The sequence below is a fragment of the Poecilia reticulata genome, chromosome 13 (genome assembly GCF_904066995.2).
Source record: "Poecilia reticulata chromosome 13, P_reticulata-male-v2, whole genome shotgun sequence".
Lineage (NCBI taxonomy): Eukaryota > Metazoa > Chordata > Actinopteri > Cyprinodontiformes > Poeciliidae > Poecilia > Poecilia reticulata.
Window position 1 is genome coordinate 9,506,092 of NC_088842.1, and position 144,179 is coordinate 9,650,270.

A 144,179-nucleotide genomic window follows, 5' to 3' on the forward strand; every position below is an offset into this window, starting at 1 on the left:
TCACATGTTCTAACACAGACAAGTATCGGTACATTTATTCCATCCATCCATTGACTTTACACCCTTGTCCCTCAGTGGGGTCAGGAGGGTTGCTGGTGCCTATGTCCAGCTAACGTTCCGGGCGAGAGGCGGGGTCATCTGGACAGGTTGCCAGTCTGTCGCAGAGCAACACAGAGACACACAGCCACGCACACACACTCACACCCAGGGGCAATTTGGAGAGGCCAATTAACCTGACAGTCATGTTTTTGGACTGTGGGAGGAAACCCAAGAACCCGGAGAAAACCCACACATGCACAGGGAGAACATGCAAACTCCATGCAGAAAGACCGGGGCCGGGAATCAAACCCAGAACCTTCTTGCTGCAAGGCAACAGCTCTACCAACTGCGCCACTGTGCAGCCCGTACATTTATTCAGTTGGGGGAAAAAAACAAAAGATCCCATGTTGAAAAATATTTGTCTTTTGAGCAAAATCTTCAGTGGCACAATTATTGGTATCCTTGGCGATCCATCCAACCGTCCATCCATTATCTTACACCTTTATCCCTAACGGGTAGCAAGGGGTGCTGGTGCCAATCTCCAACGATCAACAGACTTACTTTGGTTTATTCTAACTAATCTAACAGTGTAAGGTGTTAGATATTATCAGCAACTTAATTTATTGCTGATAATATGACTTGGCCCTTCCCTGCATGCGGCCACTTTATCTTGCTCAGGAGCTCTTGAGGCAGTCTCCTGTCGCCGGCTGCACTTTTCTTTGTTGTCGTTTGTTAGCAGAGTAGCTAACTATGCTACTCTGCAGACCCAGAGACAGCAGGAGATTAAATGGACTGATAATTAAGGCTGGCTGCAAACTGGATACTTTTCAAACTATTACACATTATGGAAAATACTCCCCAGTCTCTCCATCACACACTGCACCATCCGCAGAGCGTCTTTGAAACAGGCAACTGCAGATGCAAACGTTTGTAGCGACGGATGCAGAACATGTTCCCTAATCATTATAAATGTCACAGTAAGGTTTGTCACCTCTGACTTCAGGAAGGACTTTCTTTTCAGAACTTGAAATTATGTGTATACTGTACTGGGTGTTGCATATTGTTACAAATGTGCTGTTGGTAAGTTGTAATTAACTTTTACTCTATAACGAATGCATATTTAAGCCTTTTGCTGCAGAATGTGTTTTATTAAATTGATCATATTTTGCAAAATACCATATGTTTGAATGCTTAAACTGACAGCAATGAAAGAACTGATTTTTATTTTATCTTACAGTCAAGCCTTTAAGAATCTGATAAACATATTTTATCGAACCCACATTTCTGTTTGTTAAAAAATAGTTTTTGTTTTTTTGATTGGTCTGATGTAATGTTCTGATTTTAAAGCTGCAGTATGTAACTTTTACAAAAATATGTTTTTTTTGTAGCTCAATTCTTTTCAGATTATTGATAGCATAACACAACACAGTGATAGTTTTATGTCAGATCCTAGTTTGTTTTGGTGATTTGATTATGTTTAATGTTTCTTAGGTCTAGTTATTCTTTAGTGTTAGATTTACTTCTTAATCCTTCCTATGCTCTCCCTCACCCTCTGTGACACTCTCTCTCTCTCTCTCTCTCTCTCTCTCTCTCTCACCTGCAGTCAGTTAACCAATCAGTTCTGGTCCATTGTTCCACATTCACTCTCCCAGTAATTAAACACTTCTGTTGCTCTCACCCTTTGCTAGTCCCTCCAGTTTATTTCCTTGCTGTCCTGTTTTTGTTTCGCTCTGGCTCCCTGTGATTTTTGAAAGTTTGTCCAGCATTTTTTCATTAAACATTCTTCATAATCAGCTCTCCACTTCTGCTGCTCCTATGCTTTAAAAACACTCATCATGAGATTTTACAAACATGTAAAGAAATATATATATATACTTTTTTTGCTTTAAAAAAGTGACATGCTGCATGTTTTCATTAATTTTAAATGGACAATCATAATTTACAGAAATACAGACTTTCAAAACCAATGTGTAATTAATCTATAATGTGTTTCGCTTGGTGATAATGTTCCTAAAATAAAAGAGCTTTTTAATATTTTAATTTGTTGAGTGGAGCTGCAGTATTGGATCAGAAGGCATGCAGTTTACTTCAAGTTCATCAGATATCTGCAACTAAATTGAATATTGCTTTCTGCATATAAACTGATAGTCTTTTAAAGTTTCTTGAGTTGACTCTGGTTGTCAACTAGCAGGAAATAGATAAAAGAAAACTAATCTAAATTTTGAACTAAAACTAATCAAATTCATTCCAGATGCTTCATTTAGCATAAATCAAATACAGATTTCAGAGTGATTAGTCACTGGTATTACATAGCCATAAATTCAGCTTTAGCTAGGTGGGACCATTTCATTATTAACTGGGTGGGAAGCCATACTGCATTTTTCTATTACTGCAACTGTATGTCACTTTCTATAAATATTCATCTTAATAACGTCAATAAATGATCTAATGATGTCTTCATTAGAGGCTCCCCCCCCCCCCCCCCCCGCTGGTGTGTCACCTCTGTCGTTTTCAATCTCCACGTAAAATCCACACAGAGTTTCTCCTCTATTAATAGATTTCTAGATGCAACTTGTCAGGGTGTTAGCTTTTCATATTTCCTAACAGATCAGTTTTCATCACATTTCCCCGCTGCCTCACCAGCGCACTTGTCTGTGAAAACCTTACAGACTTGCACTCTCACCTTTCCTTTCCTCCCCCCCCCTCCATCCCCCCACACGTGAACGAACCATGCATGCGACGCACGTCAACACACGCGTGCGTTCGCACAAAGTAGGTCACATTGATGTGTGAAATTGCTCTGTTTGTGTGCGTGTGTGTTTTGGTGTTTCTGTATGCTCGTGGGTTATGTTTTTTCGTCCTCTCATGTTCTTCTGCGTGTGTCCTCGTGGCCCCGGAGAGAGCTGAATCATTAGGCCGGCTGCAAGTCACTTAGCTCGACTCGGATGTAATTCTAGGGCCTTGGGTCGGGTACATTCACATTCATGTTTTGCAGTCGTACCACACACAGAGCACGGGATAGTTAGATGAGCGTAATTTAATAACACAGGGGGTTTTGGAAAATACATGAAAACCTCTGAATGTGTCCCGCTTAAAGCGTGAGAAAAGGAACAAACACACAGCACACTAAGCCGTCACTATTTTTGGACCTAAGAGTCAATGAATGAACACCCATGAACCCTTTTGGGCAGAGTGAGGAGTCCTTCAGCCTGAAAATCCTTGAGCACCACAGGGAGAGATGAGACGAGGATTTACGCGCACAAGCGGACACTCTCTCAAGCTCTCACAGTTTAACTTTTTTTTTTTTTTTTTTCCACTAGGAGCTTTATTTTTGGTTGGCTGAATCCACCGCTGCTGTCCCCTCTTTAACCTACAGCTAACAGAACATCAGGCTTATTAATAACTCATCGAACTGCTGCGTCTCTGTGACAAACAAGATTATGATGAACTTTTGTAGGACGACTTCCATTAGGGCGGGTGAAGCGAGGTTAATTTTCTTTTTTAATTTCATTATCGTGTACTTTTGTCCTCTTGCTTTGTGAGCGCCTCTCCTCTCTGACAGTAAATGCGAACAGGAGGTAAATACAATCCTGGCAGGCTGACCTCATTTCTTTCTTTTTTTTAAAGAACATCTCTGTTCGGTCACAAAAACTCTTTAAATCCCATCTAAATCATATTTGTCCTTTCACTAATGGAGTCTTGACAAAAGTTCAGTCTGGAAGACTCTAGTCGCACCTGCCTCATCAATCAGCGCCTCCCTCTCTGCAACCTGGACCTATCGGCGCCGGTCCAAGCCTCGCTCCAGCCAATCATCGTTTGGGCACCAGTTCATAAGGACCTTCACCCATGGCCTCCTCTGCTCACCAGCTGCGATCAACCCACCTCCGCCCCATCTCCACCTTCTGCTCCTGGTTCTCAGGCCTCATCTTCCTCCGACCGCCGCCACCAGTACAGGCCCTGGGAGGTCTACATTCCTCTGCTGCTTCAGGAAAGTTCATCGAGCTTATCGAAGTCCAGCTCGACGTCCCCGGCCGGGGCCTGAACGCCAAAGGACTTATTTTCATGTTCATTTTGTCATTAAACTCCTTTAATCGCTTTCTTTCTCCGTCTGAGTCTCTCCAGATTGAACCACTGTAATGAGGCATCCCTGTAGATGAAAAACTCTTCAGTACGTCTTTGAACTGCTACTAAAGAGCGCGAACGCACAACGTCCGGTCTGGAAACTTCTCCATTAGCTTCCTAACCTAATTTGCAGCGATCTTTAACAGCTAATCGCTTACCTTTGCAGATTTAGATTAAATTAAAAGAATGATCTCGGTTATGTAATCTCCTCACCATCGATGCAGTTTTAAGAGCACTGCAGTAACACCACACACAGCTGAATACTGGAGAGACAAAAGTAGAAAGAAAAACAATCATCTACGCAAACAGCTGCCTTCAGAAGACACATAATTATTAAACAGTGGACTTAATTGAATCTCAGCAAAAAATTCACCTGCTATGCGAAGGTCTCTGAGGTTTGTTACAGAACAAGATCAATGCAGTAGACAGGCCAGGAATAAAGTCGCGAAATCTAAAGCGGAGGTGATCAAAACATCCCGAGCTTCAAGCATCCCGAGGAGCTTTTCGTTTTAACTTTTCAAGACTTGATCGTCAAACTTAATCTGACTGGTTGTGTGAAGAGAGAGGATTAAATGGAGATTCTACCAGGAGGAACACGCCAGCATTGACTTGTTGGAGACATCTTCTTAAAAGTGGGTGGATCAAATCCAAAAATAACGACGATACCGATACCAAGTTGGTGTCTGTATTAGATAAATACTAGCCTGATTTATCGAATCTTTTTTTATCTGTTGTAGTTTCGTCTCACAGCTTATAAAATTGTTTTTATTTGATCTCAAATGACATTTTTTAGCACCTTATTTAGGAACAGATGCACACATGTTTGTTCTGTCTTTTTCTGTTTGTTTGTCATGTCAAGATGTTAATAAAGTATGTTGTAAACACCAATGAACGCAAACCAAATCGTAATCATTTTGTTAAAATCCAAGTTTTAACAAGATGAAAGAAAGAACCCAAAAGACAGAAGTTTGAGAATATATAAAACGTAACTAACGAAAAGTATTGATATCGTATCAGAATCTTATCGGATCTATCCGATTACATGGTATTGGATTGATGCCAATTACATGGTGTTTTGCAAACCTTTAACATCCACAGTTCGGGTGGCTGAATCTACTACATGTGCTCAACAAGTTTTACTTTTATTAAAGGGTTGCAAAAAAAAAGAGATCTATATTCTTGACAGAATATCATAAGGAGTTGTAGTTTATAGTTTTCTGTAAGTTATGTAGATTCAGCAAACATGACCAAAAAGGTCTTCTGGTCAGATGAGAATAAACTGATTTTTTTTGGCTACACTGTTGAATTAAACTAACACTGAACGTCCCAGTGAAAACACTGTCCAGCTGGGGCAACTGAATGGTTTAGATCCATATCCACACAAAGTCTAGATTTCAATCTAGTTTAAAACTGAAAACAATAATTACAGATGCGCTTTTTGTAATCAGAATGAATTTCAGCTGTTTTGCAAAGAGAACTGGGTGAAATTTGTAATGACTAGATATGCTAAATTGGGAGAGAAAGCATTTCACACTATTTAAAACGATTTTTAAAACATTTGAAAACTGTTGAGCTGTTCCTCTTCCCTTTTTGGCACTTTGCGTTGTTCTTTTAAATAAAATCACCCAAAAAAATATACGTAGATTTGTTAGCGATCACGTGGATTAAAAGGGCAAAATGCTGGTCACCTTGAACACAAATCCAAACTCATTCATCTATTCATGTGCAGACAGATTTTTTTTTTTTAAACGCCCAGGTTTCTCTTTCATTAGTATGCAGATGTAGCAAATTGCCTCTCGGGCAGCTTGCAGTGTCAGTATTGGACTGACCCGAGAACAGACTCCTGCCATAAATGAAACAGCTGTCTATTGCACCGGCTCCACGCTGGTAGTGGAGCTGCTTTAATCTCCCTCCCCAAATGACTGCCGTGATAGGAAACGGTGATGACGACAGCGCGTAAATCGGCTGCTGGAAACCAGAGAGATGCTCCGGTTACGCTGTGTGTGCGGTCAACACAAGTGCCTGCCTGCCCGCCTGCCTTCCTACCAGCCGACACGGTAAAACCAGCGGAACTCCACATCCAGAGGACGGGGAGAGGTTTGGGTAGGCGCGCGTCCCCGGATGGATAGCAAATAGGGATGGTGCGCTTTCTGATCTTCCTCGCACCGACACCACTGTGATTTTTTAAAATTTGTATTATTATTATTTTTTTTAAAACACGCTGCAAGTCAAACTTTACAAGCTGACCTGACTGTTTCTAACAGTCAAAACTAAAAATCAACCAAATAAATAATGTCAACGACGCACGAGACCTCCCCTGCGCCCAACCAGAGCCACCTCTCCACGGCAAGCTCGGACAAAGCGGACCCCTCTGGGATGGAGAGACGGATCCAGCTTCTCCTCTTCGGCTTGTGCGTAACCATCGCCGCCGCCACCTTAGTTGGAGGCGTGTATTCGCTCCTTTCGCTCCTCCGGATGAGGAGGAAAACCTCGCTGTGTGTCATAGTGGCTTCCATGTCGGTGGACGACCTGCTCAGCGTGGTCCCCCTCTCCCTCTTCATGCTCCTGCAGTGGGAGACCCGGCGGGGTGAGGGGTCTGGCGGTCTGTGCACTCTGTCCGGACTTCTTTACGTGTTCCAGGGGGTTTCCAGCAACATGAAGGCGTGCCTCATAGCAGCCTACACTTTTTATGTCACCAAGAGATTCGGCGTGCTCCAGTCCGTCCGCCGGCCGCTGAAAGTCATGTGGGCTATCGGCGGCGTGTGGGCGGTGAGCCTGACCGTGAGCGTGCTACCTTTGTGCGGATGGGGCAGCTTCGCGCCGGCCTCTCTCGGCTGCTTCCCAAAGAGCGACAGCTTTTACACCCTGCTGCTCTTCTCGTTGTATCTCCTGTGCTTCTGTGGCTTTCTGGGTTTCTTCATTCCCCTCACGTATCAGCTGCTGTGCTCCAGAGAGCCCCAGAGGACGCTACTCTACCCGAGCTATCTGGGCATGGCGAGGGGACTGAGCGGCTCCGCTCACCTCTGTGAGCTCCCGTCGTCGTTCTCCCGGGACAGTCTGGACAGAAGTTTCGGAACGTACAACGAGCTGAGCCCGAGTTCTTGCGGGACGGGGGTGAGGGAGAAGGAGGACAGCGGCCTTTCCCCTGTGTCCGCCGGCGGGCGTAGGGGGGCTTCCGTCGGAGATACACCTGTTGTGTTCGCGCAGAAGCGCTTCTCCATGATTCTGGCGGTTCTTCGAGTCATTTTATGGATGCCGATGATGGTAAGCAGCATTACCAAAAAAAACAAACAAACAAACAAAAAAACATCTTTGTAACTTGCTCTGCCAAGAAGTACAGTGCTTCCCAAAAGAAACCTCAAAACATTTCACATTTTGTCACTTAAAAAACACTAACTTCAGTGTATTTTCATATGATTTTGTGTCAGTCTCACACAAAAGCATAATTGCGAAGTGAAAGTAAATTGATAACCCCCAAAAATTCTACAAAAAAAAGAACAAAGCTCATGTCTCACAGTGTTGGTCCAAGCATAACCCATAGTTTCACAGTTGTTGCTAACTTGTCATCACTTTAATAATTTCTGCTGCTTGTCTCTGCTTGAGTCATATTTCATAGTTAATTTAACTGCAAGCTCTTCAATAAATAAAAGTTTCTATCTTCTTTCCTGTTACACTCTGGGCAGAACTGCCAGACCAAATTAGTAAGTTAGAGAAATGGCCTAAAGATTCCATAATTTATCTTCTGCTATGTATTTAGAAATAATGTTTGTCTGGAGTTGAGGCCCCAAGTGAAGTTATGATTAGGGCCTCATTGAAGCTCAGACCACCTCTGGACAGGCAAATGTACTCAGTTCCCTTTGAGGCAATACATTTTGGCAATACTTTATGTACTTAAAACTTGTCTGATTATATGGGGTTGAAAGTTCAATGACCTATGTAGAGTCTGAGAGTGTCTCCAAGTTGTCTATTAACTGAATTCAGCAGAAAAAAAGATAAAAAGATCAGACCGTCTTGCCGTCAAATTCACTGAGAGCATTCAGCTTGTTAAGGTGAATGAATCTTCATCAGTGCAGACAGAGCACCTGCACAGAGTAGCATGATATTCAGGAATATGACATTTAAGCAGCACTTACTCCATTTCTATTGCAGTGGCATGTATGTGCATGACACAGAGTAGCTCTAACTTGTAATAAATGTTCCATAGAATTATTTTCTATTTTATATGAGTGCTACAGTATTAAATGCATCTCAGTAACACAACTGTATATGTGTATATAAAATGAACGAAAACCCATGTGACAGAATAATCATGTACTACTTATTAGCCAAATTAATGAAAAAAGAGTAGCAGCCACTCTACCGTATAAGCCTGTAATCGTGATCTGAGGTTTATTCAGTCTGTCATACTCAGGTTCTGCAATATCATGTGCTTCATCCTTCTTATGGCCAGGTTATATAATGTTTGGTGAGCAGGAGAGGTCATTTTCTTGCATAGATTGGCCAATAGAGAGTGCACACAATAACCATACCATACACAATTTAACAAAGTCCCTTTTAAGAAGACGTAAAATAAGATGATGTAAAAAATGTGAATAATTGGGATGAACTAGAGAGGGCTGTTCAAATACAGTAATCATTACAATATCCTTGAGAAAAATTATTTCAGACAACATGAGTTTGTTTTTGTTTACATGCCACAAAGAACTGAAGCTGTTACAAAAGCTAAAATGGGACCACAACATATCAATGTGTGACTCTTCTTTGGTTAGGTAGAATGAACAAAAACACAATGAAATAAAAAAAAGAAGAAAAAGCCTTTTTGTTGATGAAGGTTTTGTGTGTACCTCCCCATTCATGTGTCTCCTTCCCTGCCAACTCCTCATGCATTTTGTATGTCTCACTTCTGGGTGAATTAATTCTGTCTTCCCTCTCGCTTTCACAGACTTTGGTCCTCATACGGCATGCGGTGAATGCACGCAGCTCTTCTCTGGAGACCCTGAGCTTCTTTCTCACTCTGCTTGCACCTGCGGTCACTCCCCTGTTCGTGCTGTCGGAGCGCTGGATCCATATGCCGTGTGGCTGCTTCATTAACTGCAAGCGGGATCCGGCACAGGAGCCTTCAGGTACAAAGAAGCAATCTAACAATCATTATTGCTCGAGCACAATAAAACTTCAAACATGACTCACAGTAGGTTTTAAAAGAGAGAGAGAGAAAAAAAAAAACTTTAAGTTTCTCATTTTGTGTGGTTTTTATTTATGTTTCCTCTGTCTTCCTTGTAGAGATGAAAAGAAGATTTGAGTTCAGCCTTTCCTTTCAGCAAGGCTACGGAGTCTATAAGCTGTCGCATGCCACCAAGTCTCTAAGCAGCCCTCCTACAGAAAAACCCACTTATCACAGCCTTTTTAACTGTGACTTCCCAAATGCACGCCTCGACGTGCTGGAAACCGGCGGGCTCTCTAGATTGGGCCCCACTTTCGATTTCAGCACCCCGCTGCCGGCGGACAGCTCGTCTCACGCCGGTCTCTTCTTGGAGGCCGGTGTAGGGGAGCCGCTGGCCGATCATCCCGCTCTGCCCCACGTCAACCACAGGGATGAAGAGGAATTCCACTGTGTCCCCTCGCTGCCTTCCCACCTGCGGGAAAAGGATCACGCCTTGAACGACTCATCGTCGGTTTTCGATGGACCGGAGAGGAGGCTCTCACACGAGGAGTGCAGGAAAATCGAGCTGACGGACTGGGAGTGGTGCCGAAGTAAATCAGAGAGAACGCCCAGACAGGTACAGAGTGGCTGGTTGGTTTTTTGGTTAACCCTATTATTATTATTATTATTATTATTATTATTATTATTATTATTATTCAGGCTATTGTTTTCCTAAAGTTAACACACACAGGAAGCTTTATCTCACAAAATATGGTGAGGCCATCATCTCTTATTGATTACTGTTCCAAGGCTCAAACATCAACATATTGCAAAAGTATTTACGCAAAACGTCACATTTGCAACCACAAACTCCTATGTATTTTTTTAGTGTTTTCTGTGATAGACCAACAGGAAGTAGTGCATGATTGTGTGGGGAAAAAAAGTGGTTATTAGGTTATAACCTAACCCCAATTCAACAGCTGGACAATAAATCGGTAACAATTAATATCGCGATAAAACATGCAGTAGATAATACTTTTGATCGAATATTCAATTTTACTGAACTCCATTCCAGAACCGCAGAGCATTCTGGGGGATGCAGGCAGAGGAAAGAATTAAGCCGCTCAACCTCTGGCGTCAAGTAACTCAGTCGCTCTTTGGTTATCTTAGCAACAACCTTTTGAGTAATTTGTACAGCAGCAGTTTCATGTTTCGCCACCTCACCTCATAACCAATGGCGGTTTCTGCTGTAGGCGACAAGGACAACCGCCCAGGTGACAAAAACTTTCTGCAGGTTCAAATCGATTTTCATCGAGGATTGTCCTGCATTGTTTTTACCTCGACCCATTTTCCCATCAACTCTGACCAGCTTCCCTGATTCTGCAGAAGAAAAGCGTCCCATGGTGACGGGAGTAGCATGTTCAACACTTGCTTTCTTCCTGTCACTCTTCAACAAAGGGCCAGGTTTGAGGAGTTTATAAGTAACAGTTGATTTACTCACCTGAGCTGTGTGTCTGTGCAGCTCCTCCAGAGATACCACAAGCCTCTCGGCTGCTTCCTTAAAACCAGCTTCTCCCCTTGCCCTTGTCAGTTCAGTTGGATGGACTGATTTTGCTCGTTGTGCAGTGGTGCTATTTTACTTTGTCAGAAGAGAGAATGAACAACAAACTCCTTGTTGCAGTTTGTTTTAAAGTTTTTGTAGAAAAACATGACATCTTAATCAGTTTTCAAGGCTTTCCTTTATTAAAGAAGAAAATAAAACAATCTTTCTGGTGAATGCCCCTCTGACTTTCTCTGGGCTGGTTCATATGTCTTTGGGCTCGTTTTTCAAACCTGCAATTACGCCTTTTGAAATTGTAGATGATCAGCCTGACTGCTGTGCCTGACATGTAGATAAAAGTGGACTTGAATCCTCCCTTGTTTACCCCGTTTTCTCAGCCATGGTTTTCCCAAGATATCTTCATCTGTAGCAAGCAAGCGGCAACAGATCCTAACTAATGGAGCAATTGATTGGGACGCTATCAGATGCACACCTGTCTTTCAAAGGCAGAATTGAATTCATTACCGCTCTGAGACTCCAAAACGGCTTGGCTCAATTCATTGATTTACTCAGGGGAGTTCATTCAGGAGGAGGGCGTTCAGATTTACGGCTTTGGGATTGTTGTCAATGAAACGTACGTGCCTGAATTCACCTGAGAATTCTCTGTGATTGCTGAAAAAACTGAGGAAAACAAAAAGAAACTGATTCCTTTTGGAATTCCACTCATCTTAAAAGTGGAAAGCTGTATAGACGCGTTCAATAAAACAGATTAAAATTTAATTTCAGTAACTTAATTCCCCAAATGAGACATTATACAGGTTAATTTACACACTTAATTACTTTCCACTTACAAAATACAACATTTTGTCATGATTCTTCTGCGTTTGGACTTCAGTTTTCTTCTTTGCATTCTGATCATGTCCTCGTATGTTCATTCCTTGTTAAATTATTTTTGAGTTCTATTCTTTGTGTTGACTGGACTTGATTTTTCTGAGATGGTTCTTTTTTAACTTCATTTGTAGTTTCCTTATGTCTTAAGTTGTTCTCCAGTATTTTTCATTCACCTTTCCCAAGTCAGCTATTATGCTCTCCTTCACAGCTATTCCTTATATCATTATCTTCTTGCTGCATTCTCTATTTACCTCTATGACTTAACATTCTAGTGCATCTAAGAAAAAAATTTGTTTTGCGTAAAACAGCAATATTTCTTGCCAGTCATCTTAGAAAGTGAAACTGTGTTTTTATAAAGATTTATTGCACAATATTTCAAGCTTCTATTGTTTTTTGTTGCATTTTGAATGACCATGGTTTATAGCTAAAGAAAACTCAAAATCCAGTGTCTCAGAAAAGTAGAATATTTCATTGGTTCAATGAGAAATGGATGTTTTAAGCACAAATGCCAGCCTTCTGGAAACTATGTACATTTCTATGCACTCAGCTTTTAGCTGAGGCTCCTCTTGCATGAATTACTGCATCAATGCACCATGGCATAGAGGCGATCAGACTGTGGCGCTACGTAGGTGTTGTTGAAACCCAGATTGCTTTGATAGCTGCCTTTCTGGGTCAGGTGCCTCTCTAATCTTCATCTTAACAGTTCATTGACTTTCTAAAGGGTTCAGGAAAGAGGAGTTGACTGACCAATCAAGAACAGGAACGCCAATGTTATTGGACCAGCTTTTGGTTCCTATGGCAGTGTGAGCAGGTATTAAGTCCAGATGGAAAATAAAATCAACATCTCCATCCAGCAAAGGGAAGCATGAAGTGCTCTAGAATTTCCTGGTAGATGCTGCATTGGCCATCAGAAAACACAGCGGACCGACACTAGCAGATGACAAGGGCATCCCAAACCGTCACCGACTGTGGAAACTTCACTCTGGACTTCAAGCAACATCCGTTTCTCTGGATTCTCCACTCTTCCTCCAGATTCAATGACCTTGATTTCCAAATGAAATTCAGAACTTACTTTCATCTGGAAACTTGACTTTGGACACCATTGTGCAAAAATCCAGTTCCTTTTCTCCTCTGATGTTGTCTCTGGTTGTGGGGTGGCTCGATTAATGCAACATTTATAGCCTATATTGGTGGCTCTTCTGAAATGGATTCCCCTCAACAATCTTCTGAAGGCTGCGGTTCTCTGTCCCGGTGTTCCACCTTTCTTACCACACTTCTTCCTTCCATTCAATTTTCTGTTAATATGTTAGAACTCTGTGAACAACCATCTTCTTCAACAACGGCTTTTTAGATCACAATCTAAAGCTTCTGACCCAGAGTGAGAGACCGCTTGAAGGCTGGGGAAAACCTTTGCAGGTGTTTTGAGTTAATTAGCTGATTGGGGTGTGACATCATGAACCTTTTTCACAGTATTCAAATTGTCTGTGCATACTGAATCTGTGGTTTTCATTATCTGTGAGCCGCCATCGTCAAAATGTCAAGAAACAGTGGAATATATCTCTCTTTGTGTGATGAATCTATATAATATATGATTTTTCCTTTCTGAGATGACTGGGAAGAAATATTGCACTTTTATGCAATATATATATATTTTTCTTTTAGATGTACTTGTATATTCACATCGTTTCTCATTCGGCCATACAGCGTGGTCCTCTGCCTTATCTTCATACCATGCTGTTTTCACTTGGATGCTTCTGAGCATTTTGCTGTTTATCATTAAAATAACTCTGTTAAGTCTCTGCATGTGGATTCCTAACCTAAATGTGTCACATTAGAGAAGAAAATAGAGATGTTGGCTTAATGGAGGCATGTTTAATACCTGCTTTTTTTTCTCTCTTGCAGTTCTGAACCTTGTGCTTATAAAGTTAATCGATACCTAACTCTTTCCCGTGGTTAAGAAAAAAAAAATATATATATATATATATATATATATATATATATATATATATATATATATATATATATATATATATATATATATAAACCCCGAACCTCCAGTCCGCTCCTCCTCCTCTTATAAATTTTGAATGCCTTTCTTGCTTTGTTGTCGGCATGATTCGCTCTCATAATGGCGAAAGCTTAAATCTCTCAGTGTGTTTGAGACTCGAATAAATAGTTAAACGCGGGCAGAACGGTAAAAGCATGATGATTAATGCACCTTGGCATTGGCGGTAACAGAAACAGATGGGAGATCAGCCTCGATCTGCTCCCAAAATAGCAGAGCAGCCACAGGCGCAACCCTTCGAAATTCGAAATTGACTCGTAACTTGTGAGGGGAAAAAAATAACACCATTAGCCCGTTTTTGTTTTGTTTTTTGTGGACGACTCCGAGACTGTGGAAACACACAGGCATGCATGCATGCATGCGTGTACAAACCCTCACGAGCACGCTTTACCTCCGAGTCTCTGAGTTTCCTCTTCTACGTCTCTGTTCCACTTGCAAGTATGAAATGTGTTTTTGGTTCGAAAAAATCACCAGAGGGTGGAAATCCACGGAGCATGCATCTGCAGCTTGGCTTTTGGCACTCACTTTGCATCATGTGGAAGTTACAGATTCTCACTGCTGACTTGTACATCTCGGTGTGTCGTTTTTGTCTTTGCGCGCGAGTGTGTGTGTGTCCTACTTCTGGGCTTCTTTAACAGGGAATTTTGTGGGGTTTTTTTGTTTTTCCTTAAGGCTTAATGATTGATTGGAGCCCATACATGTGGAAGTACAAACTCACTACCCACAGCGGTACATGCAGTACCCGTGTTGGCTGTGTTTTTCTTCCTCGTTAGCAGTCTAGATGTCATTAGCCGGCACCTTTCCACCCCCCCACTGCCAGAGCCTGTGGCCTTCAGCACCCAGAGGGAGAGTTAGAATCGGAGCTTAAAAACGTATTTACCCCCTCTGTGACTTTATGCTCTATTACCGAGCACAAAGCTTGAAATACACTTACTAGCCCTTTCCCTCAGGGGATGTGCTGATCCAATGTGCATTCAGTTGTTAGGCCCTGAAAGTCAGTTTCCCTCTTCATAGGATTCATCCAAACCTGGAATAAAAAATGGCTCCTCTAATAACATTTGAATGCAACAAGCACTCAAAAAACCACAAATGGGTATCGCTTCAGTCAGGAAAGTCGTAAAACTGGAGGAAAAGTAGTCTAAATGGAGGCAGTCGAACCCTTCATCTTGTGAGAGAAAAAACAAAACAAAACTGTGCAACATAATGTGAATTTTCCCTAGAATTTTCTTAAACGTTGCCTCCGTGGCACCAAATGTTCTTGTATTCTTTTAAAATAATCTTGATCAATCTTTCTCCAGGGTTTTTAAAAGGCTTTTTTAGAGTTTGTTCTTTGGAGTTTGTCTTTGTTTTACGTTTTTCCTGTTTATCCTTCTGCCTGACCAGAACAATATTGTAATTGTTCTTAGAAGAGGAAATGTGGACAAAGCCACATAAGGTTTCTTTTCTTTTATTTTATTTTTTTGTTTGTTTAATTCAGCAGACGAAATCGGAGCGTTGTGTTTCTTTAGGGAATGAAAATAACTTTGTTAAATTAAAAAAGAAAATTTTATTTGTCTCTTTGTTAGGTGGAATCCAATTTTGCACATACATAAATTTAGCATTAAATTTTGCTCTAAACAAACGAATGTCACAGCGAGTCTTTACTAGTAAATAGTTATAGATTTATTACCACCGACATGTTTTTATTGTATTTTATCGTCATCTCGAAAAACCAAACCAAAGTGTTATAATACTTTCTGCGGTAGGTTGAGATTAAGACTGCACTGTATGACTCTAAATATTTTCTGAACAGCTATAGCAATGTTTTCCTTTAAAATATTCAGAGAGAAAAAATATCTTTTTTTTTTTTTACCTCCAAGCTAATTTCTTGGACTCATTCCACCCCATCATTGGACCCACTTTGAAAGCAGGACCCTACATTCAAATAATCTTCTGCTGCTTTCAGAATGGCCTGTAAAATTTGCAGCCCTATGTGTTTATGGCTTTGTCATTCGAGTGAATGTCATCACTAACGTCCTTGCTTTCCGTTGATCATCACAGCCTAAATCAGATAACCACATTCAGCCCTTTTTTAATAATTCAAAGCTGTAATGAGACCTGTAGACCTCTCTCTCTCCTCATGTGCCGCATTACTTCATCTCCTGCTCCCTGCTAACCTTGTGTGTCGTTTTAAAGAAATTATGTGGAAAAAGAATCAAAATAAAAAAACTTTCATGTACCAAGGACTAATTTTCTGCCAAAATAAACAATCAGGGGGGGATAGACATAATCAAACCTGAACCTATAAATCAAACCGTAAACACAATAGTAAAATAAGTTGTAAAAATATGACATCAGCTAAATTGTTCATCCAGTTTTTTCAGTATCTGAAGGTCTTAAATCTTATTTTAGCAGCAGTGAGGGTTTTAATATGAGGAGCAACACATTGGTCTACCGTTACTGGTCCAGTTTCAGTCACTTTGAGCAGCAGGAATGAAGTCCGAATGTGAGCTGGTTGCTGCTCTTATTGAGCTGCAAAGGCAAAACACAACTTGATTTATTGGTCAAGCTCAGGCATCGGTGAGACATTTTTATTTAGTTTTTTTTGTTTGTTTGTTTGTTTGGTTTACGATGACTCATATCAATTAGATGCCTAAAGTGGATGGCAGGAGGTAAAATTTAATTTATCCATTGGTATCACTTTAGAGGAGAGGCGTTCAGGCTCAAGGGCCGACGTCGTGTAACGTTTGGATGCATCAGAGTTTTTAACTCCGCTGCTGGATTCTTCAGCCACCCTGCCATGTGTTTGGACCCACACTGTTTTTTTTTTTTTTTGCCTGTTTGTTTTTACCCCTGTGCATGTTCACTAAAATGCTCATCTCAGTCGGTTTCTGCTCTTGCAATAATAATAAAAAAACGAAACTCGTGTTCACTCGTTCGCTGACATCCTCCTCCAGGATTTTGCGCGGAGGAACACAGCTGCTTGCAGTGTTTTACTCGTGGTTTTGATGATAGAAATAATTTTTTATTTTTTATTTTAAAGCAGAACAAATTTTCATTCTATCCTTTAGCTGTTTTTGTGGATGAGAAGAGAAAACGATAGGCGACCTGCGCACATTTAGCTCCATCTCCTTCGTGAGTCCTCTGTAGAAGTTACTCAAATTGTTGGCGTTCAGCAGTTGCAGAAAACCGGAGAAGGTTGCACCGCTTTCAAAATCCCCCTCAGCGTTCTTGCTTTTGTTTCTGTGTGATGTCAAATCTAAGCGACGGCTATTAGATGTAACTTGAGCATCACTCTGTGCCGATGTTTGCATTTAAATTGCATATTATTTGGGGCCGTGTGTCACGTAGAGGCAGAGCAGTGCCGTGATGAGGACGTAGTTCTTGATTCATTCACAGCTGGACCTTTGATTCATGTCCCACCCCTTCTCTTTCTGCCTGCTTCCTGTCTAATAGCTTCCCTTTAGCTGTGCATAAAGGGTCACTAATGCAACGTATTCAAAGAGTCTTATTAATAAATTATGTACGCATTGGGTTTTGCTCTACCTTTTTCTATTGGACACAACGTGCTTGTTTAAATGTGGGCATGAAGTATTGTAAATCATGTTTTTGAAGATTTTTATTAAGATTTTCTCAATTCCATTCAGTTGTCACCACACAAAGCAACTATTCATTCATTTTTCAAAAATTTCTACCTGTAAAATATTAGTTTCTCTATTCATGTCTTTTCTAGAGCACATGACAGTAAAAAAAAATGACTTTTTTCCCGTTCGCATCAACACAACCAGAGTTATGCAATAATGAAACAAAGCAAAAAAAATATGTAAAAAAATAAAAATAAAAAATTCAAAGGTATACAAGGAGCATTTATTAAAACATATTTTTTTCTTTTTCTATCACTTCTGCATCCTGTTGCGTCTATGGCTGATTAGGGAACAGCCGTGACATGATAGAAAAAATGGGTGCAAATAACTTCTTGACTTGACGGGCTGAGTCGCTCCCGCAGGTATTCACTGCAAATTGCTTTATGACTCCAGTGCACGAAACAGAAAACAAATAAATAAGGCAGCTGTGAAAAATGGAGGCGATCGAACCACTTTGTGTATTTCCCAGTTTGTGTAAAAGTGTTAAACTAAGACATTGTACAGTCGCGCTAAGAAACTCCTTCCATCAAACTACAGGTAGTAATTTTGATTTCGAGGACGGTTTTTAAATCTATGTTCCCATGCGGTGTCACATTTGACCAACCGTCCGCAATCAATGAAAACACGCGTGCTCCATAAGCCAAGTCTGGTGTTTTGTTGTGACATTTCTCAGATGTTGAAGAAAAACATTAATTCAGCTTATACACCCTTCAACAAGCTTACCTCATTTTAATCGAGTCTAGTTAGAGAATGTACGGCTTTTCCCTTGAATTACCCTCTCACTGTTTCCTGTGGTTTTCCTTTGCAGAGGTCATCGGCCGGTCTTTCTATACCTCTGTGTGCCTTTCAGGGCACTGTGTCTCTCCAGGCACCTACAGGCAAGACGCTCTCTCTTTCCACCTATGAGGTCAGCAGCGACGGCCTCAAGATCTCCCCGAACAACGCCAAAAAGGTAAAGAGTCTCGGCTCCGTCTCGTACTGGAAGTCTTATGGCACAGGTGTCAAACTCCAGTCCTCAAGGGCCGCTGTCCTGCAGTGTTTAGATGTGCCACAGGTACAAAACACTGGAATGAAATGGCTTAATTACCTCCTTCTTGTGTAAATCAGTTCTCCAGAGCCTTGCTAATGACCTAATTATTCTATTCAGGTGTGGTGCAGCAGAAGCACATCTAAAAGTTACAGGACACCGGCCCTCGAGGACTGAAGTTTGACACCCCTGTCTTATGGGATGACAAGCTTTCGTTTCCCGTTTCTCAGCGGTTTGTTGCAGAAAAATGTTTGACATTTTATATGAATTTCACTTGGTATGTACTTTAGCCTTAGCTTTGTTTTATATAATTGTCTCTTTACTTATTTAATCAACTTGGCATTTAAGAAACAGTGAAACAACCGGGACGATATCCGTAGGCTACCTCAGCTGTGACTGTGAGCTAATATTTCAGTCTTAAAGAGCATGCATCATTGCATCATGTTTTGCAGCTTTACGTTCAAATGCTGATTGAACTATCCGCTCTCTGTAATTCTGTTTTTTTTTTCCATTTTAAGTGAACAAAAACCTTCAGCAACTTTCAGCTCTGCTAAAAGCTGAAAGAATGAGGACACCATTCGTCCATGGTCATTCTAGAAGAAACTACCATGCTTGAAATAATTTTTTCAGTATTTTTTTATTGTTTTTTTTTTTAAATCCTCTTTCCCAGTCAGTATTTGGTCTTTACAAACATTGCATACATATAAGACCATTTCTATGCAAATGACACAATCCTAACAACCCAACGGCTTAAAGGTTTTCGTTTCTCTACTGACAGATTTGATCGTGCTTAAAATTAAAGCGGTGCTCCTCTCCCACTCTCTCGCTTTGCCCCCCCGTTGCTACGAGAACAAAAATCTCTTGTTTGGCCCACCATGAGTCTTACGATAGGGTGGGCTGCAAAGGATGCACCAGACCCGACCTTCAAATCCGGAACAATTTGGAGGAGTCTTCAAACTTGGTCGTCCTTCGTCGCACGGCTGTGACGTAATCAGCCGCCTACATGTAATGGTGATCACAGGTTCTAAAAATGAAAATTAAAGAAAACAGAAATTGTGCCCACATTCGGGAAGATGTTGTAAACTTTTCCCTGCTTTTTTCCCCCACATCCCACGTGGTAGCGGTGTAAAGTATCGCAGTGGTGAAAAGAAGCAGCTGGAAATCTCACTTTCTTTATTAGCTTTGGATTTACCTTTGAGGAGAGAACCACACTGCTGTCAATTCTTTCAGAGGACAATGACTTTCATGCCAATCAAACCCTGTAAGCCCATCTACAGTTAGTTTTCAATAAAAAAAAATGTTTGTTGTTTTTTTACCCCCAAAAGATCACATTTAACCCTTGTATGTAGAAATGGGGTCCAACCAACTCCACACACGTAAAACTTGTATCATTTGCCATAGTCCTCTACGTTTGCCTCAGTCCTCGCACACACAAGGGTTAAGACGTTTGTGCTTTTGACAACACAAATATTTTTTTACACTTTCCCCTTTTAAAGCTCTTCTTCCAAAGACTCTTACTGTGTCAGGAAGATGACTTATTTGCTTAAAAGAACAGTCTGAAGGTAGATTTGGAATACTTTATGTTAGCACTGTCAAGCCTTTATGTTGGCACTGACAAGTAATAAAGCATGTTCTCCGATGTTCAAACGCAGTCCTCATTCAGTCTTAACGAGAATAAAATGCCTCATGAGTGGCACGCTTGAACTGTTTATTGAAAAATACTTGCTGTTTATTTGCAGTTTTGTAAGACCAAGTTGCCCTAATTCCTGTCTTAAATATAGAAACATAGCTGTTTGTCTCCAGGCACTAGTTGGATATTGAATAAAAGGATATGCTTGGCATCTTTTCCGTTGGAAACTTTTTCTAAATCTCCAGCCAGCACTTGAGCAGATTCTTTAAAGTATCAGAAGAAATCTCAGTTAAACAGGAAGGGGAAGGGTTGCGGTGCCAGCGTTTTCATTTCAAATGTGTGCAAAACTTTGTCTATTCCACTTATGTCAAAAAACAAATTGAATTTCGAAACTGTGGTGTTTCTTTTAAACGAGAAACGCAATTAGAATAAATTTGGTCACTCAATAAGTTATTAAAAAATATGCTTCCTGTCATCTTCTTTGTCTTTTCCTACAGTGGTAACACCTGACACATGTGATGCGAAAACAAAGTGTTTCCATTGCAGCTTAGCGAAATATACTAATTTTGGTAGATCCACAAAACCACCTCATCCCGGAGCTTTTCGAAATTGGCACATCTCCATCAGGCAAATTTATTTTTGTAATCCCCATTGGCGCAATTTTATGGTCAACGGAAACGCAGCTGGAAATGATGCGCTGCTTGTAAACAGCCTAAATAATCTCTGTCTCTTAAAGGTGGAAGTGTATCGCTCCAAGTCCGTCGGCCACGAACCCAGCGCAGACGACCCAGCATCTGGATACCATGCCGAGGACACCAACGTCAGCTGCGTCGGCATGGAGATCGGCATGGGGATGGGCATAGGAGCTGGCGTGGGAGACACCAACGTTAAAATCCACCTGGAGGTCTTGGAAATCTGCGACAACGAGGAGGCCCTGGACAGCGTCTCCATCGTCTCCAACATCAGCCAGTCCTCGACGCACGCCCGCTCGCCGTCGCTGCGCTACTCCCGGCGGGAGAACCGCTTCGTTTCGTGCGACCTGGCCGAGACCGCATCCTACTCCCTGCTCATCCCCAGCGGCGGCAACGCCGAGGCAGAGACCATCAATATCACTATTCCTGACACGGTGGAAGCCCACCGGCAGAACAGCCGGCGGCAGACGCAGGAGAGCTCAGGGTATCACGAGGATATTCAGCTACTTAATGAGGCTTACAGAAAGCAGGCAGGCGAGGGGGAAGAGTGAGATATGTACACAATAACAAAGGAGGGGCCTCTCAGGGGGAGGCTGAAACAGCAACTCAGGCAGTAAAGTCATGAAGACAAATATCCTAATCATTTCACATCTTTTTTTTTTTCTTTACGACCACAGCTTTAGCAGAGTTTAGAGGTGATGTGAACAGAGACTCATAGTGTTGTAATAGCCTCTTCGCTTACTCCTGTGTTTCTTCTTCTAAGGTGAAAGCACATACATATTTTATGTGTAAACTAAATGGAGAAATGTAAGCCTGCAAAGAAAAAGGCATTTTAAAAGTATTCATACAGTTCAAACTTTTTCACATCTTGTCTGAAACCACATCTCTCCCAAGTGACAAACCGTATTATGACTTTAAAAAGTATTGGACGTAATTTAGGTGGCAGAGGTGTGTGTGTTTTGATCTCGATCCGATATAAATTAAATACAGGGCAAGTATCGCCGATACCAATAGTTTTTATTTTCTGAAGGTTTATATATCATCAAGCCTCTGACCTTTAGGCGTTTTTGTGGATTTCCTTTGAATTATTTTATTAAGGCAGTGTAATGTAAAATCAACTTTTTTGAGCTTTACATCATGTTATAATGTTATTCCTTCACCAAAAGCACACCTGGAGTGTTGCTTTGATTCTTTTATGCATGTCTGAGAAATCCTTTAATCTCCCGTGGCAACCATTCAGCTGTACAAAATGGCTGGGGGGGAACGAGCGCCGACTTTAAGACACAGTTCCTCCTCAGAGCCGCTGTTACCAAGCTTCTGAACTCCCACCTCACACAGCAGCCCCTCTCCCTTGCAACTTCCCCAATGAACTCCTTCAGACTAGCAAGCAGCAATTAGCAATCACCTGGTGGAACTGCATGTCTGCTGAGCTCATTATACAAGCTACTTCCCAATGCAATGTTGTTAAAGGGTTAATAGAGGTGTAAATGTTGTGATGGCCTCGCTGAAGGTGGTGTGTTAGAAAAAGCAAGAGTTCCTTAAACAGACAGAGGCCCAATTTTCAGCTGTTAAATTACAAGGTCAAATTTCTTTTTAAGTCGAATTTCATTTGTACAGCATTTTTATTACATCTGAAAGCAACATTGGTTACTTCATTGTGCTATAAAATGATACTATACTGCAGGAAAACTCATAATACTGCCCCTTTAAAACATAGAACAAAGTTTAAATGATTTTTATAGCATATTAACATGATTTGCATGCACTTTTCCTAAATAAAGTGCACGCAATAAAGTCTTTTTCGATGTAGAGTTGAGAAACTACAATACAAAAATGAAATAAAATTTCCAGACAGAATCTGAAACTTAAGTATCAATGTTATCACATTAGTATCGATCTGATACTGATACAGACTTGATATCGATATTATCCATATTTTGGATTGATCCGCCTACCTCTGATGTAGATTTTCAAACAGAATGTATTCTTTTCCTTCTTCAACACTTTGTATGGTCTACAACCACAAGCCACCAGAAAAGATACTGAAGTCAGTGGTTGTGACACGACAAACTGTGGAAAAGCTGTGCAGGTATGAATACTTTTCCAAGGCATTGAAGTGTGGTGACTGCGATGATATAGGAAGACAGACCTGAGTAGGCACCAGGATCATCAGTATTTCATCTTAGATTTTTTCTTTTTTTTTTTTTTGCATGTGGCAGACTGTCACCATGGAATAGATTCAGCAGCAGGAGAGAGAAAAAAAAAAACATCACTCAGAGAAGCTGAAGTCTGATCACACATCTCATTTAAAAACAGCTCACGTGGACTACGTCACCGGTGACTCAGCTCTGAGGGGAGGGCCCCACCTGACCCATCTGTCTGACTCATTCGTGTTGGGGGGCTTTGAGAGGAGAGCGAATCTGCTGTGATGTCAGACAGACGAGCACCAAAAGTATTCACGTTGCACTGAGAAAAGGAATGTGCTTTTATTTTTTTTTTTATTTTTTATTTTTGCCATCCTCGTATTTTCCTTTAAACCCAGCCGCGGTGCCAAACATTTCAACTCTCGTCAGCGCCGCGTAACGAGGGCCATGCCAGGTTGAAAAATGAACAGCGAACGAGGTGATAACTAAAGATTAGATAAAAGGGATTGGTATGCAGAACACTTTTCTGCCGTTCAAATGAGTGACTGTGTGTTTTATTTCTGCGGGCAGCGCATTACTTTACATCCGCGTGGCACTTTGGGGAATCGTTTCCGTTTAGTTGACTTCCTGTCCTCCAATCAGCGACTTGGTGAGACTTCTCATTATCTACATGCGGAAATTTAGTACCGGAGAAAGGCGCTGCGGCCTTCCATAACCATTTTATTTATTTTTTTTGAATCACTGCGAAGACCGTTTCAGAAGCTGTTATCTATTCTCATAGGTAATACCAGTGTTTACATTATTACTTCGATGCACATTCCCACGTATTTCCAGCAGTAAATTAGATATTGTAATTCATTCTCATAATTCAGATTTCATTTCGCGATGGTGTCTCCAGTATTTTCAGCTTTGAGTCAACACCCTCGCTCTGACTGCGTGTGTGTGTGTGTGTGTGTGTGTGTGTGTGTGTGTGTGTGTGTGTGTGTGGATTTCGTTTGCAGACTTTTTGAGTCCCTCGTTGCGTAAGCCTAAAATAAAAAAATAAAAAATATATAGCTCCCTTCCTCCTGAAGACTGCCATTAAAAATTCATTCCAGGAAATTACCTCCACCAATTTCTGAGATCCTCTCCTATTTCAACTGCTCCGGGGGCAAATTGTAGGAGATAAAAAAAAAAAAATAAATAATGTACAGGCATACAGTAATGATGAATGTAGAGCTGTGTTTTTAGTGTCAACCTTCTTTTTATTTATTTATTTTTTCCACTGTTAATTGTGCCAAAGGTTGCCTGTTTGAGCAGCGCTTCACCTCTGCAGCCTAATTAAATCCATCAACTGTGTTGCTCAATGTTTTACGGTTCATTTGCTGTTCCAGCGTCGTCACAAACCGCGTGATCAATAAACTCTTACTTGTTTTCAAAGAACTGTGGGCTGTGCACCAGCTTTTGTTTATTTATTCATGTCATTTCTCCGGGCATATTCGGCGACAACATACAAACTCTTACTGTTGAATTATTTATCAGGGAAAACAGAGAAAATTAGGTGCTCTAATTAACTTGTGAGGTTGACGTCCTTAGCGTGCAACATCTCTGGTTGTTGACTCCCCCATCCCGACCCACGGGAGGGGAAAAAAAGCATTACATTTGTTGTATGCTCAAGGTTATGGGAAATTAACAGCAATTGGAATACTTTGTGTGCTAGGATTTTCTTGCATGTACAAAAGATTGGGATCCCATTCGTTGTGTTTTTCTTACCTAACATCAGGTTGCCGGGGGTAACCGTTACTCCCAGTGTCTCTCTCCAGTTAACACTAGGAGATCCAAAGAATATCCAAAATGGGTATCCCAAGAATCCACTGAGTCCGGTCAGTGGGTTCTGGATGGTTCTTCTCACCTGAGTGAAGTTGAAGACAAAATTGATGTCAAATGTTTGTGCTCCGTTTGTGCACAAAAGTTTTTGTTTGTGCCACTGTCATTTTGAAGATATTAAGAAATGTTTCCAGAGGTCATGAAAGGTAAACCAGCCACCTCCGCACACACACCTACACACCTTCTCCAAATCAGACAAAATTGGTGCCAATCAACTTGATTACTTTTGTGCAGCAAAAATTTTTGTTTGTGCTGCTTTGGGTTTGAAGATATTAAAAGTTTAAAGGTCCTTTTGACTTAATAAAAGTGGTGACCTTTTAACCTTTAAACTTTAATTAATATCTTCAAAGCCAAAGCAGCACAAACAAAAAAAATGTTGCTGCACAAACGTTTTACACCAGTTTTATCTGATTTGAAGGTGTGGGGAGGTGGGCTAACTTCACTCGGGTGTTTTCGTCTCAGTCGGTCCTGGAAAACCTCCCAAGGCTTTGTGTCCAGACCTCCTCTTGAACTCTGAGCTTCTCCCGAGTCGTCGCTCTTCAACCGCAGAGCTCACATGACCGGAGATGAAGTGAGAACCCGTCTGTCCTTCTACTACTTCATCTTCATATCACTAGTGAAAAAAAAGACGCCGCGATTATCCTCTGCTTGAGGCAGATGCCGACCCCCAAAACCTGCCCGCTTTTTTCTGATTGAGAACCACGAGCCCAGACTCAGACTAACTGACTCATCCTAGTTGCTTTCGGCTCAGCTATTAACTCCTGCGCACGGTAACGTCCGTGGCCTGGAGATACGGATGCAAAATAACAAAAAAAACAAAAGTAGGACTTGAGGTTGCTCAGTCAGGTTAAAAGTAGGAATACAACTCATGGTTATTTTAGTAATCAGGTATTCTGTCGATTATTTGCACAAATTGGATTTTTTTTTTAATTGCCACATTCTGCTGATTTTTCATTTGATCACGTTTTTTTGCCTGTTTTTGTACAATATCAAGAAATGCACGTAAACAAATATTTCAATTTCTTGTTCAAATAAGAAAATAAACATTTAATAGCTAACATGCAGCAACATAGCATTCCTTCAGCATGTGCTTGCTCATTTGTAGATTAATAAATTCATTTTTATATTAACCAATTAATCATTAAAAACAGCTTGAGAAGAAATTTTGTTTTTGCAGAATTTGAAGCGGGTGAAGCTAAAACTGCCACTTGAAGAGATCTAGGTAGAACTAATTTACAGACGAGCTTTTTCTTTTTTTGTAACTTTAAATGTAAATGTATAATGCAAAATAAAAAAATGTAAAACAGGAATGAAAAGTCCCAGCACCCAGTCAGTTGAGACATGCAGCATTTTAATTCGGTTAAAGTCAGAGTTTAACTTCCATGTTTCACTTCCTTTTTAATTTCCTAAATCAGTCCTATGCACTTCTTTTGGCACCAGATTTTTGTCCTTACCAGACATGTCTTCTCAAATATTAGTTTCAAGAAACCACATAGCTAACATACACCGTAGCAGATTTGCCTGCTAAAGAGAAGAAAAACAACCAAAACTATCCAGTTCTTGTTTGATGAATCTGTTTCAAAAGAGGCTGCACTAACGCAGCGAGACCTACACTTTAATTTTACGGAGCCTAAAATTGGCCTAGACGTTACCACGACGCTGAATTCAACAATTGAAAAGCAAAGCAAACATCAAGCTGCCAGGAGGAAATTGAATATTTGAAAGTGGCGAAATAAATCCGACAGACAAGAGAGAAAACCATCAAGTTGGTTTATATAACAGGAGGAGTAATTACATGAGCAAATGTTGAGAAGCTAATGTGAAACAGAACTGCCACATGGCGGAATGAGATAGGATGAGAGCAATTTAGGATAAACTAAAAAAAAACAATAAAAAAAAAACAGCAGCAGCAGAAACGAACCGAAGCCCAGAAACAAAAATAATACTAAAACGAAAGAAACAGACATCAAAGTCACGGTGGGTTTCATGAGTAACACAACACGCATGCAATCATGCAATGCCTTTAAAAGCTGTTTATGCTTCTGACCTTTTTGACCTCTGTGCATTTTGGTCTTATGTGGTAGATCAACAAAAGGTAGGAAGGAAAATGACTCGTGGTTGTAGAAATGGGAATCTGAATAGTGCGCTGTTGATTTTGTATTCAGTACATTGTAGCGTTCACAAAACTACAGCAGAAAGTCGTTTTTCAGAAGGTTTTCACCAGCTTTTACATGTCTGGAGAGTAAGGCTTGTAAAAAATATCTCGAGTTCAATCGAATTGGCACTGGTTCCAAGCCTTTTGCATCACGGTACGGTGATTCAAACAAAATATAAGGCAACACAATTTCTATATTAAAAAATTCATGTAAAAACATAAAGCAAGTATTATTATCTTTCCATTGCATTATCTTGCACCACATTCTGTAGGTATTAGAATCCTATTGAAATATATGCAAGCATGAAGTTGCAATGTGACAAATGTGAAAACATTTAGACAGAAGAAATACTTTTGCAAGAAACTATAACGTGCAGATAAACTATGGCTTGGCTAATGTTTATTGATCAAATGTGTGTGGGTTTTGTTTTGGGGTTTTTTTGCACTATGTTGTTTGTGGAAATTAAAATGTAAAAAAGACATTAAAATATATGTTAATACATATAAGAGGTATGAAAAAAACTAGTTCTCCCTTTCAACCATCAGATTCCTCAATCTGATATACATTTAAAAGAGACTTAAAAAAAACAAGTTTTGGCAACACTATTTGAATGGGGTGTGCATGAGACTGGCATGAGACTGTCATAAACACGACATGGCACTCGTTATGAACATGAAGGAGTTTTTATGAATGTTTACGACTGTTGTCATGAAGTGTCATTCGGTAAATAATGACACTATTAATGAAAAGTTGCTCTAACAGTTGTATTAAAAATCCATTGAAAGTGTAAACGTTGCATTATTTGGTCAATACTGAACCTTTTAATGCAAAGTTCTCTTAACATTTGCATTAAAAGCCCCTTAAAAGCGTCCACTTTGCATTAAAAGTGTCATTATTTACCGAATGGCATTTCATGACAACAGTCATAAGCATTTATGTAGACTCCTTTAGGTTCATGACAGATGTTACGTCGTGTTTATGACAGTGTCATATCAGTTTTTTGCACACCCCTTCAAATACAGCGCCACCAGACTTTTTCCTGTTGATTGCTTGACATTATGACAACAAAAATACCTGCACATGCATCCAAACTTCAACTGCTTCCACCGCCTAAAATAGCCTGCAGCCAGGTTCAGGTGTTCAGATAAGCTGAAGTCTTCCATTTTTACTGGACTGCACCTTTATTACATCTGTATTACCAATGATGGTGTCTTTACCACTTACCTCCAGTGACCGTGCAGCGCTTAATAAACAAGTCGAGACCAAAAGGAAGCGACAACGAGGCATGCTGAAGAGTTTTAATTTCAGGGTGTCTCCTTGGTTAAATGTTTAATTAGATTCCTTTGTGTGCAGGTGTGACAACAAGGTGAAGTGAATATCTGCAACAGCTCCGAAGATACCGCGGAGCCTCGCACACAAACACAGCAGACCTCGCTCCCTTTCATATCGGTTGTTTACGCAACCTCTCTGCCACTCAAATGGCTTTTCTCAGCTTTAATTTTTCAGCGTAGCCCTTTGGTACTTTTCTCCTTCGGTGCTTCTGCATTTGCCTAAATTGCTTTTTCTCTTTCACACTGGCTCATTTCAAATCTATAATTTGTTTCTTTTGAAGCAGCCAGCTGAGATATTCATTGTGCTTGCAGAGTATGAAAAAAAAAAACATTTTAAAAAATGTCACGGTCTTAAATATTTGCAACTGAAGCAAAAGTCGTTCCTAATCTGAGAAAGGGACCACGGCGTATTCGGCAGTTTGTTTTTAAGGTGCAAATGTTTGTTTGTGATGCTCTGAGATTTACAAGCCAATAGATTTGGTGGGAAACGTTTGATTAAATTAAACCCTCCAACAAACAGGTGTGGAAGGCAGCATCTCGGAAAACGTCACTCAGCTCCCCGCTGTGAAAGAGCTGATCAATCTTTGGCTGGTCTGTGCATATTTATTGTGACAGTTTATATATTGTCTTAATATTTACGTGCTGTAATGCCCTCTTAATATAATTACCAGGGAGTATGTGAGTAGAAGAAGCTCATTTAAAAGGGAGCAGCATTATCATGTTAGGCTCATAGGTCATCTATGTTTTGTCAAATCGTGCTACTTTTTCCCTTTTTCATCTAAAGGAGGTTTATATTGTATGGCATTTGTGCCACATTAAAACGTTTATAATAAGTAAGCATGGAGAGTGTTGGAGATAAACTATTTGCTCCTCACTGATCTCTTCTCCCTTGCTTTTTGGTCATAATTTAATACTTCAGATGATCAAACACATTTTTATATTTAAGATAACCAGAGTATTTAGAGTACAGTTTTCAAATGGCTATATGTAAAAAAAAAAAAAAAAAGTAACCATAAGTAAGCAGTAAATCTGAAAACTGATGTTTTTGCTGCTATGACTGGGGATGTGTCTTTTCCATTGCCATGGGTTAATTTTTTTCTTTTTCACCTACTCTTCTTTGCAGGAATGATTAGACTCGGGGGCTTTCGAGCGTAAACAAGCTGTTTAAAATGCAGCATCTCAGTTGTATTTAAATGTTGCATTTGACAAGGCCTCTTCCACGCCTTTGTTTTGTCTGCTGAGCCGTTCTGCGGTGGACCTGATGGTGTGCTTTTGGGCTCTTGTCCTGCTGAAGGCCAATGACAGGAGACTGTCTTTCAGGACTTTCTTGTAAGTTACAGAATTTATGGTCCCATCAATAACAGGCAATGCATGCGGGTCCCGAGGAAGGAGAGCAGTCACAGACCTTCACACCACAACCACCGTGTTTGTCTGGTGGCACGATGTTCTTTTTTCGGAGATGCTACTCTTATCTTATCTGTCCACAGAATACTTTCTCGTAGGTTTTTGGCATCACTTCTGGGAAGGTTATCTACGGTTCCATGTTTTTACCATTCCTGCATAATGACCCCCATTCTTAGGAATGGTGGGGTAACCCTCTCAAGGCTGACAGATGTCACCAAGTTTGCTTTTCATCTATTCTTATTTGTTTTTTAGATATGGGCATAATGCATTGCTTTATGAGGCCTAATGTCTTTTCAGTGATTTCTTGATGTCAGACGGTGATCAAACTGGGTTGTGGCAGGTAGAAATAAACCCAAAATCGGATGAACTGCAAAGAATTCATGATTTAAGAAAAGGGTGTGTTATGTTTTCAGGTTGGTTTTGACTGTTTTTCTCCCCTTAATTGAAGCTGCAGTATGTAACGTTTATAGAACTATGTTGTTGGTTGTTTTTGTTTTACATATTTCTTTAAAATATTAACAGAGACAGATAATCTGTGAAAAAAACGAGGTCCTTTGCCTCCTTCCTGTGTGCCCTCTGCAGAAATACGCCACAAAACCAACCAATGAGAGCCAGGAGGAGGGTCTTAGAGCTGTCAGTCACTCTCATGTGTGTGCTGCAGCTGCTCTAAAGGCAGAGAAACCACTTGCCAGGGAAACTTCTTATCCATCGTCGTTGGTAGCCATGGTAATTCACTTCGGCCACACTAGGACCCTCCCCTGGCTCTGATTGGCTGTTTCTGTCAGAGCGGTGTATTTCTGCAGATGGCTGTAGGACCACAGAGAGGAACTCAATTACTTGTCTCTCATTCAGGACATTGTAACAGGTTAAATAAATATGATAAAGAAAATGATTTTTTTATATGTAAAAGTTACCTTCTGCAGCTTTAGTAGGATTATAATTGTGTTGTATTGGCTTGTCTTTGGTGATAACGTTTGTTTGATGATCTGAGATAAGAAAGAGAAAAATATCAGGGGAAATATATATATATATACATATATATACATTTTTTTCATGTGTCTGTATCAATTTTGCTGAAATAATTTGTGAAACATAAAATAGTTTATTTAACTAATCACAAGAAACCCCATAGATCATAATAAGCCATAACAAATTACTGCCTGAAATAAATCAGTTACCCGATAATTATGTCTCCCCGTAACTGAATTGTTTCCAGACATGATTTATTCAGGCCATTTCATCCACTGAGCAAGAAAAATCCAGATTTACAAATCAGGGCCTGAGCTGCTGAAGTTGATAACCGAGCTCACGCTCAGTTAAAGCTCAATACACTGGCTTTGTGATGGTTCCTTACAAAACGCCGTCCGAGGCAAACATTTCAAATGTGTAAGAGGAAAGTAATGGAGCTGCAGCGCAGCAGACCTGGAGTCTGAAAGGTGAGAGACCAAAACCAGTCAAGTTGAATTTCTTTCACCATGCTGTAATCTTTCAGGTCCAGGCAGGAGGTCATCTTGTAATGCTGCTGTGAGACGGATGAACCTTTTCACTGCGCTGCGAGTGTCGTCCGTTTGGATGAAACCAGATGTTTCCCCGTTTTGTTGTGGGTCGATTGCAGTTTGTAGCAGCACATATCACATATAATGTGATTCCATATATTTGAGTTGTGTTAGAGTAAAAGATGCTAGAAATGAAGAAATGCTAGCATCTCCTAATGCTACAAGAAATGTAGCATTAAGGAATGCTACGTTTTGAATTTCATGCCATTAAAAGGTTTTGATGTGCCACATTTTAACTGTAGCCCAGATAAATATGATTACAAATCAGAGGTGCACCAGTTTCATATGTATGTGTGATTCATTGAAATATAATTAGACACTATTACACTTTGCTTATTACATTGCTTATAAACAATGACATTTATGTATTTCAGTTTAAAAAAACAAAAAAAATCTATATGTACAATTCTAGTAATATATTTAATTTTAATGGAAATTATATTTAAAAAAAGTTAATTTTTTCATTTGAAAGATTTTTTTCAAAACATTACACCGATATACAAGAATCATGTTTTTAAAAATGTATTTATTTCCAGTTTTTAATATGTTCTAAGTACGTCCAATGGATAACATATTTAAAAAATGTTTTCTTTTTAATGCCATCTATTTAAAATACACTTATCTAGATTTTTATTTTATTTTTTTACCTGGGATGAATCGTATAAAATCTGCTTGTTTCATACTTTTGCATGTTTTTTTTTCAGCAGATTTAAGAAGACCGACTTTTGAAGAACAAAAGGCAACCAGAAGTGTCAAACAACCGCATCAGAATTGTGAAACTCATTTTGAAAGAAAGGTGAAACACGGTGGCAGTGGATCTCCTCTGAGATCAAGAAAAAACACCTGACCGTTCCTGTTTCACAGAAGGATTGAAAAGTCATTTTGGACTCATTGCATCTGAAGAGCATTGGGGTTTCTACAACTGTGTTTGTGTGAGAACATGCACAGACGAGACCAGCAGCATCTGGAAACTGTGGCATTTAAAGCACGTTTAAAGGTGACATGCATCAGCCGGGGACACGGAAACCACACAGAGAGAGAGAGACAGAGAGAGAGAGAGACAGAGAGAGAGACAGAGAGAGAGAGAGAGAGAGAAAGTGGGGGTTGGGGGTTAACTGTCTGCTGGTGGGATCGGACACGCCGAATTTAAAAGTAAAATCACACTGGGAAGAAATTTGGGAATTGAGAAAACTGAAAATTTATTTTAAAAACTAAATAAATAATGTCTGAAATGTTGACAAAAGCATTACTTTAAAACCTTTTATTTTAATTATTTTTAATAACACTAACCTCTGTAAGTAGCCCAACATCCAGTCCAGTCATTGAGGTTCTATTCAGTCACCATGTGGAGCATTTTTGTCTTTTTTTTTCCACAGGCAAAATTATTGTTCTGAGACGCCATTTGTCAAGTTAATGGAAGCCACTCTCCAAATGATGATGCCCCAACTCTGCTGGGACACTAGAAGCTGTGTCTATGTACCACTTAAGGGACACTAAGCCTTCATCATCTCCCTCAGACGTTTCGATGGCTCTATTTTTAAAACAGCTTGTTGGCTCTGGTCTTCCCGCAATATTAATCAGTGCTAATAGCTCTACAGTTCCAGTTACTTTCTCCTAAATGGTGATGCTTAAGGAGACAGGCAGCGTCTTCACAAACTCATGTTTGAAAATTCCAGCTTCACTGCTCTCCTCTGGACCTGACTGTGTTATTGGTGATGAAAAAGCTTTTTTTTTTTTTTTTTTAAAGAAGTTTCAAAGAATTGTGCATTAAGAAGTCAAAACAATAAAATAGGTCCCTGAAAGAGATCAATACAACAGACTGTAGACTGTGTATATAATATATATAATTCTTATCATTATTGGTACTAGTGATTTGATTAATAATAAGAAAAAGTGAGTGTTTTAAATGTCACTCTGACTTTATAATAGGGTCAAAACAATTCTTGTCGTTTTAACTGAATGAATCCCAGTTTTCCTTTTTTAAAGGTTGCTGTTTTGCATTTTCATTTCATAAATATTTGTCTTATTTAAAGTTCTGACATTCTACTTCTTTCTTCATTCTACTTCTTCATATTGCCAACCTGAGCCGCTGACCTCTGCAGCTCCTCCGAAGATGAAATGGCCTCATGTAAGTCGTTTGAAATTAAAAAATAACAAAGACGACAAAATAATTATTGGATCATTTAATGAATTGTGTTCATTTATTTATGTAATGTATCTTTTTTTCAACCTACCAAATGCTTGAAATTTGATAGCGCCACATATCGGTAGGGAAAACTAATTATCAGGTCGCCATTTTGAACTCGGCTCAGACATTCCCAGGCATCTAAGAGTCTTCCAGCGATCTTCGCTCTGTAAATAAGATCATAAACTTGAGTGCAATTGCCTGAATATATTAAGTGTAAAGTGCTTTAAGTGCTCTGTAAGATTAGAAAAACACCACGCAAGTGTGTTCGGTTTCCATTTCCATTTGTATGGAAGAAAAAGAGCAAATAAATTAGCCATTTCAGCGATATAAGTAGATTAGAGGAAGAAATTGTCATTGCAGGTTTTCCAGACCTTCCTAATGGGAGATGATGAGGCTTTTAGCATCTTCGTACATCTTCTTGCATTACAATTGCAAAAGTAAAAGAATCTTGGTTTAATTTTAGTTTTTCGTGATCCTGATGCACCCTGGCTCGTTTCAACAACATGACTGTGTTGCCCTGCGATGGATTAATAGCGACCCGATGAAATTCTGCGCTGCTCCTAAAAGTTCAGTGGTCTTACTTTGAGTTTTAACGAAACCTTAACCAAAGTCAACATATATATATTGGCTCATCTTTTTTCAGTTGAATGTACTTTAGAAAACCTCTGTTACTCGCTAAGGAATGAAAACGCATCCAACGTATTCAGATGACAATCACTCATTTAGGTTTGTTAATACAACACACATAACTTGAGAGTTTCCAGAATAGCACACTCATGCACAGGGCAGAGTAAAAGCTCTGCAAAACACAGTCCACACATCGTTTATACCCCAAGGACAAAGAGTCATAAACACTGGAGAGACAGCAAGGCTCCCTTTCAGGTGCAAAAAAACATTTCCAGGACAGCTAACCTTGGCTTTGTACATTAGACGGGTTCATATGGTGACTGGTCGTAAGCATTAAGGTAAAAAAAAAACCCATACAATTCTAGCATCGTGTTTTCTAAAATTCTCTGTGAAACGTTTCGATGTCCCCTGTGTTGTCTTATGGTGTCGTAGACTGCAATGATTTCCAGTGTAAGATAACTAGATTATAGGTTTGTTATTTGGTTAATATAAAACTGAGTTCATTTGGAAAGGGGTGGAATGTGGCACATTTTTATTTCAGACTAGACTAGAGTCTTAGAACTTTGTTAATCTGATGTCGTGTTATGTCTGGTTTAATCTTTAGGATATTTGTCTGGGCCAGTTACTGTTTTTCCCTGGAGAAATGACCTTCGTGGAACAAAGATCCAGAGAGTCTCACACACTTTGTTCCGCCTTTATTATTTTTTCCCCCTTACTGTTTATAAAAAAAAAATAAAATAAAAAACCGGATGTGTTTGCCTGCTAGCATAGCTCTCACTTTGAGCTATTCAACAGTGTATAATTTATGAGCTCTTAATATTTCGCGGAGCATATTATTAAACCTGACTGAGTGATTTTCACCTTGGTAGCATCCCTCCCCCCTCACAACATTTCAGAGGCGTGAGCGCTACGTCAACATGCAGCGGCTCTACACCGCATACGTCATATTTATGCGACACGCCGGACTGAAAACAGCAACTGCTGGCTGCTTTTGTACTTTGTTTGCTGCGTCTTGTTAATTTATCGAGTGAATGCGTTTTGGTACCTCTACCAGTTAGTGAACTGACAAAGATAGCGGTAGGTTTTTCTTTTTACAGTTTGTAAAATGCACCAATTCAGCCGGAGCTAGTTAATCCAAGCTGCGTTAACGTGCTCCTTCCTACATGTGTTGTGACAGTGACAGGTTTTACATTTAGTGCGTTTTCTTGCTCACGGCGGTATGAGTTATGGCTACGGCGGTGGAGGTGGAAGAAGAAGCAGAAAAGGAGGTAGAGAGTACAGGGATGGGAGCAGAGAGAGACTGGACAGAGGAGGAGGAGGAGGCGGCGGCGGCGGCGGTGGCGGTTCCGACCTCGACCAGGACCGAGGAGCAGGAGGAGGTCAGAGGGACCGCCCTCCTCCACACCTGAGGGGCCGGGAGATCGGTTTGTGGTACGCGCGGTATGGAGCCGTGAGGAGGAAACAAGCGGACCGTAGATCGGTATGAGCCTTGCTGGTTGACTCTCGGTCGCTGTAACTTTGGAAGAACAGGTTTTGGATTTGATCACAATGATTTGTGCATTTGTTTGCAGTTGCCTTTTATTTATAATAACTAGTACAACGTCACTGATGTAATCTGCTTTCCTTTTTTAAAAAAAAATATTGAGCTATGTAATGTTTTGTCCTACATCGATTTGACACAGCTTTGTGATCATTTGCCTAATGGTGTGCTAACCCCCTTTTGTTGCCTCAACAGCTGGGATGTAGACATTGGACACCAAAGGGTTTGATGTGTTTTCAGACTTGAAACCCTCACCATTTGGACGTTTTTTGAACTTGCTCAATTCATTAGGCTCGCCTGTTTCTCCCCACTTCTTTCACAGTAGCTTTTGGAACCAAATTCTTACTGCCTTATTTATTAAATCCGTTATCACGACAGGCCTAATTTCACTTCACTTTCTACTCCTTGATAAAGACGACTACACTACTGCCTTCAGCTCTGCTTCTAAACGCCCCACAGTACAAATACCACGTGACCAACTCCCTCTCCTCTCCCTTCAGAAACAAATGGCAACAAGATGCAAATATATATCGGTTGTGAATATCGGCCCAGTTTTATTTATCGGCCTATACAATGACACATTTTGTCCAATACCAATGTTGGTCCCGTCTCTAAAACTTTCCTTTCCTGTGAACTGGATGTGCTTAGTAGGTTGGTGAAACACAACTATTGTGTAATGTATTTGTTCCAAGCTAGAATGCTCTGCCCGACTGGTGCTGTGATTAGTTAGAAAAGTCAAGTAGAACCTTTTAGCGATAGTGCAGTAGCAAGAGTACATATGTATGTATATATACATATATATATATATATATATATATTTTTTTTTTCCCCCTTTCTTCATATGTGTGCAGCGGGCCGTGGTCCATATGGACGAGGCCAGAGAGGAACACATCACCAAGCTCCTTAACTCTGTCCAGAGTGACCCAACAAGAGACAGCAGGGGCGCACAGTCCTCAGCGTCTGACGCCTGGCGGACAGCAGCCAGCAGCAGCGGCCACTGGTGAGAGCTGCCAGTGACATCCGCTGTGCACTCGCTCACTGCCGAGCTTACGATGTAAAAGGATGCATGAAGTCAGATTATTTGAGTGTTTGTAGCTGATGTTGTGTCTTATTACCATGTTGTGAAATCAGTTACTTTGATGGGGATATCCCTGAAGAAGAGAAGCAGAAGTTGGAGGAAGAGGAACAGAAGAAAACAAGCCGCACATCTCAACGGTATGTTATGTTGTCATATTTAAATTAAAATAAACCTTTGAAAGTCATTTTTTGCCAATCGTGTAAAAAGAATAACTAAACTATAACCCTTGTCATCCTAATGTGTGTGTTATTTAATGGGTTTTTTTTTCAGTGGCTCCTCTACAGCAGCTAAAGATGAACCTCCAGACAACTGGGATGAAGATGATGAGGACGACGTGGAGAAAGAAAAACCGATGAGCGAAGACAAGGATCTGGAGTTCTTATTTCAGGAAGTAGTCAGTGACACATCAGTGGATGAGGACTTGAAAAGAGATTTGCAAAGCAAAAAAACTGATCGAAATTACAAAGAAATGTTGGTAAGTCTGTAAATATAAAATTTAAATTTGCTGTCAACAAAATGTCCAATAAATTCTTTTTTTGTCTTCAAAGTACAATATATTAGTATAGAGAAATTTTCTACAGATAACTTGGTATAGATTTTCACCAACATTGTGTGAGCAGGATGTTAAAATTTCAGGCTTAAAAGTTTAATTTTCAAGTGCAAAATAGGACATGCATTGTTGACAAAACGGTACTGCTGAATTTTGCTGCATGAAGTGATGAGGCTGGAGTTGAAAGCCGAATATGTAAAGTGTGAATTGTTAATGTTTAAATTAAATTTGATGATTTTGAAATTGTACAAAGAAATAAAAACCTGCTCTTCATCTTTTCATCTCTAGAAATTCAGGGAAAAACTACCATCATTTGGAAAGAAAGAGGCAAGTACTGCTGCTTTACCTTCCTTTTAAGCAGTTGCTTTCCAACTCACCATTAAAAACATGTTGCATAGAAAAAACATACATATTTCTTTCTTTCTTTGTTTTGTTTTTTTTCTTTTTTTCACAATCTCTTACTTTCGTCCCTTCCGTCTCCCCGCATCTCTGATTTTGTCCACAGGATCTGGTGCGGCTCATCAACTCCAACCGCGTCTTGGTGGTCAGCGGGGAGACGGGGTGCGGAAAGACCACTCAGGTCACCCAGTTCATCCTGGACGACCACATCAGCAGAGGCCGGGGCTCGACGTGCCGCGTGGTCTGCACGCAGCCCCGCCGCATCAGCGCCATCTCTGTAGGTTTTCTGCAGCCCTGCATGCGTTGACTCACGTTCTGGTTTGTCTACTAATGAGGAATGTCGTTGCGACGCAAAATTCGGTTTGCTAAATTTCATGCATGACTTGTCCTGATAAAACAGGTTGTTGTTTTTTTCTTTTAATGCTGGCTCTTTTCTTCAGTGGAATTGTGTGTGTGTGTTTTCCTCTCAGGTAGCAGAGCGTGTAGCTGCAGAGAGAGCAGAAAGTGTAGGAAATGGAAATTCCTGTGGTTACCAAATACGCCTGCAGAGGTAAGATTTTTCTACCTAATGACTGCTGATGCATGAAATGGAGGTAATGGATTTGACTTTAAAAAGCTTGCTGTGTATTTAACTGTCAGAAAACACAGTTTTTATGTCCTCTGATTATGTGATTCTTAACCTGTTCCCGATTTAAACTTCATGCCAGCTTCAGTTATCAGAGCAAAGCCAATCATGACTTCATAAACGGACAATTATTTTAATCCGCAGCATAAACCTTATGCCTAAATTACAGATAAATCTAAGATAAATATTCAGCTCATTGGAACCAGATGTTCAAGCTGAGCTGCATCGTCTGGTGGTTTTTAAAAATACACCAAAATATAAATATAGTGGGATTGTGTTTCTTTCGGTCGTCGATTTTTCAATTAGAGTCAAATGCCTTAAAGATAATTGGACACTGCATCAAAGTGCAGACAGACAGTAACTTAAATGCGCCCTAGGAGTTATTAATAATGTCGTTAGTGTATCTAAATGAATACTTTTAAGTCAGGCATCTGATCTGATCCGAACAGAGCGGTGCTCATCTAGCTGAAAAACAAAACAACAAAAGCCAGAGAATAATACTTATAATGATAATAATAAAAATCGATTTAAGAACTGAAGACAGGTTTTATGAAGGTCTGGCTTAGCATCAAAGAAAGACGTCAAGCCTTTCATCTGAGGCTTTATTGCTTGCTGAGGATTCTCAGCAGCATATTGCAGGTGAATGCTGATTGAAGCAAAAACAAATTGATAAATCTCAGGAGAAAACGGTTTTATCTGGCGTGAGTCAGGATACAGAAACTTGAGCTTTCTAAAATAAATGATACATAATTGTCTTTTTTTTTTTCCTTGCACCTGAATATGTAGTTGTGATTCATCCACTTTTCTTATAAAATGACTTTAAATCTGTACCACCACCAAGCTTAAATTCTAGGTGAATTTAAAACAACGTTCTTTAGAGATACATTTGTGTAGCTGCTGCTGCGCTTTGACTGCTCATTGATGTGGTCTCACAGAGCACAGCGGTGAACAGTGTGATACTGCTTTGTTAAACCTCTAATGATGCACCAGGTTTACTTAGAAAAAAACAAAAAATCAAAGAAAAGCTGACATGAAAACTTTACAGACTTGCTCCTTTTATTCCCTCATTGTGTAATCTAGTTCTGTTGCCAGAACCAGAATCTTGCTGCATTTAAAGCCATTTGCAGAAGTAGACTGTGCTGCAAACGGACTGCTCATTGTTTTTATTTTTTATTATGTTGTGTTTTAATGTACAGCACGTTGTATCAGCTGTGGTTGTTTTAAAGTGCTTTATAAATAAAGTTGGTTTGAGACAGAGACTGCGGCGGCAGCGTGTCGGTTGGTCTGTGTTACCCAGAAAGCAGTTGGGCACAATATCGCAACACCAACACCGTGAGTGAAACAATGACTGGGGCAGCCTAATAGATAAAGCACTCGGGGACCACTTCTTTACAAATGTGGATGTGTAATAATAGAGTATGGCACAAATTGGCAACCCAAACTGAAGCGTCTATTCTATGCGCCTTATAATACAGTGCTCCTTATATATGAAAAAAGTTTTAAAATGGGCCATTCATTGAAGATGCGTCTTATAATCCGGTGCGCCTTATAGTGCGGAAAATATGGTACATAGAATGGAGAGACTGAATGTCTGCTATTTTCTAATCAGCTGACATTTATTTTCATCTTTGGAATTTCTCGGAGACGTGCAAATTTGCTTACAGCTACATTACAACATTGTTAAATTTCAACATATTGTGAAGTCGAAGCAAACTTGCAGCCAGACTTATTTGTATGTTGTAATACAATTAAGAAGACATGAAAATGAATTTTCACAGATGACACCCCCTGTCTAATCCGACTGAGTTTTAGCTAACTTGCAAAAATGAGTAAGTAAAGAGTTTACATCTGTAAACACAGCTAAAGCAAGTTCTACATAGTTTTCTACTATCCTTGAAAAGTCTTAAATTCATGTATCTAAAATTAAGGCCATAAAATGTCTTTAAATTCATAAAAAAAAAAAAAAAAGCATGTTGGCCTTAAATTTGTTAATCACAGGTATTAAATTTGGGCCTGGTAGGACTATTTAATCTTGTTAATCAAGATATATGTAGTTTTCTGTCAGGCCAAAGCTTGAGTTGCTGCAGGCATCTTCACTGCATTCAGTGTTGGTTGATGCTACCGCTAACTAGCTACTTGTACTTACCTTGCTACAAGCTAGTCAGCTTTTTAGCGTCTATCATGAGTAAGTGCAAGTTTGTCACCGTTTGGCTGGACGATGTTCGTTTTCTTGATTACAGCGGAGCATGTTCCCCCAGCCATTCCCTATATTTACAGTTTTTATTTATTTTATTGTGTTAAATCTTACATTTAATTCAAGGTGGCATTGGAGAAGTCTTAAAAAGTCTTAATTTTGACTTGCTAAAAACCTGCAGAAACCCTGCAGAAGCACATCGAGAATTTCAAAAACTGTCATTTTCCTTTTTCGCTGATTAGCTTTGCACCACACCGTGCTTGCCTGTCGTAAAATTGCAAACCTGTTAAAAAGTTTTGTCCGTGCAGTGTGACAGAATGTGAAAAAGCCCAAATATTTTAGAAAGGAGCCGCACAAACCAGAATGCCATGAATAATACCCAAGTAACAGGTCTGTCATTGACAGCTGACGCCACTTCTCTTTCTGTTTTATGAAAGGAATATTGTTGCATTTAAATCCCGTTGAAAAAGAGCAAACAATGTAACTAATGGGGTAGCTAATGAGGTAGCACGGAGCGACATTAACATCCACAAACAAGGTCTGGCTCACTCGGAAATAAAAGGTGACTGGACTGTCTCAGTCTCTGTTGAGGTTGAGTTGCCGACCAGGAAAAGTAGACTTGTGTTTGGAGGATGAGGCGGCTCATTGTTTGCAGTGTGAACAACGAGACGACCTCACAGCAGACCTGTTACAGGGCAGCGCTGTGCTGTAGAAATGAATTTGTGGCGCCGCGCAGAGCTCTAAGTGTCGAGGCTGTTAGAAGCACAGCCGCTTTTATTTCCCCTGCAGCGTTTCTGCTGCCTATTAGGACCTTCTAAATGCTAAATAGTCTGCCGTGTGTCTGAATGGGGAGAAATCTCGCCATGCCCCTGTTCCCGTTTGTGCATATTTTTTTAAATTATTTATTTATTTATTTTTTTAAACTTCCACGTCTTTTTGGCTCACTGCCTCGGTTGTTTTCGTTCTGTTCTGATCCTGCGAATATGCGATTCTTTCCTGAGCTCAAGGTTATTGCTTCAGTGTTACTTTTTCCTAGATAATTGTCAAAAATCTTTTTTTTTTTGTTGCTTTTTAAATGTCACACTTGAATTAATTATACAACGAAGCTGTCAGTGAAGTTCAGCTGCCGAGGAGATGCAGTTGGCGGTTTTGTTTCAAGAGACAAAATGAATCAGAACTCCTTGTGCCGTTTGAAGGATAAACTTTTAAACAATGAGAAACATCCTGGTGAAATTATGAAATCAAACCAGTGTGAATAATTAGCATTGCCTTTCCTCATCCCAGTTCAAGTTCCCTTTAGAGCTCATGTCACGAAGTAAATTATTAATCTAGTTAAAACTATTTCAACCTTTTCCTTTTTTCTCAACAAGGTTAAAAAATATTACCACCAGGAGAGAGAGAAACAGTTTTTTCTCTTCAACACTGATAAACAAAAGGAGAAAATCAGTAATGTTAAATTGTATCTCTTAAAAATTCGACTAAAAAGAAAAGTATCACGGTTTCCTGGCTGAAGCCGCAGACCACCCAAACAGAGTCTCAATGGGAGAATAGGGCGGGGGAAGTGTATTATATGGAGCAAAAAAAAAAAAAAGAAGCAAAACCACAGGTGAAAGTGACATATTTAAAGAAATAAAAATAGTTCCCCATTCAAACATTTATTTCAAACTCCAACTGAGTTTGTATAAATTGCGTTTGCTGTGCTGGAGGAAATATTCCTCTATATTTTTCACTCTTTTTAACTGCGGACAAACAAAACCCTACATGGAGCGTTGGGGTCCGAGTGGCTCTATATGCATTATAACAATTATGTATAATGTTTGTTCTGTCAATTTTGAATAAATAAATCTATAAAACCCCTTTGCCACATGTTGTGGTTTGCAGTTACCCAACCTGTGACATTTCATGGAACAACAAACTCAACTTTATGCGACAGGACTCGCGTTTCACTGGAGGAAGTGGTATTAGAGAAATATCCGTTTTGTCTCCTCTCTGCACTCTCCCTAATTTGTGTCATCTGGAAAACGTAAAGCCTTTCTTCTGTCTCATCTTTTCCTCCTCACATTTCACAGCCGGTTACCACGGAGACAAGGTTCAATACTGTACTGTACAACAGGAATTATTCTTCAGTGGCTCCGCTCTGATTCGTAAGTCTGATCCCATCTTTCAGTTTCTCACCGTCACCATCCGCTCCGAGCTCCTGCTTGCCGCAAATCCTTTCTTTGTCTTGATTTTATATATATATAGATATATATATATAATTTTTATCTGCCAAAGTCATTAGCATGAGTCTCCATACTGACAGGGAAATAAAGACGCATGTACACACACTGAGATCTTCTGTTGACTCGTCCCTCTCTGCTCTTCGTTACATTCTGAGCCGCTTAGATTAACAAGAGGGTCTTAGTGAAATGCCAACTTTTTCTTGATGTTCAACTTTAGTGAATAATTTGAAGACTTTAATTGAGAGACCAAAACATTTGATGAACAATTTCTCTCGCTTAATCTGTGGATTGCATATGCAGAAAGAAAAACTTAGAACTGCAGCAAATCCCGTTCGTACAGATGCTTGAAATCCTTGAGTTTAAATGAGGTGTTTTCAAAGTTTGGAAAGTGCTAGATATTCAAGCTGAACAGTTTTTAATAATTTAACGCTTGATTGCGCTTCTTCACAGTTGAGACCAGATATTTTGACATGCCCAATAAAACGACAAACATATATATTTTTTTCTCACTGTCTGAATTTCTGGTTATAGATCAGATACAATTACCAAGATTATTTCTATTTACTAATTGCCAGAAAACAATCTCATTTTTTTTTAGCCATTTCTTTTTTTTGTAGCTTTCTTTGCATGGTGTGTTCAATTGTTTAATTTGAGCAGGACAATTATTGACATTAACACAATTTCTTTCAATATATTTATTATTCCTAACGTCTCGATGAGATCTGCGTAATTTAAATAAAATTCTGCTCATATCTAATATGTCGAAACATAAAAATGTCTCATATTTTAGTTTACCTTGTCCCTGCTGAAGAATGTAAAATACCATAGCAGGACGTTATGAATAAGAGTAATAAATTATATCACACAAAAATGAGTTGAAACTGTCTCTTTTTAGTTAATTTGTATTGTTTTGTATTGTTTTAATCTCCAAAGTGTGGTCCTGGAAAAGTTTGAAAACTTACCTTGAAAAAGCTTGAAAAGTGTTTGAATTTTCCTGTGGGGGAATATGTACAAACCCTGACGGAAGGCTGAGGATAATCCTTACAGATTAGCCCGTCCCTCCACCTAAAAATCAAACTCCTAATCTAATCTCCCATGTTTTCTTAGGTTGTTATCCAGTGTCAGTCACCTTGTGCTGGACGAGATCCACGAGAGAAACCTTCAGTCAGACGTTTTGCTCGTCATCGTGAAGGAATTGCTCAACCTCCGAGATGATCTCAAGGTCATCCTGATGAGTGCCACCCTCAACGCAGAAAAGTTCTCTAAATATTTTGGTACGACGCCTCTAATCTACGCAGTGTTGTGTTGCACAGAAACAATTATCCTCACCTCTTTTCCCTTTTTTAAATTTTTTTTATTTTAAAGATAAATGTCCAATGATCCACATCCCTGGGTTGGCCTTCCCAGTGGAAGAGTTCCTACTGGAAGACATCATTGAGATGACCAGGTATTATTGCGAAACACCCAAATTATTGCAATATTCTAGTAATATTTTTAAAATGTTTTATTTTCACATCTGTGTTTTAAAGAATCTGTAGTCACTGGCTGAGTTTCCATTACAAATGTGTGCAAAAAATGTGGCAATATTCTGCTAATGTTGGAAAAAAACTCACACACAATTTCATCAAAAAAACTTATGCCGCACCTTGATTCTACAACTACTTCCTGTCACCTTCTTCTTCATGATTTGCGCCACTGGCGCAACCACTGTCTGGTTGTTAATGGTGTGATTCGTGATGCGAGAAAAGTTTTCCTTTGCAGTTGTGCAAAATAAACCAATTTTGATACAGCTGAAAAATAACACCTCATCCTAGTGTCAAAACTTGTGCTACAACATGCCGCTCTGTGGCTGGAAAATGCATACTACCGCCCCTTTAAAGCATGCCCAGGCTCAACAGAGCAGCTTTGACTTCCTAGGCAGTCAAACACTTCCTTAGACATACGTGGGGCTTCAGTGTTTCGTTTCAGCATCACAGCTTGCGATTCTGTTCCACCTGTCCGAAACGGATTGATACAAATGCATCCAGTCGTAAACGTCCACTTTGTGTGCTCTAACGGGACGATTTGTCTCTCTGCCAGATATCGTCCGCAGAATCAGGACCGTCGGCCTGCGTGGAAGAGACGCTTTTGGCAGGGCCACCAATCCAGATCGGAGAAGGAGGAGAAGGAGGAGGAGTATAAGGAGAGCTGGCCATGTTACGCACGAACTCTGCAGGGCAGGTGAGTTATTTTGTTGAAACCAGGCGTTTCAACTGTAGCCGCTTCATTACCCAGTATGGCTATTGACAGCTTTTATTTCATTAATAAAATTATGATTATCTCTGACAGACTTTTTCTCTCATTACTGTCGCATTTGGCAAATAGAAATAATTTAGGTAATTCTAACTCACCTAAAACAAGAGAGCATTGCTCAGATTTAACTTCACACAGTGAGGGAAAAAATATATATACAAGTCTTTTGGTTCTGTGTATGTAAACCTCTGTTTTCAGCTGTGTGTTTCTTTGGGTATAATAAAGCGGCTGTGTTGGAGCCGTTCATGAACAAATAGTTTCCCGACAGTTGGAGGGCAATACCTTTTCTTTACCTTCATTATAATTGCTCGGTCTCCAGTGAAGAGACTGTCAGCATAATTGCTTGCGCGACACTTTGCCCTTTGAAAGTTGATTTAAAAAAAAACAGCCTTGTCTTGCCTGAGGCTTTGGTACATGGAGATGTAGCTCATTTCCTACACAGTAGCTCTATTGTGCCCTTATTGTACTGTCTGGATTTTGTTTAGTTTGGATTAAAGAGACAAATGTAAGATCAGCCTCTACTCTGCAGAAGTTGATTTTTAATTTTTGTTTTTCAGATATAAGTTAAAGGATTTTTTGTATCTTTTTTTTGTTTTGTGAACAAAGACATTCAGTTGTAACTGGAAGAGAAGCATGAGGTTAAATCAGTCTGATTACATCTAAAAGTCTGAGGAGGCGTCTCGTCTTTGTGCTGAATGTTGGCAGGAAGTGTTGAGCAGCAACACACCGTCCATCTGTCCGTTTTCCTAACCTGCTGAGTCCTGTTTAGGGTTCAGGCTGGTGACCTCTGGGTCTATAGGTGAGAGCCAGAAAAGGTCACCAGCCCCTCAGAGTCAACGGTACAACCGGGGTTTAAAATGGTTTCAGATTACACACGTACAGGAAATCTGACTGTGAAGAGCAGTTCTGTTGCTTCGTTGTTGTTTCAGTTTTTGTTTGCTCTGTACTCGGGGTTTGAAATCCTTGAAAATGCTTGAATTTCAATTGTCTGTCTTCAAAGTTTGGGACAGCCAATGATTTCTGTATGAACTCCTTGAAAGTGCTTGATATGCAAACTGCACAGCTTTGTAATGCAGAGCAATCCAACGCGTGATTAAAAGCCTACAATTCGAGAAACATAATTAATTAAATTTTAATGCACCCAAATAAAAAGACACATTTTTTTTCACACAGTCTGAAGTGAAATCAGACTAAACCTTTCTTGTTTTAGGTTAGTTAGAATTATTGAAATTATTTCTATTTGCTAAATGCCAGAAAACTTACAGTATTTTTTTTTGTAGCTTTCTCTGTATATTGTGTTCAATCATTTAATCTGAGCAGGAAGTTTCTTACCTTAACACGATTTGTTTGGATGGTTTCAATATGATCAATATATATTAATATTGGCTCAATGACTATTGATATGTGTAATTGAGATAAAGGTTGGCTTATAGTTTGTAAGTTAAACAATGTTAATGAAATTGGAAGATTTTTTTCAATTAGTGTTTTGCTCTCATGTTAATTGGGTGAAATATACAACAAAAAGTATATTTCTGGTTTCCCTCGTTCCTGCTGTAGAATGTAGAATCCCATCACAAGATGTTATTAGTAACAGTGATGCACAATTAAAACTGTCTATTTGTAGTTAATCTGTATAGTCGTTATCTCCAAAGTGTGGCGCTGGAAAAGCGCGAAAACTCACCTTAAAAAACGCACGGTCGGTGCTTGAATCTTACAAAAATGTACAAACCCTGAATGCTACAGCTGCTGTTTTTAGATGTAAAAATCACAATTCCTCTCCTCGTGCAGCTTGGCTTGCTCCACTGCTGCCCAGAAGTCTCAAGATATTAATCCTGTATGGTCAGAGCATGATCTGAATTGCTGGCCTGAAATTCAATTTCAAAGCACTCAGAGCTGGGCGGGATTGGCTCGTCTGAGCGCTGCAGGGAGATTTGTGTATCGCCCGTGGTAAGAACAAGCACTAAACATATTCAGAAGTAAAATTATTGACATCACACGTTAAAAATATGAACTAACAGTGAACGCGATTCACTGTCAACAGGGCTGGTTAGTATATATTTCTTCGTTGTGTTTTGCCCTTCAGACTGAGAAGAGAAAAAAAAGAATGATGCTCTACAGGTTGTTTCTGGTGGAAATCTGTAATTTAAATCCGTCGGAAAACAAAAGAATAAGAAACACCAGTAAATGGGGGGTGAGGGGGGTAAACGAAACCCTTCTGGCCTCGATGCGACTAGTCGGAGAACAACAGAAGGGCTTTGTTTTCATCCTGACAGATGAGAGGTGGCGACGCGTTCAATGTTTGTCAATGTTTTCCAGATACTCTGACAGCACGATCGAGGCGGTGGAGATGTTAGACACCGATGAGAAGATTGATCTGGAGCTGATCCTGGCGCTGATCCGGCACATTGTGCTCAACGAGGGGGTGAGCGTAATCGCGTCTCCGGTTTCAGCGCAGTCAGGAATAGGATTTCCTTTTCTCCAGTAAATCTGCGCCGAGGAAGATTACTTTTTGCAGGCTGTCTCTGATATCAGAGCAGAACAGGAGTCTGCCACCGGAACACGCCCGGAGGATTTTTATTTTATTTTTTTAGGTTTGCGCCGTTCCCCTGACATGTTCAACACCGGCAGTGGCACACGTGGAAAACGGATCCACGTTAAGAAAAAAAAAAAAAAAAACTTAAGAGGTGACACGGCTGCTTGAGCTGGAAAAGGAGAGAGGCAGAGGAGAGCAGATGGAGGGAACGGGGCGAGCTTCCAAACACAGAGTGACTTTAGATCAGAGAAAATGACACCGATCCTGGCAGCAGATCTGTGCTAATGAGTGATGGAGCAGATGCTCTCCCTCTACACGTCCACTTCTCCCTCCCTCCATCACCCTTTTTTTTCCCTTCCTTCTTCCAGTTCTCATCAGGTTTCATCCTTTCATGTCAGCATCTTTTCACTGCTACTTTTGCAGATTACTAACAGCGGCAATCAGTTCAGCTTATAGGGCCTAATCAATTAGATTATCATTGGATATATGATTATTTGTGTGATTCTAGAAGTGAAGCTGCTTTTAGATTCATTACACGCAGTGTTGTTTTTCAACCAGCGCCTGTCTCTGCTAATTTTGAAAATTGTCGCTCGCATCTAATCAGAAATTATTTACATTTTATATAAGAACAACATCAAAGGATTTTTGATTCAGAAATATGAATATATGCGTTATCATGGAAGAGAGCTGCCTTGATATTTGTCATTAGGTTTTTAAACTAAAACCTCTTCCAAGAGGGGGGGACTTAAGGGGGGGAGAGTTTGGGGGACTTAAATAAGAGTCCCCCAAACTCTTATTTAAGAGTTTGGGGGACATGAAGGAAGTTATGGACTGAAACCGAGATCAGTGATTCAAGAGCTGCCTCACAAAGACATAAACTACAAATATCTCATTACTCATGTAAAACTGGTTCTTAACCAGAAACAATATTCAAAGTGTGTCCCCTGTTAATATCAAAGTTAACAGAAATAAATGCATAAAACTATATCTTTATGTGGATAAAGTGTTTATATAGCTTTCGCTTTTTGTATCAGGGTGTTTGTACATCTTTAAAAAGTCCTTCATATATCTAAAATTAAGGCCTTAGAAAATCTTAAATTCTTTTTAAAAAAATTATAAATTGGCCTTAAATACGTTAATTATAGGTCTTAGTTTTTTTTTTTAACGTAACTGTATTGTCTATTCTTCTATGTTCATGTGTATGTAATTTTCTGTCAGGTCTGAGTCTTAATTGCAACTTGAAGCGGTTGAGGCTAGCTAGCTAGCTTTTTTGTGTCTATCATGCTTAAGAGTTTTTCGCCATTGGCTCTCATCTGTTCCTAACCTAAATGTTGATACATGCAAAAAAAAAACTTGGCACCAACGGGGTCCGGGCTGTAGAGAACCATATGCTGTGAGAAATGCAAAGCCTCAACAGACCCCAGAAATTTCACAGTTTATGCTATGATTGACTGCATCATCACCCTCCAACCATTCCCTAAATTTATTGAAATTTATTGTTTTTTTCTATCTTGGACGGTGGCATTAAAAAAAAAGTCTTAAGACAGAACCCCAGTGTATGTACATTTTGAAATGGATGAACTTCTTTAAGTTATATTGCCAGACTCCAAACAATAATGTTGAGCATAACATTTCACAGCAATTCAGGAAATGAAACGAGAGCAACTCAATTTTCCATCGTATTTCTCTCCAAGCAACGTGGGAACCAGTCGTATTGTTTATGTTTGCTTGCGGCCGGCGGCCTTGCCCGAAAGGTGCGAAAGAGTCGAGAAGAAAAAAAGAGCGCCTTGGAACGAGGAGTGACTAACTCGGACAGACAGAGTAATTACCCTCTCCTATATGTAGCCATATCTCCATCAGTCACGGAGCCACTCAGCCACTCGACCAGTTGATTTGCCGTGGCATTGTCAAACGGCTGAGAGGGAAAGGCTCTGATTCGCCATGAAGCCGCTCCGCACCAAGGATATGGCCTGTCTGTTGGGTTTCGCCTGTGATGATTGGTTAATTATATTGAAGGGGTCTATGATTAGACGTTAAGGGGTTTGACATGCGAGCAATAATGACTGCCTGCTAGGTGAAGCTCTGTATGTGGGAGGATCGGTGTGCATGTTGCCAAATAGTCGGCTAACACCACTGAACTGTTTCTTTTTCTTTTCTTTTTTTTTTTCCTTTGAACTAATCCACTTCTTTGTGTGCCTCAGACTGTAGCTACTGTATATACGCAATTTCTACATCACACACTCGCTCTCATGTGAGCGCAAGCCTTTGGGGATAATAATTATGTGCAATTAAAAGGCAGAGGTAGTTAATGCTATGAAATAACTTCTTTGTCTGAATATTTTCTTTTTATTCCTTTCACCTGATGAATAACTGCTCTTTTTGAAGATTGGGCGTTTTTCTGACTACTTGATTTCACACAGAGATCCATTTTTGCCTAATTTCAGGTTCCTTGTGCAGCAAATCTTTGCACAGATTTTTAGAAGTTAGACTATTTTTGGTTGTTTTGTGAAATTTTCTTCAAGCATTTTTTTTTTTTTTTTGCTAAATATGATTTATTCGTAATAGCAATAAAATGGATATAACATCCAAGGCGGTCAACACTTTTTAATGGTATTGTATATATCTTTTCAGCATATTACCATCTGTCCTGTATATAAAACTGTTAATTTCATGTTATTACCGTTTGTTTACGTGTTGGAGCAGGCGTAGGGGAGAGGGCGGCCATGTTTGGCTGTGCGTTTAATTGAAGAAGAGACGGATTTTAGCATTGTGGTCAAGACGGTGCTAGTATGCATTGAACAAAATGTTCAAATCTGTTCATCCCTAATAAGCAAACCCAACATCAGTTAAGTCTGATAATAAAGCTGCTATAATGTTCTGATAGCAGGAGAAGGAAAAAGAGGAATACCTTCCTCTTTAAGATGTATCTGACTGAATATAAAGCTGCTTGTTGACATGCTAGGCTAACATTAGCATGTTTCCTCTTTGTTTGGATGTGACTTGTTGATGATTACCAGTTCCAGCATGTTTCATCGCGGATCCGGGTGATTGTGATCAAACAAACAGAGATTGTGTGAACTGTCTGGCTCTTCATCCTTAGTACGGTTCATGTTTCTACAAATCCTTACAGAATGTGCAAAAACTTCTCAGCGTAGGCATTTAAACGCCTCGTGTTTTACAGCTGCTTTCAAGGGACTTTTTAATTTGACTTACATTAGAGCGTGCTGAGGAAGTGAAACGAGGATACTGAGAGCTTCAGTAAGAGCGAGTCAGCAGGTAGAGCATAAACTGAAGGTAATCAAATTACTCTGACTCCGGCAGCGGATCTCTTCACTAATAGACCGTATGTTTTTATTCGTTGGTGTTGGATTTCCTCTCCTGTTCGACCAACAAAGTATTCACCTCACATGAGAGTGTCTGCTTGCTGAAATGTACAAAGAGGAGTGTTTACATCCCAATGTAGCAGAACTAGATGGATTGTCGTCTGCCAGCGATGGTGGTGTTTTGAAAGCTGTATGAAGTGTGGCGTAAGACTTTATTAAAACCACAGACACAAGTCATATTTATGTCTAATAGCCAACCTGCCGTATTTTATCTGACTGCATTATTCTGCGGTAGATGCTTCTGGTTCAATCCAGTATTTATTTATTTTTTTTCTTATGCAATAAATTTTAAGTGTGAAGCAACAATCTTAAGCGTTTTAGTTGCAAATGGAAACACTGTGGAGGTTTTGATTACTTGCAGGTGTCTGTTATTGCAGCTGTTCAGTGGCTCAGCGAGTTTCTAAGGTTTTTATGGCTTTTTTGCTTATAAAAAGGCAGATGAGGCCTTTTCCATCATGTGTTCGATACTTATTCCCTGTTCCATTCCACTTCATTAAATGTATCTTAATTTATGTGTTCAATGCTTATGTTATTGCCTGTATTTATTTATTTCAGTATGTTTCCCAAACATACATAAAAAAAACTACAAATCTGATGTAGGAATTATTGATTTGTCCTTTGATCATTTAATTTTTCCAGATATTGCAACGTTATTGTATTAGTTTGGTTTCTCGTCATCTTGGCCGACATCGTCACTTGCAGACTCTGTCCATGGTTTCCTTACATTGAAACATCTCTCAGCTGTCATTTGTCTGCATTTCTTTTTTTGCTGTCTTTATTTGGTGGTCTGCTTTTCTTTCGCGGTGTCAGAGAGACGTGAGCTGCTGTGCAGCAGAGACTGACTCGTTACAGTTGGATGTCATAATGATGTTGGCAAGGAGTTCCGTCTCTCATCAAGATGCCGCAGGGAAGTCGGCCTCGTTGGCTCACCACGGCTCATCGTTGCTGGGCATCGTGCTCGTTCATTGTTGTAATGACTATTTAACGGATGCTTGGCAGGTTTGCTTTTACCATAACCTTTGTTTAAAGACGGCTCTGTAATCGTTTCTGGCAGGAGGGAGCAATCTTGGTTTTCCTGCCCGGCTGGGACAACATTAGCAGTCTGAATGACCTCCTCATGGCGCAGCAGATGTTCCGATCAGGTGCGCTCATCTTTTATGGAACGGTTATTGGTTTCGACTTCATTTAACACAAGAGAATAGACAATTTTTTTTTCTGATACACCAACAACATTATTTCTTTTTGGTAAGCTTTAGAATGAATGAGATTTACAGATGTCATCCTTTAAACAATTTGAAAAATGTCATGGCTTTATAAGCTTCTGACTTTGGTTAATTTGTTAGATTAGGGCTATAATGATTCATGAAACAATTCGAGTAACTCAATTTTTAAAATTTGTCAAGTTTATTAATTAAACTATTTGTTTTTCCATTTGAATTTCCAGCTCATGGGCAGCGTGTTTTTAAATGTCACTGTTTGCAAAACACACAACCAATTATTATACTTGGATGTAATAAATACAGCACATGTCATGCATTTACATTTAACTTATCCACCTGTTCTATTATTCTGCTTCATCTCAGCTTTGCTTTTATATGCGATGTTTCAGAAAGGTTCGTCATCATCCCTCTGCACTCCCTCATGCCCACTGTTAATCAGACGCAGGTAAACTTTCTCTTTGTTCTTTGATCATCCGCCAGTCGACCAAAACACCCCGTTTCATCTTTCTTCTCCAACCTCCTCCAGGTTTTCAAAAGACCCCCGCCAGGAGTTAGAAAGATTGTGATTGCAACCAATATCGCGGAGACCAGGTGTGTATGTTTGTTTCCATGATTAGTCTCAAGTCCATTACTTCTCTAAGTGTGGCCCTTTTTTTTTTTCTTTTTTTTTTCTCCTTTGTGCCAGTAATAATGCGCTGAGTGCCAGTCATTACTGGAAAAAAAGCTAATTGGATGCTAATTAGCATATTTTTCTTGGATTGATCACAAATCCTGTCTCCACAACATGGATGAGAAAGTTTAATTTAGTGTTCACACGGCGCCACATTCACATCAACTGAATAGTTTGGGAAGCTGCTCTAACATCACCTCACTTAATATAGACTCTTCTTGTTAAATGTGCTAAAAAGATTTCCATAAACCTTTTTTTTTTTTTTTAATGATTTCATCAGTTTTTCTCTTTTCTTTCCTGACTTATCCCCCCCACCCGTCCTCTCAGCATCACCATAGATGATGTCGTTTATGTGATAGATGGAGGAAAGATTAAGGAGACTAACTTCGACACCGACAACAACATCAGCACCATGACGGCCGAGTGGGTTAGCCTGGCTAACGCCAAACAGAGAAAAGGACGTGCTGGCAGGTACTGGCAGAAGTGGACACTTTGTGCGGCGCATGGAACTGCTGGCTGCCTTAGCGGTGTGAGATTTATTACAGGCGCATCATCAACATCGTATCCGTTTCAAGTCAGTAGCCATATTATGCCTGATTTAGATGTTTAATAATGTTCAACAGGCTTCTGGTTTGTTTCTCAAATTGGTAACATGAACAAAGTATAGCAGTGCCACAAAAGTGTGTATAAAATATCCATTTATTTATTTTGTTTTAAATAACCATTTGAAATCCACACATTTGAAAACAAGAAGAAGGAGCCCAGTGTTGGCACAACACATTACGTGGAGAGAGGCGGGTTTGAGTCTGGGGTTGGGGGAGTTTTTGTAGGGCAAAATTACAAACGCTACCTTTGGGCCACGTATGATCTACTTTATTTTAAAAAAAAATCAACAAAAAGAAATTCAGAAGGGTACTTTTTTTGTCTGGAAGAAATAGGGCAGGTGCTCTATCACCGCCTGGTGTCTATCTGTGCATGCCCCTGACCTTTACATTTAGATATATTTTTAAAAACATTTAGAATGAAGACACTTTTCCCATTAACCCTTCTACGTATCGCGCACTAGAACAGGAGCTTTACCGTAGATCTCTTCCACCAGCTCACATCTTACTGCTTCCCCATCTGCAAACACAGAGAGACAAAGTTCAGACACGCCCAGGTTGTTTCGTCTCTCTGCGACTTGAGATGTCGGTTCTGTTCGGTTGCTCTGACATCAAAGTGCAGCAAGGCCCAATTAGCAGGAGCCGCTTACTGTGTGCAGTTTCATCCCACTGATTTCTCAAATTAAGCCCTTGTCACAGGTCTGATATAACATGTAATCTTTTTTTTTTCCTTCTCTCTCTGTCTGGTTTTTTTTTTTTTTACATATATCCAGGGTGCAACCAGGAAAGTGCTATCATCTGTACAATGGGCTTAGGGCCAGCCTGCTGGAAGCCTATCAATTACCTGAAATTATGAGGACACCGCTGGAGGAGCTCTGCTTGCAGATAAAGGTGATGCATGTGGGCAGAAAGAGATTGGCTTTGGCTGAGGAAACGAACTGAGGGGAGGTTTGCTTCAGTACCAGTCAGAAATGTACAAGCAGCATAAGAATCAATATGCTTCATTTGTGCTTCTTTTCCAAGCATGAGGATATTTCATTTTTAGAATTTTACAACTATTCCCGTGAATGTAGAAGTTTGAATTTAATGTAGATTTTCTCTTATCCACACAGGGTTAAAATTCTGCATACATGCTCAAATATAAACATGCAACCTCATTAATGGCTTTTGTTTAATCTTTTAGCATAATTCTAGCTGGATATTTGACCACCCTTTTATCTAAAACTGTGGACCTTGGTTAAACAAATCAAAAGGGCTTTTCTGCCATATGCTTTGATTTTAGACACAGTCCACACAGCGTTGGGTCATTTACAGAATCACTGTCCAGTTCTGTCCAATTTTCACTTTTGAAATGCACACAGTGTCTGCACATCCTTAAAAAGTCTTAGAATTCATGCATTTAAAATTGAGGCCATAAAATGTCTTAAATTAATTTTAAAAAAGCAAGTTGGCCTTAAGTACACTAATCATAGATTGTAAATTTTGCCATGGCATGGCTATTTAATCTTATTTGTAGTTGTTTAATTCTTGCAGGATACTCTAGGCGTCGCTAGCTAGTTGCTAATACAACCTTGCTAGCTAACTATTTTCTAACATGGGTAATTGCAAATGTGTGGCCAGTTGGCTGGACAGGGTTTGTTTTTACTTCTGTTTCCAGCCCATACAAGTCAGCAGGATTCCCCCAGTCATCCACTAATTTATAGTTTTTTTCTGGCCTAAATTTCATTCAAGGTGGCATTAAAAAGGTCTTAAAAAGCCTTAAATTTGACTTACTGTTTGCATCTTTACAATGTTTCTTTCATAGCTTGCATCCTCTGTCATGGAAATGTAAAACTCATCTTCCAGTCGTGATAAGCTTCAGCCTTGATGGATCATGGATTTTTATTTTTTTTTTTTCCGACCCAATCTTAATTGCTTCTATTTATGAGAGGTTACGTTTTGGGTCGGATAAATAAGCCTTAGCTGATCCCCAACACACACCACAGCCAGTTTTTACGTGCATAAAGCATCAAGCTTCCAGAAATGCTGCGACATCGTGCGAAATGCATGGACCGTGTTTAAAGGCTACATCTATGCCAGTTTTTCCGCTGCCACTTCTGCAAAATTACAGCAATCAGATTTGCAACGAGAATTATGCCAAAAAAAAAAAAAAAGTATTAATGTCTACAGAAATCTCCTGATTTTCAGTTTTCTAAGAGACATTTATCCTACTTTGTGTTGTATCAGTATTCCAACCAAGTGTGAAGGATTAGTCAGTGCTGGTGGGGTTTGGTTCTATTTTGTTAATGAGGATTGAGGAAGGACATCCCAGACTGACTCGCGCCCCCTTTCCAGCTGTTTGTTATTTTTACATACAGTGTTATCACATCTGTTTATTGCCTCATCTCTCCACATCTCTCACTATGAGAGATGTGGAGAGATGTCCACATCTCTCTTTTTTTTTTTTTTTTCCTCTGTTGGCTGCTTGCTGCTGTTTGTCTCTTTGAATCCTCGTCGCGCACTCAAAAGTGTTTAAAGCATCGCTAATGGAACATAAAGCCAAAGTTCATTCAGTTCTGGTGTTTGCAGAGATTGTTCTCACCAGCAGCTTTTATTGTATGGGATTTCAAGCGTGCATCTTCCTGCAGCCTCAGTTCAATAAATTCGAGTGTGTGTGTGTGCGTGTGTATATGTTTTGTTTTTTGTTTTTTTTCCAAAGCTGGTGGGTGAGAGGCTGACTAATGCGTCAGACTAACCTCAGAGTGAGAGACACTCTGACAACATGCAGACCCCAGGCTGAATCTCTAATGCACAGACACTCCAACGTCTCTCCCACACCCCATCTTTTTGTCAATTGCAGAGTGGATGTGTGGTTGCTACTTTACTCTTTGGTGAATTTAAAAGTCTGCCTTTTTTTTTTTTGATGTGGAAATGAATGCACTTTAAGTGAATGTGGACATTCATAGAATCACCTCTTATCACAAATTCTCTCTTTCTGGCACTAAAGGAATCACATTAAAGCGGCTCCATGCAAATGCGTGTCGAGTGGCGCCCGTCCAAACCGCCTTTCGAGAGCGCTTGTCGGACAGAGAGAGACGCACACGAGCCCTAATTTCATGCAGTACCCAACAGTTTGGTTTGTAATCTGGTGTGCGATGAAATGCTTCGGCTGACTGGATGAAAATTGATGTACGCCCTTTAGATTCTGAAGCTCGGCTCCATTAGTCGATTTCTGGAGAAGGCCTTGGACCCGCCGAGCGAGAAGGCGGTTAACCTCGCCATCAAGAGCCTCACAGACCTGGTAGGAAACTGTAAAGATTACATATAGTTTGTTTCAAGGGGAGGGGGGGGATTGACGGGGATCAAATAGTTCTTTAACTTCATCTCAGTCAGGCTGTCTGCACATCTTTAAGACGTCTTAAATCCCCATGTCTAACATAAAGCCTTAAAATGTTTTAAATTCATTAAAAAAAAAGTTAGTTGGCCTTATGTCGTTTTAAATTTTGCCTTGGTAGGATTATATACAAATATAATTGATGTATAGATACTAACAATCCTTGTAACAGCAGTTTAACTTTACACAAAAAAATTCAAATCATATCAATATTACAGGAAGGGCAGGAGAGAAAAGAGAAATTAACTCATCTTTACTACTGCTTTACTATGACATAATTTGTTACATTTCTTCTCGTTTTTAATAAATCAGTCTGGATGTAAGTTAATTGGAGAAGTAATCCTCCCAATTTCATGAATTTCTTTTAGGATTTTTGTTGGTGCGTCCTTATTTCCATAACTCCTCGTAATTAAAAAAATAAATAAAACAATTAATAGCTGTTAATGTTATTTTAGTCAAATATTTGTCACCCAAGTTCATTTGACAGACGACTCCTCACAGGAATATTGAATGAAAAGCATATTAAAAATCCTGACCCGTGATTGTTTGAAAACATCAGTCGGTTCTTTATCATTTTTAAAGTTATTCAGAGCCACAGTGGAGCCACAGGCTGTGGACCATAACTATTATTTAAACCATGCATTACTTTTCTTCGAACTTCACTGTTTTATCAAACTTTGTATGGGTCTTATAAAGTCCCAATGACATGCAACATTTTTGATTTGGCAAAATGATAAAATATGAAATAATTGAAGAAAAATAAATACATTTCAAAACTCTAAAATGCCATGCAGCATTATGGGGATCCAGAGCTACCAGTCCTCACACGATGAGGCATGTTTGTGTCTAGTTTTGGATTATTCATGGTGTTTGAAGTGTACAGATTCCTAACCTTCATCATGAGAGAAGCAAAAAAGAGAAAAAACCAACAGTTACCATGTGTGCTTGCATGCCCTAGAATCGATTCTGAGATGTAGAAATGTTTATGTACATATAAAAAAAAATGTTTGGAGACCTTGCCTGAGGGGAAAATTGAGGTTTGTTGATGTACTGCAAATTTCTGTCTAATACTTAAGCAGCAAACTGGCACAGTCACCTTCTATTACCAACTGGTTACCTTGAATGTAACACAGATTGAAAAAAATCTGAAATTAAATACAGAGACACGAAAAATATTCCCCATTTTCTATTAAAATCACCCAGTTAAGTTTCATGTTTGATGATGCAATGCTGCTGACCTTATTGCAAAGCTCCTGTTATTAAACTCAGAAGTACTTTGAACATACTTCTCCTAAAACAGGGGTCACCAACTCCAGTCCTCGAGGGCTACCGTCCTGCAACTTTTAGATGTGTCTCTGCTCAAACACACCTGGATCAAATAAACTGCTCATTTCCAGCCAATTGCAGAGAGGAATGAATGCTGGTGAGGAAATTCAAACATTTTGGAGCAGAGGTGAATCTAAAAGTTGCAGGATGGTAGCCCTTGAGCACTGGAGTTGGTGACCTCTGTCCTAAAACATGTTATGCACTGACTGTAAGTCAAGCCTCTGCCACTTGATTTTGACGGGTGTCATTAGAAACGCATCGTCCTGAGCTCAAGGTGACATGAAACGTTTCCCTCTGGTCTTTGTGACGCGGTGCGGCAGAACGCTCTGGACCACGCAGAGAACCTGACGGCGCTGGGTTTCCACCTGGCGCGGCTCCCCGTGGAGCCGCACATCGGCAAGCTGATCCTGTTCGGCGCTCTGCTGGGATGCCTCGACCCCGTGCTCACCATCGCCGCTTCGCTCAGCTTCAAAGACCCTTTCTTCATACCCCTGGTAGGTTGCGCCGCGTCCACAGACATGAAAGCCGACGTCGGCGGCAGATGCAAGCACGCACACTTCAGCGCATTGCTGCAATCTGCCTTCTGGCTGTTTTTTTTTCTTTCTTTTTTTAATCTATCGTGAATATTTAAGCTTTTTTTTTTTTTTTTTTTTTTACTGCCCATCTCTTTTAGGGTAAAGAGAAGATGGCAGACATGAGGAGAAGAACTCTGTCCAGAAACTCAAAGAGTGACCACCTCACTATTGTTTACGCCTTCAAGGTAAACGAATCTCACAGCCGTGAGCCTGACTTCGCCTCTTAAGCTGCGACTGTTGGATGACTTAATTACGTCTTAATTTCTCATGCGCCGGCTGCCAGGGATGGCAGGAAGCCAAGCAGCGGGGCTCCAGGTATGAGAGGGAGTACTGCTGGGACAACTTCCTGTCTGCCAACACACTCCAGGTGAGGCTGGGCTGATTGCAAAGTGTTTATTTTTTCATTTTTTTTGCATCTGACAGATGGGTGGCGGGAAAATTAATTCAGTTTAAAGTCATTTGCAGAAGAGTAGCAACACATTTAACTCACAGACAAACATTAAATGGTATTAGGCTAAAAAGATGAGATTATTAGCAACATTTTCAGGACAAAATTAAGAATTCCTGTTTTTTTGTTTTTCACAAATAAAAAAATGTTTCACAAAGCACAGAATGTGTTTTATAGTAACGATAATAAGTGTAAAAATGTTAAATTCAGGATTGACTATTCTGTATGTTGTAGATGTGAAATAAATCTCAACCTCATCAAGTAATCTGTTGCGTGCAGAATTTATCAATTCATGTGTAAAGTTTGAACTTTGAGGGGATCAAAATGTCCAGACTTATTAAAAAACAACAACAAATTAATTAAATAAGTAATTAACCGTTTAGTTTAGCACTGATGGGAAGCGCCGAAGGAGAATCAAACTTGTTCATGATTAGCAGCTAAGTGTTAGCCAGTTACAGAGCTTAGGAAAAGGTTTACATCTTGTATATCGTAATTAGTTTTTCTGATGTGCCCTCGGCAAGAGCAAGATGCTGGTATAAGGAAATGGAAAAAAAAAAGTTATGTTTTGAAACCAGTGAAGTTTTTACTTTTTATTAATCCTGCAGTTTAATATATTTTCAATGAGTTTTCTCTGGCTCCCACATGTTTCTTTCCAATATTCTGACCTGGTTGTATAAAAAAATATAATAATGGATGACATATGCACATACACATATTGTTCGTTTTATCTTTAAGTTTACATATAATTCTGTGACCACATGAAGCCAAAGGTTTCCTTGCTGTCTTGGCCTACAAAACTGATTCCGGCTCCATGACTCGCATATTTCTTTTTCTCACTTGCAAAAGATTCAAAACATTCTAGATGGCGTGGGAACTAAATGACTGCCACTCACCACACTTATAAAGGCAACCTTGTTTAAAAATGACAGTATCCAGGCTCCATTTGGCGTGACTGACAATCAGCCGGCTGCAGGTTGGCTGTCAAAGCAGATACTCTGGGTAAAATCATGTTGCTACTCTGTAAACTTCAAAAAACAAAAAGACGTTTAACACTCTGCACACGAAGCATGTAAACTACAAACTTGCACTCCGGTAATGTGTCCTTTTCATTATTTAGATGCTGCACAACATGAAAGGTCAGTTTGCCGAGCATCTCATGAGTGCTGGCTTTGTCAGCAGCAGGGATCCCAAAGACGCTAAATCCAATATCAACTCGGGTAACTACAGGAGTTTTCTTTTATCGTTCAGACTATTTTACTCTCAAAACGTTGGGGATTATTCGGCTTTTGTGTCAACACATTATCTGAGATGAAGCAATCACCATTGAATGCTTCCACCTAAATGCCATAGTTCTCCGTGGATTTCACCTGAAAGCCAAATATCCCCAACTGTTAATGAGCATTGTATGTTTTAAACCAGAGAACCCTTCAATGGAGCCGTGTGTAATTAAATATGATGGTCTTATATTTTCTCAGACAATGAGAAGTTGATCAAGGCAGTGATTGTTGCTGGGCTGTACCCTAAGGTGGCCATGATCCGACCCTCTTACAGCAAAAAGAGACCTGGGTGAGTCTGTCAGTCTGAGAAAGCTCACAGTTGAGAAGTAAATTATCCATTGTGTCCTTTGTTTTTTTTTTTTTTTTTTTTTTTCCTCTCCCTGAAAGACAAATGGTGCCAGCGCTACAGTCACTCATCAGACTTCTTAGAAGGAGTTTTGGATGGGTACTGTGACAGTCGCAGCTGTGCGGCAACCGTGTTTCAAAAATTGTCAAAAAAAAAAAAAAAAAGAACGAAGCAAAGGCACTTTTGCAGCTCAAGATCAATGCACTCATCACGGAGGAGCCCTGAGGCAGCTGTCATATGTGGCAGCTTTGACCTGTGTGCCAAAGATAAATGGCTTTGGGAATGGCAGTTTTATTTATATATCACATTTCATTACATATCAACTCGGATTACAAGCAGTATACGATGCAGTGCTGTAAAAGGAGTTTAACCCCTTACATATCTCTTCTGTTTTTGCCTTGCTGAATGTCAGACAAGAGTGAATACAATATGCAGTTTTCAAATAATCAATCATAGTTTATTTTTCTCTGTAAAAAAAATAAAAAATAAATAAATAAATGATTTGTTTTCCCCTTGGGGACGACTGCTGTCATTGTTAGTTTCCAGCAGCTGGCAACGAGTCCTTTACATCAGTGGTCCCCAACCTCTTTATTATCGCGGACCAGTCAAGACTTGGAATTTTTGCTGCGGCCCGGGGGACGGGGAGGGGGGGAAAGGAGGAGGGGCGTGAACCGTCAGATAAATCCATTCTCCTGTCTCTTCTCTGGGCCTTTTCCCCTTCGCAAAGAAACTTTCCAAAGACATCTGATCTGTTTCTTACTCATTTTGCTGCTTGTGGCCTCAATGTTGGCGCCCAAGTAACCGAGAGAATCTGGTTAAAGGATTTTCAAAATAAAAGATCCTCCAGACTCAAATAATACTTAAAATGGAAATATTTAATTATTTCTTGCGCGACCCGGTACCAATTGGTCCACGGACCGGTACCGGTCTATAGACCGGGGATTGGGGACCACTGCTTTACATCGTTCTAGAGAAATGTTAATCCAATCTTTTTGCACAACTGTCTTAAACCAACCTCTTTATATGAGATTTGAGCATGAACAGTCTGTTGAAGGTTATGCCTCCGCATCTTTTTGTATTTTAGTCCAGACTTTGACCAAGCCACTCAAAAATATTCATTCTGTCTTTGTAGAAGTCCTTTGGTTGAGCTTTGCGTCAAGAGTTTTGACCTGCTGCTTCATGTTAAGATCGCAACAAACAGCCGCACGTTTCTCCTTCGGGGTTATTCTGCTAAGGATCAGAGTTTGTTTCCTTCAATTGCCGGAAGTCGTTCAGATCCTGAAGCAGACAAGTTGATCAAACTACCACCACCACATTTGACGTTCGACGTTGTACGCCAGATGTATCCTGGCGCATATCTTCCAAAAAAAGTTTACAACATTTTGCCTTGTTTCAGCCTACTTCGTGTTGTTGGACAGGTACTAACAAAGTGAGGGCTAGCAGTAAACAGGCCCTTAAGTGTGTCTGTTAAAATCCAGGTTTGGCTAATTAGCATTTATTAATGACCTTTTCACATAGGGCCAACTTCGCATAGTTCGTTTTTTTTTCTTATTATTTTTAGATTAAGTCCTCATTTGAGGACACCGTTTTGTATTTACGCTGATTGAGTTTGAGCTAATACATGTACGTACGCCAGCAAAACAAAAGCTAAAGAAATCTGTAAGGGGGTGATAGTTTTTCACAGCACAGTTTATTTAAACGATATCTGTCGTAATCAAGGGATCACGCTTCTGTTTTAGCGCTTAGCAACACTTTCATGAATGCCATGAATTTTCACCGAGTCCTTTTCGTTTGCATGTGAAGCTAGCCGGTCGTAAGATAAAACAATTTAATTGCTTGTGTAGGGGCTCTTTCCTTTGTTACCAAATCAATCTGCAGTTAGTTCTCTGCTGTGCAGCAGTCGGTTTTGTTTTGTTGGCACACACACACACACACACAGACACACACACATTTGGAACAGGATGTCACTTTAAACTTGGACATGATTATCAGACTTTCTGCTTTCTTTTGTTCTTCTGTTCCCTAGCAGACATGAAAGGAATCATTCTGAGAATAACAAGCTAAATGCATTCGATTGGATCCAGTGAATAATTTCTTTTTCTTTCAACAAATTTGTTCTTGTTGGTTTTCGTACCACTGAGAGCAGAATATGTGCAGACAGACGCTTGGCCTTGAATGTGAGGCGTAAGACGTAATATTTCCTACTTTTCGAAAGGAAAAGCGTTTCTGAGCGATAGACTTTATATGAAAGTCAGAGCAGCTTTAACCTTGCATTTGAATTCTGAGAATGGTGTGTTGAAGTGTGATTTTACCACTTTACCATGGCAGGGTTTTCCTGTTAGACATAAGATCCAGTGAATAGAAGTGGTCAAAATGCACGTGTCGTTACGTAACCCATTACAAACACCTTTCTGCCGTAAAGCTGCGGTCAAAGGTCAAAGAATACTTTGTATTCTTTGAGATATTATGAGCTGTCCTGCAGTTGATTTATCCATCACTTTGGCTGAAAACGGATGTTTTGACGACACGACGCGAGTTAAAGACGACGCCACGGCGAACTCGGCACATTCCCGCTGCGTCGAAGCAAAGTTGATCTGAACAGTTTCACACAGTGTCATGTGAACGCTGTTTTGTATAAGCCTTCGCATTACCTTCACTTTGTTACATTTGGGTTGCATTTGTATTCAACCCTGTTCGCATTGACACAGAAAATGCGGTTTATTAGATGCATTGGCAAATAATTATTTTTGGAAGTCATCCTGAAATGAAGCGTTTGGCCTTTTGGTGTGGATGAGAAATGCAATGTGTGGTGGAAAACTTCAAATCTCATGGCATTTGAGGAAGGAACATAATGCCCAAGAAGAAAACTATACAAATAAATCATTTTAAGTAACAAAATCCTCAGGTTGTAATATTATTAGATTTAGAAATTTCACACAAAGTGACATTCACAACCCCCCCCCCCCCCTCTCACGCCCCCCCGCACACACACACACACACACACACACACACACACACACACACACACAAAGTCAGAAGAAGCAAATCTGTCCTGTGACTTCACCTCATATTCCAGCCCCAGGAAACGGGTTTTGCTGTGAAAGATTAAAGCATAAATATAACTTTCTGGTCACAAAGAGCTGAGAAGTAATTAGAGAATGTTTATGATGTTTCATCAAAAGATCCCCTGGCCCAACTTTTGAATGCGAAGCCCGATTTTTATTTATTTATTTTTTTTCATGCCTTGGGATTGTGCTGCTGCCAATGTGGCCCTGGGTACATATTACTTGTAGAGGAAAAATGGATTCAATTAAATCAGAAAAATTCTCAAATGAACTCTGGACTTTCTGCTATGGAGGGGAGTCTCAATAGGAACAAGCCCAAGGTTTTCATATGACCCTCCTATTCCTCTGACTAAAGAGTGTTTTTTTTTTTTTCTTCTTCAGTTTTGTTTTGTTCCTTTTATTAAAAGCAGGGTTGTGTGGAGTATGTATAAGTAATGTAGGCGCTAACTGCAGCAAACTGCAAAAATTGTGGCAGTTTGTAGAGTCACAAAGAGATTCTCATTGGGGCTTTAGAGCAACAACTTTCGCTCTCTGAAGACGTTACACGCCCAACGAACTCCCCACTCCGAGAGATTAACTCCATCCATCCAATCGGTGCTGAGATTTCTAAATCTGCTGAATCTCACCCTGAACATCTTCTGTAGGAAAACTACTTGGCTTTTTTTACCCAGGAAGGCTTGCCTGACCTTTGACGACCCACATCAACCCGCTTCGGTCTGCGAATCAGTCAGACTGAGTAGGATTCACAAATCACGTTCAATAATGGTTGTTCTTCCTCTGTTTCGAAACTCGCCCTTGATTCTGAGCCAGATATTCTTAAGTGACTCGCATGGAGCCCCAGTGGTTCTGCTTTGGGCTTAAGGCAACCTTTGAAAACCTTCTATACATTTATGAACCGTACAGCAAGGCGTATTTTACCAACTTGAGATTAAAGATGCTGAATCGGATAATTGAATGTTCACAATTTCTGTAAAACTGTGTATGTTTCCTTAATTAGTAATGCTTTGGAAGGGTCAGCGATGTCTTAATTTAGCAGCACCTTAATACAGAAACCGGTTGTTTTTGCTTGTTGAAGCAGAATCCACCAAGAACGTGAATATAAGCCTTGCTGTTTCGTCTCGTCCACCTCAGGGTCAAGGTGTACACCCAGACCGACGGAAAGGTCTGCATCCATCCCAAATCTGTCAATGCTGAAGAGAGGGAATTCAACTACACATGGCTCATTTACCACCTGAAGATGAGAACCAGCAGCGTAAGTAAACGGACGTTTTGTTTTGTAACAACGGTAGAGCAAACTGCGTGTGTGAGAGCAAAGAGTGTCGTTTGCTGACATCTTGAGGAAATTCTGATCTGCAAAATTTAGTTTAACGGTTGTGGGAAGGTGAAGACATTCTAACCAATCTTCTGGAGCATCAGAGATTATTTTCCTCTCCTCGCCTGTTCAGAGTCATCAGAATGTATTCGTCTTCCTACAGCTTTTTTTTTTTTTTTTCCTTTTCTGTCACTCTTCAATATTTCACATCATCAAACTGATTTATCATTTTCCGAACCCTCTTGAAAATGAGATCTAGATCTCGATGGGAGTTTTACCTGGTTAAATAAAGGAAATAAAAACAATTTGAATTTATAGCAAACCTCTGTAAATGGAAAAAAAAAAAAATCCAAATGAGCCAAAATATTATTTCATTTCTGAAAGTCAAACAGACCGTATTCAAATTACTTTATTAAAAACAAAAACGTTGCCTGTTCCACCTAACACCTGGCTGTGCCACCTTTGCCTCCATAAACCGACAATTTGCAATGACTGGCAATAAGCCTTTTACTTCACCATGTAGAAACTTTAGTCTTTATTTACTTCAGCTTCTTTGCAGAGAAGACTAGGTCACTTCCCTTTTCTTCATTTTATTTTGTTGAACCATTTACACTTGGACCTGCTGATGTGCTTTCAGATCACTTCCCTCTTCCATAACTCATGTCTGCTGGAGCATGAGGTCTTTAGATCGGTGAAGGATGTGTTGCTTTTCTTCTTCTTCTTTTTTTTTTTTTTTAGATCTTTCCGTGTATTTTGTGCCTCCAGACAGGTATCCTTTAAGCGACAAGTTGATTTTACAGGTCGGGAATCAGCAGAACCGTGACTCTCGTCTATATTTGGTTTATCACGTCCCACCTCCTGTGCTGCGTTTTTGGTTCATTTCCCCAAATATCTTGCCATTTGAGCGCATCGCTGGCGGAAAATCTCCACCTGTGAAACCCCCGGCGTGAACAACCACCACCACCGCTAAAAACACAAGCCCGTATTGTTCGTGTTTTCTCCTGCACATCTCTGCTCGTGTGAGAAAACGGCTTTTGGGATTCTGCCTGGCCTCTTCTGAAGAGCACCTGTGAGAGGATTTGGAAGCACCAGTGGCTAAAGGTTGGCGGCGGTGCCACGCCGGCTTTGCACTTAATGAATATTTGATTAAAAACGCCGCCTTTCAACCGTCTCTCAAAGGCTATCGGGCTTCAAAGCTTCCAGGCACAATGCAAGACGCGGTCAGAGGGGCGAAGCGGTCGACGCCGATTCCTGACCGCCACACTCAAAAGCGTCTTCCTTTTTTTTTTAATAAACCCTTCCTCAAACTCTTGTTTTCTTCATCTATGCGTCTTTGTTGGTCCTGTGCGAGAGCTGCTGCTCTGCAGGAAATAAAACCAGGTTTCATAGAGAAATCGCTCTGATTGCATCCTGGACCTTCGTCATCTCTGTGTCGACAAAGAAAACGTGTCGGGTTGTAATTTACCTTTGCGTGTTGCAGTTAAATCTTTTTCTTTTGTTTTGTATTCTTCTTCCCCTCTCGCTCAATGCCGCGCTGCTGCGCTCGCAGTGTGAGGTATTCAGACAGCGTGAGATTTCCAAGGTTATTTGCTCGCTAAGAGAGGAGGAGGCAGAAGAGTGGAGAAGCAGAAAAGAGGGGGGAACCGAGGAAAATGTGCGATGACGTTAAACTTGATCTCCTCTGACGCACTCGTCCCCGGTGATCCATTACATCACAGACTTACAGGGTGAATGTAGGTGTGCCGGCTCTCTCTGCTGATTTACTTCCCACTGACTCGACCCTTAATTTTCAGCTTGTTTTATACCGCTGGAATATAAATATTGTTCGTTTTGACCTTTTTGTCTTTTTAATTTATCGTCAGAAAGTTTGTGTTTTTTAAAAGGACACTGTAGGGTTTTCTTTTTTTTTTTTCTTTTTCTTTTTTTTTTACTTGAGTGCAGTGAATGTGCTTCACGTTGCTTGTTGGGCAATACACAGCACAGGTCAGAGGTCAACATGAACCTATGACATTACTTTTGTTTTGCTGTTGTTTCTTTTGCTGGATGGAATGATAAGGCAGCAAACAATAAGACTGGAAATCAAGAATAAGATTGAAACTGAACATAAACATGAACTAACGCTGGGATAAAATGTCCTTGAGCAAATTCCTGCTTTCTGAAAACCTCGTGAGTCCCTAGCATTATTCTGACTGGAATTTTGGCACTTTGTTTTTTTTTCTTGTTCAAGAATATGCAAACATATTGAGTAAAAATAATAGTAGGAGTTTTTGCGATGAATTGATTGTTGGAAAAAGTGTCAACTAATCTAGTCATCAATCGTTAACTGGAGAATACAGACTCAAAAAAAGGACGTTTGCTGACGTTTCCCTCTGAACATATTCAGAGCCGTAATTTAGCCTAAACTGTACAAAAATGTTTACTTTTTCCCGTCTAAGATGGGAAAAAAAACATTTTTGTTTGTAAATGTGTTATTACCCAGAACTCCTTAAGTGGCGTAGTTTTAGCTTCACCTGGTTCAAATTGTGTAAAAGAATAAATCAATTCATTTAAATACTGTTAAATGCTGAGCTTTTCACGTTATCTTAGCTTCAACATGATCTAGAATACACTAAAGGAAGGCTGTGTTACAGCATAATTGGCAATAAAATGTTTATTTTATTTTTTAAAAAGGAATCATTTGCATCTTTTATTGTGTTTCTAATTTTGTATTGTATTGTGGTCAAATGAAAAATCAGCAGTTTGCCAATTTTATTTTTTTTTAATCCAATTAACCGTCGGAACAAATGATAGAATAATCAATTACTAAAATAATTGCCAGTTGCCGCCCTAATTAACTTGAGTTTCGTTCCATGGTTTCGACTTTGTGCAGAGAAAACCACGTTACATCCAAACTTCTTTTCAAGGCACTGGATGTTCTGTTATCAATGGCCTTGATGAGATGATGTGAACTTCTGACTAACAGCTTTGTAAAATAAAGATGAGCTAATTGTAGGTGAAGGCAATTAGCAGACATTGTGATTATTTTGAGTTCAGACAAAATCAATACATTGATTAGTACTTTGCAGTGGCTTCATGAAACGAGCAGTTATTTATGTTCTGTTATCATTCTTCTAAAATAAGATTTTATTTAGATTTTAGTTGTTGTTTTAGGTTTAAAATACATGTTATTTTTTTGTTATTATTTAGGTAAAAAATTGGAGTGTTACACTCAAGCTTTCAGTTCTTCATTTCGTGCCTCGCAGAGCGAACTGCTTTACATGAGCAGCTGTCGGCCGAGGATGTGAAATGAATAGAAAGAGTGGAGCACATTAGGGAGATTCACAGATGGGGCAGGATGACATTTCTCCTCACACCAGAGGCACCGAAACACATTTCAAACTGGCACAGCCTCTCTCTTCACTAATGGGACACTTTCAGCCCACACCGCGGCGTCGCTGTCGGCCTCGGCAGCAACGCCGCTCCCCGTCACCGAAACGTGCTAATCTGCTGTAGCGATGCCGTAATTGCGCGAATACGTCTCCCTTCAGATCTTCCTGTACGACTGCACCGAGGTGTCGCCGTTCTCGCTGCTGTTCTTCGGGGGAGACATCAGCATCCAGAAAGACGAGGACCAGGAGACCGTCGCGGTCGACCGCTGGATCGTCTTCAGGTCCCCGGCGCGCATCGCTCACCTCGTTAAGGTGATCCAAGCCGACGCCAGATGCTCGTTTTACCCCAACGTGTTGTTTGTTTTACCTATTTTTTATTTATTTTTTTCTAATCCCTCTCCGTTTTGTGTCCTGCAGAGTTTGAAGAGAGAGCTGGATTCGCTGCTGCAAGACAAAATCAGTAACCCGGCTCCTGTGGATTGGGATAACCGTCAGTCCAAAGACTGCGCCGTCATCACGGCCATCATAGACCTCATCACTACCCAGGAAAGGCCCGCAGGCAGCAGCAAGGACGACGGCAGGACGTGGGCGTCTGCTCCCAGCGGAAGGCACACTTACTTCGATGATGACGACGACGACGACAATGATTGAAAGTGACCGGGCGTTTGGCTGGCAATGAAGAGAGGAGGCTTTTGCGATGACTGACTGCATCTCCAGACATGAGTTTGTTGGAATATTTATGATAGACAGCTGGCCTCCTTGATGCTTCTGCTTGGTTTTAAACTTTAGTTCTCCCTAGATGCTGAAGGCCAAACACGGAAGGCTTAGTGCTGAAAAAATGAAAATGAATCGTGCTTCGCTTTTTTAAGATTATTCAAGGACCAACCTGTCTGTATGCATCCTTTTTTTGTTTCGTTTGTACATTTTATGTTTGGGAAAGTTTCACCTTTTTTCCACATAATTGATTATGCAATAAAGAAGCTACTTAAAATCACTCTGTGCGACGTCTACCACCTTTTCAGTTAAATGCCTAGAGAAAGGGTGTTTTCACACATGATAGTTTGGTACAGTGGGTTCGATTAGGGATCGAAATGGCAACATTTGTTCCATTTTCAGCTGGTTCGGTTCGCATTCTGACTGCACTGTGTCAAAGGATCCAAACCCCATGAAAAACCTGTTCACCCTGTGGTGGCGCTGTGCAAGAATCATTGAAGGAAACGACACGAAAGCCTCTGAAGAAGACATGAGCTCAACTTCTTTTCTTGCAAACTGAAAACAGAAATGGTTTAATGTCAGATTTTAAGTTGAAGGATTTCTCTCCTGTCTTTCGTAAAAGTAATTGTCTCCTACTAGAAATAAGCCAGCACGCTCGTTTTGGTCTTATTTACCCAGAATACCCTGTGCCGCAGTCTGCTTTTTGCTTTTGGAGCTGCCTCCGGCCCGCTTGGCTTTCACATATGCATTCGAACCGCACCAGAGTTCACTTCAACCGAACCGTCACACAGATCCTGAAATACTGTTGGAACGTTTACTGTTACCATCCACTTTTATCTCTACAGCTTAGGTTTTTAACATTTATTTTGTCCAGAATTGGGTTAACACGGGGAATGCAAATGTTGCAGTCCATTTCTTCAGTACCACTGTGTGTACTTTCTCTTGAAGCACAGACTCCAGTTGCGGATCACATATTGTGAATCTCTCTCAAACTCTTGCCTGAGCTTTGCTCTCCTTTTTATTCCAGTCGCTCCTTTTCTTACCTCAGCTTATCCTTCCACTCCGTGTTCCATTAATATGCTTGCATACGGCATTTTGACCTGCCAGGTTCCTTGGCTCACACACCTTGGTGATGAAACTGAACTGGAGAGTCAAGGGTGAAGATGTCTGCGAGACGGGACCGGCTGAACTTCGAGGAATCGTAGCTCTTTCAGTGTTTGCACCGAGATGCTGCGCAAGTCTGTTGTGTGTAATTTCTCTGAATAGACACTAGGTGGTGGAAGAGTGCCTTCCTCTGGACAAAAAAGTGTCCTTCTGAAATTTTTTTTTTGTTTGCTTTTTTATTTTTACCTGCATGTATAATTATGTAGCATTTCTGGATCTCATCCCACCTCACGCAGACACTTGATTAAGAGAGATCCATCACACTTGATCAACAAATTTATTTCACAATGTATTCACTGACAAAAAGACGTAAAAATAGCTTTTGGTTATTAAAGTGATCTGACACCATGCATTATCAGCAGCAGCAAGCATGTACATACAAATAATGTATATATAAATGTGTGGATTTAAAATGCTTACTAACTCTGTCGACATCAATGTGGTGTTGCTACACTTTGTTGTTGCCAATTTGCCAGAGAGACTGTAGAGCACTGAACATGATTAAACTCCTGCATCAGACAACATTGGGCTATTGATTTGAAACGGGTTTATTATGTGGTGTTCAAGCTGTGCCTGTACTAAATCTTGCACTACCAAAGCAGCCAGAGGTTTCACGTGCCGCACAAGGTACGACGACGTTTTCCCCACTTACACACCTGCCGCGCAAAATATCTGTTAAAATATGAATTGATTTTTTTTTTAGGTTTTGTATTCCTATTTAAAATGTTGAACTACGGCAATACATTTAATTTCCAATAAATGATTCAGATTCATGTGTTCAGTGTGCAAGAGCATCTGACTGTCAACATGCAGAATGAAATGATCACTTGGAAAACGACACGGAGAGCAATTACACTTTTATTAAGAGACTAATCAAAATTGCTTTTTCTTCCGATATAAATCTGTATTCAAGAAAACACAAATGTTACTGTACATATTTACACATGCAAATCTGTTGCTTTTTGTCTCTTTTTTTGAAAATAGTTACAAAAGGAGGAATATGTTGAAGCAAAAGAAGTTCATCAATTGCATCAATTTTTTTTTTTTTTTTCCTGAGTGCAAACGTAAAGCCACACAAGAGGTGCGTGTCCATTTGGCGGGATGGAGAGGGGCTTATTCTGTACAACAAAACCTCAGCTTGTGGTCAACATCACTGTTGGGTCCAGAGCTGTTGGCTTGATAAATTGTGTTATCGCCAAATTGTTTTCTTTTTTTTTTTTTTTCCCCTTTAGCCGGGCAACAATAAATGATGACTCACACACTGGACAATCGCATTAAAAGCAGGGGCCAGGCAGGGGTCTGGTCTCACAGACGGCAGACGCACAATTTCTTTAACGTCACATGCATTCATAAAATATACATACATGGGATTATTTATACACCGCCGCGTCTGGCTTGCATCAATAGTGATATTTCTCTGTTGGGGGCGGGGGGAGAATGATGGTGCTTGAGACGTAAATGTAGAGTCTGATTCATGAGGGTGACATTAACCGCTGACAAACGGCAAGTTGGAGTGCAGATACTTGGCCCTTCTGCTCGACTGGATGCCATAATAGATCCCTTCTTCTTCCCTGATGGCTGTAATTTGTTTTTTTGTTTTGTTTTTTAATTTTTTTTTTAATCAGCTATGAGTATTTAGAGCTCTATTTACATATGGATTTCGATTTGATCTTCTGCTCGGCTGTTGGTTGAAACAGCTTGTAGCGACATGAGTTACCGGGGCGGGGGGGGGCGAGAAAGTCTTTTATCGCCCGGCCGGAGCCTCGTTAGCGGGGCGCGCCCGGGCTGCTGTCAGATTCCCTCTAATTGGGTTTGCTTTACCTCCCGCAGCGCCACTGTACTCATTACGCAGCACGCCATTTACAAAAAAAAAACAACCCAAAAAACATTTATAAATTTAACAACAGTTGTTACGTGGCAGGGTGTTGAAAGCAGCTGCTTCGGCTGCGGTGTGCGTGAAGTTTTTCCTCAACCAGCCGGAGAATGAATCAATGTGACATATGCCCACTGTCGGGGCCGCCCCCTACCCACTCGGAGAGCGATGACTAATTAAAGGAATCCGCTTTCGTTTTTGTTCTCCTCCCGTGTCGGTGCGAAGCAGGATGAAACTCAGGCAGGTGCTGAGTCCGCAGCCGAAAAGTTCAGCCGGACGGTCTCTCGGTCGGCGCGGCTCACACGTTGGTCTCCAGCCCCTGCAGCCGGTCCATCCTCTGCATGTTGCGTTCGATGGTGGCCTGGCACGTGATCTCCTCGCCGCACTCCGCGGGAAACCACCCGGCCTCGCCGTCGCGCAGCCGCTCGCCTTCGTACCAGCCTGAGGGAGGGAACGAGAGAGAGAGAGAGAGAGCCATGCTCGCGTTACAGTGACTCGCGTCAAGCCTCTACTTATGCAGCGTAGATTGTTTCTTTTTTTTTTTTTTGTGATGTTGTTGTGTCCCTTTGACGAGAAAGCCTGTTGCTATGGTCACCGAAGCGGCAATTAACTTCCAGGCTTTTGGGTAGAGATGGATGGGCGGGGGGTGAGGATTTCAAACACATCAGGTCCATTATGTGAAAGAGAGAGGTAGCAAACAGGGAGAGGAGCACGAGTGTGAGCGCATGATGAAAGGAAATTGAGGCAAGACGGTGAAAACTTACAGGAACGGCTCAATGAACCAGATCATTAAAAAGTTGATTTATTTCATTAATTCAATTCAGCGGGTAAAATGTGTTTACTACAGAGATCTGCAACCACAGTGATGCAATTTCAGGATTTATTTAGGTCAATTTTGATTTCTATACATAACAGCTAAAAATATATTTCTTTTTGGGAAATTAGAATATTAGTAGTTGTATATTTAGAAAAAAAACAGTCTTTTGAAACAGAAATGGTTTATTACTAAGCCGCTATATGTCACTGCTCTTCACAGAAGACTCTTTATCAAAGCATATTTCTGAAAAACTTAGTGGAAGAAAAAAGTATGGTTGGAAAAAAAAGAGGGTAAGTTAAATTAGTTAATAAGATATGGACAAAACATGTCTTGGTCTACAACCTCCTCACAGCTGCAGTTGCCACAGTTTTCCTTCCACTCAACTTTTTGTGAGCGTGGTTACGGCTTCATTGGCAACAATTTTTCCCATGACTGTGTGGACCGTAACGCATTTCTATAATTATATCTTCTTTTATTTGTCTTATATAATATTCAGATTTTCTAAGTGTAGCTCAGCCGTAAACTATAATTATCAAAAATAAACAGGAAAAAAACCCTAAAATTTTAAAATCTGTGTGTGAGCTGTCTAATAAATGAGTTTCGCCCTCATTTAACCGACTGAAATAATGTTTTCTCAATGATGCTGCAATCTGTCGAGACGAACAAAAATACATAATCGAGCTCCGTAGGAAATGTGAGCGAAGGAGAGGCGACGTACCGTCCACATGCTGTGAGACCAGCACCACGTCGGCCACCTGCAGCGACAGCTCGTCTGGCTGCTTCGCCGTGTACGTCCTTATCACCTCGACCTGCGTAACATCTGGAAGAGCGAGAGAAAAAAAAAAAAACATTGCCGCAAGTTTGTTCCAGAATTCAGTTACATTGAAGTTCAGTTTCGCTGAAGGGCCACAAGGTGGTGCAATGAGCTCAAAAAGGAGAATTTTTTTTTTTGAGACAACTTACTGGTTCTGTCATGTCTCCTGTCATCGTTGTCATTCTGGCCCAGGGCACTGATCCAGCGTGCACGCTCATTCCTAAACAAACAAGCAAAAAAAAAAACAACAACAACATTTCTTTGAAAAACTTTTCCAGAGTTTCACTTTTAAAACTACAGATGTTCCGACACCTTTGTTTTCAACAGGAAGTTTTCCCTTCCCTCCCTCTTTCCAGCCCCTATTCAGCGCCGAGATAAAACGAGCACAAAGGGCTGATTCTCGGTGGAGGACAGACCTGCTTTTTGCTTTCCTCCGCTCCCCCCATGCGCGCGCTCCGTGGGAAACGAAGTAGGTGGAGCCGCACGGGTCGGATCCTGTGAAACCAGATACCATCTCACCTGCTCTGAAGAATTCCCACCAAGCAGGGGGGGCGGAGGGGGGAGATGGAGGGAGCGATAAAGAGAAACTGGGGCGGGGGGAGAGGTGGAAAATGAAGGAGAGGATGGTTCATTCGGAGGCCTGGGTGACTCAAGTGTTGGTGGCCTCCAAACACAGACAGCTGCACAAAAGTAGCTGAAAGTAGCGGATCGGACGTGAGTCAGATCTCATTATTGCGCTTCCACCGAGTTCTGATGTTTTTTTGGGGTTTTTTTTTAGGTCGCACATGCAGCAAAACGCAGCAGCGAGTCAGTAAGTAAGAATGAAAAATCACCAGAGAGACTTTTCATTGTAAAGAAGCTCTTTATGTTTGTGCTGGTCATCAAGCTGCCCACACAGCAGCAATCAGAGCAGCAGCCTTTGGGTTTTAATTGAGCCATTAGGACCTGTTTACTTTTAGTGCTGACTGAAAAAAAAACCCATCTCCATTCAGAGTCCAAAAATTAGTGGTGTTTTTTTTTTAGATCAGACTTTAATCTGATAAATGATACTTGTATTCTAATTATCAAAGGTGTGCTTAATTATATAACAAAATGCTAACTTTTGCATTGTTAGTGTGAGCTGGTGATTATGTAAGGACCTGATCCTTTAACCGATGACCAGGGTTGAGGTGTTACTGATAAAACTGCTAAAATGCTCCATCACACTATCCTTTTATGTCCTGTTCATAAAAAGCCAGAGAAAATGTTAGACTACGTGTAGAGTAACACAGTGGTGCCCCTCCCACACCTGCTGCTGATATTAGATGGTTCCTCTATTTCTTTTTTGGCAAAAATGATGAATACAGCTGGATTTGAATATTTCTGGCTGCAAAAAACAGATATTTCACTGCGTTAAAGGGGCAGTATTGCATATTTTACAGGCACATAGTGTCATTTTATAGCACAGTCAAGTAACTGTTACATTCAGTTATTATAAAAACATTGTACATATCAAACATTGCATAGAAGAAATTTAACTTCGCAATTCGACGCCTTGAAATTGGGTTTCTGCCTCTTTAAGAGGCTCCCGCTCTTTCTGACACGCCGCCTCCAGTACGCCGTTACAACGATGATTCTCATTACGCCGTTTACGGTCGTTCTTAGGAGCGTTGGACTGACAAGTGGTCCGTCCGATGACCTCGGCAGACTCGCAGTTTCACCAGGTGTTAGCTAATTGCTGCTGCTGCTATAATTAGCTGAGGGGGGAAGTGAGGGAGTTGAGGGGAGAGGCGAAAGCTCGGCCGCTCCAAGGAGGAGCTTTGTGGAAATAGGTGGAGCTTTGTGAGCGCAAGCGCTTAGGCAGTCCTAAATGGTTGCTATGGGAGACTCAAGGATTCCTCAAACGTGCATGAAAGAATCAAAGCATCCCTCCAGGTACGTTTTTGAGGGAATAACATGACATGATGTCAAGCTCAAAAAAGTGAGTTTTACATAACAGCCTCTCTTAAGATACACATCTGGTTACTGACAACCACACACAACCATCCTTTTAAAAATCCCTTCAAATCACACGTGTCAATACTTGGAAGCATTACAAGCATCATGTGTTTCTCACTCAATTTCACAGACATCAATGTGCCTCCTGTGGCTGAGACAGCTGTTTGCTTTTCTCGACAGCCGGGCCTGCATGCCAACGGTCGGATGTAAACGTGCGCGCAAAACAAAAGTCCCGACAGGTCGGCCTCTCGCTCAAAACAGCTGAAACAACCAACAAATACAAGCGCAGGCATCGGCAGGGCAAAAGCACGCGAGACGTACTTAGACTTGTGCGGTATGCGCACTGATAGCAGGTGCCAGCCCCCCTCCCGCCCCCATCCCTCCCACCTTCCCCTCCCATTGACCGAAAAGCCTGTGGAGAATGGGTCTATTCATTGTAGTGAGACTTCCTCCGGCTTCAGCCATTCATCCTGCCGATGAGAAAGGAATGCCAAGATACATAAATCCGTTGTGAAAGGCTCGCGTTTCACCTCTGAAAAGAAGAGCGAGTCTCGCCGGGCGGATTGCGAAACCTCTTGCACACAAGTGGCTCGAGAGTGATGACAGCCTCTTCTCTGACCTTCCTTCCTGCGTCGGATGACCCAAACATCACCGCCCAGACTTTTGGGTGTTCGTCCCCGATTTGTCGTACAACTCAATTTCCCTCCAACCGGTTTGTTTACTCTCTGTTGGGTCGGCCTTCCACGTGCTGCTGCTGCAATGCTGCGAAAACTATTATTTTACCTTTATCCATCACTGCATATCAATATGAGAAATTATTTCTGTTGTTACTGCTATAGTCAATATTATACAGTAGATATGGATATAGAGAACATTAGGAAAGACTGTCAAAGCCAAGTTAACATGAATAGTAATTTATTGGATGATGCTACTAATGTAAAGAGAGGTGGGTGCAAAAATCTGTCAACGTGTAAAAATACTTTACTGCTGTTCTTTTGTATATAGTTTGTATATAACTATTCTTTTACTACACTACGTTCAGTGGATCTTTGGATCGAACCGTTTTAACAATAACTTGAGTAAACCATAGAAAACTGTTTTCAACTAATGATTTTTAACCTGTTAAATGGAGAAAAACATCAATTAAACCTAGATGGGCGTTATGTGGGGGGGGAAAAATCATCCCCCTTTCAAAAAAAAAAGAAAAAAGTAATGAATGAACTTTTCTGAAGCACATTTTGGCAACAATTCAAGTTGACACTCTCCAGACCTGATCACAGCCACGCCTTCAGCGCTTCAACAGAACCCCGTCAGGCAACACGACATGGGCTAAAAAAGATCTTTAAAAAGCAACATGCTGTGGCTTTAATGAGAGACGTTGCACCGATTCTGGTTCAGCTCAGGTCATCGGTCGTGTTCCAACAATAATCACGAACACCGGGGCTTCTTAATTACTGCTCGGACACAACCGCAGCGCAGTCATGGAAATCCCCGAGCATCTGCGACTTGCACGTTACATTTCCCATCAACAACTTTCCCATTATCGCGTCTAAACGAAAGCAGACAAGAGTAGACAAAGAGGGGGGTAAAAAAAAATAATAATAAAAAATCCAAAACGATTCAGTGTGCAGAACAGAAGCACCGACTCCCTTCTCCGGTCGGAGCTGTTATATAATCGCCGCTGCTCTCTGTCACAGCTGAATATCGGTTCTGTTTTCCTGCAGGCTTCTGAAGCTGCTCTGTTCCACTAATAGACGAGCGCTATTCACAGATTCCGAACACTAGAGACGGCAACAAGGTCACGGGGAAAGCATCCCAGCATGCAAGCAGAGCAGAAAGACAATAATTTAAAAAAAAAGAGAGAGAGAAAAATAGAAGTCCACACAGAGAACCCTCTCTCTGATCCGTCTCTAAACAGCTGGAATTCCTGATACATTAAGCCGCCGTCGACATCAAAGGTCGTCCTCGTATACGCCTGCTTCTGGAACGCTAAACGTCGGTTCGTAGACACGCACAGGGAAGTGGGAGAAATGTCAGTGAGTGGAAATGAAAGCAAAAACTGCCAGATGGGGGGGAAAAAAAAATAAAACCCACCAAAACCCATTTCTGCAGTTTTGTTTCCGAAAGAAAAACAGGCGAGCCTAAAGTCAGAATGTGAAGAATTTCACCCTGGAACGCCAAACATTCGCTGCACTCAAAGTCAGCAGTAAAAGGAAACATAATGGACATTTAAATGTTTTAAGATGAGAATCATTTCTTTTCCAGGGAAGCAGATACAAAGGCTTGAGTTCACTGAACGAGAACTCTTGAAGTTTTTTTGTCACCTTTGCTCTCCAATGCTCGGAGAGCCACAAAAACAAGGGTTTAAAAGTTCGGAATTAACTCTATTTCTTCTTAATTTACCTCCCTGCTGTGCCGTAAAAGGACTATATGTTCATTAAATGCTTCAACAATTTTACATCAGATATCACACAGAAAGGTTTCCTGTTTTGACCGGGCCAGATGACCAAATCATTTCAAATCACATCGGCTGAAAACTTTTAATCCATAAAAGTTCAACTCAAACTCATCAAATCCTTGTGTGGATTTAGCAGAAAATAAGCTCTAAAATGTACAGAAGGATAAAGCATATGACGGCAGAAAACTGACTCTTAATTCATATTGGAGAAAATCACTGCAGGCTCATACCTACGGGCAATTTGGAGCAAATGACTGACAGTCTGTTGGAGTGCCTGGGAAATGCATGCGTGTGTGTGGGGGGGATGCATGCGTGTGCGTGTGTGTGTGTGTGGGGGGGGTGCATGCGTGTGCGTGTGTGTGTGTGTGGATTTGCAATATTGTAAAGCAGCTTGTCATTCTCTATTCGTGAAAAGCATATGGGGCAACAGACCGCTGGTTAAAAAATTAACAAGTCAAATCCAAACACAGAGTAAACTTGCTAGCATTAGCCTAAGACGTCAATGAATTATTCAACATGAAAGAATCAGCAGCAAGATTGTGACAACGAGTTTACGATATGTCTTTAGAAATAACTGAAGCTATTCACGTTTTATTTGTCAGAACATTATGACCTCTTTCTTTATTGGAGCAGATGTTAGCCTGCAGAAGCTATCTCTAGACACTGGTGTACTACGTATTTGGCTCAGATTAGTACTGGGGAGGGGGAAAAAAAAAAAAGGAAGGTCTCTCGTTAAACTTTTTTTTATTATCTATTTTTAGGTGGAACTGCTAACAGCCTCCCTTGTTTAACTCCCATCCTGCTGAGACAAGACTCCATGTTGTGTGATTTTTTTTCTTTTTTTTTTTTTTACTAAACTTGGGACGACCGGACGGGACGGTCATCAGAAAACAAAGAGCTCACACAGTCCTCTTTGTGAAAGAAGAGGCACGCAGACTCTGGGCAATGTGTTGAAGGATCGGGAGAAGTAAAGGAGCAGCAGAGAGTGGGTGTGTGGGTGGGGGCACGGTCGTGGGAAACAGCCAGCTTAGCTGCTGTCTGTTGCTAAACAACAGCTTAAACAAAGCCTAGTTACCACCATGACACTGGACTGTTGCCAGGGTCTCCCCGCTGGGTTTTCTCGGCTCATTCAGGATTTCGGTGAGCTGTGGCATTCGCAGCCGACTGATGCAGACGCCACCAAGCGAAGGGAGTCGGGTTGGTTTTTCCACAACTACTCATGCAGCAGAGAGGAAGGCTGGGCAGGAAGATTGCATTAGGATGACGCCAAGGATACAAGTCGAGTTTCATAATTTTCATTGGAGTCGAGTTTAAAAAATAATTAACGGCTGCCATGATATACGAGAAGATTAAAAAAAAAAAAACATTAAGAGGGAAGATTTATTGACTATTGAAGCTTTTTTTTTTTTGGCAAAGGATAGAAAAGTAGTGAAAAATATTACATGTACTTTAGGGTTTAGTTGAATAGGTAGGCTTCAATGTCTGGTAAAAGCAAAAACAGGAAGGTGTTAGAAACGTTTGAAATGTTCCACACAATACATTTCTCCACACAAAAGCGATAAATCACAGCTTGCATGGGAGTGAGGGGGGACAGTAAAGACTTAGCAAAGCTTTGAACCACAACGGATGATTACAGCGTACGGCATTGTGTGTTTGCGCATCCATGCATGTGAACGAATGCGAAGGCCGACGTAAAGCAGATCCCTTTCCTTTGTTTGGGTTACGTAATCCGAACATCCTCACTTTACTCCCTAATTACTATATGAGGAGAGATGAAGTTACAGAGGGGTGAGTTAGCTACAGCTAACAGCTTTCAGGCTGTTTTTAGGACTTTGGTGGGCTCTTGCTAACTTTAGCCTTAAAGACAACAACACATTTCACTTCCACCTTTGTGTTTGTTTTCAGAGCAGATTCAGAAATGGACTCTTGTTACTTTTAACGTAGCTAAAACCACGAGGGAATGTTGGTCCGTCTGTGAGTTAGAAGGTGGACATAGCAGCACATAATGGAGCTAAAAATCTGGCCTTGCGCTTTTTTTCACACAGAAATTCAGTCCGAATATTAAAAGATCTCAGATTCCCTCTGCTGTCTGAGCCAATAGTCCAGACCTTCCGTACGACGAGCCTTCAACACGTACAGACACGCAAGAGTGACATTAAGCCACGGGCAAAAAAATGATTCACTCCCGCTTAAGGCTAAGTGTTGTAAATGCTTAAGAGAAATTTGAACGGGGTTAGATGGCTTAGTTTAAAAAAAAAAAAAAAGAAAAGGAAAAGAAAAAAATAAAACAAGGCACTCACTCCAACTCCGTTCCGAGGATCATCGCCACCTTTTCGCTGGAGTGGTTGCTACGGAAACATAGCCGGAAGAGATGGTTTGCGCCGACCTGCCGCGAGCTCAGCATGCTCGTGGGGCTCTTGACCGGTGAGAGGTGAACGTCCTCCGGCTGACTGCTGCCTACTTGGATCTGATCCCGCAGGGCGTAGTCTATGACCGTGTGGCTGTCCTCACTGGCGGAGAAAAAAAAAAAAAAAAAGGTACAAAGATTGATAACATTTTTTTGACTAAACATAGTGAATCTGTCTGCAGGTGAAGAAGTCAGCCACACACATCTGTTCTTCATCGATAGTAAACAAAAGTGAAGATACAGTGCTCTGAAAACGTCTGCAATGCAACTAATCCTTTTTTTCCTATTGGAGCAACAAACTTTAATATATTTTATTGTCATTTTATCTGCTACTACAAAAAAAATCACATAAGGAGAAAAAAGACCACCGACTGTACATTAAAATTTGCATTTTGCCAGGTAAAAGTAATTTTTAATGGTAGCAAACAAGGAATAAACTCAGCGAACAACAGGAAGGACAACTTTCCTTCCTGTAAGTAGTGCCTGGGAACAGAAAAAAATTATGGAATAGCTTGATTTGACTGCTAAATTCACTAAGACGGAAGTATTTGCACCATTAAATTATTACTAACCAGAGCAACAAACACAGGTCTCAAAATAAAAATTACAAAACGACATTTTATTGGAATTGAGTCTAATTTCAATTCCACAATCCAGTTAAAAAAAAACAAACAATACTTTTACTCTGAACGAGCACCTAGATTAAGGCCTGCGAACTGATTAATTTAGTTATTTTTGTCAGATGGCCCAGTGTTTTAAAAGGAAACTAAATATCCTTTGGCTAATGTAATTACATTGTACCCTTGCATGGATACATTTAGCTAACATTTATCGTTTTAGAGTTTGGTCTTGCACAAGCTGGCTGGACACATTCAGAGAGGATGATGCTATCTGGGTGAGCATTGCAACCTTGAATCTGAATCTGTTGAACACGTTCTTAAATACAAGAGTAAAAGTCGTTTGCTTAAAGAAGCCAAGGCCAGAGACGAGCAGGAGAAAAACACCAACTAAAGCCATCTCTGCAGGCTCTGTGATCAAAAAGAACTGTTAACATTTTACGTGATGACTTCCTTGAACCACTGTTTTCTGTTTGGACAGCTCGCTCTCAAAGTACAGAAGGTGCAGACAGCTAACCAATCACACACACAGTCTGTCCTTCAGGCTTCATGATTTTATGCAAGTCAGGAAATATCAGCAGAAAAGCTTCTGAAGCAGAAGTCAGGCGAAGACGTGACATGAGAGTCTCCGAATCCCATTTTACCAGCTGACACACCTGAGAGCTAGTTTGAGTGCTACAAGTGTCAAAGTTTCATTTAAAAACACAGGAAAACAGACACACATGTTGCTAATGAAGCCACAGTTTTCAACTTTTGAGTATAGTTCAAACAAAGAGTAGGGTTAGGGCAGAGTTTTGATTTGCTACGCTGCGCACAGCTAACCGCTACACATGGACGCTTGGATAATGCAGGTACATATTTACGCTCCGTTTTGCTCTTTTTGACTGTAAACAATTTAGCTGACACCTAAGAACTAAACGTGACATTTAGACATGAGTAAATAAACGCTTTGATTGTATTTACACAAAGTTAGTTTTGAGTTTTAAAGATGATTTAATGAAAACTAAAATCAACAGCGAAGGGAATCTTTATCGACTGCAAACCCAATAAAGTAAAGATGCTCCAATTCTTGATTGGTTGATTCTTTGCTCATCTGATTTACCTTCAATAAGCACAAATGAAACAGCTGTCAAAATGATCCGTTGTAATAATTACATTATATGAGGAAAATTCTCATTACAACTGTGTTTTACTTTTCTGATAAAGACAAAACAATCTGACTTTTTAGGCTATATTTAGCTTCTCTAAGGTTAGCGTGATTAGCGCTTAGCATTAACAACTGACGTGTTGCTTCCTTTTAAGCAGCTTCAGAAAATTGCCTCCGATTTCATTTTTAACCACTAACCCCTAAAAACATGTACGTTTCTCTTACTTCATAAGCACCTGACCATCAATCACTCCAACACGGCTCAAGCTATGTAGAGTTAGAAACATATCTCTTCCTGGTCTTCCTCGCCTGATTTTTGGATTGTCAGCATTGATGCCTCCCTGAGGACAAATCTACCGGTAAAAATTCCAGGAATGCCATTCTTGTGACGTGAACAGGATGGGTGGGGAGCGTAACGTTTGTACGGTGAGTCTTCATGAGTGATCGGGTGAGCAGGTATCATGCCCCGGAAATTGCTACGCAGCAGCTAAAGGGAAGTGGAAGACGGCTGCAATCGCATTTTGACATGAATGCGGAGGACTATAAACACCGAAAATGATATACGACGAAAGCTACCGTAAGGTTTAACCAAACAAACACACTGCTCTGGATTAAGGGAGCTCAGACATCAACCAAATGTTTCCGCATACCGTGCCAGCTTCTGCTTTCCTGATGTACACTTTGCTCTTTAGCAAACAAACCGGGAGTCGCACAGTCTCTCAGGCGGATGGGACTCCGGCTCAGACATGCAGACAAATGAGTACATGCGCACCGAAGAGCTTTATGTTTACTGGTGTGAATGTGTGTGAGAGAGAGAAAGAGATAAAAGCACTGATGGTGTCCAGGGCGGTTTTCATCTCCGCTGAATGCACAGGAGTAAAGACGGATTACCGTCTTTACTCAGCATTTCACACTGGTTGTTTTGGTCACACGAGTTTAAAAACGGTTGCACATTTAACTGCGATAAATTTTAAAGAATCAGCATCCGTCAGTTTGCGGCCGTTTCTGGTGTAAAAATGGATAATATGTGATATTTTGGGGCCTCTGGAAACTTTTTATGATTTGAGGAACAAATAATCAAAAATAACCAAGAAGAAAAACCACAACAACACTGAAGATGAATGTTAGTGAAAACAATATAGTCAGAAAATCCTATTTAAGTTTTGATTTCATATCTTCGAATGCATATGAAACTGCTCAACTGTGATTAAATAGTTAAAAAAAATACAGTTTTCAAACCATAACTCGTCAGTAAGTCGCTGTGTGTTATAATTGTTTCTGGGTATCTGAGTTCTACATTAGTTTTTATGTTGCATTGTCTTATCGTATTTTAAGTTCACTTTGTTTAATGATTATCAGGTTTTTATCTTTAAAACGTACAATGTCTTGTAGCATTGCACTTTGCTCTTAAAAGATTTAAGGAGCTGGCCTAAAATTGTATTTCTCTAGGTAACAAGTTGCTAGAAAAGCTGAAAGAATCCAATCTGCTTGTTCCATGTTATTCTGGACCATCCCTCTTATCTTAAAATCAGATCTGGAACCATCGCTATGGAAACCAAATGTTAGGGAGAGTTAGCAGGCCTATGCTGAGCTGCGCAGGCTTTCCTGAGCAACACTTTGAGAGTGTGATATAATGTCTTGGCGTGACATGTGATTTCCAGACTCTAGTTTTAAATCAAAAGCTGCTTCCAAGAAGTTAGTCATTACTTTCCACTGAGTATTTAAAGAAAAAAAGCTTAAAAGCAATAGCGTAGCAAAGCGCTAGCTTTTAAACATATAAAATGTGGGTGAAACTAGCACAGCTCTTGCTACATTAACAGAATAAAGTACAGGATAACCAGTACATTACAACTTCACTTCTGTTGCTGGTATCATTATCTGACATTACCTTCATCCTGAAAACCTTCTAAGGTCAAAGGTCGTTGTTCTGTAACGTTTAAGTGTCACGGGTCTGACGCTGCTACGCCTTCCGAGCGTTAACATTTTGAGAATTACAAAAGGGACAAGAAGCAGCAGGAAGGTTTCTTCTTGAGGCAACGTTGGATTTAGCCGCGCGACGGACCGCACTGCGGGTCAGAACCAACGAGACAGTTGCTGTTTTGTTGAGTCGCAGACGGTGTGTGGCCTGCCGCGGTCCGGCCGGCCTCGCGAACCTCCGGCGCGTTTCCTCTTTCAGCGCCGCAGCTGGAGCGCGGCGGAGTGGCGTGCCACAGCGCGGCCGCGGCTCTCCAAACGGTACAAACCAATATTATAACAGCTTCTCCCATTCACACACACACACGCACACTGATTCCAAAGCACTCCCTTTACCAAATCCCCTTTTCCAAACACACGGTCCCTGACGCTTTTCACTGCCGGAGTCTGCTGTTCCAGATCAGATTCTCAGAAAAACACAAGGAGGAATGTGTTTTAGTGTTTTTTTTTTCTTTTTTAAATTTTTTTATGATTCTTGGGTAACTCAGTCTGCAAGAAGCATGGCAATCGAATCCAGACACGTGACAAGAAAGGACAGGATATTTCGGAAAAATTTTACAAGCATGCGATTGAAACCGCACGCAGATGAAAAACACACAGCTTTACGGACGTCCTCTGCATATTTTTGAATGCTTATTTTCGCTGTTGTCTAAAAATAGAGACATAATTATGTACTCGTAAGCACAGATGACAATGGAAAGACTTAAGAGTTCATCAGGACGGATTTATGCTCTTCTTTACAATTAATGGAAAAGCATTTATGGCTGCTGAAGTGGATCTAAAGCGTTTATTTTTTTGACATGTTTCAACAATACTTTTATTTAAGTTGGGACTGAACCACTGTAAAAAATTAGTTAAAATCAATCTACCCGGAGTCTGAATAACTTTGGGCTTTTTGCAGTAGTAGGAGTTTTCCGAGACACGTGAGCAACAGCTTAAGTCAGAGCATGGAAATGTTTACATTCAGCCGGTTTAGACTCAAGCTGCTTCTTTTCTCCCATCAAGAGGCCTCTAATAAACCCTGGACGCTTGTGTTCTGTGTGATAAGACACCTCTACCTTCAGATTTTTTCCATTACATCCCTGACGAGACAACCGTCAGGGATGTGGCTCCTTTTACAATCTTGGTCTCTTATCTCAAAAATAATCTGGGCAGGCCAGGTCTCCAGCCAAGTTATACAAGCACCAACTTCGAGATACCGAAAGTGCTGACGCTGAACCTGAAGCACCTTCCGTGTTGCTTGGCAACCTCAGAGGTTTGTAAAACACAATAAAGTCATATCTTCACTTTTAAGTCTCGCACAGAGCAGCTATTGTCACACTGAAAATGTTTAAAAATCCAACCATTGGAGAATGTTTTTAATTAACATACACGTTTTATAAAGAATTTTGAAAAAAAAAAAACTATTTTCCTATTTCAAACATTTAAGCGTCACTTTATCCAACAGAAGGTTTTTATAAACCCGAAACGACTGATTCGTATTAATGGTATTGCTTTTGACCTACGAAAACTAATCCATCTGCAAAAACATCAAATATTTTTTGTCTGGTTTCCAGTGCAAGCATACTTAGAAAAATCAAAACTAACCTACAAGTAACTTTTCAGCAAGATACGATGGCTTCCTTTAAGTCAATAATTCTTTTGATATTTATAAAAACGTAACTGTACTATGAGATTTTTTTCACTTATGTTTTAAGTAAAGAAATCTGCCAGTAATAAAATCAATATTAAGGAATTATTGACTTAAAACAAGCTCCTATATCTTAATAAAAAGTTATCTATAAATGTTATTTTAATTGTACTAAAATATCTGCACTTGTAGCTAGACAAAAAAAAAACCTGATAAGATCTTGTGTTCTTTCCAAACTTCGTCTACATCCTTCAGTTTAAATATCTTTTCATTTTAATTTTTTTTCTAAAGGGATTTTCCCTGAACAAGTTCAAACACGAGGACCGAACCGACTCCGCTACGAAACAGGTGTTATGCCCAGAAAAGCCCCCCTGCCCAAATTTGCCTCCCCTGTCGCGGGAGCGCGCATCGCTCTAAGCTCTCGCATATTGACGAGGAAACGGATAAAAATATGACCGAAGAGGAAATTTTTAAGATATTTGTAACATTATCACGTTTCCTAACCATGTAATCCCTAATACGGTGGGTTTTATTTCGCAAATTATTTGAAATAAATACGGTTTTTACACTTTTATTGACACATATGAGTCGAACTTTTTTTCAGTCCGTCTCTGTTGTAAACGTTCTCCGCAAATGGTTTGAAATTCTCTGCTTTGTCTTTTGATATCATAATAGCTCAAAAGCATTACAACAGAGACCCATTATGTAGAACATTTTATATCATGCTTCACTTCTAGTCTGTTAATGTAGGAGGAAATGCAACTTAATTTATGAGCCTGAAAATATTTGCATCCGTCTTGTTGATATGAAACTTATAGCATTAGCTCAGAGAACAAGTGTAATTACGTAGAAGAGATTAAATCATTTCAACTCTTTATTTCCCCCAATTAGCACAGGGATGCATGTTTTGGCAATATAGATTTTGAGCCTGCCACAATATGCATCCCTTCTTTATTCCCCACAAATATTATCCTATCGATATAAAACATGTACCAGCAGTTCTTGGAACTACTCAGATTATGTAGAAAAAAATATTTCACTATTAACTCTTTAATTCTTCAAATTAGCACAGGGGTGCGTTTTTGGGCAATATGGATTTCCAGCCTGCCAAAATATGACGTTTTTTTGTAATTTCTTTTTTTTCCCTCTGATTCGCCGCTCTGTCGCTTTTTTTTCTCTCTGCGCTCTTCGTCTGTGCTGCAGAGGGTAGCTCCAAGAACTGCTGTTATAAGTTTTAAATCAATAGGATAATATTTGAAGGGAATAGAGAGGGGTGCATATTTTGGCAGGCTGGAAATTTGCCCAAAAACGCACCCCTGTGCTAATTTGAAGAATTAAAGAGTTAAGAATGAAATAACTATTTCTACATAATGAGAGTAGCTCCAAGAAATGCTGGTATAAGTTTTAAATCAATAGGATAATATTTGAAGGGAATAGAGAGGGGTGCATATTTTGGCAGGCTGGAAATTTGCCCAAAAACGCACCCCTGTGCTAATTTGAAGAATTAAAGAGTTAAGAATGAAATAACTATTTCTACATAATGAGAGTAGCTCCAAGAAATGCTGGTATAAGTTTTAAATCAATAGGATAATATTTGAAGGGAATAGAGAGGGGTGCATATTTTGGCAGGCTGGAAATTTGCCCAAAAACGCACCCCTGTGCTAATTTGAAGAATTAAAGAGTTAAGAATGAAATAACTATTTCTACATAATGAGAGTAGCTCCAAGAAATGCTGGTATAAGTTTTAAATCAATAGGATAATATTTGAAGGGAATAGAGAGGGGTGCATATTTTGGCAGGCTGGAAATTTGCCCAAAACGCACCCCTGTGCTAATTTGAAGAATTAAAGAGTTAAGAATGAAATAACTATTTCTACATAATGAGAGTAGCTCCAAGAAATGCTGGTATAAGTTTTAAATCAATAGGATAATATTTGAAGGGAATAGAGAGGGGTGCATATTTTGGCAGGCTGGAAATTTGTCCAAAACGCACCCCTGTGCTAATTTGAAGAATTAAAGAGTTAAGAATGAAATAACTATTTCTACATAATGAGAGTAGCTCCAAGAAATGCTGGTATAAGTTTTAAATCAATAGGATAATATTTGAAGGGAATAGAGAGGGGTGCATATTTTGGCAGGCTGGAAATCCATATTGCCCAAAAATGCATCCCTGTGCCAACTTTGAGAAATAAAGAGATAAAAGTAAAATAACTATTTCTACATAATGAGAGTAGCTCCAAGAACTGCTGTTATAAGTTTTAAATCAATTGGATAATATTTGAGGGGAATAGATATGGGATGCATATTTTGGCAGGCTGGAAATCCATATTGTCCAAAAATGCATCCCTGTGCTAATTTAAAGAATTCAAGAGTTAATAGTGAAATATTTTTTTCTACATAATCTGAGTAGTTCCAAGAACTGCTGGTACATGTTTTATATCGATAGGATAATATTTGTGGGGAATAAAGAAGGGATGCATATTGTGGCAGGCTCAAAATCTATATTGCCAAAACATGCATCCCTGTGCTAATTGGGGGAAATAAAGAGTTGAAATGATTTAATCTCTTCTACGTAATTACACTTGTTCTCTGAGCTAATGCTATAAGTTTCATATCAACAAGACGGATGCCAATATTTTCAGGCTCATAAATTAAGTTGCATTTCCTCCTACATTAACAGACTAGAAGTGAAGCATGATATAAAATGTTCTACATAATGGGTCTCTGTTGTAATGCTTTTGAGCTATTATGATATCAAAAGACAAAGCAGAGAATTTCAAACCATTTGCGGAGAACGTTTACAACAGAGACGGACTGAAAAAAAGTTCGACTCATATGTGTCAATAAAAGTGTAAAAACCGTATTTATTTCAAATAATTTGCGAAATAAAACCCACCGTATTAGGGATTACATGGTTAGGAAACGTGATAATGTTACAAATATCTTAAAAATTTCCTCTTCGGTCATATTTTTATCCGTTTCCTCGTCAATATGCGAGAGCTTAGAGCGATGCGCGCTCCCGCGACAGGGGAGGCAAATTTGGGCAGGGGGGCTTTTCTGGGCATAACACCGGCCCCGCCTTCGGGATTCTTAGCTGCAAGCCCTGAAAACCAAAAGGCTTCTGGGAAATCACTCTGACGTCGCGGCAGGTGAATTACGAGCAGAGCCCTCGCGCCCGGGTCGGGTCACACTCGCAGAGCCCCGACATCGTCCACGTTCGCCAGCTCACCCCTTCTTCTTGGTGACGATGAGAACGTCGTTGAAGAGGAAGAAGTAGACGTGGTGTCGGGATTTCCGCTTCGCGAAGATGCCGCTGTCCTCCACGAATGCAGTCAGCTCGCCTCTTTTTACCATCCACCTGGAGGACGAGACCAGCGGGAAAGGCTGGAGGAACAAAGAAGCGGATCGAAACAACAAATTTAATGAAAATGCATTCAGTTAGGAACGTTGTAACGTCCCTCAGCTGGAGGACCAAAGGTGGATCAGTTGTCGACACTGTGAATCCGAAATGCTCCAACAGCTTTTTTTTTTTTACTTTTTTTTTCCCACACTGGTTAGACACACATGCGCTGCCAAGCCTTGTGTGTTCAGAGAGTGTGAAGACCTGTGCCAACTGGACGACAGCGGTGTGTGCATGCTTTACGTTGCTACGGCTACATGTGCGCGTGCAGCTGCATTGCGGCACTCGTTTTGCCCCTGACATAAATTGCTGTTTTAGACCAGTTGTTGAAAGGTAGGGAAGAGGACGAGCGACATTTAGCGGCTAAATGTGAGCCAAGTGGTTGTAAGTTCAACACGCAGCAGCTCAGCGCTTAAACATGTTGTAAAGTCCAATAGAACAGAGAGAATAATCTCGTATTTGTTACTCAGTAAAAAAAAAGAAAAAGAAAGAAAGAACTGTAGCAGCAGGAGGGGGACGCAAACATATGGTTTCCCAAGTAAATGGAAAAAAATTTGCTCAAGTATACAAGTCATGTAAAATATGCTTTCATGTTCGTAAAAAAAAAAAAATGAGAAAAAAAATGCTGCCCTTAGAAGAACGTCACAGTCCATTGTTCATTGACTGTGATGACAGACATGTTGCACATGGCGTGAAGCGTAAACCTGCTCCGATTCTCAATTTCTTCACATTGAGAAAGATAACGCATGATAGTGGACTTGTTCTCCTTATCTCATTTCTTGGCAGAAATTAACCATCAGGGCAAATTGTCATAAAAAAAAGACAAAAGAAGCTCTATACCTTGTGTCAAAATGACATGAAATGTGGTTGAAAAACGGGAGGAACTAAAAAGTCCAGAAAAAGGTGTCATTTAATTCTTCAATTAGGTGAAAAGGGTTTGAGAACGGATCTAATGTGAACAATGAGAAGGACTTCTGGTGTCTTTTATCAGGCTGAATTTAAATAAATGTGTGGGAGCTAAAAAAAAAAAAAAAAAGTCTAGTTTTGAACTTGTTCAAGAACATCCAGCGTTTGGAGAGGAGCAGCACATTAAAAAAAAGGAAAAAAAAAAAAAAAAAGCGAATGACCTTCATATTGATATCAGCAAAATGCAACTCTATTTTGAAACAGTTAACAACAAACAAATTGAAGTTTTACAGTTGGCTTGCCTCGTCTCCTGTAATAAAAGTCATTAAACTGGACACAAAGTAAGACGTAAAAAATATCACAGAATGAGATTTGAATCTGATTCGGCGTCGTCTCAGTTATTAATACACAAAGCACATCAGTTTGAAAACAAAATATTACCACCTGCAGGTTGGTTTGATTTAATTTGCTGGTTAACTATAAGGGGAAATTGTTACCTTAATCTTGAACTGCAGCTGAGTGCTGATTGTGTACATCATCTCTGTCCTCTCCATGGTGCGAGCGCCTTCGTTGCATTTCCGCACCACCTGCTCACACAGAGAACGAAAACAAAAAATAGTCACTGGATAATAATAATAAAAAAATGTTTTCAAGTACATTTGATAAGTCGCAGAAAGGATTTAAACTGGAGAGCAGAGCAATGCTGCTCTGCCTCTCCTGTGTTTTTCCTGTGCACTGCCAGTTAGCTGGCTGAAAGAAGCTGCTACTCTTTTTACTGACTGAAATGACTATGAAAATATTTCAGATCAAAACTCAAAATGCATAATTCATTGTTTTTAAGGTTATGTGTTTTTACTCAAAAACCATCACTACAATGAATGTGTGTATTTTACATGTTTACTAGGTTTATATCAAAATTGCAGTAAAGTACTCATACATATTATGCCAGTAATAACTTATTCTTGCAATGATATAAGTTGCTTTCCTACTAAAAGCTTCTCAATTTGTGAATTAGGATCTTTTTATTCAAGTTCATCATAACACGAGAATCCGATTCTGCTCTTTGACATTTTTTTAACAATTATTTCAATATGTTGTACATCTATTTCCAGACCAAGAGCTGCAGGAACCAATCTATTTTTCCATTACAGTCTAGCTGCGATCCATTAACATTATTAATTCTTGACATTTCCATAATCATCAGGCCCTGCCAAACCAGACTCTTCCAAATCCCCATGATTTGTTTTTTGAACAGCGTGTTAATTGTGCTGCAGCACAACATTGGCAAAATAAATTAAAAAACAAAAAAGAAAACTGATTATGGCATTGCTAATGACAATTAAGGTTCAGTTTAATGTACCATCAGTGAGGACAATATTTTATCATAGATTCCATCTAATAAGCAGAGAGGTGCAAAAGAAAATACATATGTCTTTGATTGTGGTAAACCAGATAGCTAAATTCCTGTGGGAATAAGATGAAAACAAAAATGAAAAGATAAACAGACCACCAGAAGGCATAAATATATTTCATTTCACTATTTTGCAAAGTTATCCAGATATTAAACGGTTTTAAAAAAAAAACCCACAAACCTTGCTCACAGCTTGCAAAGCTTTCTTGCATGTTTCATAGTGTGCCGAGTCTTTTGACGTCTTCTGACAGATGGTCTGCAAAACACACACACACACGTTTCACATTAAAAACAGTCATGGACGATAGCACAGCCACTCTCTCCACTACGCTCACGCAGAGCAATAAAAAGAGACTCCTGAAAGAGTTTTCTGTTTTTTGCTTTTTTGTCTTCCACCTAAATGTTTCAGATTATCAAATTTATTTTGATATCAAACATAACCTCAGTAAGTACAGAGATAAGTAAATACAAAACAGGGTTTTCAAGTTATGACTTTCTTCATCAAGGGGGGGAAAGTGACACTAACCAGCCTGAATCTGTTTGAAGCAATAAGTAATGAATGGAGACTTAACTGTGATTAAAAACATTTTCCTTTAATTGGTTATTAGAAGACCTGCAAAATCAAGAAATCACTCAACTAGAACCTGTCTGACATGATGAAATAGGCTAAAAGTTTACAAAAGTGCAAAAATGGCTAAAAGAGTCCAAACTTTGACTTAAATCAAAGTCCGGACATTGATTTAAGTCAAAGTCTGAACTTAAATGGAGGAGCTGTATATTCTCCTCAAACAGTCAATTCATAAACAAACACCCATTAATGGTTCTGATGTAGTAAAGTGAATTATTTGACTTGATTCCTGAGTTTTCACACAAGGCCAGGTCGAGTTGGACAGATTGTTTCCCTAGTAAATGGAATTGTTTGCTAACTCCATTGTGTATTTATCAGCGCTGCATCAGCAGGGACCCAATTCTAGCACTGTGGGAGTAAATAAACAAAAATAAAACTTTCTCAGGAGCCAAAATTATCTCATAGTACAAGCATAAACCCCAAATCCCCTTTGGGAGCCACTTAAAAAAAAAAGAAAAGAAAGGAAGAGGAAAATCAAATTATGATGAGAAAAAAAGATAAAAGGGAGAAACGGAACTCAAATACTCAGTTCCAATACGAAACAAACAAACGAAGAAGAAGTGAAAATGAATCACTGGGGATTATTAAAGAATGATGTGAGGTCGCGGAAACGCCTGTGCGGTTAGAGCGTAGTCAAATAAACAAAGTGTTGCATAACGCTCAAAAAAAAAAAAGTCTTGTAATTCCTCAGGCCTGAACAACTGTGCGCATTTCGGTTCACTCACGTCCAAGAGCAGCGGCAGGCGAGTGACCCTCTGCATGGGCAGGATGAGGAAGGAGCTCATGGGGAGGTTCCTGCAGTCTGGGTGGCCCTCCAACCTGGTCAGCACCTCCTTGAAAGCAGAATTCTTGGCACCGCTGAAAGTAAGAAGGCCGAGTCAGAGGAGAAAGAGAGAGTGTCTCAGAGGAAGACATCTGTTTTTGAGTTCGTTCAGTCGGTCGGTCGGTCACTCACACCAGCCTCTGCAGCGTTCTCTGCTGGTACACCTCATTGGAGCAGTACTTGATGTAAGGGTCGAAGCTCGACTCGGCGTGCTTGCAAACAATGTCGCTGATGTCATCGATGACTAGGCTCTGTTGGTGTCTGTCCTCCAGCTCCTTGAAGAACCTGAGACACGGTTGTAAAAAGATTTTAAAAAAATGTAAAGAACAAACTAAAGGTTAGTAGGCCACGAGCTGCCATGATAGAATGACATCAAGTCATGACCCCAACGGAGGAAAAGACGTGACGCACTAACGGACGCAAAGTCAGGATACCGAGACGACCTGCCAATCAACGTCTTACCTATAAAAACTTGGGGTAAGATCACGAAGCGGAACTCCCCGACTCTAAAAATAGATAAAAGCCAAGCAGTAACCATTACATTAGATGCGTTTCCTCTTCCTGAGCACCAACAGATGGCCGGGTTAATGACACGCCATTTGTCCGACTTCAAGAGAGCGAGTGTTTTTGCTCGCCCTAGCTTAGGTGCCAAACAGGAAGCGGGGATACAGACACAGGATGCTGCCCTTGACCTGCCGGATCATGTCCGAGCTCAACTGGAAAAGCAGATGAGCAAAGACCGGCTCCTTCACTCAGCAGACCCGTTACAGGTTGCATATGGGAGACAGTGCTTCTTGTGACCATGTGGCCGTTTGCTAATGTCTAATTTTGTTCTTTCCATGATGTCTTGACGGTCATGAGCCCTAACCCTCTGCTCCCCATGTCCTAAATTAAGGACATTAAGAGGATCAAAGTTCCAAGAAAATGAGACCAATAAGTCCAAACTGCTACAATAAATTGCTGGAGTTAAGTCAGCACGCGAACAAATACGTTTGCAGAACCACTACTGACAAAGAGCACAAATTAAACCACATCCTGAATCTCATTAAATGCTCCTGTCCCGGTTCAGATTTCATGTAAAACTTTTATTAAGTAAGCCATACCAAAGGAAAAATACACAAACAGGAACCCGCCCGTGTGTAAAGGAAGCACCGGGTGGGGGGGGGGGTGGAAGACAAACACACACATATACACACACACACACACACCCCATTATACAGACTACACAGCATCCTGGCTGCAGACAGATATGGCTCTTGTTTCAAAAAACAAAAATTCAAATTCGAAGTAAAAGATGCTGCTTAACCGGTGTTGCAGGGAGCAAACGCACATTACCGTGTGCGGGTCACGAATATGTATGACGAACAGAAGTGAGGTGGGTTGCAGCGTGTCCACACAGTAGATGGAGTAATACTGAGTCATTCAAAAATGCAACGATACATTTCATCAAGGCAGTTTTAACTCGTATGATTTAATGCACAGGTATTTTTAAAGATGAGCGAGTTGCAGATCTGCTTGACAAGATGTAGCAAGAAAGATTCAATAGTCATCAGTCTGAAAATGGCATTTCAGCAGATGGATATTTTGACAGTGTGTCATGGGTAAATTTGTCGACCAAAATTTAATTACAAACCCTAAGAGAAAAGCCGATGAGTTAAAGAACAAAATACATAACCATGAGCTTTTTTCCCCTCTTAAGTTTCCATTTTTTCTTTTTATGTGGCTACAAAGGTCACATAAAGTCACCCAGTGCTCACTCAGGCCAGTAACCAAAGGTTGCGTATATTGGAGTTCAGCTTTATGACATTCTGACAATATTTACTTAACACTAAACTTGTAAAAATGACTAACATACTAATTGACACACATTTGAAGTGGGTCAATTGCTTGTCATGAGACCGAGTAAAGAAAAATCCAACATGGGATTCCACAAGGCTCCGCTGTTAGAACCTCTTTTATTTAATAGCAACATTATCGTCCTACATCACACTTTTATGTCAATGACACAACTTTACATGTCTTCGCTCACTGAATGAGTGGCCAAAAAAAAATCAATGTGTTCATGGTTCAGAATGCACTTAATTTAATAAAGAAAAGAGAAAGGTTGTTGTTTTTTGGCCCCAAAAATGTTGAGATTAGCCCTCAGACTCAATAGGACTACATAAGCTACACAGCTTTAGAGTTTAGTGTTATGAGGTTCTTACATTTGTGTTAAACATCAGTTGCAAATGTTATCCAATGGGAAAGTTAAAGGTTTTGCTATTATCAATAGCATGTCTTATGTTTTTCACTGTTTTTTTCCCCTCTATGAAACCCGCAAGAGAGAGAGAGAGAGATCACATCTACAAGCAATCCTTTTGTAGAAGCAACAAATAACTCAGTGAAGCAACTGCTGAGGGAGCAGAGATTTCCACGGTCTCAGCTTTCGTAGCCTCTAATGGATCAGTGTTTCCAGACATTTGCGAGATAAATGGAAGGTCATCGTGATCTCAGCCAGGAATTTTTCAAAACCAGTCTGAACACATGAGCTAACAAACCATAACAGACAGCTTAACCCAAATATTTCCTTGCAGCTAATTGCAGTCAATACTTTGTGTCACAAAAATGGAAGCCGGCTGTCTTGAGTTCTCAGCCTTCTGTCAGTCACTGAAAGCCCGGGTCCGAGTGAAAGTGAAAACAGCAAGCGATGACATTAAAGCAGAATGTTTGTAGCATGAAATAATCTGAATTGGGTAGTAGCTAGTTTCATTTACTCAGTTACATTTTAATTTCTTGGATGGCTACTTCTTACTTTTTACTTGAGCAGAAACATTTTGAAGTAGAGCTACTCTTGCTTGAGTACAGTTTTTTGGATACTCTGTCCACCTCTGGAACTAATATTCATTTAAACAAAGAACATTTTCTCATCTTCCCGAAGAAGTAAACGATCGATTCCCCGAACAAACGCCAAACGTACTTTTTGCTGGCCTCGCAGACGTCCGAGATGTTGGAGAAGAGGTGGTGGTGCTCGATCTTGGTCATCACCTCGCTGAGCTCCGATGAGTTCTTGAACATACGGATGAGAATCTCCAAGCTGTGGAGGTAGGAGTGCTCCGATGAGATCATTTCGAAGATGGCCTTAAAAAGAGAGAGAGAGAGAGAGAAAAGCAACACAGATGAGACCTGATGGGATGAAAAACGAGCAGACCGGGTTCAGGTCCCCTGGGTTCTGTCGTCGACGCGACTCGCATACCTGCAGACTTCAGTCACATCTGGAATGTCAAAGCAAATGATATTCACCCAAGAAGTCTTGTGAACCCGTTGTGTCCGTTTTAAAACCGACTCCCATACTTGCAATTCGTTGCGGTAAATGACAGCTTAACTCTCTAATTGTTCTACTTTAATGGGGGGGGGGGTTTGTCATCGTGACACAAATCACGGGTACAAACAGACATCTTATCCCAGTTTTTAAGGACACTTGAGATTATTTAGCGGTATGGAGAATAAAACACAAGTCCTACCTCTTGTCGTTTGCGTTCCTCCTGACTCAGCTGTTCAGCCAGGCCATTTTTCTTTACCTTAACGAAAAGTAAAATTCTTCAATTATTTCTCTTATGATTTAATGGTTAAGTTAAATTACTTACTTTAAATAACTTTAAGTTAAAGTAAGTTAAGTTAAATTTATTCATTCATTCATTCACTCATTCATCCATGTAAACGTATTAACTGTAGTTACAATACAACAAATATTGTATACAATATTTTATTGTAAAAATAAAAAAAATCAGTAATAAAGAAGGAAATGGCTTGACCCAAATAAATACCATGGCAACAAATCCAATAAATAAATAAACATTTTCATCCATCCGTCCGTCCATACCTGTCTGTCCTTGCGGGGTTAGTGGGTGGACTGGTTCCCATCTTTAGGGGTTCGTTTAAATCTCAATCCTATTTTTTAATTAATGATTTTTTTAAATTATTATTTCACTTTTCAGTAAAACACAAGCAAACTAGTATCTTGAAATGGACTAAGAGAGGAGTAGTACCGAACTTTTCAGCCTGAAGTTAAAATGTGCATCAGCCGGAATGAGACTCTAAATGGTATTGAAAACCTCCTTAAAAAGGAACATTATGGTTTCACTAGCACAACGATTTAAAAAGAAAAAAAGAAACATGTAGCATAATGGGGCTGCTTTCATTAAGACATTTTGCCCACCAGCTCTTTGCTTGCCAGCTCTAGCTTTAAAGGAGTCATAGGTCACAGAGTGGGTCGGGGTCAGGGTGGGTGACTGTTTTTCACAAAAGAAAGTATGCACAAACAACCCAACTGAACTTTTCTGCAAGTACAGAAACAGCCTCCAGCTGACCGGCTAAATGCAGCAACAGGTGCGGGAGGTTTCGACACCGCTCCACTATATCCTGGCTACCAGCTCTAGGCGAATGCCTAGGTTGCGATAGGGTCAACCAAAGCAAGCATGGCTCCTTCTCTTCTTTCACCTCATTCCATATAGGTAACATTACACCTAAATAAGCATTACACTTTCTTTCAGGCCTCATTCCTGACAAGGTATTCTCTTACTTCCACCAACTTCTCAGCCTGTTTGGGTCTGAAGTGAATGGAAGCGAAACCGCCTCCTCCAGAAGTGGCGTCGACTCTGTGGCCGTATCTGCCCTGCAGTCTTTGAGCCAAACAACAAGAACAAGCAATCCCGTAGATGGTCAAACATCTTCAGCGATCTTTCAGTTCCCTCCGCTCGCACAGATATCACTGTTATGATTTATGATTTATGCTCTCTGTTTTGACTGCTCTCCACTTCCCCATTTGAATATTCTTTGGGCAAAGGCAACAAGCTTCCAGGCAGCACCAGGTGAATTCACCGTCATTTGTACAGTACAGGGCGTGACTGGAACACATTCAATTAGGTGTCATCACATAAGATGAACCTGTTTTATTTGCTCAAGGCCACACCGCAGGATGTAAACTCCAGGTAAGCCGTGCCTTCTGAAGCTTTTAACAGTCCTGGAACATCATCATTTCTGGGATTTGATGTCCCATTTATATTTTAAAAAACAAAAGACGCGCAAGAGAAAGGCAAGGCTGAGTGAGATGTCCCGACAGGCTGTGAGTCACTCGAAGACAACCTGCATGTCTGGTTCGTGGAATCAAACCGAACTAAGCTTCCCGTCACACCTTGACAGTAGCAGCAATGCTTCACCATTCCCAAAAAACAAAACAAAAACAAAAAAAGGGCTTGACTAAGACTCTCCAATGTGAGATTTACAGAAACACAAACCAAACTGACACAATATCCAAAACTGTACTGCAGCTATGATGGAAAAAAAACTCTTAGTTCAGAAAAATACTGGCCAGCCTGGTGAAGATGGTCTATGCTCAAATCACATCTAGGTCCAATTACGACTAAGGACCATCAGAAAGTATTGGCAGCCCTTCACTTTTTCCCAAATCTGTTACAATACACAACTGAAACCACAGATGCATATGATTTCACATGCTTCAGCAAGTCAGCTGGAGTCCATATGAAGTCATTTTACTTGACTGGGCATGATCTGGATTGGAGTGCACTTACTGAAATAGGGTCTAACAATTGGCAGTGCGTATCTATCAGAGCAGAAAGAAACTCCCTGCACACCTCAGAGACAAGACTGAGTCAAGGTCACCTCTGAGAGAGAAACAAGGCATTGAGTATCCCGAAAAAGCGCTACAGTCTCCACTGTTCAGAAACGGAAAATGTTTGCAACCACCAGGGTGTAAGAACCGGTTTTAAGTTTAACCCTTGTTGATGCACATCACAATCCAATTTTCAAGAGTGGCCAGATGGAAGCCGCTACTCACTGAAAACCTCATGGAAACCTGCTTAAATTTAGCCAAAAAGCACCTGTCAGGTCAGACACAACAAGAACAAAGAACCAATCATCAAGAAAGAATAGGTACCTGGTTGAAACCATCTCTACTGTGAAGCATGGTAGTGGCAACGTCATGTTGGGGGGAAGGGGGTTTTTTTGTGGCAGTAAATGGTCTTAATAATTTCAATCAAGTGAAGAAAACTTGTTCCAGAGAGTTCTGGTGAGAAGAACAGCTTGAAGGACAGCCAAGGTTTAAAAAAAAGGTGTGGCTTCAGTGTCCATTTAAGTGTCCTAGCCAAAGGACAGTAACTTAAGAACTAAAGACAATTGAACATCTCTAAAAGGGTCTAAAAACACTAGATATACACTGCCAATTCAACCAGACTAAACTGTAGATGATTGGTCGACAGAACGCTTCAAAACATTCATCCTGAGCTTAGAAAACACAAAAAACATGAGGCTCAGTTTACTGCTGGAGGTGCTATAATACTGTATCATTCCTTGGGTGTGATTATTAACCCCAGGATCAACAAACTCTTGAAAAAAATGTATTCTTGAAAATGCAACTTTAGTATTTGGGAAAACTGAAGAGCTCTTTAAATACCAGCAACCATTTTGTTTTCTAACTTGATAGTAATTCCTCATTTATTAGAGTTTGAAACTGATACTAATTAACTCCAACACCCAGCTTTCATCCCAAACTTGCGCAACAATTGAAAAAAACAGATGATGAAATGGGTTTGGAATGATTTAATAAGAAAGAAAAAAAAAAAGATAAAAACCAATAAATTAGCCGATTCGCTTCCGATATCCCTCTCTGAAGATTCCAATCCGTAACTATTATTATGCAACAGAGGATCATCCCACATATCCCTATGGTGAACATTTTGAGCATATTTGCAGTGTGTGTATTGAAGGTTTGCCAGTTCACTGGCAAGACGCCCAGCAGCAGCAGCAGCAGTGCTTTCAAGACTTCCTCTGACGGACTGTCTGCCTCTGAGGCCGAGTGTGTCCTAGAGTGAGCGCGCTTCACTGACAAACAGCGAGTCCCGGAGAAAAACAGAGGCAAGTGGGAGGAGGATGGGCATGAAATATGGCTCAACTGGTTGTGACAGCATTCTTTGGAGCACTAGGATTCCAGCACTTTGCAACCGCAGCAGCCGGATCGTGAGTACTCAGGGTGTAGAGAAAGGGTATATATATAAGTTACACACAACTAACTGCGGGTTTTGTTTGTGTGTGTGTGTGTGTATGTGTGTGTGTGTGTCGCATCTAACCACGCTCAGTTGGCTCCAGGAGGTACGTATGGGTCTGTACTGCACGACGATGCCCTGATCGGGCTTAGGCCCCCTTGAATCAGCATCCTCATCGGAGTCGTTATGCAGGGCCTTCTCCTGGTAGTTCTGATAGAGCTCCTCTTCTGAAATGTTTGTTGTGACAAAAAAAAAACAACAACCAATTTTTAATTTCAAAGTAAAGTGACATTAAAACAGCTGAATGCATTAAAAAAAAAAAGACCCAAAAAGACAGGTGTTACCTTCACTGTCAAATGTCCGTTGAGGCATCAGCTTCTTCCTATTTGGAATCTGAAAGAGGAATAAACAAACCACAATCAACTTAAACTGTGGCGTACCAAGGAAACATGTATCTACATGCATCTACACTGTCTTATTACATCATAACCGCCAACAAACAAGTTAATTGTTTTCCTACAGGGCTTTGTCCTAATCCAAGCTTGAACCACAATGGTCAGTCTGTGTTGTGGTTTTGTGATTCAGACTTTATCCCCTCCTGATCATGTAAGTTCGTGTCAAAGCAATCTTTGTGTACAACAGCACGTTAAGCCGTTAGAGAGGCCGCAATTAACCCAGTCAATAAATCTCAACCAGCTACAACAAAGAAACAAAAATCATTCAACAGATTACCAACGTTTACAGGGGCTACTACTTGTTGACTACAGAGTGAAGTAAAAGGAGTTTTGCGACATGTTTGAACTAGAGTGGCTCCTAAATGTTCATCCACCTGTTAAAATGCCAGGTTTTTGCTGAATATGTGACTTTTTACACAGTTTTCCTCTTTTATTGTGTCAGATATAGAGTCCAATTGAAGAAGACAAATATATCACAAGGTCACAAGTAATAATTGTAACAACCTTGTTGCATCAATGTGCATATACTGAAAACAATACTTGCTAAAGTGCAAAGCTTTTTCCAAATGCATCACATTCCACGACCTAATTCAGATCACCATCCGTTTTTGTTTGTGTCAAAACAGCTTTGTGTTTGAAACTGTTCATGACTTAATTCACTTTCACAAAACCCTAATTTCTACTGAAAGAGACCCTGTACCTACTGCTACTAAAACAATTCACTGTTAGCAAAGTGTTGTTTGCGTGCCCCTCTCTTAAGAGTTAACATACATATTGCATTTTTCCTCTTTAGGGTACCCCAAATATATTCATTATCAGTTCATGAATAGATTGGCCCACCTTGCTTTTCTTGTTGCTTTTAGTTTTCTCCATCCGAGGGCTAGAAGACTTTGAGATCCTTGGGCTGGCAGCTTTTGGTGCTTCGGCACTTGTTGGACTTAAGGTGGAAAGGTTTGTTGAGCCAGTGGGTGAACCAGGATTTTCAAGCCCTTCCATGACAGGCATCTTTAACTCAACCAAGGTAACGTCCTTGTCTACTTCAGTCACAACTGCCCTCCTGTAAGACGTACTCCTCAAAGCTCTCCGTAACGCCCCGGGGCTTTCGGTCTCTCCCTCTGCCTCTTCGGTGTGGCCCCCTCCCGTAGAAAAGTAACCTCCTGCTTCCACCATGCTGAGAACTTTCATCGCTCGTTTGGAATGGTCCAATCCCAGCCGTTGGGTCCCAGCAGGAGGCGCCTTGGTTTGTCGGATATCGGATGCTAGTCCTTTGGGAATAAGCTGCTGGGTGCCCATCTTCAAGGCAGCGGGGCTGTTGGTGCTAAGGACGACGGTGGGAGAGGGGGATGCAGTTGGGGAGAGCGATGGCGATGTGGAGAAGCTGGAGGAAGAGAAGGAGGCATACAGGGTATCATATGAGGATGCTGGAGAGGTTGTCTGAGACTGCAATGGATTCCCTCTGTCAGCTGGCGATGGGGAGCGGGGCGTCGGAGGGTCCGAGGAGGTCAAAGACAAAAGTGAGGGGATGCTTGAAGAGGAGCTGTGAGAGGGGGTGAGGGTACCGTACCCTGGAGATGAGGAGCTGGATGCCGATGACTGTGAAGACAGCTCGTAGTGGCAGTGATTTGGTGTGTGTGGAGAATGGACATGTGAAGAACAATTGTCGGTAGGAGTTTCAGGTGGGGGTGTGTTTGTCCCAGAGGAGATCTGGTCTTTCTCCAAGTCAAGATCAAGAGGGTTTGTGGTCGATCTCTGCAGGTCCTGGTGATGATTTTTAGAGCAAACGCTTCCATTCTGGTTATTTCTTCTGCTGCTACCTCTGTTGTCCAGCGTAGCGCTTTTATCCTCAGCCCTAAACTTGGACAATGAGAAGCGTCCATTGTAGAGGCGCCCAATGCTAATGCTCCGAACAATTCGCTTTTTTTCCGAGGGTTTGTGCAAAACATGCTTTAACACCATAGTGTTTGCATTTAAAGGCTGGGGTGGTTGGCTCAACGTGAAGGAACGTCCATCGTCCCCCGCGGGGAAGTCTGCAGTCGTAACCCCGTTTAGGTGGTAGCTCACGGGTCGTGGCTTGAGTTTGTTCAAGTCTTGGGAACCTTCACTGAGGTCTGTGCGCCGCCTCCACAAAGGTGTGATGTTGTTGTTGGATAAATCCACATCATTTCCCAAATCCATGGCTGTTCTTCTCTCTATCTGTGGTGAAACACTGAGTTCTCAGTGCAAAAAAAAAAACACCCTCGTAGTCAAGATTTCCACCCTTGAGATAAACAAAAGAGAGGAACACCAGTCAGTGTCAAAGAGCACAGAAAGTGTCCAAATTCACATGGATTACTTATTAACAAGGTTCAGGAGATACCAGCAGCAGCCACAGTCAAGACACATCAGTGGGCAAGCTGCTTGAAACTCAAGGAAAGTATGTGAGAGCAGTTGACAGTCCTTTTGTACTTGCTCACTGTGGTGAAATGCCCCAATTACAAGTTCCAAACTGGCAAGATAATGTTACCACCAAGCAATTACTGTAATGCCACAAGGAAAAACTGTGGTACAAGGCAAGAGCTTGGAGGTTTCTTAAACCTCCGTGAATCTTTTTTAACTAAATGAGGTTCCAGTGGTTTTAATCATGGGCACATCTTCTCAAAACATACAGGCAAAAAGCAAGATAGTTACTTTCCACAGGGGGGGGGAGGAGGTTGTAAATCCAACAAAGTTCTGCAGCAGGTTAAAGTCCAACTCACCTCTAATCTGTCGATCTGGAGCAGAACGCGCTCATTGTGCCAGCGCTCTGGGCAAAACAAGCAGCTTTATTGAGTGAACCCACCAAAGAAGGCAAAAAAATGTATATCAAAAAAATCCAAGAGCGTCCAGACGGTACTCTTTCAAAGCGGATCCTGTTGTTTAAGTTACAGAAGTTTATCTAATCGGACGGAGACTCCCGAGCGCGTCTGTGCGCCTCGGAGCGCAGAGGACTTTCTGATCCCCGAAAGGAGGAGAAACGGGAGGAGCAGAGTGACAGACAGGAGGAGGAATGGAAAAGGAGGGAGTGCTGAAGTGAATGGCGAACAACAGCACTCAAGTTCGCGACTTACCTTAGGTATGTCCAGTTTCTGCCCCGCCTACTTATCAAAGTGGCTTTTCCGAGAACACAAGAGATTCATTCTGTAAAGCAATTTCAACGAACCGTGAAGCCTCAGCGGTCGATTCAAAGGAAACGCGGAGTATAAAACAGATTCGCAGAGTTTATGGAACCGTTCAAAAGAATAATAAAGTAAAAGCCTGGAATATTAAACGGTTTACTGATCTGAAATGATTTTGAAAATGAAACTAGTCTTAAAAGTTGTTCATTGGAAAACAAAAGAAAATGACTTTGTTGTTCTTGTCGAAATATACATTGCATTACATTCTGACAGCGTCCCCCGCCCCCCCAAAAAAAAACAAACAATCTATTGATAGTCAAACAACCAAATACATAAGTAGAACGAGAAAAATGGTTTTTTATTATTCTCTAACACTCCCCATCGCCCCTTCATTATATCTTCTGTTAACTCCAGAATAAAGTGACGCCCTAAACAAAATATTTGCAATGGAGATTTTGTTAATGAGTTCTTATGCTTTTTTTGATTGCATTGCAAGAGCAGACAATGTTCTTCCAGTTCCAGTTGCTTTACACCGTTGTCCCATAGAAGGTCGGGAGGGTTGCCAATGTTCTTCTTCCATTTTAGTTGCGTTTTGTCGCCCTCTCCTGGTCATTTTTGGGTAAATGAGGTTTTTTTCCTATTGCGTTATTAAGCAATAATAATAATAATAATAATAATAATAATAATAATAATAATAATAATAATAATAATAATAATAATAATAATAATAATAATAAAAGTAGCAGCATACACGTAACTGATCAGTTTGCCAGTCATTTGTGGCACTTGAGTTAATGTTCGATTTAAATTAAGACCAGATCAGTTCTTGATCTCTTGAAAGGAAAAAATACTTTTTACTCTCTTACCATGAAACGAGGGTTTAGTTTCTTGCATGCTTGGACCTCAGTTAAAGAATTTTATGACAATTTCACTTTGAAAAGATATTTATTTTGAAAATTGGGTGACGGCGCGTTAAGTTCTTGTTAGATACTTTAGGCCATACTGACACGTTCAATAAATTTGAATATTATCGAAAAAATTTTCCAGGAACTTCCTTACTAATTGAACATGTTACGTAGATTAATCACACACACGGATGTTTGATGTCCTTTATTTCTGTTAATTGTGATGATTTTCCTCAAACAGCTAATGAAAACACATTTAAAATTAGAACATCGCATCAGGCCATTAAAAAAGTTCTACTTCTAGAAACAGAAATGTGAGCTTATGCCAAAAAGCTACTTAAAGGTTATTATTTTAAAAAAGGCCCTTTTATTCTGATAAGACTCATCAAGACATTCCTAATTATTGAGTATGACTGTCGTACGATGGTCACTCACAACGCTTTTATGAAATGCTGAGTGAGGCTTCTAAGTAATGATAGGCTGTTACAACCAAACATATTTTTACACAAGAAAATGTCAACCATTCATGAATGCATTTTTGTGGATCGTCTGTCATCCAGGACATAAACATCCCAACGCTGGTGTTGGTCACGTCTTTAGCTGAACTGATGTTGTTATTCCTGTTACCACGTCTTCATTTTTTAATGTTTTTTTTTTGTTTTCGCATTTGGGATTTCTTTCTGAGGTCGGCAAGTAGGACACGGCTCGTCCAGATCCACATCTGGTTAGAGCTCGGTAATCGTTTATGGAATTGATTTTATCTACTTCCAAGAGTGCAAACTCAAAGAAACAAACTTAATTCACTGTTTGTCCCACTTTGTAAACATGGACAGAGTTTTGTTATAGGATAAGTCAAGCACCAGTTATTTCCTCAGGAAATTCAAGGCTGTTCCTTCAAAAGACCAACATCAGCTCAGTGTGGTTGGAAGAAGCCTTTTAAGTGTTAGAGTGTTTGTAGTTTATATACAATTGTGTCCATATTGGCACCAACTTTGGTGCTACAATCCAACTAGGTATATTATAAAAGGTACAACGACCTCATTGTCCCTGAGTTGTTCCCTTCTTATAAACATCTCACCAATGTAACAGAGAAATCAGCCATATGATTTACGGTTTTCATATTCCATTCTAATAAAATGTCTTGTGCAACTTCTCAAATGACAGATTGTGCAACTCTGTGTGTGGCACAAATGTCCCTGTTAAATTGAAGACAGGCTCTGCTTCATCTACAAAAACAGACTGTTGCTTGAATCTCAAAGTAGATGCCAACATTTTTTGATTTTTTTTTCTTTTCTTTTCTTAAATCTTCTTATGGTAATATTAAGCCGCATTACGTCATATATTTACTCCGTGAGCTGGCTTGTGTTACATGCTTTCGGCCACTAAGGGGCGCGTCTATCCCGTTTACCAGCGCAGGGAAAACCTGACGATTTCAGAGATTTTCTTGTCCCTTTAAGAGAAATGTAGATTTTAGCGTGGCAGTGACACACAACTAAAACAACAACAAATAAAACAAGAAATAAAACCAGAAATCCAAAGTTAGGAAGTTGGAAGTAGGAAAAGGTAAAAAAAAAAAAAAAAGAGCAAATAAAGTTGCAAGTATCTGTCACAGCTGATTAGTTTCTTCATACAGCAGAGAGCTGTATGAACAGTGGTGTCATTAGTAAAGTGAGGGTAATGCTTTAGTGTGGTTTAATCTTCCAGTCATCTGTCCATTTTCCCCTCCCGTTTGTCCGTCCGTCTATCTAAAGACACAGCACACACCCTCGGGAAAAGCCGGTGCACAAAAACAACAACAAGGATTCAGCCATTTCTTTTCAAGTCTGCTTTTCCGTTTAGCCGTTTCAACTCTCACACCTGCAGGGTTTCACATGTCCAGGCAGCACACCACGGGAACATCTATTGTGTGTGTTTTATGAGCACATGAAGACCAAAAATGATAGCTTTCTTCATATGTTACTAACCAGCCGTGTCAAATTGCTGTCTGCAAATACAGATAAAGTAATGCATCTGCCACTTACACACATTTTTTTTTCCACGAAACTATTCATAACTCTTGAACTTTTTCTCTCTCTTTTTGACATTTTGGTATGTTCCCACCATAAACTTCAATGTATTGGGGATTTGATGTGATAGATCAACACAAATCAATTCCCAAACTCTTTTTTAAAGGTTTTTTTTAGAATGGTGCAAAGGGAGGAAGTTGAAACTTAAAAAAAAAAATCCAATATTCCATCCATATTCCTATGAACTCTTATTTTTCCTCTCCCAACTGGAGAAAAGTATCCCAGCAACACGGGGATACTGCTGTTCTATGTAAAACTGAACATGCTGAATTGGTTTTTCCACCACACTTTGCATTTTGCATGCGAGTCAAGAGAAGTTACATGCTGGTCTTGTGGCATACTTAAACATGACTTGTTATCTACTTGCCACTCTTAAGATGCATGATGAAATCTAGTTGCTGCAACGTAGTCATCACCAGACCGCTGTGACCTGAGCTGTGACTCACCGGAGCTCATCCTAAATGACCCTGGGGCCTCTAAGGCTCCCAAACGATTACTGCTCTGCTTTCTTGGTTTGTCAGTTTACTTGAACGATCATGTCTTGGTAGGTTTGTGGTTGTTCTCTTTCCGCTTCTGCACGATGAGCCGAACGGCGCCGTAAGAGCTGTAAGAACTATGTGGCTTCATAACTGCTTCGAGCTGCTCTTCAATGCCACAAACGTCTCATACCGAGATCAAGTTACTCACAGGTACACTCTGCTTACTGAGTGACTGAGTCATGAAGGCAATTGGTTGAAAAGGATTTTATTTTGGGGTATAAAATTAAGATAGAGATTAAGATTTCAGAGCCAAACCAGAGGAAAAGCCTGAAAACTATGTACAAATTTGCTTCTGTTTCATTTATGAGCAAAACTGTGATGGTTCAACATATGAAATCTCAATAAAATAAATAAAAAGCTTGATGAAATTACATGAAAGCATATCTAGGGATGCGGATACTTTTACAAGGCGCTGTAAAGTACTTTTAAAAGTTATTTAGCCTCTTTCAGATTTGCTTTGTTTTTGCTTCTTGTCAAACCTCTATGCTGTTTTTTTTTTATATCAGCTATTCAAAAATAAAGATTTTATTTATTAAGAAATATGCAGTCCAAAAACTACACTGCTCTCCTAGAGTTTTGTAACCTTCGCTGACAAACAGTAATGAGTTACTGTAGGCATGTTCCACTTTATTCTTTCCTATCTTTTCATTTCAAAGCTTCACTTTTGCTCCACATGGCTGCTAAACAAGCCATGCTGATGTCCTCCTCGTGCCATAATGTCAACAGTTGTGATTTTTTTATTCTTCTTTTTACTTTCACTGTGTGAGAAAATAGATGTTTGGTGTGAGCGTGTAGAAAGAAAGTGAGCTCTCCAGAGCGTCGTTTCAAGGAGCTTCAAAATCAATCGCGTTCTCTTTCTGTTCACAAAATAAAGAGTAGCAACGGCTTTCGCTTGGCATTGACTCACCTTTTCTCTCGTGGCCTGTAGGAAATAAAAATAACGTTTCGCATTTTGCCCAGGATTGTTGTAGTGAAGTGGTTTTCTTTGCCCGTTATTGAAATCAGAAGGACTTTCTTCAGGCAAAAGACGCAGTCGAGGCTGGAAGAGGAGAAGCTGCATGGTTCTGAATGGTGCACAACGTTTTTATGTCCCTCCTTTACTGACTGATGCTTATGTGTGCCGGGATTTATCTCAAACTGATAAAATCTAGTTTAATACTGTAATAGTTCCACCTTCCCAACAAATGAGTCATCCCAGCGGTTTCCCTGGTGATGCAACGAGGCCGCACCGCTGTTCACGTCGGGTCACCGAATGGCTGACCTGAAGGATACATTTTCTCTCTTAGCTCACCTTCGCTAATTTCCTCCCACGTAGAAAACCCGATGAGACATGAATAATTAGATCTGCTTGACGCTCCGAAGGCATTCTAATCAAAGGCAGCAAAGTTGGACCCAGGTTCTGGTTCAAACGAGTCAAACGAGAAACGCACGCAGCAAACGCTTTAATAGGCTTATAACTGCTTTAAAAAACGAGAAAGAAAAAAAAAATACCATCTTGTTCTTCGAAGTGCCAAGGATTACTGCCTTAGCCTTCATTCTTTTGTATGAGTAAGCTGCTTAACCTGAGGCTTTAAGCAAAAGTGGTCACCCCTGCAACGGGCATTTGCATAAAACCGAGCTTTGAAAAAACATTTTCCCTTTTGCATTTTTCACTGTTAACTGTGAAATTGTGTTGCGAACCCCCAGACAAATCAGCAAACTTTAAAAAAAAAAAAAACGCAACATCCAGCTTAACTTAGAGATTAAAGCACAATTCTCTGATTTCATTACAGTAATTAGAAAAGCTGCAGTGAACATTTGTCTTACTCTAAGCGAGGGACTGGTTGGTTCGTACGTGTTGGAGCTGTTATGAGATGCTTTCACACACAACCTCCTATGAACCAACCACAGAGCTGTTCTTAGCGCTTCGTGCTGCGCTGGTTTCAGAGGCAGAACTGATGCATTCATCGTATCGCTTGTCGTTTATTGTGGATACGTTTCTCGTCACTGTGAGGATTTTGATTCATCGTTGTCAAGATAAAGTCCTAGCAATGAAGTTTAAAAACTGTAAACAACTGTGTCGCCGGAATTGTTACTTTTACTATTTTCTCCGCTGTTTGTTCAATGAGTGAATCAATATCAATAAATTAGAAAATAGGATTAAATGCAGCTTAGTGATAAAAATCACACTTTTTTATGTGACTGGTGTCTGAAAGAAGATTATTGCAGATGGGAATTTTATTGGATTTTTTTGTGTGTTTTTGGTGAAATTAATGCAATCAGAGCCATACAGCTACCTAGAATAAAAAATAAAAAAGGCAATAAATAGTTCTTATCAGCATTTCCATCATTATCACAGTATAAGGTGACAAAATATACTTGTAAAGTATATATACGTACTCTACAAGTAGAAAAATCCAGTATATTATGCATGTTGTGTAATAATCTGCTATGTTTTCTCCTCTGATCCATTTTGAGTTTCTGCATAATACATTACATTCCTGAACATAGTCAGTATTCTGGCATTTTAAAAACGCGCTCCGTACTCTGACCTTTACTCAGCTTATTTCTCTCTTTTTTCTCGCTTCTGCTTTTCCTCTGACTCACGGCTCATTGTACTTCTCCTACTCAGTGGTGCCGTTTGCTCGCTGTCCTTGTCTCCCCCCCCCCCTTCCATACAGACACACACACACACACACCTCCCCTTACCCTTCGCATCCACCCACGCGTCTCTTCATCCATCCTCTCAGAGAACAATGCAGAGCTTAGCTAACGACTTTAATTACTATAACTTCGAATTATTGAAATGTGCGCCAGAGAGGAAATGCAAAGCAGATTAAGGAGCTGGACGTTTCATATCTATTTATCAATTATGTTGGGACTTTGGTCCGAAAACAACCGATACAAAAGTTTAGCTGCCCAAACTTTTGCATCACTGCCTAACCGTGAACACATATGGGACCAACGCGGGGGGCATCTGCCACTTATGCACATGTTTGAACCCAAGCTAATCCCCAGGGCTACCGACCTTTTGACTAGTCCTGATTGGCCCGTGCGGCTGCAGTGACCCCCGATTGACTCTCCCCCGTGGATTCTCATTGGCTGTGCGTCCCCGGAACGGTGATGTTGTTAGCTAGTTGCGGTAGATGTGGCATCGAGATAAACGCTAAAGCGGGCAAGAAGGGGAAATGCAGAATGACGTGCATGTCAGCCACTGTAAGGTTCAACAACACCCAAAGAGAGGTGATTTTCTAATCGATCTAGAGTTTATGTTTGGCTGAAAACAACTGTGAGATTAATGTCATTTCTTCCAGTGGGTTAGGTAATGGTTTTATCCAGCCAGCTGCTCTGCTCCCAATCACTGGGACGTATAAATGCCTTAAGAGAAAGTGAGAAAGATGAAAAACAGCTAGAGGGAATATTAGACAGACATAAACGGACCCCCACCTCACCTCACAAGTCTGGGGTCAAAGGGCCTGTTACCAACAATAACTCCTACCAGATTATTTCCTTAATTTCTCTAGGTCCTCTAGGTTTTATTTTGGTAGTCCGTTAGAGCACGGCCCCAACTGTTTACCGAATATTGACGGATAAAGCTACAAATTAATGGTGACTAATTGGAGGCTCACTCAAATCAAAAGGTTCGCGCTGAGAGAGCACGGGACAATTTGGACCCAATTTGTTGGAGAGTCAGTCTCTGCTAATTGATGAGTAAGCTAATTGTTTTGCAGGAAATTTCACGTTTAGAACAGGCGTCCAAAGACAGACAACCCATAAACACTTTGGCCTTTCGTAACATTACATCTATTAGTGCGACGCATAATTTCCAACATGCTTTGCCAGAGCAAATATGACAAGTTTGGCATGACAATATACTCAACCCCCTTGAGCTGCAGAGCCACCTTTTGCTAGCTGCATGCTGCAAAATGTGGTTCGACATCCAGTTTTTGCCGATTTTAATAACCTCTGCTTTCTCCTCTATTACGATAAGAAAACTATAAATCAAGTACAGCTCCTGGCCTGCACTCTGTTTTATGAGTGACAGTCAGAAGACAGTATTAGTTTGAGCACCACTTCCAGCTCAGATGTAGCAATACGCTGTAAAGGAGGTGTTGACATAGTAATTACGAAAGCAATTATAAAGGCACTCTGTGAAACCAAAAGAATGAAGCAATCATTCATCTTTGGGGGGGTGGGGGGAGAAATCCCTGTTAAATCAAGTGTGCATGAATAATGTATTCGTTCTCCTTTATAAAACACAGATGTTGCTATTGTTGTGCACGTTACGGCACAGACAGCTTTCTGACTAACGGTACGCATTTGAGCAAAGAATAACAGGGAGTACTTGTGTGACTTTTAAGCCGTCATGAACTTAGCTCAAGCAAACAAAGTGGAATCGATGGATGAAATAAAGCGTCGCTTCAACCAGCAAAGTGAGATGAGTAATGTTTTCCTGCACGCTCTTCCAATCTCATGCCAACTTGTCTGTGCCTTTTCTCTCCTCTTCCTGCTGCTGAGTCATCTCCCGAATCCCCCTGCCTTGTCCACTTTCTTACACTGCCTACCCCCGTCCCATTATTATTTTTTTTGCCTTCTCTTTAATAAATTATGGCATCTAATTATTCTTCTAAAGGCTGCTCAATGAAGCCGTCATCGAAGCAAAACTGGAATTTGTCTTCATCTTCTCGCCGGCGCAGAGGTCTGCCGTCCCTCCAGCAGAGGCGCTGTCAGGATCCACAAGTACCGCAGGTTCATCCCACTCCTGAGATGGTTCACATTTGATCGAGCAGTAACTACACGGTGTTTATGAAATCATTTTTGTCTCAGAATAAATATTTCAGATTCAAACAATAGCTGTGGCCTTCTTTCTGAATGTGGCGTTTTTGTCTAAATAGCTCACATAGTAAATCTGTGCTTATGGGTTCAGCATATTTGCATGAATGTTTTCCTATATGAATGATGTGGTTTTGTTTTGTTTTTTCAGTTTTGAAAGTCTAGAACCCCCTTCACCATAATCATCTATCATCAGTAGCGTTAAGCATCAGTTAACATCAGAATCAGTTCACATTTGTCTGCTGTAAAGCAGAAAAATGTGAACCTGTCTTTTATTTGAGGAGTTTTTTTTTTTTTAATCTGAGAGGATTTTTGAATGTAGCAGTATTTTAAGAAAAAGACAGAATTTGTTTATTTGGAGCTGTCTAATTGTATATATCACTCCGTTTTTATATACATTTACACTTTTTCTTTTTTTTTTTTTTACAAATCATGTTTTGACATTGTTTAGGTTTTTTTGTTGAGAAAGTAAAACTAAAACATTTACAAAAAAATATATTTGTTTTAAATTTCCACTTTTTCCAGCTATTATGTGGCCTGTGAGTTCTACCAACGTAAACACTTGCTCACATAAACAGAAAAATTTAAGATCAGACAACAATTAAAACTGAATGCTAATTCAGCTGACAAATTCAATTAATATCAAACTGTACCATCAACGTGTCCTTTTTTGTGCTGCAAAAAGTCACTATCCCTATTCCAATTGTTGTCTTTTGTGAAACTCCTAAACCTTCAGAACTCCCCAAAACATCTCTAAAACTGTACAATCGTGTTGTACTTATTTGAAGTTTCACCGTGAGTTGAGCCCCTGCCATAATTCATAGTGAGTGTGTGTGAATCAATTAAACTAGAGAGAACATAAATGCTTTTCACAGCTCAAACAAACCATCCACTCCTCTAATCTGTCACGTTTCAAAACGCTCCACAATTATTCCTCTGTCGCCAAAGATTACAGCCAACAGGATTTAATTCAAACGTCCCCGAGACACACCTCTGTAAGCTTTTAAGTAAACAGAGCGTCCGTAAACGCGATCCAGCAAACCCCACAGGAAGCGGTGATGGCATCGCTTCCTGTGGATGACTATAGAGCGAAATGACGACTGCGGGAAGCGAAAACCAAACGTATGGGGTACGACTCACCTTCTTGCTGCTGTTCCTTCAGTAAAGGATCACGAGATGATTACTAAAACCGCAAAGCGAAAATGTTTTCAGTGAGACGATGAATACTAATATCTCTGGGGCCTCGCATTCGAGGTGTTTACCCCGCAGCTACAAATTTGTAATTATATTTGGGGGAATTAGCAGAACGAGCAGAGACCCTGGGCGCTAATTAAAAATAACGGCTTGTTTTGGGGATTTCTCACAACCGAGATGCAACTCTCAAGGCTCGCGCCCATATTTAGTGGATTTATCAATCTTTTCTTAAGCATCAGACACACACAAAGATGCAGCATGTAACCTGCAGCTTCTGTTTGAGTCATCCACTGGAAGGAAGCAGACAGGACACATGTTGACCTGGAAGGGGGAAGAGGACGACGCGCTCATGGAACGAGTCACGTCATGAAAGAGCCGCTCTGGGAATCAAAGGAAACAGAGGAAGTAGGAATGTTGGCTGTAAAGGGAACTGTATGTTTAGACTAAAAGTCGTCAAATAGGTCTGAATCTTTGTTTGCTTCAAGAAAAGTACACATATACTTTACTGCTTGAACTCCAAAATGTCCAGATAGTCCAAACAGTCTTTGCCCATCTCCAGTATTGGTGAGTACGCTCAGGGGTTCTTCCTGATAGATGATTATAGAAGCAAAACTGTTACAGCCTTTCCCTTCCAGCAAAGTCATTTTTTCCAAATGCTTAGTTATGAGAAATTTGTCGAGACATGTTTATGGGAATACTTGATATTCTGTCAGGACAGCAGTTTGGGGTCAAACACTGAGATGAAAAAACCTGGCTCACTGTCTCCTCTCTAATTAATCCCAAACGTCAATCAGGATCCTCCACACCCGACCCGCTCTGTGTTTCATATCTTTCAGGGTCTTACTTTGTGCACAAGATATGAGGGCTCAGAAACAACCCCAACCATATATTGAATTGCATTTAGTGACGTAAGGTTTGGATGAAGTTCCTTGGCCATGGAAAATCCTTCCATAAAGTCCCGTATGCACTGTTGATCTAATCTGATGGCCGTCCAAAGTTTGGAGGTCTGTAGCTACTGACTCTGTAGACGATGGGCAGCTTTTGCACACTATCCTCCTCATCTTCCTGGCACTCTGGATGAGTTGATGATGTTCCCAGTTGATAATGGAATGGTTAGCAAAGGATATCTTACAAATGGGGGCAATGCGCAGGCGGCATGCTCTCAGTGTACCACATTTTAATTGACTTAACTCTCCAGAGAGGCCTGGTCTTTAGCCTCTCTGGGGTTTGGACAGTATGAGCAGTTTTTGCACTCAGCTTTTGATTTTATACACCTTTGTTAGAAAGCTAGAAACTGCTGATCATTCCCAAAATTTGGGTCCTGACCTGACCCTTCAGAGCCACATAAAGACAGTTACGAAATCAGCCTTCTATCACCTGAAGAACATTTCTACAATCAAAGGACTAAGACCTGAAGAAACTCATCCGGGCTTTTATCTTTAGTCACATTGACTTGCATCCCAAAGTGTCAAATCCCTGAATGAATTTGCATCACAATACATTACAGATCTCCTCTTGTTGTGTCAACCTTCCCTACCTCCACGGCTCTTCCAAAACACAGAAAAGCAGCATTCAGCTTCTGTGCACCACAAATCTGGAACAAACTTCCAGAAAACTTGCAAAACAGCCAAAACATCGAGTTCCTTTAAATCTGGACTGAAAACCCAGCACTCGATGATACTCGAAAACATTTAAGATTCTGTTACTGGTTTCTCAGTTGGTGGCTATATTATGATTTTACGACTTTTCATGTTGTGTTTTTATGATGTGAAGAACTGTGAATTGCCTCATTGCCTTGTGCTATGCAAATAAACCTGACTTGACTTGTTTATTGATGTGACTGTCACTCCTAATGGTTGCATTTATAAATTCAATACTTTTGGCAGTGTAGTATACATATTAAACAACACAGAGTCACGGCACACACATTTTCAGTCTCTCACTTTAAGGTAAACAGCTACGTGTTGTAGACAAGCAAAAATACGACACTGCTCCTCTGAGCCCCTCTGCAATTTAAAATCTTACTCATACCACACCAAAGGCTTGTTGTAGCCCCTCCTCCACGTTAAATGCCCTTAGACAGTTTTTCTCCTCTTTCATTTTTTTTCTTGGATGTATTTTCAAGGTACTGATTAAGTCTACTGATACTGTGACAAGTGAGGAAACCATCCGGCTTGACTTCGTCGATCTGCCCGACTCATACGTGCATCAAGCTGAACTCGATTGGCCTCACAAAGCCTCTTTGACCCATCCATCCATCTCACACACCCCACCTCCCTGTCACTCAGTCACTTATGGACAGACAGGCTTCTCTGAATATAGATGTCGCTCCTTGTCAGCTTTTTTTTTCCATCTCACACCTCACAGACTGCCAAAGATCCGCTGTTCCTGAGTTTCCCAGAATACTTCTGAACGACACGCGCTGTCCAACGCGCCACGTCTGCTGCTGACAAATCTGGCAGCGTCCCGCTCCCGATCATCTGCTCATATCATCTCCTTCTCAGGCGAGACCCTTTCTGTTTTAGCTATTTCTCTCCGTCTCTCTCTCTCTCTCCAAATATTTAAACACCACATTTTCTTTTCTTTTTTGTTGTTGTTGCTGCTGTATTTTCCCTTCTACGGAAAAAAGATTTTTTTTTTTGTGTGTGTTATCCTTGATCCAAATCACAGCCTGCCTGGTGACTAGAAACTGATTCAAAGAGGAAACTGGGGGGAGAAATTCAACCGTTGGCATTTTGTTGCAGCTGTACCAAACCTTAAGTAGAATTTATTTATTTAACTAATAAACTGAATTTGTTTAAATCCACTCCTGGGCATAATGATGGTTTTAGGTCTTGATTAAACAAATGAATGAATCTGGAGGGAATATCTGGGTAATGCCAATGGGACCTTCCTGATGAAATAATTTGAGCTCAACAAATAAGAGGAATCTTCAAAAGGAAAAAATATATATATCGGATGAGTTTGACGCCATAATGCAAGAAATTAGATTTTCACTCATATTATTTGGGAGGGGTGTAAATATCTTTTTAAGGCAACATGAATAAAAGGTCATAAACAGAAACTCCTTTTTATTGCTCTAAAATCTTTTGAGAAAAGTCTGTCTCAAATATAACATTACTGATTGACTTAAGAAAAACAAAAAAACAACAATTTTAATTCTAAATCTGCTGGCGGTACATATCTTTTTTTTTAACTTGAAGTCTCATTAGCACGTACAAAACATTATATGGACATTTTAATGAGTTGTTTTTTTTTGCGTAGGTGGAGTGCAATATACATCACATTCATGATTGTGTGTATTTATTCATCCCCTTGGATATTTAATGTTTTGTGCCATAATAATGCAGATGGCTGCTCTTCATCTGAGAACAATGTGAAACCTCTGCTGACTTACATTTACTACACCCACACAGCGATAGATAGATAGATAGATAGATAGATAGATAGATAGATAGATAGATAGATAGATAGATAGATAGATAGATAGATAGATAGATAGATAGATAGATAGATAGATAGATAGATAGATAGATAGATAGATAGATAGATAGATAGATAGATAGATAGATAGATAGATAGATAGATAGATAGATAGATAGATAGATAGATAGATACTTTTACTTTTACTTTTATTGTTCTCTATAATAATTTCTGTGAGTTTCTCTGCCGTGCAGTACCAGATGAAATGAAGAGCCTGGGGGTCCAGATTTATTTTTCCAGCTCCTACACATTATGAGTCATCTCGCCACGCTAAGCTAACCCCTCCTTATCTACCTCTCTCTTAAGGACGATGCACTGGAAGAGAGCCTCCACTCCCAGACGAGCTGTTTGACTGTCACCTACACAAGCTAATGGAGCTCTTCAACACGACACCCCATTTACTTTCTCAGCTCGAAACCTGTCAAAGTAAGACAGGTGACCAAATCCTCCCTCTTCCCCCCCGTTTTTTTTTTTCCCCACCAAAAGTTGCGTTTAGTGATGAGCTGCGAAATCCGTGGAGAGAGGAGGAGTTGGTCTCTAGTTTCTTCTGGGTGAGATGCAACACGGATTTCTGGAAGACATCTCGTTTTTAAGATAAAGGTTTACGTTTTATGTTTATGTGGATGAGACGTACAGTGAAACAGAACTCATAAATGAGATGTATTAACTGAGGTCCCGTACACACGGGTGTTTTTTTTGGTAAACAAAAAAAAAAAAAAAAATAGAGTTTTTTTGCAAAAGAGAAAGAGGAAAGAAAATGCGACCCATCTGCTAGTTTGAAGGGAGACAACTAGGCCAGGTTGCCGCTACGCATGGCTGTGATAAACAAGATGCAGGGGTTGAAAAGCAGCATGAAGCACAAAATGGAGAGAGACCTCCCCTCATCCACCAGTGGATGGAAACTGTCCACCCCTATCCTGGGAAAGTTTTTTGGGATTTTGCAGTTTCCATCAACTGTTTCTAATGCAATACTTCAAAATGTGAGTTTAAAAAAAAGCATTGATGGAAACAGCTTGTGACAGAAGTGTTCAGCTTGTTGTATAATTTAATTAGTTAATAATAATTCAGACTCAACTGTAACTTACTGTAAAACTTGTCACTCCAGTGGTTTTAACCAAAACCAAATCGACATACATACAAAGAGACATATCTCAAAAGAACTGCAGCTGTAATGGCAGCAGAAGCTGATTGTAGCACAAAATTAAACAGAGTGGAAAACATATGCATGCCACACTAAGAAGATGTTTTGTGAGTAAAAGCCATGTCAGTTTTTTCCTGCACATCATGCTAGCGTGCTGCCTCTTGATGGTTGATGTCAAATAATGATAAAAAAAATACAATGTAGTTTGAAGTAATAACGTGACAAAATGTGAAAAAGTGAAGTAGCATCAAAATGCAGGACTGAGATCTGTTAGTCACCTCAGCAAAGGACATTTCATTTTTGAGCTTTATGTTTATTAAACCATTTTTCAGTTGTTTTCTTTTGTCAGTTTTGTTGTTGTTGTTGTTTTTTTTACATATGACGTAGAAATACTATCTGTGTTGTACAAAAACAGCGCATAAAAATTATTAGACAAGATAGCATTTGAAACTAGATGCTCAGCCACTGGGCCGCTGTGTTTGTGTGTCTGTGACAGGCTCTCTATTCACCAGAACACAATAACGCCTCCCAGTACAGCCTCCCCACTGTCCCGTCTGGTGGCCAAGTGGCAGAATGCAGACTGTCCTACAGTACGGTCTCTCTCTCTCTCTTTTTTCTGGTTTTAGGGAGACACGGTCATTCATGCAGAGCACAAGAGCCCAGTCATTTCAGGAATGACTACCAGCATTCAGAAAGAGGGGAGGGGAAAAAAACAAACAAAAAAAACATTGAATTTGGGGAAGCGTTTGGCTTGCGTTTGACAGGAGGGTAAGAGGGCAAACGTCCAACCACCGAAACGCGTACGTAGCGGCACAAACAGGCATGCAAATTTGTGGCCCCGAACCATCCCACCCTGTTTCAGTTTCCTGTCAACGGTCACAATGCTATCAGGCAACCCATGCCTATCTTATGGAGTGCAGGCTCAGACATAGCCAGAAGTTTGCAGAGTGTTTCTGTTTGAGAGAAAGAGGGTTTGCTTGTGTGCACGCGTGTGTGTGTGCGTGCGTGCGTGTGTGTGTGTGTGTGGGGGCGGGGGGGTGTGCGTGGGTGTGTGTGTGTAGGTGCGTGTGTGTGTGTGTGTGTGTGCGTGTGTGTGTGTGTGTGTGTGTGTATTCCCCGGGGGGTATAAGCAAATGAATTCAGTGCACAGGAATGTACAGCTGAGTGTTTTCTGATGGAAAAAAAAAAACTTTTTATGCTTCTGATGACCTCCATATTTAGTTGTTTCTATTACTTTTGCCAAATGTTGATCTAGAGTTGTTTTTTTCAGCACTAAAAGCATTAGTATGGTTTTTTTTTTATAATAACGCTCAACCATTGCCGTAAACATGCTAATGTATTTGATGAAAAGCATAAATATTCATTGATTTTGTCAGTAAGTTCATACACAGGATGAAATTTGTGTCATTTATTGGGTTTTTTCCCCCCAATATTTAAAATGCTTCATCTTGACATAAAAGTTGATATTATCCCCCTTTTTTTTCTCCTGTTGAAATCTGCTACAAAGGCATTCGGCGATGGGAAGAGAGATGCGACATTCTCTGTGAGCTCATCTTGTCTCGCGTCAGATATCCACTTCAGCCTGTGATTGTTGATAATCTCTGCACATTCGTCTTGCTTCTCATTCCAGCTGTTTGAAGCCTAGGAGAATACCTCCATCCTGTCCTGGCCTGAACACTTTCCCCGCACCGCCTACAGCTCTCTGAAAATAGACAAATAACCCACAGGGAGCATGAGACACATTCAGAGCTCTGCACCTTTAGAAACAGTAAATTGCCTTTCGCCAAGCGTGTTGCAATCCCCCTCTTTCCCCCCTCACTTTGCTTTCTGTGCCCCCCCCACACACACACACACATGTTCTGGGCCCTGCGCGGTCAAAGAGATGTTTACTTGAAGAACGTTACGAGACGAAAGTGGAGAGATGAGAAACGGAGCCTTTTTAGTTAAATGTGTGTCAGACCTATCTGTTCTGTTACGTCATCTGAACTCAACTTGATCTGCAGAGGGAAACCATCCTTATTGTTTTGGCTTTTTTTTTTTTTTTCGATTGAGTTTTTGAGTGTGTGGCATCAAAGTGGCTGCATCCTGTCAGCAAAATTCCTCTAGTTTGTAATTAAAAGTGTTACATATAATCAAGAAAGTCTGGCTTTCTGTAATGAAAAGGGAAATATTTTGGACTGGTGCATCTACACTCCAATCATTTCTCTTATTTTGCTCTGGGCTTCACAGATTTAAATATCTATATCTAAAAGAGGCATCAATACTGACTGTAAATGCTTGAAATGGAGACATTTCAAGCATACTATTTTAGATTCTGTCTTTATCGACTTGTTGATTATTTGTAGCAAATTTGATTATTTGCTACAAATAATCAAATTAAGTTCATCCAAGTAAATACGTTTTTTAAGTTGTCATGTAAAAAAAAAAACAGAAAATGTAAATAAAACAAACGTAACTTGATTATGGGCGACAAATGAACCTTTTTTTTGTTAAAGTTGGAACTCCATTTTCTTGCTTACAAGATGCTACTACATAGCATTTGTAATGAAACACAAGGAAATTGTCTTGTTGCACAAAAACAATCCATATACAGTCATTTGAAAAAAACAAAAAAAAAACTATGGCATCCTATTAAACACTCAGTTCTTTGAACAGAAATCCTCACATATGGGTGTAAGGTGAATCAGTCCCTGTGGGACGGGGGTCAGTCTGCGCCTCCAGTGAAGGAGTTCATCCACTTAGGCTAAATGAACTTGAGAGCATGCAGAGTGCCGCTCTGGTGTTCTGCGGCGAAGAAATACTTCACAAAATAATGTAAAGGCTCAATCAACTTGTCCAACTACATTATGGCAATGAGACATTCCGCAGTGGGCTGAAATACGGCGAACGATCATTCATGTTGTAAGATAGACGGACTACAAGTTGCGTGAAAGCTCCCTGATTGCCCTTTTATGTCTGCGACACATACAAATACATATAAATATGAAGCCGAGCGGCTCTGTGCCAGCTTATACTTGCCCACAAATTACAGTAATAACAGGTTCTACATGTTGCCAGCAGATTGAGAGACGGCAGACAACTGCAGTCAGCAGCAATTAAACGGTGGTGTAAGTGTGCTGTTGTCATGGCGACTAAACTCTGAAATTCTGTTTCATATTAAAATGCCGCTGCTTTTGTTAGCGCGCCTCTGCATCCTTAACCTCCCCTTCCTCAGGTTGCCTGGCTCTTATGTCATCCCTGCTTTCCATCAGTCTGTAGGAGAACATCAGACGCAGCACCAGTTCACCAGCTTGTCTCCACCATCAGCACCACCAGCCTTTGTGTCTCTTTCTGTTTCTCTCCCTGCTGTGCCCTCATCCATGTTACCATGTTAGACAGTTAGGAGACACATTGTGGCACAAGATGCAGCGGTGGGGGTGGATGATTTGTGCCACCGGGGTTTTACAGTCCGTCTCCCCTCCACCACACACACATTTCTAAAGGAAACGGCGCTGCATTGTTTTGCCCCCCGGTGTGTGGAGAGACACCAAGGTAAATCGCTTTATTTGCGAGCCGCCTATATACGAGAGAGAAAGCCTGACTGGAGATGTGTGGGAGATTTGGAGTGTTTTTGATTTCTGCGACCTTCCTTTTATTTTTTTACTTTTTATTTTTGAATGCAGTCTGGCTCTGCTGCACGGCGCTAGGAAGGTATTAAGCTAAGACCGTGTTCAGCAGCCATCAGGTCTGTGTTTTTCCATGTTGATGTAAGTAGTAGCAGAGGTGTGTCTGAAAAATGAACTGAATGTCTTCAAACACATTTGGAGTTGGTTTTTTTGTGTGTGTTTTTTTTCCTTATGTCCACTGTTCATTGTGCCAGGACCGATGTGGAGAGGGGGGTGACTTTGTGTGAGCTACTTCAAAACTTTGACTTTGTTGTCTCCAAACTCTGTAACTCTTAGCGGTGCGTTCAGGGCCACCGTCCAATTGGAAAACTCGCAGCCAAACACGATGCTGCTGCCGTTGTGCTACACAGACGTAGAGCAATGGGTTATTATGAGCAAATAATTTCATTTTTGTTTCATCAGACCACATAACGGGGTCTCCAAGAATTAAAATCATCCTGTAATCTTCCTTTTTTTTTTAGCTTAAATTATGTGATTAAAACCATAACATGTCAATAAATGAAGTCAACTTTATTTCTTAAGCACGTTTCAGCAAAATGGCAGATCTAAGTGCCTTACATAAAATAAAATTAAAATACAGTAACCAAATATGAAACAGCAATAAACATTTGGTCAAATAGCATCGTCAAAATGATCAAGAAAAGATGCATCAAATTGTGTTGGTCAATGTCCCAGTTATTATAAACCAAGGCTAACTCTAAGCAGGTGGGTTTTAGCCTCGATTTAAGGAAACTCTGTTTCTGTTTTTTGCTGGAAGTTTCTTCCAGACCAAATTAAAATCTTATTAAAGGAATAATATAGGAATAATAATCTCACTATATATATATATATATATATATATATATATATATATATATATATATATATATATATATATATATATATATATATATATATATATAAAAATCATCTCATCATTCGTTTGACACTTAGAAAATGTGCCATAATGTTGGTAGATCTAAATGGCCTAAGACAAGATAAGTTTAGCGATCAAACAGGGAAAAAAATGTACATAGAGGGAGTGTACATTTCAACCCCAAATGAAGTTTACTTACTGACATGTCTGCTAAGACACCCAATGGTCTGGGAAGAAAACCAGAAACACCCAGGAAACAACGCAGACCTTGGAAGAACCTGCAGACATTTCACAGTAAAGTCACACCCGTTCTGCAGAGTCAAACACATGCACTTCTTCCTCTGTGTCAGTAACTTTGCCTTTGCCTCCAAAATGTATTAAAAAAAAGTTAAATATAAATAAGAAAAAAAAATTGAGAGAAAGGTGGAAAAACACATACAGCCAGGAAAATAGATGGTAAGAACAAGGGGGGCTAAAAAAGGAAATACACAAAGTTGATTTCTGAGCTATGGCTCAGGGGAGGCTCCATGACTCAGGTAGGCTCATGGCAAGTTGCCTGGAAATAGACAAGCAAAGGCAGGTAGGCAGAAATCAGATCAGCTAGAGAGGAGGAAGAGGAGGGGGAGGAAGAAGGAGAGGAGGACGAGGAGGATGATGGAGTTGGAGCAGAGTGAGAAACGAAGAGAGACCAACAGATGACGACTACACAGGCCCGGTGGGTTCTGCTGTTATGCAACAAGAGACGAAAAGGTGCAGACTAATTACAACGCACAATGCAAGCAAACCACACTGAAGTTGGTCTAATTGTGAGAACAGTTTGCGTGCATGCGTGTGTGTATGCATGTGTGCGTGTGTGTGTGTGCGCTGCTGTCTTTTCATGCAGGATTTATCTTTGCCCAGCAGGCAGTGGTATACCATATGGTCCACACCGAGTAGATATTCCTAAAGAAACACGTTCAACACTCATACTTTGACACAAAGAGACGCGGGCTCGCACGTGGACGCTTCACACGCAGACGCGTTGCGTTCGCGTGCATAAAATGTGACAGGGAGGAAGTTGAGAAAGCCAGACACTGGTAAGCGAGATAGAGCCATCTGCCCCGTTGTTGGATCTTTGCTGAGATCCACGAAAATCACGAACCACATAATTACACAACAAACCAAGCTAGCTCTGTGCTGAGACAAGCGTTAGGTTATGGTTGCTTCAAAAAATAAATAAATAAATAAAATCCACAGGAAGTTTGAACCGGTTGAAGACATGAGAGGGTGCCTTTCCTGAATTCCCCTCAGACATTAGGAACCCCAAAGGAAGCGGGGGTGGGAGGGGTTGGCTGGGAGTCCACTAAGCCCCCAGAGCCCATATGGTCTGCAGGCACACACACCCCAAAACGACTAGACAAGCCCAGAGGCTGGAGCCCCAGAGAAGAAACAATGAAAAGACTGAATGAACATTTAGATGTGCGCTCTAAAAGTCTTCCAGGAGAATTGTGTTCATGTGCACACGTGACGGCTATTTGTTTGGTAGCGTTCAAGGCTAAAGAGGTTTTTTTTTCTTTATTTTTCTGATTAAACTAGCTCTACAAGATAGGCAACATGGGGAAATTTATGTGAGCACAAGTCACGGAAAATAAATAAGGCCAAGAGATGACTCCGTGCCCTCCGATGTGTCGACACTTCTGGTGTTATTATGAATGAGAAACCTGCAGCCTTGCCACGTCCCTTTCTTTGTGTGTGTGTGCGTGTGTGTGTGTTTTCCCACTGTTGGCTCAGATTTGCTTCCAACTCCTTTTGTCTCCTCGTTGTTTTATTTGGCTACGTCTTGTTAAACAGTGTGAATACACTTTTAGCTTTCCTGACTGCTTACAGCAAGTAGGTGGCTTCTCATTATGTCTGCCAGTTTGTACACTCAGTGATAACCATCCCAGTTATCAGCCTTATCAGAGATTAGGAGGGGCCTCGGAGAATCAGAGAAAGATCGAGAGAGACACTCAACAGAATAAAGATGAGACGGGCAATAAACTGGATGCTTTTCCACCAAGTCACTCTTGAGGCATTTATGGGATTGAAAGTTGTACCAACAGACAGAAAGAGGGGATTGACATGTAGCAAATATTCAGCTTACTTGCAACTGATTGGCAGAAGTTGTACATCATGCCATCAATGTGTGATCTATTAAGCATCACGCAGGAAATTCTTTGGCTTTGTTGTTTTTTGGGGGGTTATGATCTTAGTACCACACCGTCTTCGTGTAAAAGATACTGGAGTCTTTTAGATGTACGAAGGCGACCTTGAATCAGAACTGGCATTACTCTTTGTAAGCTAGTTGGACGTTGAGATGTCCGAAAAAGATTTTTACGTGGCTCCAACGTGAAAACAAAGAGACCGAGTTACACTGAACATAAATATAGACGCAATACTTGGTCGTGAGCTGAACTCGGAGATTCAGAAGTTTTACAACAGATCCGTTTCTCTCCCGTATTGTTCGCAAATCTGTCTAAATCTGTGACGTGCCACCTCCCAGGTGTGGCAAGGACAGGTGTCAATAAAAGGGCATTCTGAAATGTGCAGAATGGGTCAGGAAACCAGTCAGTATCTGGTGTGACCCAGGCCTGTCACAATAACAAATTTAGCTGGACGATAAATTGTCCCAGAAGTTACTGCGATAAATGATAATATTGTTGTTTTGAGACAATTTTCAACTAATGGCAAAAGAATGCAAGAACACACTCTCAGAAATCAATAGATGTTCATTGCAGTTTAAAATTTAACACTGGAAGACATTTGAAATATCCAAGATAAACAAACAACAGGGCTGCACGGTGGTGCAGTGGGTAGCACAGTAAGAAGGTTCTGGGTTTGATTCCCGGCCCGGGGTCTTTCTGCACGGAGTTTGCATGTTCACCCTGTGCAGTACCCGGGTTCTCTCCAGAGTCCAAAAACATGACTCTCAGGTTAATTGGTCTCTGTAAGGTCTCTTTCAGAGCGAGTGTGTGCGTACATGTGTGTGCGTGTGTGTGTGTGTGTGTGTGCGTGTGTGTGTGCGTGTGTGTGTGTGTGTGTGCGTGCGTGTGTGTGCGTGGAGCGTGTGTGTGCGCGTGTGGGTGTGCGTGTGTGTGTGTGTGTGTGTGTGTGTGTGTGTGTGTGTGTGTGTGTGTGTGTGCATGGTTGTGTGTCCTGTCTGTCTCTGTGTTGCCCTGCGATGGACTGGCGACCTGTCCAGGGTGACCCCGCCTCTCGCCCGAAATGTCTCGCCGGAGGTAGGTACCAGCACCCCTCCCGACAGAAAACGGATGGATGGACGGAAGTAAACAACAAATAAAATGAATTATGAAGTCTCTGTAAATAAAATTGGGCTAGTTGAAACAAAAAAACACCAAACTGAAGACTCTATCGTCCAGTTTTTGGTAGAAAGAGAGGAAAAGAGAAAAACGATATGTCATGCCAAATTGCTTGTTTTAATTTATCATGTGATCAATTGACTTATTGAGTATTGTGACAGGTCTAGAGCAGTGCAAGACAAAATCGAATGTGAGCATTTGCCCAATCAAATTCGCTACAATGACAAACTGCAGCCATGTCGAGGCTCTGATGAGGACGACGAGCGTGAGCTTCTATAAGATGGCGTCTGACAGTTTGTACTGAATTTCTTTGGTTATGCAAACCCATCGTTGCAGCAGCTGACCCACTGGCTGGTCTCAGGTGAACATAATGGTGGTCTGTACTTGAATGTGCCCAATGCCCACAGACAAATAGAGGCAATCCCAATGGAAGGGGTGGTTTATTCTTACTGTCTAGCATTAATATCATGATTCAGCAACAACACTATTTAATGTGAATAACTAATTTATTCCTTCCCTACAGTCTCAATAGTTTCCTGCCTTGATGAAAAAAGAAAATTGAACTAGCGCTGGGGTAATAGAGAATGTTTAAGCCGAAACATTGGAGTGTTGGACGGATGGTGGCGGCACCGTCTGAAAGCCAACGTACTACACCATTGTTGTTGTCTAATTTTCGGAGACATAAAGCAAGGTGTTGCTACTCAATACATCTGAAGGACTTTCTAAGTACATGTAAGATTTGTTAGAAAATGTCATACATCGTCATATGGGAAAATTGCGTGTATTCCATTTAAAATTAGTTAAGATTGTGAGACTTATGAGTAATGTAGTTGCCAGAGTAGAGATGAGCAGTCAAAATGTCTTTTGTACTCAACATAACATGTTTCTTTTCTGACTCAAAACTGTTTGTGACATAAAAAGCCACAACTAACCCGAACAGAAACTAACTAAGGTCAGGATCGTCACCTCTGCAAAGTTCTGCATGCGAACACATCAGGTGTTTTTGCTCGAAAACTAAAACCCACGGAGAAAGGGACATTTTCGCCCCATTCGAGCTTCAGCCATAACCGACAGACAAATATGAACTTTTGAAACATATTAAGAGTCATACTGAGAGTTGATCGGGTTACTTTATTAGGTCACAAAAATAACAAGATGCCTACTTCATCCTGGGCTCTTCCTCCCTGTGTGCATTCTCAATTTACAACCGAGAGCTGATTTAAAATCCCAGTAAAACATATATCGGCTTTTTAATCAACAAACAATTACATACGTTGCAAAGAGCCATAAAGTCTACAGCGAGGATCCTCAGGGCTGACATTTCCTCCATCTAGTACTTGTACCAGTCCAGGGTCGGGAAAAGAGCAGCGACCCCACACACCCTGAACACAAACCGGTTAGACTTTTACCTCCAGGTCGGTGCTGCAGAGCAGGATTTCCAAAAATGAGGATATTTATGTGCATGAACTTGATGAATAAAGCTAATTCTGATTATATTAAGCAATAATAAAATGATTTATTTCATTAATAATGCAAAATTATTAAGAATGTCCTCGCATCTGACTTTTGTTAACCTGAAACAGTGGTTAAAAAAAATAAAAACATGAGCCTTTAAAGCACTTAATCTCCTTAATGCAGAGAGTTGATTCTTGACAAGAGGCCATTCGATTGAAACACGGTCAGATGGTCCAAGAATAGCTGATAAAGTAAATGAAGAAAAATGTGAGTGGGAGAAATAAGAGGGGACAGGCCAAGAGATGCCATGGAGGGGTGGGGGAGAGAGAGAGAGGGAGGGCAGAACGGGGAGAGAGAGAGAGGGAGGGCAGAACGGAGGAAAAGTGAAGGGAAAAGGACAAGAGCAGCAGAAGAAGCGACACTGAGTCACACAGCAAGACAGGAAGTCTTACACGGAGACACCCTTCCTTCCTGTCAGCACCCCGATCACCAACACTGGACACCATTCAGTCTCACCTCACATGACACATGTGACAGGAATTATGGCACAGCGCATGTGCTGTGGCTGTGCTTGTTCCTGTAATGATAAAGCGTGTGCCTAAACGGGCCGACTTCAGCCAAACTCGAAATTAAAAGAATCCAATGGGTGAAGATAGTCTTCCTAAGACAAGATTTTACAAAAATCACAATAGCAATAAAGCATCTATGTCGACATCACCCTCCAAAATGTGGAGTTCTGACTCGAGGTCCCCGTGTGACAGTTGTTTCTATATCGTTGTTTTTGCGCCACCAGAGATTTTATTTGGACAGCATGTGAGGGGGAAAAATGTATTTGAAGTCTAATGATTGACTTTGGAACGGTACTTTATCTCCTCAGAACAACCTCACGTGGAGCTGGAAACGGTTTTATTGGCAAAATGTAGAAATGTTCAAGGACTGTGGACACATAATCAGAAGTACAACTCACAGAAATAGGCCATAATGTAAAATTTTCAGAAAATAATATTCAGGGAATATAAATAATAAAGTTCAGACCAAATGAAATGAAAAGCAAACCATTTTTTTCTATGTCTGGCATTAAAGCAGATTAACTCTTTAGGTCAGCTGGAGTAACCAAAAGATTTTTCAAATTGTTAAACTCTAAAAATGTTTCGTAATGCGTTCTTTAAAGTCTGAAATTTAGAAAAATATCCCTAAGATTTAGAAGCATTACTGTCAAACGCCATGAGTTTAGGCAAAACATTGGGGTATCCTCTCCCACAAGTATTTTTATTTATTTTTTCATATACACACAACAATTTGCTTGATTTTTTTTTGGCCCAATCCTCCGTAAACAACTGGTTGATGCTGACAAGAAAACTCCAACAGGACACTGTGAAAACCGGCAGCACCAAACAATACGTTTTCAACTTTTTGACATCAAAAATCACGACTTCCCGTCAGTTCGCTGCAAAGGCCGCATGTTGGTCGTCCACAGCATGAGTGTAATGTGGGTCAGTAGACTGAGGGATCGGCGTCTCACAGGACACTTCCTCTTCCACAGCACAATGCAGGATATGAGCAATTTTCCCAAAGTCTGGCCTCAAAAAAAAAAAAAATCCTGAGAAAACGACACACTTCAGAGGGTCACATGTGGGGCATCTGGAACAACTTTATGATACTGTTAAAGTACAATCCGTCCCTGGATGCATTGCCAAAACTCTCGTCAACATGAAAAGAAAAAAAAAAAAAGCCCATAAAAACATGGCAGTGGTTTTGGTGAAAATGAAACTATGACTCATGCAGTCATACCTAGGAGATGTTGACAGTGATTGGGCTGGATGGACGCGTTTTACGTCACTCAGGTTGTTGCTTCTATCACACTTATTTCCTGTAAGCGCGTTGACAGTGAGACAGAAACTGCGGCGCTATGGGTGCGGCTGCTGTGTAGTTTTGCCGAGTGAACTGTGTGACCAGTCAGCTGTGCCACATGCTGATGTAGCTGAACACACTTCCTGTCATGACCAAATATAGAGGGAGAGAGAAAAAAAAAACAAGTGCTTTCTTGATTGCCAAATGAGGAATCGATATCATTTGAAAAATAAATTCACGGGGAGATAGGTTGTGATTTGCCATTTTAGTTTCATCACCATCAATATTACGGATCTTTAAGGCACCGAATAAACCTTTAAAAAAATAATATTTGCGGTTTGTTTAGCAGGTTGTTCTCCTGCAGTGTTCTTTTTCTGCTCCCTGTTTTCTTTGGTTTATAAAAGGAAATGTTGCGTAAACGTGTGCCAGGAGAGCAGCTCGGTGATAAATCTGGACTCTTGGGGTGAAAGGAAAAGGCTAAGGTATAGAAACGGAAAAAGAGAGGAAAAAAAAAACGTCCAAATGTATCTATTTTCTATCCTCGGTTATTCTTGCAGGGTTGCCAGGTTTGCTGCTGTCCATCTAGCTGCAATTGGACGAGAGGCGGAGTACACCCTGGACAGACCACCAGTCGCGCACACATTCCCACCGAAGGTCAACTTAGATAGACCAATTAACCCAACAGTCATGTTTTTTCAGGGTGTGAAAAATTTGTAAAAAAGGACGGAAAGTGGTAAAATTATAATCAATGAAAGTGGCAGGTCATGGACGTCACCACATGTTAGAAAGCTGAAGTCGCTCATGATTACAGGATGGCGACCCAAGGGTAGCAGGAGGCAGGAGGAACCCCCGCCAACCCCCCCCCCTCCCCCCCCGGCCACATCAACACCGGATTGGCTGAGGTGACGAGGAAACGGGCCGGGGAAAACTGGAGCTGAAAGCTGATAGCGAGTTACTTTTTGTGAGGCACATTTAAAGTCTCTGTTTGTTTTAAAAGCCCCGAACGCTTGAGAGCCAGGATCAAATAATGAGTGAAGACAGATTTCTCTCACCACAGGGGGGTTCAAGGTTCAAGGCCTTACTGACATCAGTCACCCGGTCCCGCTGAAGCAGACAGAGCAAGACGCTGCTTTCCCCGAAGGAGTCAGCAGAGCAACAATTGACAAAAAAAAAAAAAAAAAAAACTATTTCATATAGAGATAGATTTTAGAAATATAGATGATACAGAACTGCTTTGTATCATTGAGTTAGCAGCTCTACAGCCACCTGGAAGGTTTTTTTTTTATGTAATTATTCATTTGTAAATACAAATGTATTGAAACAGGATTGAAATCGGATATAATTTCAATCATTACAGACAAATAGATCAAATAAAGTCAACAATTTTAAGACCGAGCAGTAAAGTGGATTATGTAAGCACACAGTGTTCCTTCTGTCATGTCAAAAGATGCAGAATGGCCAAAACAACAGTGAAATGCAATAAAAATAAAAATCAGCAACTGATTCGATTTTTAACTCTTTTTAGTGACTGAATCATGATGGTTGACATCTGTAATAAATCACTATAAAGCAACACTTTATTTAATTGGGTCTCGACTGCATCCCAACAGATCTTTCTAAGATCTGCAGCCATGAGCTGAGCACACTTTTTGTTGTGCCTGTGTGATTTATAGAACAACATCACTTTAAAACATGGCCAAAAACACAAAAAAAGCTCCAGCTGCTTGGAACATAAATATTAAAAGATATAAGGGATAACTCAACTTTTCCCCAACGCTGTGACATCTTACTCTTGTAATGAGGAACAGCTGTTAGTTTAAAAAAAACAAAAAAAAAACATCTTTATCAACAAAATGAAACAGCCATGGTACAACAATATGTGGCCAGAAAATGGCTCATGTGGGAATAAGATTTATATGTTTCAAATTACTTTCTGCAGAACCCATCAGATGCTGGTGTAGCTTGTGCCACAGTAAAAACATGGAGTCTGGGCAGCTGGAACTCTGTGTTTTCTTGCACACGACCACGCATTTTCTCACTCTGTAGAAAGTAGCAGTAATCCTCCAGTAATGCTGCCTCTTACTTTGTAGGATGAGACATTTACTGATTTAAAAAAAAGTGTTTAAAAACCAATTTAATCCAGATGCAAGCAGGAAAACTGCATCAGTAGTCCTAAAACCAGTCGGTAAAGTTCTTGACATGTTTTAGAAATCGGTGTGGGTGAGATGGCTGGTGCTTGTTAGCATTAACACGTTGCATTAGCATGCAGCTAATGCTAAAATGGCTCGGCTTCAATTAGCCTACCTTCTTCAGAACTTGCCTATTGAGTTTCACTTAGTGGGCTCAATGATCAATTTTTTTCTATTGTGTTTTAGTGCAGATATTTAATTGTGAGTTACGCTGCATAGTATTCATATGACACTTAAACCTGCTTAAGTTAAACTGTATTTTGAACTGCTGCTGATGAAAATGTATATGAATGTCAACAGATGCATAAAAAATGCACATTAAGGGATATATGTCTGTATGTATTTATGTGATGCTTATGTTTACACAAGAAGGGTGGACAAAGGGCTACATGAATGAGCTAACCAGCAGGATGACAGCATGTTATCTTGTTCATCTAAAACAGGTCAGGTGACAGGCGGCAGGGAGCCAGAAGAACCTGTAAGTCCCTCCATACTGGTCTGATGGGAGGCTGGCTGTTGCAGTTCATGCACACAAAATTATATATATATATTTTCTGTATTTATTTCCAGTCTGGACAAATTAATTGCATTTTTAACATTTTTATTTATTTTCAATTTGGCACTATTTGCTTTCCTTACATCACTACCCACCACTTCTCTGTTGTGGACAACTGCTCATGGATATTCCTCCTCAAACGGCATGGACAAAAAAAATTAAATTCAAATTCAAAAACACTTTGATCTCAAAAGGAAATTACATGTTGTTTTAACTCATATTAAATCATGGATTCTCTTCCTTGATGTGTGTCAGTTCGTAACTATGTTGACCGTTTTTGTATAATTGGTTATTCTGTGTACTTTCATTTTTTTTTGTGTCGTTCACTTTGATTTTCGGATACATGATACTGCAGTGATGCGTCATTTTGTTGCGTTTTTATTAACGACTGACGGGTGACGACAGATCTAATGCACAAACAGCAGAAAAAGTCAAAGGACGAGCCAGAAGGTGTAACCATGGTCTTATCAGGAATTTAGCTATTTTTTTAAATCGCTTACTGATGGGTGATGTCTAAAAAGTGGGATTTTAAAACCACATTAAAATCAACAGATATGCAGTGATATAAAACATTTTATTTCATTGCTTTTAGACACTCGTTATATTTAAAGTTTGACCGGTTCCAACATATTTCTCTGTTTTTGTGGCTTTAGTAGAATTTTTTTTTTAGAAACATTGATGATAACGCCGCTCCAGTCCGCACTTCAACTAGATTAAGAAAGCTATTATAATGAGATTTGAAACGTGCAACGTTTCATCAAGTTTTTCTTTACATCTTTTTCTTTTATGTCTGACTTTACATATAAAGCTGTAGTCTTCAATAAACTCATCTCTCGCAGAATGCCGAGGTGGCATAGCGTGGATTTACCCTTGTTTCGATCTGACCCACGTTCCAGTTCAATTCACTGCGTGCAAATAAAACTGAAGTAAAACGTAGTTCCCCTGCTTAAAAGCTTGGAGCTTTGCTTTAAATATCATAACATTGGATGACCTGTGCGTCACCTCAGCTGTTAGGACGCAGGAGCACCTTCATCCATACGCTCATAGAATTGATTGGACTAAACATAGAAAACAAGAAAAGTGTTTGAAATAAAATCAGACCGACTCACCAGAAGGTACAACACAAACCTGTGTAGATGACAAGCCGATAAAAGTCAAATGATGCGATACATCCGTAACTTCCCGCTGCCGGTCGGCTCACGTGGCGGAAACTTGATTTGCATGCTACCCAAACACGACGCATCTTTTACCTGTGATGGGATTTCAGAGGAACCACAGATTTTTTTTGTTGTTTTTTTTAAATTGATTATTTTATGTAGCCGGTTTAAAACTACGCCGGTTACCGGTGCGCACAACCCGACAGACTCAACAATCCGTTTTGACGGTAGCCAAGCTCGATTACAAATCGGGCCCTTAAGCGTTAGTGGTTCTCACTGACACCGGTGAACAAAAGCTATTAAGACCATAAATCAGTAGTTCTGTCCGCCTGCCTTCTGTGGCCTAGTTTTCCATGCAGATGGAGCTGTGGTGTGAACCAAGACAACTGTGCTATGATTACATAAAGATGGGCATAAAGAGCAGTTTGTGGCGCTGCACAGTGAGACGGCGTCCGTGGGCCTGTTTGGACAAACTCACTCTTTGTTTTAATCTTCTTCTTTTTTTCCCCCTCACTCTCTCTCAGCAGCTTATACTTTATATTTTGCAGTTTTTTCTTTTTTGGATGACCTTCCCTCTTTGACGCGATTGTGACAATCAAAACAAAGAACAGAGAGGACCGTAAGAGGCATAACTAATTCAACTCACGAAAGGCAAGTGCAAGGCCGAAGCATGTGATCATACGCAAACCACTTCGAGCTCAAGTTTCTCCATCCCTCTTCAATCCCCTTCTGCAGCGGCGGCTAAAGACATGCCCAGACATTACAGTTGAAGGAATGGTGGGAATGAGAGGAATTCTGGGGCATTCCCGTCTTGGCACAGCCGGCTCAGAGCGAGAAAACCACTCCCTGGTTTTCGAGCGAACGAGCGACTGCCAATCATGACCTCTCCTCCGTGGATTCTTATAATACGGATTGGGTGTAAATAGTTCAAGATTTTTGAAGTGAGGTTCTGTTGAAACATGAGTAAATATTTCAGCTGTCTCTTGGTGTGTTTTTTTTTTTTGGTGTCGGTCCAGATCCAGAAGCTAACGACAAGTCCAAGAGGGGCCAGGACAGCGACGGGCCTTCGTTACGTTAAAACACCAATCTCCAAATAATCACTGCGACTTTAGCAGGCGCCATTTTAAGAAGCTCAGAATAGTTTGTCACATTTGCACTAAGCAGTTGTCTGCATAGAAGCAGATCATTATCTATACAGGAAGATGAAGATACGAAATTGTACAAAATCACAGACACGCCAGTCTCGTGCAAGGTATTACGTGATTGTAACCTTTTAAGAAACCAACTTAAAATCATCCTGAACTGCTGGTTAAAGTTTATACTTGCGGGAAAAATCAGTCGGTTTCAGTCCAGAACGCCATTTAAGAGGACCCAGCTAGCAAACCCAAAAGCTGAGCGATGCGTTAGCTCCGGGCATCTGGACAAACACACAGCATGATGTTGGACTGTTGCAAGGACCCAAACTGCACTTGTGTTTAGAGTCACACACTGCAGCCAAACTGGTGTGTGTGTGCATCTGTGTGTTCATGTGTGAGAGCAAAAAAAAAAACAACAAAAAAACAAAGCTCAACCAGCCTTAAAGGGTAAGACAAATAAGCCAAAGATGGCTATTTCTGCTGTTGTTATGGTGATGCAACAGGAAATGACAGTAGTAGAAGACGATAAAAAAAAAAGCTACTTATCTACTTATAAACTAAAGGCGAGCACCAACACACAAGAGTGTTTGATAAATTACTGCAGAGAGTGGTCTGATGACGTGCCGCGGTTCTCCGATGGATGGAAAAGCGAGAACAAAACTAATAGGAGCAAATGGCTTCCAAAAGAGCCGCGCTCACTGCGACAAATGCAGCACACAACAGGAACATCTGCCAAGAAAAATAAGGAAGGCAAAACCAATCTGTTGAACACAAGAGTGCTTCAAAAATAGCCCGGTGACGCTTGGAGAGAAAGAGAAACCTGTAATTCAGCAAGGAGCCTGTATAGTGATTAAGTCCCATGTAAAAAGAAAAAAAAAATGCAAACACACACACACACACACCACCCACTCATGCTGTCTGTGTTGCTCCACTTCCTGTCAGAGCAACTGCAAAACACTTAAATTGAAACAGCAATATTCAAACTTAACCTTCAATTTTTAGGCTTGGGCTTAACTATTAAAAATATGTTGTTAATCCACCTTATCATAATAAGTCACTCAGAAATGAGTGATGAAACACACCAGCCACTATATTCCAGCAGTGCCTGATCCCCATCACCCCCCATAGGTCACGAGGTCACCATGAAAACCCATACCACATCCCAAACCCCTGTGCCCCCCCCTCCCCACCCAAACCATGGCAACCACTATCACATGACCATTTCCCATGACCCAGCAACCGCCACCATGCCGGGTCACTTGAGAACGTAAGCCTCAACGATTTTCTGCCAGCGAATAAAAATCAGCAAATGCATAAAAAAGAAAAAAAAGAAAAAAAAAAGAACACTCAAATAATGCATAAAAGAGGTCACCGGGGAGAGCCTGATGGAAACACGGCCAGCAGAAGACTTTGGTTTTTACTGTTGTGCAACGAAAGAGATTTGGGAAGTGAAAGTTTGACCACTTTCCTCTTTATGAAAAGACAGATCAAAAGAAACAGGAACTCAAAAACAGGCACCCTTCTCCTCCAAAGGGCAAATTCTTCTGCTATCAGATGTTTACACCACAGCGAGATACTAAAACGGGGCTACGGCAGAGGCAGCAGCGGCGAGAGAGAGGTTAGCGTTTACTGTAACTGGGGGATTTAGCTGCACAAAACTTCCCCCTTTCATCCACTTACCACTCTGACTGGCTTTATTATATTTAAGGCAGACTTTGACTTCAGTGCCGTCCTCGCCTGACTACACAATCTCTATCATGGCCTTGAAGGAAACATGCTATTAGCTTTGGCTTCACAGAGATAACGCAGCTGGAAAGCAGACACTGCTTCCAGTTGGATGTTTAACAGGGTTGGAGGAGGGGGTGTGATCTGTGAACTGCTATCAACAGTTTGACAAAATAAACGAAACCGAACATTAGGTGGTGAGGGTGTCTTGTTGGCTTTAAGAAATAAGAGAGAGAGGGAGAGAGAGAGAAGAAAAAAAAATCAGTGTGCATATGTGAACACGCACACACCGTTTCTATTTTCTCTCCGAACACAGTTGGCAAATAATGTACAAGATCCTTGTGCACACATTATGGATGTTCATTTGGCAACGCAGAAGAAAATCACTTCCCAGTGATGAGAATGTACCCCAGAGATGGATGGAGAAATCAGCTGATGATCGAAATCAGACCACTTTCAGGTGGACTCGCCACTGATTTTTGAACTTGGAACTTGGACGAGCTCAAAGTTCAAAAATCAAAGGTTTTTCTGGTACAAATATTAGCCTGGCCATTGACTTGCTATGCAATTCCGCTCGATTCTCATCTCCCTCCAGTGCTCCGTCTGGGACTTCTCCCATTGAGCTGAATTCCTCCATTTAAACTTCAACCAGGACACTCAGCGAACAGAAGTTGTGAACGATGACAATGACTTCCCCCCCCCACCGTTTTAAAACTCTAATCTGCACTGCTTGTAATTTAGCAACAGCAGCAGAAGAAGTGAAGGAAGCCCTCAGTCGGCGTTAGCCAGGCTTACAAATACTGAATTAACATTTGCACCATCTTGTTTGACTTGCAGTGGACGGTTATTGTTTATGGCGCAGGCCTAACAATAGGCCTGCGCCTAACATTACACAAGTCAAGGCTAAACGTTAGCAATTGGGAAGCATTTAAAACTTCAACAGAGTCCACGCCTCTAGCTAGCAATCATTTCTCAATATCCAAGAATCCAGACTGGGTTGGTTTTCACCTGTCTAGCAAAATAACACCACCAGTTTTCTGGAGATTCCTGTGTCCACATTTTCCTTTTGTAATACTAGCCACACTAATCAATAAAAACGAGTTTTAAATGTCAACACCACAATGATTGTGTTTTTTTTTTATTGTCTCTGCTGCTAAAAAAAAAAAAAAAAAAACTTTGAAAGTCCTTCTTTACTTTGTGCAAGAGAAATCGCAGTTGTACAAAATAGGCACGGGCAGATCAAACCTTCTCAAAAACTGGAGATCAGAATCGCCCCCATAAAAAAAAATCCCACCAGTCGAGTCTTTCGCCATATCCCAAACCTCCCAGAGCTGCGCAGTCACACGGTGCACACGATGCTATGCTGCTTACGCGGAGCTAACAGATACCCCAAGCATGCAGCGTCCCACGCAGCAATCTGAGCCGGCGCAGGACACTGACAGGCAGACACATCTGCTCCAAGAGAGGCCGGACTCTATTTGGAGCTTATCTCGCGTTTGTTTACTCCGCACCCCTCCAGCCACGCTGCGCTCGGCCCAGTCTGGCGGGTTTAAGGTAGCGCTGGAAGGTAAACAGAAGCTGAATAGCGGCCGCTAATCAGTCCCACCCACCTCCTCTCCGCATCCCACGACTGCAGCTGGGATGTTCCGGTGCTACACCCACGCAGCTAAAGAGACATTCACCCAAAGAGCTGCAGCGCCTGGCCATGTCTCAGAAACGCTTCGGGAGATGCCGGGTGGATAGAAGGACTTTGAACTTGAGAACAAGCCAAGGCGATATTCAACAAGCGTGTTGTGCACTTCAAGTCGTCTTTACAAGGTCCTGCTACTTCTGGAAACGTCCTTACAACAACGCACAATACTCAAATCATCTAGAACTGTGAAAACGAACAAGGCCAAGTTACTCATCTTGTTTTCAAACTACTCATAACAGATACACCCCGTGCTGGTTTTTTTTTTCTTCTCAGATAGACATTTTACGTCACAGTGGTTTCAGTGTTAGCCACAGAGAGTTTTGTTGTTGTAGCAGAAAGGACAGCGTGGCTCCGCAGCATGAGAATGAAAATTGAGAAAATTGGATTTTTGAGTTACCGAAAAGAAAAAAAAAAAACGAGTGGCTTTGATGTTTTTCTTAAAGCGACAAGTTACAGTTTGCTTGAAGTTTCGACGTGAATCTGTGGACACGAAACGCAGTGTACCAACAACAAAAGGTGCAGCATTTTTTTTCCCCCCCTGCTGACGGCCTACTTCCTGTTAGCTTGTTGATAACGTAAAGATTTATGCCATTCATACAATTCTGCGGTTTTGGGTTGAGGTTAGTCTACTTTAAGCTATAAACACCCTTGTAAACATTGTCATAACCGGATATTTTTGAGTATTTATGGAAGTTTCAAGAAGAGTTTTAGCCCTATCCCCAACTGGTCAAGACCAACATCATAAAGTTATAGCAGTAGATGTTAAAAAAACAAAAGCACAGCCTCAATTTTTTTTTCTTTTTTAAAAATGGAAATTGTATTAAAAGAATTGTCTTTAAAACAGCCAACTGTCGTATGGCTGATTTGAAATTAAACTTACAATCAGTTTAGATTCATCAACGGTACATCATCACATTTCCTGTTTAAAAACAACAACAAAAAAAAAAAAAAAACTGAACAAACTGGATTCCTTTGAATAAACTGGTCTGAAAGGTTTAAGCGTTGTGCATTGTTACGACACCGAGGTGGGTTTCAGTACCTGTGCAATTCAACAGAAAAGAAATCTGGCCAGACCAAGCAGATGCCAAAGAATGCAAATATCACATGAAAAAAAAGAAAAAAGAAAAAAGATGGCGGCCAACGTAATACAAACAGATTTCCACCTTTTTTCTACTAACAACAAAAATGAAACCTGCTGTCGTTAATCAAGTTCACATAATCATCCCGAAGAAGAGTTCACAAGCTTGTGAATGGCCACGTCGACAGGGTTCTTTTGGTGATGCGTGTGTAGGTTGGCACAAAATCTGAACGGCTGATTTGTTTCGGAAAGGCACTCGACACAAGGGGCGATCAGGTCAGCGTCTCCATGGCGCTTCGGCTAGTGTGAAGGGAAAGATGAAAGAAAAAAGTGGCACTCGTATATATTCCACCGGCAGATATGTGGTTTTCTTTTGACTTTGGAAAGGAAGAGAAAACGGAGGATTTGGAGTGTCATGGAGCATTTCTCCCCCCTCCCTCTCCAAAAAAAATTGTCCTCCTCATCGACTGCAGTCATTTAACAAAATATATATTCTATCTCCCCGTCTTCTTCCCATACAGAAATACCCATTTTACGAGTTCCTCTAAAGTGTCAACCTTTGAATCTTTTTTTTTTTTGTGTTGTGTTGTTGTTTTGTCTTTTTTTTTTTTTTGTTTCCCGCTGGGAGTTTTAGTTCCGGTCGGAAAGCAGGGTTGGGATTTCTGAAACTCTCGATCCGACTCTGCGTTGACGTCGACGGTGGACGCTTTTGATTGTGCAGATACTCCGACCCAGCAGAATTCCTGAAGAGTGGGACCCTCCCCTCCGCCTCGGTCGCTCCCCTCCGCCTCCTCCTTCTTCACCTCCTCCTGTCCCCTGCAGCATTCCTCCCTTCATTTTCCTCCAAGGCCAGGGTGAGACACGAAGAAGAGCTCGACAGTACAGACTCGCTGCAACACACTGCCACCAAACAAGACACGAGAGAGGGAGTGAATTCACAACTTCACATGAAATATTGACAAAGTACATTTGCTTTCTAGGTTTATTTTGGGGATATTGAATGAATTAATTTTTTTTTTTTAATTATTGGTGAACTCTAAATGTGACCCAACTTCTGTGCTTAAGCTCATTCGTGAAATTACACATGCCGACTAGTTGGGCAACTCCCTCCTCTCTATGTTGAACAAATTCAGCAAACAGGTTTGTGAAGCTAATTAGGTCAGGGAGCTCTTGCTCTCGCAAGTTCTGCAAATTAGCTCCAAACTTCTGCAATCTCCTTTGTAAAACAATAAGCTTCATATGCCTTCCAGTAAGAACTATCCTGGCATTTGATTAGGAAATACTGGCAAAAAATTAAAATAAAGAAAATCTAACCCAATACTACGATCCGTCAATCCATAGTTTGAATACATCTTACTTGTTATTTTCTTTTTTTTTTTGGGGGTTTTTGTTTTTTTTAAATAGGTATACCAAGTTTTAAAAGTTACGCTTTTATTTCTCACGCACCAGTCAGCTGGCTGAAAGTGAGTTACTACCCTTTTTTTCTTTTTTCTGGCCTCTGAAAGCACCGAGTCGTGACACAGCAAACTATAGTAGCGCGGCCCATCACCTCCATTAAGGTATTGCCGTTTTAAAACCACTTTTTGTTAAGAACCCTAGTAGATTCTTTACTAGCAACAAGTCTGCATGCACTTCAGCTACTTAGCCGTGTCATCATCCACTCACAAGCAGCCATTTATCATCTGTAGCGGGTTGCACGATTGCTGATTCCAAGTGATAATCTAGAACGTACCAAGATTATCATGCATTACCTTTTTTGTTTTTTTGTTTCGTCATTCCTATTTGTGAAATACCAAGATTTGTGGTTAAAGTATTGGTCTAAAAAACACCGTTTGATTTACCTGAAGTTGAGAAAAGAATTCTAAAAGAATATTTAAAAAGCAATGAAATAGTCTTATCTCATCCAAAACATCGACGTATTTAATTTGTGAGCACACGCTTAATCACATCGCCCGCTTAAAAGATGACACATCTTTTATCTCAATTTCTCAATGTTGTCAGGACGAATATCTGAACGTGTTAAAACATTTCACTGTATTATTTAAGGAGAATGGTTTGACTTGACATATTTTGAGACTTGCAACACTTTAATATAAGCTGTGGAACATAATTTAGATCTGAATTACTTTCAGAACTTTTCTCCCCTTAATTATTAGCCGCCACACATGTTTTGGGTGATCTAGAGATCCCCTGATTAATACTTTTTGCATTTCTTACTAATATTGCTGTTTTTAATCTAGATTAAAAGCAGATTGGCAGAAAGCTATGACTATGCACTTTAAATTTACTACATTTAGACAGAGTTTACTTTTATAATTTTCCTTTAGTGTCACACATCAAAATCAAAATAACAAAAAAAAAAAAACAACAACAAAGTTTTCAGTTTGAAATTGAGTCAATTAGATCTGGTTAAACATTTTTGAAACAATGAAACAGGGATATTCAAACTTAATCCCATTTTACTTCCGGGCTACATCAGAGTGATAATCATCACTCTCCATTGAGGAAAGGCCGCTTTTTAGCTTCAGATGGTAATCTGCTAGCAAAATCTCCAAAAACTACAGGCTAGTTACCAGGCTAGCTACCTAAACTACGGATCAATCCTCCAATTTTCATTTGATTGGAAAGGCAATTAGTTAAAAACCTAATCTCCCTATACGCCGCCTTTTTCCATCATATTCATAAAACAAAATAAACTTCCATCATTCCAAAACTTGGACAAGTATAGTTGGTACATCAACCAGCCACGTTTCGATGCACTTTTCAGAGTATTTTTTGATGCATAAATGCAGGTGATCTCGTAAGTTCCTGGTGGAACTATAACTATATCTCTGTGATAAGTCATGTCTTGTTCTGAGTCCATTGCAGACATTAGGGGAAAAACATCATCTGAATCAGCAAGTCAGACCTCAAAGAAAATGGGAAATGAGTATCAGCATGCAGGAAAAGTTGGATCAGTACATCTCCTATTGTATACAACATCTACAAATATATTACATCTACAAATACAGGAGCTGTGGGGATATTTCCTCATTTTCTGCTTTAAAATGACAGGAGATTGAACACGTTGTGGATTTGTCAATAAAAAATGTATTGTAAAATGCAACAAAAACTAATATATTTCACCTAGGCCTATACCATAAGGGTCTCTTACCAGCCGATTCAGAAAGCCACCAAAACATATCAATAACATACGAATCACATGCTACAGAAATGTGACAGCTGTCTGTGGTGTTCGGTTGTGTGTAGACTTACCATTGCAAACCTAAAACCGAGTAGAGAATAAAACTTTATGATTGTCCTTTTTTTTTTTTTTTTTTTTTTCTTAAAGAATCACACAAGCCGAGCAGCACTTGCCGTCGCCATTTGGTGTGTTGGCATAGTTCATCTGTCGGACTATCTCTGCAAACAGTTCGTCCACCGACGTTTTATTTTTGGCTGAGGTTTCCATGAACGGGCAGTTCCACTCGTCCGCCAGAGCTTTCCCCTCACCGGACGAGACCTCCCTCTCGCCCTCCAGGTCCACTTTGTTTCCGACCAGGATCATTGGTACCCGCTCATACCGTTTGACCCGAATAATCTGGTCCCTCATGGGTTTGATGTCCTGGAAGCTCTGCTGGTTCACCAGACTGTAGACCAGGATGAAGCCCTGTCCGTTTTTGATGTAGAGGTCTCGCATGGAGGCGAACTGCTCGGTCCCTGCCGTGTCCAGGATCTCCAGCACGGACGGAGACGAGTCCACTTCGATCTCCTTTCGGTAGAAATCCTCTATCGTGGGGTCGTATTTCTCTATGAAGGAGCCAGTGACGAACTGGACGGTGAGCGCGGATTTCCCGACCCCGCCGGACCCGAGAACCACTACTTTGTACTCTCTCATGGCTCTCAAGGCAGCCGACGCTCCTGCTTCCTCTCCGCTGTTGAACCCGCTAGCCGCCCCTGCTGGCTTTCAAACCGCAGCCGCCAGCACTTTTCCGCGAGCTCTGGGGCGGTTAAAAAAATGGGGTGTGGCCGTCAACTGTCGCCGTTCGGGAAGTAAAATGCAGGTATTTCGGCTCCAGGCTCAGCATTTATACTGTAGCATGCTGAGGTCCCGACAACAGCCCAGCCGGTTCTTGTCCGAGCTTCCCCCGTTTTCCTTCACGCAGGCAGCCCCCGTGCGTTGACTGCTCTCATTGGCAGACGTCAAGCCACCCGTAGCATAAGCAATAACGCTGTTGCTCATTTTCAAAATAAAAGCTCTAAATTATAAAATAAACATTGATATTCAAAAATACATACTAGTTTACATTTCAGGCCCTAATAAAATAAAATAAAAATTTAATGCAGCTTTAAACTGTTATTTTTGACTAACTAGCATTATATTGTCGTAATAATACCCATGTGCATGGCGTTAGTTGCTTGAACTTCTGGTTTAATTCTTGTTTATTTCGCTAACTTGACACCAGTCTGTCTCAGCCCTTCCTGCTCGCACTTTACGCATTTTGCGTCCTACGTCACCAAATAGAGATTCTGCCTTGCTCAGTTAAAGGTGCAGTGCCGTTGTTATCGCACAGTCAACACAGCTACTGCCCCCAGTCCTCTCGTAGACCTGCCACACCTTAGTTTCGACATCACTGCTTCTTGGGTTTACTGTTGCTTGAGTCATTATACAGCGTACTGGAAACTTCTACCTGTAGAGATACCTGCAATCAATTTGTTGCACAATAACAACAAGGAATTGTATGTGTGTGTGTTTCGGGGTTCCCACTTTATAACATGAGATGATTCTGTGGAACAAATTAATGTGTTTCTTTAGACCCAAACAAATATTCTTATTTTATCTTTGTTTGGCTTTGTTGCATTTTTTTTTTAATTAGATCAAAATGTCTTACAAATGTGTCTTTTTAATTAGAGCCATTCAAAGTTTGAAAATCCTATTTGGGGGTCCACACATTTATCGTGAAATGACTGTTTCGACTGTTTCGAACCAGCTTCCATTGTCATTTCTTGTATTGCTTACACTTGAGTATTAGGTCCATCCTAGGAAAAAAAGAAATAAAATTACAAGAATAAAGTCATAATATTATGAGAATAAATTGTACAAGAATAAAGTTATAGTATTAACTGAATAAAGTTGAAATAATACGAGAATAAAGATGCAATAACATGGATAAATTCATAATATTTCAAGAATAAAGTCACAATATTATGAGGCTTAAGTCATAATATTATATACTTTAGTCTTATATTACTTTGACTTTATTCTCATAATAATATGACTTTATTATTGTAATTCTATTACTTTATTATCATACTTTTATTATTTTTATTTTCTTAGTATGGCCCTAATACTAATACTAATAGTTTTTAATATTTATTTTATTTAATAATATAAAAAATTTGGCGTGCAGTTATTTTCCCAGTTTTTTTTTTGCTAGACAATTGAATGTGTTATTTTACATTATTTATTAAATGAGAGCAGTTGTTATAAAGAACTGATTTAAAACTGAGAATGTTTTGATTTTTACATGTTCAGT

General features: G+C 40.5%; 4 protein-coding genes and 1 long non-coding RNA gene across 7 annotated transcripts; 2 read left to right on the forward strand and 3 right to left on the reverse strand.

Annotated features, from left to right (window-relative positions):
• The first annotated feature begins 6,408 nt into the window (after positions 1–6,408).
• On the forward strand, positions 6,409–29,294 carry LOC103474710 (putative G-protein coupled receptor 149). The gene is made up of 5 exons (XM_008425858.3): positions 6,409–7,425; positions 9,104–9,284; positions 9,442–9,938; positions 18,229–18,372; positions 20,814–29,294. The coding sequence occupies exons 1-5, from the start codon at positions 6,454–6,456 to the stop codon at positions 21,318–21,320; spliced, it is 2,301 nt and encodes a 766-aa protein (XP_008424080.2). The 5' UTR covers positions 6,409–6,453; the 3' UTR covers positions 21,321–29,294.
• A 5,560-nt stretch (positions 29,295–34,854) lies between these two features.
• dhx36 (DEAH (Asp-Glu-Ala-His) box polypeptide 36) lies at positions 34,855–69,433 on the forward strand. 3 transcript variants are annotated; one of them, XM_008425855.3, is made up of 27 exons: positions 34,855–35,118; positions 35,219–35,521; positions 36,433–36,581; positions 36,713–36,796; positions 36,930–37,134; positions 37,498–37,536; positions 37,715–37,885; positions 38,079–38,158; positions 42,497–42,571; positions 43,757–43,923; positions 44,015–44,096; positions 44,729–44,869; positions 47,258–47,363; positions 51,912–51,999; positions 52,467–52,522; positions 52,604–52,668; positions 53,075–53,218; positions 54,123–54,240; positions 56,531–56,629; positions 58,369–58,542; positions 58,722–58,808; positions 58,907–58,990; positions 60,189–60,288; positions 60,547–60,637; positions 64,891–65,011; positions 68,599–68,751; positions 68,857–69,433. In XM_008425855.3, the coding sequence occupies exons 2-27, from the start codon at positions 35,261–35,263 to the stop codon at positions 69,088–69,090; spliced, it is 3,174 nt and encodes a 1,057-aa protein (XP_008424077.2). In that variant the 5' UTR covers positions 34,855–35,118; positions 35,219–35,260; the 3' UTR covers positions 69,091–69,433. The 3 variants fall into 3 exon arrangements, with proteins under 3 accessions (XP_008424077.2, XP_008424078.2, XP_008424076.2); XM_008425856.3 differs by having other exon boundaries at positions 35,225–35,521; XM_008425854.3 differs by having other exon boundaries at positions 34,856–35,521.
• Positions 69,434–71,159: 1,726 nt separating this feature from the next.
• On the reverse strand, positions 71,160–103,808 carry LOC103474707 (rho guanine nucleotide exchange factor 26). Its single transcript, XM_008425852.3, has 15 exons — positions 103,426–103,808; positions 101,531–102,947; positions 100,580–100,628; positions 100,320–100,462; positions 96,699–96,755; positions 96,155–96,315; positions 93,331–93,483; positions 93,101–93,233; positions 91,929–92,003; positions 90,834–90,923; positions 89,260–89,414; positions 80,557–80,766; positions 73,971–74,041; positions 73,726–73,827; positions 71,160–72,631 (listed from the first exon to the last, which is right to left on the reverse strand). The coding sequence occupies exons 2-15, from the start codon at positions 102,863–102,865 to the stop codon at positions 72,489–72,491; spliced, it is 2,877 nt and encodes a 958-aa protein (XP_008424074.2). The 5' UTR covers positions 102,866–102,947; positions 103,426–103,808; the 3' UTR covers positions 71,160–72,488.
• Positions 103,809–119,357: 15,549 nt separating this feature from the next.
• LOC145554534 (uncharacterized) lies at positions 119,358–122,462 on the reverse strand. The gene is made up of 2 exons (XR_014090506.1): positions 120,630–122,462; positions 119,358–119,666 (listed from the first exon to the last, which is right to left on the reverse strand). It is a non-coding gene; the product is annotated as an uncharacterized LOC145554534 (long non-coding RNA).
• Positions 122,463–126,934: 4,472 nt separating this feature from the next.
• Positions 126,935–142,959, reverse strand: LOC103474706 (ras-related protein Rap-2b). The gene is made up of 2 exons (XM_008425850.3): positions 141,919–142,959; positions 126,935–139,563 (listed from the first exon to the last, which is right to left on the reverse strand). The coding sequence occupies exon 1, from the start codon at positions 142,538–142,540 to the stop codon at positions 141,989–141,991; it is 552 nt and encodes a 183-aa protein (XP_008424072.1). The 5' UTR covers positions 142,541–142,959; the 3' UTR covers positions 126,935–139,563; positions 141,919–141,988.
• Positions 142,960–144,179: the final 1,220 nt, after the last annotated feature.

Excerpts from the sequence above, each read along its gene's own strand:
- LOC103474710 (XM_008425858.3), top strand. The coding sequence starts at position 6,454 with ATGTCAACGACGCACGAGACCTCCCCTGCGCCCAACCAGAGCCACCTC. Across the intron at positions 9,285-9,441 it reads TCCGGCACAGGAGCCTTCAG|AGATGAAAAGAAGATTTGAG; the intron begins GTACAAAGAAGC and ends TCTTCCTTGTAG. Across the intron at positions 18,373-20,813 it reads CCCCGAACAACGCCAAAAAG|GTGGAAGTGTATCGCTCCAA; the intron begins GTAAAGAGTCTC and ends TGTCTCTTAAAG.
- dhx36 (XM_008425855.3), top strand. The coding sequence starts at position 35,261 with ATGAGTTATGGCTACGGCGGTGGAGGTGGAAGAAGAAGCAGAAAAGGA. Across the intron at positions 35,522-36,432 it reads AACAAGCGGACCGTAGATCG|CGGGCCGTGGTCCATATGGA; the intron begins GTATGAGCCTTG and ends ATATGTGTGCAG. Across the intron at positions 37,135-37,497 it reads GAAATTACAAAGAAATGTTG|AAATTCAGGGAAAAACTACC; the intron begins GTAAGTCTGTAA and ends TTTCATCTCTAG.
- LOC103474707 (XM_008425852.3), bottom strand. The coding sequence starts at position 102,865 with ATGGATTTGGGAAATGATGTGGATTTATCCAACAACAACATCACACCT. Across the intron at positions 96,316-96,698 it reads AGGAACGCAAACGACAAGAG|GCCATCTTCGAAATGATCTC; the intron begins GTAGGACTTGTG and ends TCTCTTTTTAAG. Across the intron at positions 89,415-90,833 it reads AGCTGCAGTTCAAGATTAAG|CCTTTCCCGCTGGTCTCGTC; the intron begins GTAACAATTTCC and ends TTGTTCCTCCAG.
- LOC103474706 (XM_008425850.3), bottom strand. The coding sequence starts at position 142,540 with ATGAGAGAGTACAAAGTAGTGGTTCTCGGGTCCGGCGGGGTCGGGAAA.